The sequence below is a fragment of the Diorhabda carinulata genome, chromosome 10 (genome assembly GCF_026250575.1).
Source record: "Diorhabda carinulata isolate Delta chromosome 10, icDioCari1.1, whole genome shotgun sequence".
Lineage (NCBI taxonomy): Eukaryota > Metazoa > Arthropoda > Insecta > Coleoptera > Chrysomelidae > Diorhabda > Diorhabda carinulata.
In genome coordinates this window covers 12,309,656-12,453,834 of record NC_079469.1, presented here as the reverse complement: position 1 = coordinate 12,453,834, position 144,179 = coordinate 12,309,656, and positions in this window count along the sequence as shown.

Below are 144,179 nucleotides of genomic sequence, written 5' to 3'. Positions count from 1 at the left end.
TGCCGTCTGCCGCAATATTAACTTGACAACGCTAAAACTCAGTTGATATTTTGGTCTTTTTAAACGAATTTATAATATTTATTGGCCGCAATTATTGAAGAATTTGGATACTGATACAATTGAATACCGAAATCTAGCATTATATTTAAATGGCCCAGAGCATAAGAGTTGAACTCGTGTCTAAGTCCATTTTAGAAATGCCCCCCTTTATATTGAAACTGCCCCATGTGGGCCTGACGTTAGCTAACACGGGTTTCGTACGAGATTTTGTATTTGCTTCAGCTCACACACGTCCCCAGACGCCTGTTTAGGTCTGACCAACGTAAAAAATTAATCCTTGTTCAGAAACTAAAAGGATGTATTGATCATATATTTTCTGTAATTTATCATCAAGAGAAAATTTGAACTAATATTGTGAATGAATCAATTAAAGTTATATACAATTTGTAGTGCAATATTCCGTTCAAAATATCTGATAAAATAGTTTCATACTGTTACTGAATGCAATATTAACTACACCATTAAAAAAAAATTAGCAATCACAATTTCAGTTTTTAGATTTAATGACTATGACTCTTTGTCCACTCTAAAACAACTGTTGTATTTATAATGAGGTGAGTAAAGCTCATGTCTGCAAAAACGTTTGCTCCATAACAATAGTAGTCTTGATTTTGTGTCTCTCATTATACATTAGTGATGCACCGACAAGGGGTACGAGCGAGACCAGACTCCCCCCAGGAATTATGTGAAAGACTGCTCAAGCAATATAAGAGCGATTTAGTGCCTTATATATCGATCGGCCAGCTGAACTATGAAATCAAAGTGGCATCAGCGATTGGTGACAATAAAAAAAGTTCGTGAAGAAATCAATGAACAATCCAATTCTAAAGAGCGTTTGAAAAAATTTCCGCTGTTGAAGCAATGAAATAATACAACAAGCAAAAGTTTCTAGCTGTCTTAACATTGTAAATCACTTAATGCACTGCGAAGAGGTCATTTTCAACAATCTGATACTTGAAAGATAATTTCAGAAACAAGACTTAATGGTCTATCTCCATTGTACTTACTCAACGACATTAGCTTAAGATCTGCGGAAATCCTTCATGAACTTATATGTATAAGCATAAAAAATAAATATTGTTGAAACTAAAGTATAAAATATTATATAAATAAATATATATAATAAATAAATAAAACCTCTATCATCCTTGTCTTTTTTTATTAATATGTAATGAATGGTTTCTTTTTCTTTAATTACAATGTTACTCCGTTTCTGATCATTCAGTACAATAATTAGTACATTGTAACAATAATTTTGTTCTAACGTCTATGTAAGTGAATATTTTCTAGATGAATAACTCACTGATATCTATATATAAATAATCTTCAGCTTCAGAATTATGTAGTAAATTTATTTTTATAAAGCTACATACATTACTGTCTAAAGGACCAAAAAAGTGCCATTTAAAAACATTTTTTTTAATTTTCCCCCCTCAGAAATCATTGTCAAACAAGAACTGTATGGCGGATGATCCATCAATTCGATGTTTTGACTATTCAAAACGTGAGAGCTCGCATTGTTCTGGTGGAGAACGATTCGCATTTTGCGATTTGTTTCCCTGATTTTTTCGAACACTTTTGGCTAACAAATACTGGTGTTCCAATCAGAATTGACCGTTCTATCTTACACTAATGGAATGGTGGCGACCTGTTGCTTCGAAGTGCTTCGTGCGCGAATTTTTGCTGGATTTGAATGACCCATACATTCGATTGTTGTTTAGTTTTAGGTTCATATGCAATGTGATTTATGATTCGTCACCTGTCACGATCTCCTAAACGTCTTTTGAAGTATCGCAATCACTCTGACTGAGTGATCATATAACTCTGTACTCACAACCTAACCAGGAAATAATTTCTCAACATAAAGGTGATTTGAACTTCATCACTCGTCAATTGATATCAAAGTACGATAAATAGACTGGCAAAATTTTTGTTTGTTACCCACAGTTTCGTGTCAAGCAAATCCAAAAAATATAGAATATAAGAACGAAATGTTTATTGGCACTCTCCACGGAAAAATGCGTGAATCTAATTTCAACCATAGAGACACGAACATTTTTAAAGAAATGAGCCGAACGATGTCTCTAATTTCAGCCGTGAGAACGAAATATACTAAAAATTTATTGATAAATAGTTTGATTGCAATAATGAATTGATGATAATGATATGTACATCTCGTAATATATTCACAACGTTACAAAAGTGACTAATATCCGTGGCTATTGGAAACGGAGGATTAGATTAGATTAGTTTAGTTTTAAAATTTCCGTGTTTCTAAGGTTAAAGGTTTTTTTTCCGTGGAATGGGATAATTTTGGATCATATGGTAAGACTTAAAGACAAGTAAAAAAAGCTTCATTCTGATCCGTTTCTATAACAATTTACGGGTCAATAAAGTTACAATTATGGGATTTTTCCGTCTAGGGTGGCGATTTCCGTGTCTCCGTGTTTTTACAGATAGTACTGAGTTATATTTTTCAGTTATGCCACCATTTATCCGTCGACGAAACGTCCCTCGCCTTTTTAGTGTTAGTTTCAATAGAGATTATGGAAAAACAAACACAACAACTCAAAAAATGAGAACCGTAATCCAGTCATCGAGATCTGCACCTTATCAAACGATTTTAATACTTTTTTAATGACGAATTTTAACGCTAATTACAAATGCTCCCACCCGCCCATGAATATGTCCAATGTGTTTTATTGTGACAGGCCTTCTTCCAATTACGTGTGTATGCACTTTTAAATGATTATTTCTAAATTTATTATGTTTTCTATTTCAAAGTTCTCGGAATTTCTGTAAAATGGTGCATACCTGGGTGCAAAATTTAATTAATTGGTGAATACCAAAAGAGTTCAATTGGAAAGGAATGAAGAAATGTTGGTTTGAATTATTACGTACTATACAGAGAATGTCTTAAAAATATTCAAAAGTATACTTGGCTCTAAAATTGCAAAGATTCAAAAAATAAATTTTGAAACAGTTGAAATAAAGCATTCCGTTCCTCAGCTTTTCTTTCTCTATGTTTTAGATTTAATTAGTTTGATTTTCAATTTTTTCGCTCTACTGTAGATCTAGAACCAGATCTAGCCAGGATTACCTACAATACATTGGATGAGTATTGATGACAGTTATTACTTTTTTCACTGATTCAAATGATTCTGTATTCATTGAGGATCATAGTAAACAATTTGATATTTCACAAGAGGATCAAGACTATTAACAACTTTAAAACATCAATCAATATATTTTGGTATATTTTCTAGAATTGTAAATATATTCAATTTGTATATAATTCACTCTTCACATGTGTTTTTTTTCTCATATCCGAGCATTTCACAGTATTCTTTGTTCATCTATTTCATTGATTATTTTATAGTTGAAACGATATCAATAAAATTTCTTGATAAATATTTATAGCATTTGACAACAATTAAGAGGAATGTGGAAGTTCTGTCAGAAATATCTCTATCAAACCAAATATTGTTGATAGTAATTTCATGAAATTTCATTACTTTCAGTGGTACATATCTTATTACTTACCCTCCTCAAAATTTTAGGGTGAGTAATCTACCCCGCCCACAGGGGCCAGCCAGAAACGGCTTTTTTATTTCAATAGAAAATTACATTAATTCTCATATATTTATATTCTATCCATTATTATCGATGTATCGTTTTCATTCATTGATATTTCTTTGTTTATCTTTATGGATCACCATTTCAGCTCTAAATAATGTTCAAAATTTCTAGAATCATTATTAGTTACATGAGCTAAGCTTTACACTTTGTTGAGGAAACTGTTTAAAAAATGACGAAATTGTAGAGCAATTTTTTGATATCGACTACATGTAGTTTAGTACTAAAACACGTAATTTTTGCATTCGGCGGAAATCTTGATTGTAAGAGGCATTTGTAACAGTCGCAATTACGAAACTGTATCACCTATTGGTGCCTATAAATGCAGATATGCTCTTTTCTGTCTGCAATTTCTTCCTCGGTGTCGGCTATTCCTGAACCGCTTGTTGATACAAATGAAATCAATTTGGTTCCCCATGATCTTGTCTTCATTATGTCGTGGTGATGTCCAGGTATAGAGACGCCAAAGAAGTATCTCATACAAGTAGAAAATTTCAGTATCCAATAGTCCACGGGGCGCATTCATGAGTCGGTGGAACAGAATCATCTATGAGAGATGAAGCGACGTCACGGTTTCTCATGATTCCTAACGATTTTCTTACTATGGAGTACACTATTTTAGCTTTCAACTATCTGGCATCCCTGAGAACAGATAGGCAAAGAATCGTTGTGGTGGAGATTATCAACTTTCTCGGTCATTAGATACGTATTGATACATGAGGGTTAACAATAAATAAGTTTTAGGATTTGTTTCACAAAATTGAAGTAAACGGGTATAAACAATAAATGTGAATAAAGTATGTCGCATACAGAACGAAATTCTTTTAGTATTGCAGAATATTTGAACTAATATTTCAAACCATTCACGAATACCGCGTCTACTTTTATGTAATAAACAATAGAAATAATGCAGTCAGACATGAATATATACCGTATTTTCAAACGTAAGCAGCTTATTCTCATAACTCGTAAATATCCAGTTGAATTTGTAGAGAAATAGAGTATTTTCTTGTTTAGTTCGCTGATGGCAAATTTCAGGATACAACGAAAACTGACACTGATGTTTATATATTTCAAAAGTGAATGCCACTAAAAGCCATAGCATGCAATGAAGCATAAACCTTAAACGTTTTGTGGATGCTAATGTACTCAATGAAAGTAAAGGAATATGAAAGAATATCTTGAGCAATTAAAACAAAACAAATGGAAAAAAAGTAATAGAAATACGGAATACGTCATCTTATCTGGTTGAAGAAAACATAAAATACAAAATAGGTAGAGTGATCATAATCTTACTGTTTATCATGAGATTATCCCCAAATTTAGCACTGCTTCATCGATATTTCGAATTTTCCAATGTGTAACGTATCTGTGTATCTTGTTATTGTTCATTATTGAATAGGAAAATCCACGGTACCACGTTATCATTACTTCTATTCAGTCCCTGCTGCGTCTTATGTCGTCTACTCCTGTTTCACTGATTCCTCTTTCAGATTTTGTCAATGAGAAAGTGATTCTCACCTTCATTTTGATATATGAAATTGAGCGAGCTGCCCAACCACCCTAGTACTCTTGGACGTTGTACTACCACCTTCTTATGCCAATAGGTATTTTACTTTGGTATATTCGTAATATGCTCAATATTCTTAATAGACCAGTAATTGCTTTGTTAGCTTTGACACAAGCGTTCCTAAGGAGTTCCTGAAAGGGCAGCTTGACATCACTAGTCCCAGTTAGCACAGCGATCTTGTTAATGTCAGTGTTGTTGCGCCCATGCCAACGTTTCTACGACAACAACACTGTTTTATGTTCAGCTAGTTCCATTTGTTATTTTTGAAGCCTGGACATAACGACGTCATTTATCGAGCAAACTAGTTGGGCTTCCTACTACCTCCTTTACCATGGCAAAGCCCGCTAACTATACCTGTGTTATTCAGTAATTAATGACTGAACTGTATAGAATACCTAATGTCATTTGGTACTCCTTTTCACGATTAGTATTCTTATGTAGGGATCATGGCCAAGCTTTCCATTTCAATCAAAAACCAGACCTCCAGTACGTCCAAGATGTTGTTTTATTTTGCGCTGTTGAATTTGCATGATTATAAAAACTTTCACATTACGGCATAGTGTATTGTGTTCAAATTCAAAATACCTTAAGACACTATGGCAGTTTTGTACATAATAACCTGGCTCTCCCTTTCTTTCTTATTTTGCATCAATTAAAGACATAACCGCTTCATATTCATCCCTGCTAAAAGAAAATATTTCAGAAAAAAATTTGTGGAAAAATCAGTTCAATGCCAAAATATGATATAAAAATCTAATAGACCAATAAAGGGATAAAATACAATGAAGATGGAAAATCCTGATGTAATCATCGATGGACTGAGAAATGAAGATGAGATATTAACAAAGATACTTGGACATCTCGTTATGGAAAAACTCGGAACTATACAGGTTGGGTTTCAATAGAAGGTAGACAACAAGAATGCGTTAAAGATACAATAAATTACCGAAAAGCAGATATAAATAAATAAATAAATATCTTTCATTTCATATTATTAGAAAAATACATTCAGAAATACCAATAGCACCAAAGATGGGAAACGAAAGAATAGAGAATATGATAAAAACGATTTATACCGAGGAAATCACCGAAGAAGATTATCTAAAAGCTGCTTGTAATTAAAGCAAAATACGATTCTGTTGGGGACGTATACAATGTGTGAGAGAAGTAACAAAGCTAGATTAAAGATTCATCTGAGATTAAAAAAAAATTTAAAATTTGAAAAAATTAAAAACATATACCAAGAAATTAGTAAAATGAGGCCGGTATTGCAGAAACGAAAGAGGAGTACTAGAAAGGGATACAGGAATAAAGATACAAGTATGTGCAGCTATTCAATGGAATGTTTTAGAAATCAAGGAAATGTTTGGGAAATGTCATTAAGTTAACACGAGAACTATGAAAACCAGAGAGACTATTAAGTAAATGGCACTGTGCAGTTATCTGCCTGATACATCAAAAAGGTGACGAAGCTGAGAATAACGGACGTATCTGACTATTGGATGGTGTATACAGAATAATGTCGAGAAAAATCAGGGAAAAATAAAAAAATTTGAGGTGTGGATGTTATTGGAGAGTATCAAGCGAAATAGAAATTTCTCCCGAAGGAATGATTATCAAATACCCATAGAGTGAGAGAATGGATTGAAAGAAGAGGTGTACACAGATATAAGAAAGTTTGAAATAGAAATACGAGAAGATTAGGATGATGATATTCATTATAGAAGAAAATTTTAAATATTTGTAGTATAATAGTATAATATTTATTCTCAGATCCAATTCAGTTGACTTTTTTCATTTTGTCATATAATATTATCTTGTTTCTTCATATCTTATAGTTATTTATCCAATATTAAAGTAGTTATTATATCCTTATCATGAACATAATATCATTTTTGTCTCGATTCTATCAAAAATATGGAAAGAATTTATTTTTCTTTCTCGAAGTTGTCCCATATTATTTTAATGTTGAAAATATATATCAATAACCACATTTTTATCATCTCCACATTCTGTTATGTTGTTTGCCATAGTATTTACTCGAAAAACGAACGTTTCAAAAAATAATTTACTGCCGTTTGCCCTACACTCACAGTCGTAAACCGATGTTCATTCCCATAGTAATTAAATTTTAAAAATTCACATTGGAGAGCTAACCACATCGTAACTTCCTAGACTATAACTTAAACATTGGCGTACAATAAAAACTTATAATACAAAAGCAGTGAATGTTATTGGAAACGTGCTATAAATGATGATAAAAACAAAGACTAATAATATATGGAAGGCTACTACAAAAAATATCACCTAACTAAACTTTTAAATTAAATATTCCATATTTGTTATTAAAAACTTATTATCATTTCTAATTTATTTTCATACTAGCCTAAGAGCTGGTCGACACTTGTACTAAGGTACTTTCACAAGGCTGGATCTTTTTTTATATGTTCTTCAGGCAGGGTTAGCGCGGTTGCAACAATATCCACTGTTTTTTCTATATTGCAAATTTTTCATTTCAAAAAATGTATCTTCGTAAATCTGGCTTTTGAGCATATTTTTAATTAGACAATTTCGAGTATGAAAAAATTGCCAGATGATTCGCTCGGTTACAAGTATGTGTAAAATGGATGGAAAGTTTCTAAGACGGCTGGTACGATCTTCCAAATCTAATTCCTAAAGAAAATATCTTGTAAACTCTGTAAAGCTAGGCATTCATAATAAAATATCATGATACAGGTAATTTTATACATATTTTTCGAACACAAAAGCTTAATTGTATAATTACAATACTTGAGAAAATTTTTTTCCAATAATTAATCATTTGTCTCCCTCTTTATCAAAAATAATCTCGTCCCTCGAAATTACATCGCCTCATGGCTTTTTGATAAAATTTGAGGTTTATATTTAATCAATTTATTATTATTTTTTTCCTTACAAAGCACACAGATCATTATATACAGTTGAGTCGAAAACTGACTCTAAAAACACTCAAATATGGAAAGAAACTATGAAGTCAATTTGCTCCGAAACAAGCAGCGTTGCAACTGAGAAACCTAAAGGAAATTTGTCTTAATACGTTCTACTCCCCTATCTATGAAAGTATTACCTATATGTCAACCTTATATTCAGGTAAAAATTCTTTAACTGGAGGGTCGACAAGGTCGGTGGACTTTTGTGTTGAAAATACTGTACTACTCGTCTTTGCAACCGAGCAAATCAATTTTTTAAATTCAAAATTGTCTAACTAAAAATATAGTGAAAAGCCAGATTAGTGAAGATATATTTTTTTAAATAAAAAAACAGCGGATACTGTTGCAACCGCGCTAACCCTGCCAGAAGCTGATTTTTTTTACTTTAAATACATTAAATAACATATAGAAACAATTTTATCCTTGCGAAAGCACCCAAGTCGAAGTAGCGACCAGCTCTCCGTTTATACCTTTACGAATACTTATGGTTACATAAAAGAAACAATAATCTAATATACCAAACTGCTCCGCTTGAATTTGATTACAGTGACCCAAGCGAAAGGGATTGCCTTATTTATATTTGGAAACCAAAATCAATTTGTACTTAAATAAGTGTGATTGGTAACCTACCAATGGTCTAGATATTTTCCATCACTTCAAATTGGCTGGTTCTTTATAACAAAATCTTGTAAATGTTGTGTAGTACATCGACCAGAATGGAATCGTTCAATTCAAGATTTTTCCCTTCCAAATAAATTGAAGGCAATTTGATCATTTCTCATTTTCGAGACTCGTTAAACAACTACCCTCGACACAAAGACTAGCGCCCATACAACAATTATATGAAAACAGAAAATTTAATAAGGGGCGCCACTCCATTTGCTTAGGCAGGCAAAGAATGTTTCATAAAATTCTTAAATGTCATTTTTGAACTTCGGTTTTGTGTAGCTATTTTCATCATAGATATAAAACAGTAGAACCTCAATAGCACTTCTAAAACTAGCTTCAATTCTTTATTCCTATGATGAAATGTGTTATATATGACCCATGAATATACTTGAAGGATCGTTAAAAATCTTATCAAAGCCTGTGGTTCGTTTTCTTCGTTCATAAAAAATCTTCGAAAAAATCGAAATATCTGGACACGGGGACGTGGAGACGGAAGTAAGAAACCAAGCTACAAGAGCCTCAAGAGCAGCAGCATACTTAAATGACACAATCCGGCGAAATAAATACATTCGAACTGAAGCAAAAGCCCGCATTTACAAGACCGCAATCAGACCTATATTATCCTATGCAGCAGAGACCCGACCTGAGACCTCTAAAACGAAACGGATATTGGAGACTACAGAAATGAAAATAGTTCGAAGATTAGCGGGAAGAACACTACTGGATAGAGAAAGGAGTGAAAACATAAGACGAACATGCGGGATAGATAATATCAATGACTGGGTACTGGATAGAAAGATAAAATGGAATGAGCACATTGACCGCATGACGGAAAGGAAAGGAAAAGATGGAGTGACAATCTCCCAGGTGACTGAGCAGAGGCAATGATGTGAAGAAAAACAGGCAGTGATGCCTATACACAGCAGGAAGAAGAATGAAAAATCTTTTAGAGAAATCGTATGATCTCAAAACTCTTCCTGCTGTTGCTGGAGAAAGTCAACTCATTTAATAATGAAGCAGCAGAAATGATATCAAAATGTTAAAATGAACAGACATATCATGAGCAGTTAGAATGCATACAAGTATAATACAAACAATTGAAGCACAGAGAGCGAGATGGTTGGGACATATTGGAGGAATTACAGAAGATATATGGGTAGGAGTTAGAAAAGATTTGATAACAGTGGAAGTGAGGGAATGGAAAAACGAGGCAAGCGCACGCCGCTTTTTCAATTTTCACTCTTTAGACTATTCGTCTTTGAAATTAGTCTCCCCTCTCGGAATGACTAGCGAACACGTACGCTCAAAACACACTTTTCTCAATAGTGAAATAGGTTGAAAAAAGAATCTACATGCTCGTTGGCAGTGCAGAGCTCGTGGGCAAAAATCGAAGCCGCCTGTTTCGATTTTTTCACGTGAAAATTGAGTGTTTTAAATAAACCTGTAATATAACCTTAGTTACGTAACTGTAATTGATGTCAGTTGTGCTTTTGACGCCCCTTCAACGTTTTTTTCGGACAACGGTAAAAGCCGTTGTCCTGTTTTCAAGGGCCGCTTGGTTGCCTTGCTTGCATTTCGTCTTGTTATATGGAACAAATTGTCAAATAGTCCATTGGATACGACTTTTGTTTCACGTGATCAGTGAATGCAATTAAGTCTCTGGATAAGTCAGTTTTTGTTCGTGTAGCGTATGTTTATCCAAATACATATATTCCAAAGTTTAGGCTCTTACTTTTTATATTATATATCTAACAAGAAATATGTACTGTCAAAGTATAGGAATAATTTTATAAATATATAATCGGAACGCTACTGCCTATATTTCAATGCCTACAGGTAGACAAATTATGTCTAGATACAAGATATTCCTCTAGAGATTCTGGTGTGTCAGTCAATATCGGCAGTTTATACTTTTTCTACCTGCAAGGACCCTATATGACCTTGGTTATACCAAGTGTCTTCCGTAACAGACCCACATTACGGTATCAGCTGTTTAATACACATCAGCTGGAAATATTTCCTTCTAAAAACTCCAATTAGAGTATATACTGCAGATGAAATACGATTATCAGCTGTTTTCTAGCCATAATATGAGGGTATTTCTGAATACAGGATGTTTCAGAAAAATTTGTGTACAAGTATTATAAGTATATATATTTATTATATGTACAATATTTATGATGATTACTTACGTAAATACGAAGCACAAAATAATAAACAATATACTCGAGTAGTGCCTACTATGTGGAAGTGCCTATCGATATTGATCTTAAACTTATGTAGGCTGTTGAGTTAAGAAAATTTCAATATGATTATTGAAAAAACTGATATTGTTTAAGAAGTAGTCTCGTTCATTGGCATATTGGTGATTCAAACGCATCTAACTCTTTTACTACTACGAAAAATCGTTTCTTAGCTTTGGCAAGTTTGGCAGCAAAATCTTTTTTATCTAAAAAACATGCACAAGAAGGTAAACCCTATTACATTCGAGTACTTCGAGTGGTACCTGCCGTGTAGCAACGCCTATGGATATTAATCTCGAACTTCTGTAGACTGCAGTCTTTAGGACAAACGAGCCTAGGTTGCTGATTCCACAGGCTTCTCCACAGCGCTTCTCCAAAGAAAGAAGTCTCGATAAATTGACGTTCTGTGCGTCGGTGTTGAAATCGATGAAATAGAGTTACGAAGGTTGCTACTTAAGTAAAAACAAAGATTTATAATTGGATATGGCTTTATTGTTTGTGAAAATATTCTCCAATAAGATCAATATACTTTTGCATGCTTTTGAACAAATTTTCCCATTCCGATTGAGCTACCTCCAAAACATGTGATTTGAACACATAAACCTCTTTTTCAGATATAGAAAAATGTTGGTTTAATCCACGTCGAATGTCTTAGAAAATAATCGCACGAAAATATTCGCGATATAATTCCTTTTATTAATCAATATGAATGTTTCAAGTATCTGTAAAAAAACTCAAATAGCACTTGCATAACAACACTTCTGAGTACGTTCACCAATAAAAATGTCTTTTTGATGGCAAAATCAGATTTGAAATACTCACGTCAGTGTTGCCATATCACCAAACTTGAGTAGCAACTCTCGTAGAAAAAGTAAGAGTTTCAAATATTTACTCGTGGATATACAGATTATGTTTTAAGCAGAACTTTATAGAAAAGAAAGTGAAAAAAAATACTAAATCAATATTTCAATCATATATAGTAGTAACAAATTTAAAATAAAGCAGCAGAGTCAGAGGTGTCAATAAAATTGATCGAATTCGAAATAGACAATAAGATAAGACTTGAATATAGAACTTGTAATTCAAACAAATGATACAGCTCAGTTTGTTTGGGCACCTTGATAGAATGGAGAGCAAAAGACCAAAAAAAAACGGATTTAGCAAGATAGAGAAATATAAAAAGAAGACAAAGACGCCTATAGACATTTTGCTAAAATTTAAAGAATAATAAATAAAAATAATCAAATGCACTGAGACTATAAAAAAAAACAGAAAATAGATGAGAGTTGTGGGAACTTTTTCATAAATAAGAAGACACGCAACACTCATAGCGGGTACATACAAAAGCGCTTTAGTACGATTATAATGAAATTAATTTTGTGACGGAAAAACAAATGTCTTCACTATCATTGTAATATTTTTAATCAACTGGATGTCGAAATTTGTGAGAAAAAACTTGGTGTAGAAGAGGAAACAGAAAGTCAAGAAAGAAAACTCTCTCATACAGCACAAAAAAAACTATAAATTCTTGCAACAACTACCATACTTCCAAGATTAGACTTTTTTTCTAGCCTACAGTTAGAAAAATTTATGATCTAGGAATAGATAATAAAAGACGTGTTAGTGTATTTCGACAGTTTTCGAGATTTTCAGTTCTGAAATTGGAAAAATATTGGAACAAGTGCATTAAAGCTCAGACAAGTTTTTATAATATATTTTATTCTCCCGTAATAAACCAACAGTAAACTTAGCATAGCAGTATCTTATCCTCTCTGGAGGAGAATTTCCATTGTTCTGATATCTTTATAGAACCTTCCACTTTGCTAATCGCCGATAGCTTCTAACTTCTCAAAAAAACGAAGGAATTCCAAGTTGTTGTGCGGTAAGTTTTTATATAAAATGGATAACCCACAGCAACGTTCTAATTTGTGGCTCAATTGAAATACCTTCCTCTAACTTGGCGTCATTTTACTCGAGAAAGACTTCCACCCTCTTTACTCATAACCTCCACAAAGTTTGATATTCAGCAGAGTCAAAAAGCAATTTTCAAGTCAACATACTGAACATTTTGCCTCAATAGTGTTTCCAGACCGACCCACAAACCCTCTCTGAATTGTGGCGGTTGTGGCTTTATCTAAAAGGCAGCTCAGGCATATAACGATTTCCCTTATTATAAGATGTGATAAATGCCAAATTTCTTTGTCTGAAAGTTTTAATTTTCAATTCAGGTAGTGAGTTATGATCCTTAAAACGGGAATCAAGAATTTCTGACTGCACAAAAAAATGTGGCTCACAGATCTTATGGCTGATTATAAATTTAGATACTTTCCTTCTTTTTTTATGGAATAATGTACATACTCAAAAGTAATAGGCACTGGGACTTTATTAATATTTTTCTATTATTAGGAAAGTCTCAGCAATATGAAAATAATTTTTTAAAAATGTGTTACAAAAATTGTGCAGGCCAGTATAATAATTTGTTAAGCGTGCTTTTGTTGAAATGTGAAATTATATACATACATGACTGAAAGGTGTATAAAACAGATGTAAAAAACATATGCAGGTATTCTGACATTTAATACCGAATAATACTAACCTATTGCCATTCGTATCGTCCTTTGCATGTCACATTTCACAAGCACCCTTATATTGAGGATGAAATATTATGATTATGTATAATAATATGTGAAAATCTAATTTAGTGTTTATAAAAATTACTTTTTAAAAATAAGATTGTTTATTTCCTTCTAATTATGAAATAACGTAGAAAAGTGAAACACCTAGAATATAAAGAAGCCCAAAATTTGATGATTTAGAGAAATTTAGATGTACTCGTATCCTTGAAGAGTAATAGCGCCTAAAGTAGGGCCCAAAATATGGCAGAACAATAAGCTTAGTCTATAGTTTAGTGAATAGTGAATAGTTTAGAATACTTATTAGTTTATTTATAAATTAAGTGAGTCAATAAGACATGTGCGTATAAATCAACCCAGCGTGACAAACCAGTTCAAATAAATTAGAAAATATCCATTACTATACTGTATGTTTTTCTACTCGAAGAATAATTCTACCACTTTCGAAACAGTGTGTCCACTTTTTATAGTATAGAATATTGTGGTATCCAGTTTACCAGTAATATCTTTGCATTTATTATCATAACGTTGTAACCACGATGTTGTCCTTTATGGAACTAAATTTAGAGAATCTTGTTTGACAAATATATTCTAAATCCACATCTTCCTTCGAATGCTATCAAATTAGAATGGCTTAACAATGATTCTACATCCACATCTTTCAGTTCCGAATTATTTGGATTCCCTATTCACTTCTGCAACATTGTATCATAGCATTCATATTCTTAACTTCATTCAGTTCAAGTTCAAGACGGTATTACACTCTAAAATTGCCGCGTACTGATCATCATTACGGTGATATGCTTTTAAGGAGGTAAATGAAAGGGCAATATATTGGGCTGATTACGTAGGAATTCACTCATCTTTCTTAATTCAAATAGTTTTTTCCTTCTTAGATAATCTATTCTGAAAATTTGTTGCGAAGTGAAACAATATTTTCGTAGCTATTTTTACATACATGGTATAATTAATCGTTTTCGAACTTTGAATTGCCATGGATGTGTAACTATCAGCTTAGGAAGTTTCCAAATTTGATGTTATAATTTTGGTTACATTTACATTCAATTGATTCCAAAACTTGTCGATAATTTTAACAAATAAAAGAAAAAATAGTTGTATTTCCCCAATATCAATCCAAGACACGTTCACAAATATTATTTTCCTACCTAAACTTTAAATTGAATCAAATATTTGTCATTATTATAACTGTGACGGGATCTTTTCTAATAATAATTCGCTGTTATTCAATTACTTGTCAGAACTTTTGAAAAACCATCCTATCATCAATCATAGGGCATATTTGTTAATAGGGTCTGTTGTGTACGTTACCCCAGTTCATGGGTGTTTCCATCAACAAACATGAATACAATTAAGGAAGCAAAAAAAGCAACCTGCCATGCAGTTCCCATTTATTTTGTTTAGAGAAACCCTACACCCGAATATATTAGGGGACTTGCAGGTAAATACTTGAAAAATCTGGTGAGCATGTTTGTTTACAACGTTGCCATGCGTTTGTAAATTAACTGCTGATAGATATTTTAGATTTAGTATGAATATTGAAAAATTATAGTTGAGTCCCACGATTGTGAAAAGAAGCTCATATTGAAGAGCCAATTAAATTAGACGCCAGCCCAAAACCGAAAATTTGTTATTTATAGTTTTTGAATTTTTAAACACAGACACAAAGAGAAATAATCAGTATTAGTTAATAAAGAAGGAAGTTCAATTGTCCAACACTTTACAAAAGCCTTTTCCTTTTACTCATTCTCCAAAAACTACATGTTTCGTTACTTCCATAAAAATTCAATATTTCGATCAATTTTTAGGTACAAATAATATACATATTTGAATATCATTGACTTCCCGAAAAAACTTTCATTAATTTGATTTGGTTCATTTTTAAACTATTCAGATTTCTTCTGATTGATAAAGAGCTCGATTCAAAATGAAACTTCATGTAGGACTTTACGATAGGCCTAGCATAGGCCCAGACTTGAGCCAAGTGTCTATAACTCTGGCTCTAGCTTGGAAGCCATTATTAGCCCAGACTTGGCGGGACTCTGGGATGATAACAATGTCCCTCGCTTGGTTTGCAAACCTGGACCAGGCCTGGTTGCCTAGATAAACCCAAGACTGCTCTACAACCATGGACCAGGCTGGTTGCTTGTAAAAATAGATTAATAAACTCTAATTATTAATGTACATAAATAAATAAATAAAGAATATATAAAGAAATGATTCTATTTTTTATTATCTTTTATACATAAAAGAAATTTATTCATAGGAAATTATTACTTTTGATGTTAAGATATCTATTATGGATAAGTTATTAGCACAAAACTTTATTATTTAGAGTTCTGCCTAGCCTGGCTGACTATAGGATGACCGAGGTCGCGTTACATAGAGTTCAGCCAGGCTTGGGTGAATATGGGATGGCCGAGGTAAGGTCATAAAGAGTTCAACTAGGCTTGGCTAGCTATAGAACGGCCGGGGCTAACTTACCCAGACTCCAACCAGGCTTGGGCCATTATTGGTTTGCCAAGGCCTGGTTTCCGTGTATGACTCAAATTGAAGATACTGACATGGCTTCAGTTAATGTCTTTCTCCAATAGTAGATAATAATCGAGATCAACAAGAACATCATAAATGCAAACTATGTTATTGATCAGGTAATTTGTGTGAGTTTCATATACATGCAAGGTTCCGTGAGGTAGAGATCGGATTTATTTGTATTATTGAGATAAAAAACTTTCACGTTTGATTACGATTGTATATTTTTACGTGCAGTACTTATTGTCGAGACTCGTTAGCTTTGAAGTTTGTATTAGCACTGTTTCTATTTCTTCGTCGATCTTCGATATAATTAAAAGTGTAAATTGCAATTTGTTGACAAATAATAACTATGAATAGCAATACTGAACCAAATATCTAAACGTTACAATTTAACATCCGAAGATAAAACCATGATCAGCAATGTGTTTGAAGGAGACAGAGATCAAAATATGAATGTGTGTGAGGTAGTTAAATTAAGTAGTATTTTGACGAAATTATTATGTATAAATTAATTAGAGCAAGAGCTGAAGTAATCGATATTCATACTTTGGATGAGAGTAAGGTAAAAAAACAAATTAGATTGGATAATGCAGCATGAATTTTTTATTGAAAAGGAATTACCAACTGCAAAGAGAATCATTCGCGTGACATGAATTTCAGTTATTCAGAGAGAAAGAATACCCTTATAGGAAAAAAAAATCATTAAGTGGCGCATGAGATATCTAAAAAAATATAGGTCTTTCGAAGAGAGAATAGAAATGAATAGAATACAGATGAAACATGGTTTCTTGAAGGACATACCGCAACAAAAACTTGACAGGACTGGAATGTAACAAAGCAAACATCCATTTTTTTAGATGGTTTATATACTGGTGTGAAAGCCCCATCTGAAAAAGAAAAACGACTCAATATTACTCATATAGATGGTGACTCAAGCAACCACCAATGGACAAAAAACCTAGTTTGCAGATTGACTAGCTGAGAAAAATATTAAATTGGATTAACCAATTTTCAAACTACTAAACTTAGCAAAGTGTTGTAAAGATAAATATATGAAGAATTGTACTTCGATTGCTGCCATACCATTCGAGTTAAGCTCAATAGCACGTTTCTGGGCTCAAATAAAAAATAAAGTAATTCAGAACAATATTACTTTCGAGTTCGAATGCCGTGAAAGATCTGTTGAGTATTGCAATCAACAATATAACCTCAGAGTTGTGAATCAAATGTTTCGAACATGTAGTAAAGAAAGAGCAAAATAATTCATAATTTCATTGAAATTTCCATCAAACCTGTAGCTGTGGATCTAGGCGAAGATACTATTGCTAACTCTGAAGATGACATATATCAAAACACTAAACGTGTAATATCAATTTGGTAATGACAGTAAGTGAGATAACTCGTGCAAAATTGTCCAAATTAAATTTTCCTTTAGACATTACGAAAGGGATCCGAAAAAGGGTTATTGTAAGTGTTAAAATTGATGCCCATTCTGATCAATGCATTTACGACAACGTTTCTCAACGAAGAGGCAGGTCTGGTGATGCATGTCAAGCTGTCCATGAAGAGTTCCAAGTTCTTCTTCAATAGTAGTTCGGAGGTCGGAAAGTGTGCATGACCCTCTTGCAAAAACGCTGTCCTTGAGAATGCCCTACATGGAGAAAACATAGGGCGTCAGGTCACATGATTATGCGGGTTACTCAATGAATCCTTGTCTTTCATTTTCATGTTTCATTTCTATATATTATGAAGGAGAAAATTAAAAATATTAATGAGGTTATTACAAGATTTTTTAAATAAGAATAGAACTAGACGAATTGTAGATCGTTCCACGTTGTGAAATAGAGATGAAGGGTACAGATAATCAATTTTTGTTATTACTCCCACACACTCATTTTTTCACTATTTGATGATCTACTTCGTCCCCTTCTGTGTTTTGTTTATTTTACACCAAACAGATCGATCTTTATCTGGGAGTTCAAAGGCGAATAGGGATTTGGAGTATCTGTTAAAACGAAGTTTGTCAAATTGGTTCGTAGAATTTCATTGTCCCTTGTATCTTCCCATTTAAGGGTGACTTATCTCATGGAAAAACTCGTTAGCTTATTATATAAATTTTACAATAACTTACATTTTTAAAAAGGAGGGTTTTTTAATGAATACACGATCAATTCTAAGATTTTTAAAAGGCAAAAAACTTAATCATCTGTATATTTGCTCAATTTTGTAGGAAGATCATTCGAGTAAATCCGGCAGCACTGCCAATATACATTTGAACAGGTGACGACTTACACTACCAGATTTTATAACCATTCAAAGGCGTCGACTTGGTAGACGATTTCAATAAATTCTATTTAAGCATTCAAAGAAAACTTTTTGAAAATTATTAGCTGATTGCGAATCCATTTCCTTTTATCAGTGGTTTTATCATGTTATGAGGTTATATGTTTTTATTTGGTTGTTATAATCAGTTAGGAGCGATTAATTGAAAAATAGAGATTTTACACAAAATTTTTATATCTACAAATTATTTTTCTTATCAAAATACCAAAAGGAACACAAATCACAAGTCCTTGCAACCAACAAATTTATCATATATTGCTATAAAGGGACAATTAGTGACTTCGGAGGTTTAAAAAAAAACAAACCAGATGATCGCCTTTGCATTGGATTAATTTGGATTAATGAAGCAGGAAAAATCTTGCCATACGTTTCTTTCATTTTCAAATGCCAGTGAACGTGAACGTAGTGAAACTAAATTAATAAAAAATAACGTTTAATAATCCTTTGAGATATACATTTGTGATATCTTCTTATTACCCTTCACATGGCTTGATCGCTATTTGATTTTACAAAAATGAAGTTACAGCAAAACCTTTATTGACAGCCAGTGAAATCGTGAGAAAAGTAGGAATTGTAACTGAAGTGGCTCCTCCAATTGTTTATGTAGTGGTAAAAAAATATAAATGAACGCATTCTTTTTCGGCTTCAAAACTATTTCCCTCGTGAAAGAAAATGATTATGAATGGTAGACGCTTTTTATTTAAACGCTTTTAGAAGGAGAGTACATCAATTTTATTCTGGAACGAGACACCAACAATATATTCAGTTTTAAAACATATAAATCATCATTAACCAAATTTTGAAAAGTCATTCCAAAATCCCATAGGGAGAAATAGTTTGTTCCTTGCGAAAATAACATCAGTATATGATTAAAATACGGGTCTATAGAAGAGAGAATAGGAAAATTTATTACCTGGACGAAACGTGGGTAAATGCAGGCCACACTAAGTCCAAAATATGGGTTGATGGATCCATAAATTCTTCAAGGCAAGTCTTTTTACATGGCCTCTCAACTAGATTGAAGAACCTTTCCGGTAAAAAAGAAAACAATCTTTTTTGAGGAAAAGAAAAACGGTTCATACCATGCCACATAGGAAACGTCTCCGTTATGGGCGTATGACTCAAAGAAAACGGACAATGAAGAGGTGGACGGCAAATCGTTTGGGAATTGGTTTAATAATGTAGTTTCGAACCTAGAAGAGGATTGTTATTATTTTAATAATAATATTTAATTCCCGGCATGATGCATACTAGTTTAATTTTTGTTAAGGACTTAAATACTAATTATTACCTATTACCATTACCTATAATTTCGTTACTCATTGTGATTTTTTGATAATAAAACATTTCTCTATCTCACACATACACTCACAAACACACACACATTAGTTTTCCGTAGATTTTTAAGTCTGGCTTTACGAACTCAACTTTCATTATAAAAAAACTATGAATATAAGTAAATAGACCATATTAATAAAGGAAATGTTGGAGAAATAAAGAACTTAATCAATTCCTTTTTAAATTATCTTTTTGCTTTTAAAATTCCAACTTTAAAATGTCATCTTCCAATTTATTTCCTCATAAAACGTAGCTCAAATCTTACCAAATTTTCAGTTATTCATTTAATAGAAATACCTATAAAATAAATTTGGTATTAAATCTGGGTAATAATATATTTACTACCACACTCGGAGATTTACGGAAATTGAATGATGTGCTTGCATTTTTATTTTGATACTTAAATATATTATTGTCAAGCTATTTATATTGTTTCAACAGATATTTAAGTTATTATTTAAAATTTTATGTATTTATCTACTAACTACATTGCTATTTCCAGTGCCGTTTATCTCAATATTATTTTATAGTATGAAATGTTCGTTTTTCATAGGCTTGCTTCTCGTATAATAATTAATAGAATTTATTATTTCGGATCCCTTTTCAATCTCAACAAAAACGTTGGTAGACGTCAAGTTCATCATAGAAGGGAAGTATTATGAGCAACATTGACCTGTTGGTTGAATTACTCTAAATTGCATTGATGTTTTTAATTATAATCTATAGATTATCAAATTGAAAAATCCAAAATTTCAACTTCGACGTACATAATTATAAATTTTTCTCCAGCAAACACTTGAAGCAACAGGTAGAAATGTGAAAGCAAGATCCACCTGCTTCGCTCATAAAAGTTTCATGCCACTAAAAAAATTCACTATATTCTGATAATCGAAAAAAGGGCAGTAACTAGTTTAACGGATGTAAAAAGAAGAAGAGGTGCATCCCGTGAAGTTGAAAGATCTAAAAGGAATATATTTAGAGGAAGTTAATGCACAGTTAGAGAGAAGCAGCGAGCAAGAAACCTAAAGAAAACGAAACGAAACAAAAATTTATATTACAAAAATACTGCACAAATTGTTTTAAGACACTATAAGCAACAGAGAGAAGAGATATGAGTCCACGCGGAATGTGATGACGCAATTAACTAGAAAAATAAGCTACACAGGAAATGTGTACAAAGTAATAAGAGAAAAACGAGATAAGAAGCCATGAAAATGTAGAAGAAAAAACGGACATTCTTAAACGATCAGGTCATGGAGCAAAAAGTTGGAGGTAACTATGCAAAAGGTACATATCAATATGCAAAGAACCTACGGGAAAGATTTGATCGCCAGACTACCTCAATGGGAGACCGAAAGGGCGACATTATCTCAGACGTGAATAGTATGAAAACTACATGGAGAGAATATTTCCGAAGACTTCTAGAGAGCAAATAACCGGAAAATGGAAATGAAGGTAACGTGAGAAGGCAAAGAAAACTAGGAAATGTGAGAAACCGTGGCTAAAACCACCAACACTGGAAGAAGTTAGTCACGCAATGGAAGCACAGAGAAACAACAAATCATCTGGATTTGAGGAAACCCCATTTGAACTATATAAAACAGCCGATAGCAAACTCACCGAACACTTTGACAGACTAATAATGGAAATTTGGTAGAAAGAGGAAATGCCAAAGTTGGAAAAAGGAGCATCATCCAAGGAGTATAACTCTTTTATGCATCGCATATGAATTCTTTAGTACATATTATGTTAAAAGACATCTCACATAAGTAGATGGGCTCATTGGTAAGTAACAAAAAGGGGTTCTAACCAGGAAGATTAATTATAGCTATGGAATACATCGTAAGGAAAATGATAATGAATCCTTGAAACATCCTTACGAGCAGCTCTGGACTGGAACAACTAGTGAAGAAAACTTGGGGTGGTCATAAAATAGTTTCGGAAGAGTGAAATTATCATTTCATTATCATTATCAAATTTTGTTTGGTTCTATAGTAGGCTGAGAATTTTTCAATATATCCCCGTATATAGGGCAGCTGCAAGAGATCGACAGAAGACTTGCGATGCCATATTTTACCCCTATTTTTCAAAGCTATTTGGGAATATATCCTCGTCCGAAAGTTCGAGGCAAAGTTCACTAGCTTTTTACTTATCGTGATCATGAAAAATATTTATATACTATTTGATAAACGAAAATCATAAGATTAAAAATTGTCTAGAAGACTAATCGCACATCACGTACCCCAAAAGAGAATAACATATCGGAGATGCCACTCAATAAGGGGATAATATACGGTTAAGGAGGTGGATAAGTTCGGTTCTTTGGAAACTGATCTCTGCGCAAAACAAGAGGAGCTTAATATTTTAGATTTGTAACTTCCATTTCAAGGAGTTGTCCACAGCCAGCCCTAAAAATTTTACAGATTCAACGACGTCAATGGTGGCGGTTCCGTTTATAAACAGAAGAAACAAAATAGGGCCTAGTCTAGCCTTGGGGCACTCCACATTCACAAGCTGACTTCTGTTGGTAAGTTATGACTTAACCACGCGAGAGGTGTTCCCCTGAAACCGTAGTACTTCAATGTGTTAATCAAAATATTATGATTAACACAATGGAAAGCCGTTGCAGTGGAGCGATGGCTATTTAAGCTAGACTAGACTATTTAGGAGTGAGAATATAGCATTATTTGTGCATTTGTTACTTAAAAACCCAAATTGATAAGTATTTTACACTTAAACAGAAATGATAAAAGCCTTTTTTGACCAATCTTTCTATGATCTCAGATAACGCTAGTAGAGGCTATCTAGAAACCACACGTTGTGAAAACCCCAATCAGTCTCTTCTTTACACTCGTATTTTTTAAGTTTCATACGATCATTTTTGGGAGTAAGACTAGGGACGTCATCAGAGAGGTCGAGTGGATCAATTCTAATAGCACCACTTCCTCTATAATATTTAACGAAGTCCCCCGCGTTTGAATTATGAGGCTGACTGCTGACATGTGGTGAAACACCTTTTCTCTTACGTTCCCCCCAATCATCTACTTATAATTATCCAAATCAGTTTCAAGCTGGAATACAAAGTCATAAGATATATCGCTTTCTGGTCTTTATGTGTTTGAAACATTTTTTTCTTTTATTTTATTTATAAAGCCTTTTCAAAACAGTAGACCCAAATTTAGGGGATTATTCTATACTATTTATCAGCATATTTCTATATTATTGGAAAATACAAACTCACAATTCACATAATAATATGTACTTATTTATTTTATATCACATTATGATTGTGAGAAAATGCTTAAAGTTTAGAAAATCTATATTAATATTTACATAAAATACTTGATTCATTGGAAATTAACTTCACTCGAAATTCTCTCCACAACCAAACCGATTACATATACTCGAAAGAATTTCATTTTATTGTGCCTCTTCATTGCATTACACCACTGTTTCTGCATTTTCTTCCCTTTTGGAACACTATTAATTAATTTATTTGGTGTAGTTATTGTCGTATTTGGACACAGGTACGTTACAATATTTATATGGAATGTTTTGACATTTCGAAAAACACATATAACAGCGAAAGCGTTATAATAATACGTGAAACTAATTCTCTAGTCAGGCTATCGGCGCTGATGACGTAGCTTTTCTACTCAGCTGCTGCAAGGAACACTTACACTAGACTTAACTAACTTATATAATTTATTCAAATTCTTCGGATACTTTCTACTACGTCGAACCATTCCCTGTAACATTCAATTATATACTGATGATGAACGAGGAATAATCAAACAAATAAATAAAAACAATATCAATCTATTTCCGAGAACCGGCGTATTCGCCAAATTTTAGACTTGTATTATAACCGAACAGGACCGGAGCACGGTCCAAGTCGTGGATAAGTTAGTAGGAATAAATAATTGTTAAGTAACTATGAATGCCAGATAAACCAAATAAATTGCTTAATTTGAGTTATTAAGTGTCACTTTCTATGAAATAATAATTCAAATATCCAAGCTCATTGTAATTAGAAGTAGAAGAAATATAGTAGAAACAATAACTGACGCGATTATTGTATAATGATGCACTTTGCATGGAAAAATACTAAAATATATGCCTACATATGTTTCTAACAATGAGGTCCTTTTGAGTGAAACTAGACACGTTCTGAATTGGAATGAAAAACGGAATATCATGTTACGAAGCTTGTAGTGGCGGTCCAAGGTGAATTCATTTTATCACTAAATTCAAGCCCAGATAGGCACATATTTTTGTTTTCTTTTATAAAAGTCAGGAGTCACGTTCAACAAATCTTCTCCGTATCATTTACTGAACTACGTGACGTGAATCGTAGCAAGGTAACGTAGATAATAAAATATTATTAATTTGGAAGTAACTGGACTGAATAATTATTAGAATATTATCGCTTTTCTCGATTATCATTTTTATTAGGTGAGTTCCCACATGCCTTATTGGGGAATATGAGACGTATCTGATATAGCGGTGATGTTATGTGGGAATAAATAAACATCCGCATTTGTGAAAGTTGAAACTAAACCAAGGTTTTTGTACACTATGATTCTAATTCAATACGGCCGTGTATACTACTAGTTTACACGTTTTTTATACCTCAGCTGTCATTATTGTTAACAGGTAATAGTTAGTTAGAATGAACAATATTTGGTTTTAGGTATACTTGAAAACTTAACCTCAATGTTTTAGACCAACAACATATTTTCATACCAAAATACCTGATGACTTTCCTAATAAATTTTGATGAAATATTAATGAAATCACTCTCCTTAGTCATCACGTCACACGTACCTAACCTAACCATATTATCTTGATAATCTTTACTTTTCAATTTCCCAAAAACTATTCAACATCTTTGTAAATAGGGAGGTGGCGTCATAATCGAGAGGGTTATTTTATACATACTAAAAATCATAAATCAGTTTCATACGTCATCTGCTTCGATAGCATGTTTTTGATAAACCCTTTTTAATGTGTTGAGGGGGTAGAATAATGTTTTCTGGATCAAACAAAGACTTATATTTGATTTCCAGGAGCACTAACTATATTCGTTAAGATTAGACTATTCTTTTCCTATATAATCTTGCTCTCCAGCACTGCTATTCTCTGAACAGTATTTGCTAAATCCGCATTGTAAGTCCAATAAAAAATTGTCGGTTAAGGTCCCTCCACACTTTGCATAAATGTTCTTCATTCTTCATTGATATTCATTAATTTACGCATTTATTCATAGATCTCTATATAATTTACTACGTGTCCTATTGGTTTAAACAGTTTCTTGCTTCTGTTGTTCAATAGGACAATTTTCAGACCACGGAAATAGAAAAGATATGGAGCGCGCATAAGTGAGTTCATTGGAGCGTGCAACTGAAACCTGTAATGCGGTAAGGAGTATCCACACTTTCTAATTATCGAGATATTCGAACTCGTAAAAATATAAACTAGTGATGATAGAAATAAATTTATTGTGAATAAAAGAATATACATCATTTTATATATTTATTTTTAATACACTAATTACAATGACCCTTGAAAAAAGTTGATATTATCTTCTTTTCACAGTGAAAAAACAATTTTTTCAAAATAATTCACAAAATAAATATGAAATATACATTTTTGGAAGATATCTTGTTAACAGAGTCAATAATTGATTGATTGTTCATCATAAAACATACCTTTTATTGAAATAATAATTGATAGGGAAGTTTGAACAATTACTCTCAATATGAATTCCTGAAGATGTTTCATGCTGCTGTTGATCGGAAACGTTGATTCAACAATTTTGTCAGATATTAAATTTGTTTGGAAGTAGGTGGACAATCAATATTTTGTTAGAAATCTCAATTTTGTTATTAAAACTTCTATATATGCTTCTGCTACAGAGGCAGATTTCCAGCTACGTAACGTTTTATGGGTGTAATGTGTTACAGAGCTTCTCCTGAAACAGTGACCTGTGTACCTCTCATAATTGTTCTTTCCACACCTTTTTATACTCAAGCTGGGAATTCCTCCTATTTTATTTATCCCCACATGCTGGTTAATATTTCAAAAATGATCTGTTCCTTTTTATATGGAATGGCCCACATTGGGGCGAAACACCAAATTATTTTATAGCTAGACAATTGGCCCTATGAAAAAAGTTATACGTAAACGTAAATTTTTTAACGAGGAATCGATTTCTATATTCAAATTTTAAAATTGATCTTTGGGGTAGCCGATTTGATATAATTTGATTCCACACCCTATTCTCAGCAAATTTCACTTTTTTCTGATTGGAACAACCTTATCATAGGCGGGATTTTTAGGCAAAGAAAAACCTCAATTTTCCAGTCAATATGCTATAAAAAATTATGAAACTTTATGACTGAATATTTGATGAATTATGTTTGTACTAAATTTTTAACCACCTCTATTTTTATGAGCTTCTTCTTTGAACTATGCTCTAGATATTTCTGTAAAAAGAAGTTAGCTGAAACTGCAAAGAATAATTATCTAGACAGAAGTTGTCTATTAGTAGACACCTTAGAAAGTTACTACAGTGCTCTGAAATCATTGAAAGGGTATATAGGGCAGGAGCTCATAGTAGATTCAGTTCGATATTGTAGGTACGCGGCAAACGACATGAACAATAATAAATTTTGACAGATTATATGAGAAATATAACAGAAACATTAAGGGGGAGTCCTAGTGACCCCACGTTGCGATTAGTGTAGAAATACTTCCTTAGTTAACGGTTAAAACATGAATTTGTATAATGACTTACAACAAACAATATTTGGCAACAATACAAACTCTATAAATTACACAATCTGATCGGTTGAGCTGTTCATTTTTATCCCTTCTTGAAATTCCGAATACATTCGCTATGTGTTACAAACGTATCTTTTTTAGCTACGGAAACATTTTAATTTTTACGTCTAGTCCAATAACTATTATTCCCTTTTTTGCGTTTTAATGCCTAGATCCATTTTTAAAGAGATCTCTTGATGAACATTTGTATTCTATTCAGCTACTGTCTGTACTTAACTACAGCAGTAAACGAAATGATCGGGATATTCAATTTTAATCGAGGCGAGAATCAACGATAAATAAAATGGTAAGGCTACATCAGAACCCGTTTCAACATTCAATTTATAAGTTCGAAAAAAAAATGGTTAGATGTGCCATAGGCGTTTCATCTTATTGAAAAAATTGTTCAAATTGGAATAACTAATTCCTTTTATAGAAATTTTCAACCCCAACTGATATTATCATAGTTTTTTTCACGATGAAATTAGCTAGCGATATCGAAGTAGTAACAGGAAGCTGTAACGGAAGATATATTTTAAAATAAAAGCAAATTTTGTGGTAAGATTTCATCTCCACACTCAATTTTATTGAACTAGAAAAATATTTCGTAGATATAATGGGCAGAACAACGTTTGCCGGGTCAGCTAGTTTTTCAATAACATATGGATAACCGTTTCATAATTGGAGCAATATAACTCATACACATTTTGGTTAGAATCATCAACTATGTCCATATTATTTGATAATATTCCTGGGGAAACATCTATCCTGCTTTGCGTATCTATAGCCTTTTGAGAGAAGCGTTTTTACAATTTTTTTTTTAGTTAATATAATTTTTCTTAGTAAATTTTTTATATTTAGAGTAGTGGCGTTTTTATAGTCTTCTAAACAACTATTCATCAGCATAAATCTTGCGACATAGACCATGTCGTATTAAATTAAATGCATTTTGTGCATTGAAATTGATAATTTGAGTCCGAAGACTTTAGATACCTTTTCCATTTGCCGAATTATAGAGTGTTACCATTTGCAAAATTTTTCTAAATCTCTATTTTGATTCAGATATTTTCTGTTTTTTCCCCTTCCTCGACCATAGGATGTATTTGTTCCGATATTTCATTCCTTTCTACTCCATAGTCCTACTTAAGACTAGAAAAGTTTATACAAAAAAATAAATAACAAAATTAACCCAAGCAGTGAAAAATACTAATACTGTTGCTAGTTATTTATTATCCTCTAAATTGATTAAATTTTCCATTTGAACTCTCAGGATTAAGCTTTGCTAATAATTTTGGAAAATTGACGCATTATTGCGAAATGGTAAATTAATAATACAAGTCATATCCCTCACATTACCACTACTAGGTGGCATCAACGTAGAGTATGAATCCCAGATCAACCACCTCCTTGGGATCCCATATATTATGACAATAAGTTTTAGGAATCTTCAAAATGTTTATTATTCAAACAAGTTGTTTGAGATAAGTCGGTACAAAATGTTGTTCCCTTAATTGAATTTGAATCGTGATTCCATATTTAATCTTTCGATGGCAATTCATAATGTCGCCGTAATGTAAAGTAAATCATCTGATGTGTAGTCACGATAAAGTTATCTTCTAAATTTCGCAGAGTCGTTCGGATAAAATCTCACGTGTTGCTTCATATTTAATGTGATATTTTGCGACAGACACACTATTAATCTTACATCGGATTTGAATACAATCGGGAGCGCTTCTTTTTTTCTTACTCTTTCATGTTTCTTCTCTCAGAAAGTTCATACGTGTGTTTCGTTTCCCCAGGGTATGCCATATTGTGGCCTGACACGTTGTGAAATGGATTGACTGAATGAGATATCCTCTTACATACAACGTTGCCAAGCTTCACCGGTATTTATCCGATAGTATTTTATATAAAGGTAGAATGAACTAGGATATCTAGTTATATTCCGGAATTCAGTAACCCCGCTTTATTGAGAGATACATAAATAGAAGTTGTAAAGAATGGAAATCTTCGCTTTTCATCTATATTACAAAATTCATATTTATGGAATTTGAATTATCTCATACTCATCATACTCATGAAGACGTTGCAGTAGATTTATTTGAAAATTTGTCTAGAGAGCTTCTACCTAATCTTCATGAACGACACATGGTTGCCAAAACCATATAAGGTTAATAACTGTTTCCACGATTTATCGTTGTAAAGCCAAAACAAAACCTTAAGCTTGGAAAAAATAAGGCAAAAAGGTAAAATCAGAATAACGAAAATCTATTCAAACTGAGTAGATAGGTTGCAATAAATTTAAAAACAAAATTCATGGAATGTGATTACCAAGATATTTGGAAATATTGTATCAATACTTATTATTAAGAAGGAAGTATGATATTTTCTCTTAAATCCACTGTAATATGAACAAATTATAACTAGTTCAGCCGCGAATTATCTCACCACTCCTGATGGGAACCATTACGTTCTCTTAATCATATAGTGAACCCCATTAAGGTGTCGTCTATTTTATATTAATGTGACTGTAGACGATCTTAAATATCTACTACTGATTTTATAATTATTGATAGCTATTATTGTATACCATAAGATTTAGTACTTAAGGCTGTTTATACACTGACCACTCCTAGTGAGAACCAACCTCAAGGTTAAGGGATTTCTAAGTTTCCAGAATTTCTGTACACCAATCCACACGAGCTTTTCTTTTTAGCGATTTTCAAATTATGCTGATCTTGCAATATCAGTTTAAACAAAACGATGCTTTCTGGAACAACAGCCGATTTTGGAGGGCCTTCACAAAATTCGTCCTGTAGCGAAGTGCGACGACGATTTAATTCGGAAAATCAGTGAAACACGTTGGTTCTGTGAACAACTAAAATACTACTCAACGTTCTTAGTACGTTCACCATTAAAAATGTCAAACTTCATGATGGCAATTTCAGATTTGACATATTAATATTAGTGTCTCCATAATTCAAAACTTGATCAGCAACCTCCGAATTTATGGAAAAACCTAACTACAACCAAAAAAATTTTGCTTTTCTGGAAACTTTCCGACCTGATATCAGCACGTATCAATATTTGAAGGGAAATATATTTGCGTATGGTTAAGAGATCCAGAATGTCAGCTATTTTGATTCCTTATTTTCTGTTCGAGAATCGTATAAGTGAGTCGTGAAGATTTTTTCTTGAAATGAGAAGCTTAAAAATGTATATGGAGACTTTGCACGCATTCAAATGAACATTTCTCTTGCCCCATAGTCGCGGTTTAAGCAAACTGATCCTGATTTTTTACATGTATTCAAAACTATGGATGAAACCTGGATCTATATCTACACTTCTGGAACCTACAAGAACCTACTCCGAAAAAGAGGAAATGGTTTTATGGGTTGGAAAAGTTAAGTCGACCGTGTTTTGGATAGTAATGGGATTGTATTCATCGCCTATCTTTCCAAGAAGTGAAATAATTACAATAAACTATTAGATATATATTTCTTTATAATGTACCTAAAGGGAAAAATTGCTACTTTTCGATCAGGACAACGCACCTTCTCACACTTCGATGATCTATATTACTGAATTTCACGAACTGCGTTCAATTTTCAAATTGGTTAATTACACATTTTATTCACTAAATCTGATTTTCATTCCACATTTTCCTGTATTTCTAATATTTAAGGTTCACTTAAAGGAAAATTTTCATTAGATGACGACTTTATCGCATAAGTAAGCACCTGTTGTGATGAGAAAGAGGTAACAGTTATTTGGAAAATTCTCTTTAATTTTTTATTTCTTAGATGCTTCTAAATGTTCTTGATTTTAATTTTAAGACAGAAGAGATCTAAAATCGAGAATATTCAGAAGCATTTATATATACTTGAAAAACTAACATTGTAATAATTTAGTGACATTAGGTATATTAAATTTGGAATCTCTAGATAAGGGCGATCCTATAAATAGAAGTCAGAGTGAGACGCATTACATAGTCTTCGGATAAAAACTGGTTTTTTCCACCTTCACTCTCAGTGTGGGACAACTCAAGTAGAAGAGAATTTTTTATTCTACAAGTTTTTATCGACAATTATCCACTGTTTGTGAGTTTATTATGGACATGCGTTTGCACCGACTGTAATTATTGTTGTTTAATGAACAATATCGTACATTTGTTGTGTTCTTTCGCAGCTCAAAAACGTGAATAAAATATTATAAAAAGAGTAGTAATACTGAAACATACTTATTACAGTGACGGAGTGACGGCTTGTCAATAAGTGCCTTAAAATTACACATTATCCCAAAAATATTCTTAGTCAGTTTTAAACTGTGAAAATATCACTACATTCTCCTTATTAATAATTTAAAACATTTCTTCCACTTATATATACATACATAAGTACTCAGTATTCTGCTATGAGGAATGAAAATTAGTTGAGTTCGGGCCAACTCTGAATGGGCACGAAATACAGCAACTTTACGGACCACTGAGAGGAACGAGGGTGTTGTCTGAAGTATGTAGTTTCCATGTGTGCTGATCGGTGTGAGTTAAACGATGACCCAGCACACAGTTTACAACAAATTCACGATGTTCACTGAATACTTTGTGCCACTCTAATATTGAATTTCACAAAAAAGTAGACCCCTAAAAATTTTTTAACGATTCAGGAGCTGTAATTCCATTAAAAACTCAAAATTTAAAGAAAACTCTGCTCAATTTTTTACATAGTAAATATCGCCAGAAAAACTTTTTGAAAAAGTCCGGCTCAAATTTCATCAGACGATATAATATCGAGAGTGCAAAACTGTGGCAAACGAGTGACAAATATCCCAATAAAAATTTCAAAATGTGAAAACGAAATTGAAACACTAATCACAGTGAAGCAGGAGGAGACCACTTCGACTTAAATTAACATTGTTACGAATAAGCAATACTAAAGATTATCCATAGTAGCTTGATTGCTACGAATAAACTCCCGAAATGTGAATTATGCTGGAAAACACTCACTTCAAATCACTAGGGAAAAACTGAAAAACATAAAGGAAAAGCGGCTCCTAAATCAGCCGCAAATATTCAAACCGAAAAAAAGCCGTCTCAGCCAGATGAAGAAAAAGGAGCTGAGCAGGCTCGGTCGTGTAATTATGAAATCGGCAGGACGGCCACAGGGGGTATGTCGGTAACCTTAACCAAGGGCATAACTAACAAAGTGCAGAAATTGCAACGAGCCATAACCGATTTCTTTGAGGAAGAAGCTGTGGAATTTGGCACGAGGAACCAAGAGGAGTTTGAGATCAAATACCTGACAAAACCACTAGAACGAATCGAGAAACATCTTACCGCTAATTTTGCGGGTAGCTCTGCAAAGTATACAAGGAGGAACTCCAGAAGCTATCCGGGAAACGGAATCAGGATACTACTATTGCCCCACTAAGCGAAGAAAAGTTGAAGAGATAAGAGCAGAGAAACAGCATATTTCTTAACATGCCTGCACTTCAAGATGCTTCAGCACACCCAGGAAGCTGTATTAAAGGTAGGAGGATGCCTGAAAATGTGTTGGAGGCATCGTCGTTGAGGTGTTGAGAAAATCTTGCTAAGAAGAGAGCCAAAGAAGGAATGAACAAAAAAGGGAAGAAGCAATTTGTGGAAGAGTTGTAGAGCTAGATTCTCCGCTGCGATGTGATGCCAATCGTCAATTCTAAAGGAAAAAGAAATGCTAGTAATAAAGAAGGTTTTGTAATTAGTATAGGAATGTTTCGAGTTCTATATAGCAGGCAAAACACCAAGCCCTGAAGATACAGAACAGTATTCTTTTACTCAAATCTTTTTATTTCACAAACACTCTAATACATAAAAAAATAAATAGACAATCATTAAAAAATCACACCTTTTAATAATCACTTACATAGGCAGACTCATATAATATATTCTCGCAATTAGGCGAACGCGTAGACATACGCACAATCACAAGAGAGGAAGAGACTCTTGGATTATTTTTTGATAAGAATAGGGACGTTTTCCTAGCACGTGGTAGTAATTCTGAAGTGACATTAATTAAAACACAGAAATCGTCTTTAACCGTATAATTCAAAGTTACCTAAAGGCAAAATAGGCCGATATTATTTCTGAAGCTAGTAACTTATTAAAAGTTTTCAAACACTTTTGGGCAAAATGCTACAAGAAATCCAAACATTTATATGCAAAATATAATACATGGTTACAATGTAGAGTAAAACCCTTAAGTCTGGGTACTCCTACACCTAGAACCAATTATAAAGGAGGTTGTCCAAAATCTCCAATAACTTCAGCGAAAAATTAGGAACGTCGTTAAAACTCTTTCATTGAAGAAACTGTTCTCCGTCTTAACGTTAAAATTACCACATAATTGACTGGCAGAACTAAACGCTAAAAAATATTCTTATCCATCTGAAATAGAGACAGTGATCAGCGATTCAATGGGAAAATATAATATCTGTCCAAAATCTGTTTTCACCATTATGTTTGTCACTTAAAAATCTACATAAAAACATATATATATATATATATATATATATATATATATATATATATATATATATATATATATATATTTATATATATATATAAATATAAACATTATTACGTCCGTACAAAAGTCATACACTGTTGCGTCCTCAAGAAAACCAAGAGTTAACCATGATCTTATTGTGTATACTGGTTTACCAATGAAGTAGATGGATAGGACTATATGTAGATAATTGATATTCACAATTTTCAAATATACAGATTTTCATTCATTCTACAACAATGCTGCTTCCTTATAACAAGTAACTTTATCAGCTCCATATAATGACTACACCATACATTGCTGCATCCGTGCGGTGTTGTCAAACCGCCAGGACGCAATAATATACTATCATTAAATATCACATGAAATGTATATAATCTTAAAAGAGTTTCCTTGTAGAAATATATCTCTGATTTTAAGAATATGGAAAAGACAATGTAAAATACGCAATAACTCTAATAATTAGCTACTGGTATACACTTTTTCCGACTCAAAAAAATGGAAAGCATGTTGGGATAGCGGGATTGATCAGGTATGCCTCTATAATATACCTCCAGAGGAAAGTGATAACTATACTGGTGAAACATCGCAATCCAACAATAACCATAAATCGTGCAAAGTCAATTGTTACCCAACTTTTTAATCGTATTTTAAAGAGAATAGCCAGGAGGAAATGGATTGACCAAATCGAAAATATGGATATTGATAAAGAGAAAACAGAAATTGAGACAATAGCTAGGGACAGAAAGGGAACAGTACAAATAAATCATGAAGCTAAATTTATACCAGTTTTATTGATTTTTTAAAATATAATAAAAATCCTTTATCTGCACTATCACTATTTTCTGCTTTTAGTATAATAATTTTGAACAAATACTTTGATTTTTAGCCAATCTTTGTTGTTTAGAATTTTTTCATATTTTGTTTTCAGATCTTCACATTCGAATCTTTTAGGGGGCTTCTTAGTTTTAATATGATCTTTAAAATAGTTTAGTGTGACTTTTTTTTGGTCATCTGTCCAAGGAACCAGTTTACGAGTTTTTTTCTTTTTAGTCCCTGCAACAGGTTTCCCATCAACGTTGTTTGTTGGAACAAAATCTTGAGCAGATGGCTTTGACGTATCTAACAGTTCCCTTATTATTGGATTTTCATCCTCGTCACTATCATTATCAGAGTCTCGGTCACTTAGAAGATTTTTTTCCATATCAATGTTTATTTCATCAATAGATTTCCCTTTATATTGATCTGCTCCGCCTTTTTCCATTACCATCAACAGTTTAGATATCTTCGCCGTTTGATAAACATCATCGGGTAGTCGATAGGAATTTCTGTGAACACCACTTGTGTGTCCCATAAATGTCGCCAACTGTTCTATTTCCCCATCTGATAAGTTGAATAATTGCGATAAAGTTGCAAGATGTTTGCGCAGTCGGGTTGACGTAATTGATGATGGGTTTTGTGCTCCACATAATTTAGCATGTTTGGCTAACACTTTATAACCTATCAAATGTGAATTTGAATTCGCCATTGCGAAAAGATATGGGTTATTTATGGGCACAAAATGGTGTCTAACTTCTAACATTTTTTTGATATTGTCTTGTATGTCAGAATGGAATAAAACTAGAACCCCTTTGCCTCGTTTACCTCGGATAACTACTCTCTTCAATGATTTTAGGAGAATTTTTTCGGGTAGAGAGACTACATTGTCAAATTCCTCATATTTTTGAGTATGGTTTGATGTATTCAGATATGTATGTAAATACATTCGTTGTAGTTCTCCAGAACGTTTTTGATTTAATAAAATGACTCTACAATAGTTTCCATCAGATTATTAAATGCTTGAATTGTATCAGACTTTTTTTGATATTGCTGATGGTCGATATCATCTTCTATGATATATTTCATATCCTCAGCTCCTTTAATTAGGACTCTTAAAGATTCTCCAGCTAAGTCGATGAGATGATTCCTTAAAAACGCAAATCACTGGCAAGAGGTACAATGGTTACTTTGTTCCATTTGTTAAGATTAAGGTTGTAACTGGCATGTGAAGAAATCTCACAACTCCAATTAGTTTCAAAAAGACGAATCAACGTTTTCAAGTCCACCTCTATTTCCGCAGTAGATAAAGTGGTACCTTTATTTTTAGTGTAAATAAAAGTAATTGCAATATCGCAACACTGTTTCAAAGACGTAACAATATTCATGGCGAAAGTTGGAGACAGATAAACATCTCGTTCCGAATCATATTTAGCAATTCGTTTTGTGGCTTCCACGAAAATGTCGAAATACTTTGGCTTCAAAGCTGAAATGAATGTGGTTATGGATGGATCCAACTTTCTTATTTCCAAAAGGATTTTAGAAAGTTCTCTCATTTTGCGTGATGTTACGTAAATAAAATGTTTTTCACGGTGCGTTTTTAAGTACTTAGCTCCGAACTCTCAAATAAGTGGATCTTTTTGAGCTTCCAAAGACAACTTGTCCGCTCTCATATGCGGGAATACTTCCTCTTTCAGTCGTTGATCTACTTTAGCATTATGGAATAGTTTTAACTGTTTGCTATTTTGAGAGCTACCAGAATCTCTCTTTACACATTTTTTCTTATGTCTGTATAAAAGTTTCGAGGAAAAATACCCTAAACAGTTGTTACAAGGTACTTTATTTCTCTCTGGTACATAACCCTCCCTAACAGGCTTAAAACAAGTGCCACCGTCGGCCAAATAATTTCCCTTTCTTCTAAGGTCATTGAATAGCTCTTTTCTTTCTTTACTTTTAACGGGCTTTGCTAAAATTCTTGCTACATCTATTTCGTTTGAATGGTTCCGTATCACATGGCGGCCGAAATTTAGAACCTTAGTTTCGCAATAATAACAATGATCCGGTTTTCTCTTATATGGTGTTTTAATTGGTTTTGTACAACTTAAAGTACTCGGTTACCTTGAATTGTTACATAAATCTTGGTCTTTATCCATCGTTTTAGTAGTAATCAACTGTCTACTGCTTGAAGTATTCGGTACATTTAAATCGTATTCGTTATCTTTAGCTGTATCATACACTCCAATAGAGGGCGAATTAACATAATCAGTAGTAATCTTCATCTGGGTTGAGCTTTTGTTTATATTAGGTTTCTTAGTCTTCTTCGGTGCTGGATTCTCATCAACATCTGAGCAGCTATCCTGCGAAAAAAATGTAACGTGAATTATCTCGTGAACCAATTAGGTGATAAATGTATAAGAATTTCTAAAACTAGAAAGAATTTAGTGAATAGCTATTTAAGTTCTTAGTGCCATAATAAGTGTTTTATAGTACGCGTCTGGAAGTTTGCCGAACGAGCTGTATGCTAATTCTCTTACCAGACAAAAGTACTATAAAACAAGAATATGCCATGTATAATATACAAGGTTTTATCTTCGATCCCTCACCGCAATTTCGATCGACTATTTCTGCAATTTTTTATAATCACTAAGAACAAAAGTAATACTAGTTTTTCTAAAACCCCTTAACAAAGTAGAATTCGACGCTTTCAAATCCCAACACAAAGTAAACGTTTTCCGGGAAATCAGTATAGGCCTGGATATTTATCTACTCACAGGCAAGGTCCAAAACCTATATTCACAATTTAATGAAAATGGAAAAAAAATTTTACTTACTTCGTCACTACTAGGACAATATAGAGAATCTTCACTTGACGAAGCATTAAAAGGATCTTCCGGTGTACATGGAGATGACTCTGTATTCATTTGAATTTTATCATATTCAAATATTTTGTTTGAGGTAATATTCAGCTCTGACTAAAATATAAAAAGCAAAAAAACGTTTGGATAATGGAGAAATTATTAGTTTTGTTTGGGAATACAAAAAACAAAATGAAGGAGAAGGCGTTTTACCTATTTTGAATTTGAAAAATATTTGTAGAAAAATTAACACATGACAACATGTTTTTCAGTAGCTACAAAATTAAATTAAATTGCAAAATTTCAAAACTATCACTTTTACTCACTAAAAGACAATGAGTGACAATACCAATAATTATTAGTAATTGGAGGTAACTGAAAATTTTTATAAAGACAAAAGTCATAAGAAAATCACGAATGTAATAATTTCATATATATTATAAAAATACTTACCTTCTTCAGTATCAAAACTCAAGTTACTGAATATTTTATCAATGCGCCTTGTCATATTAGCACACTGGAAGCAACAATGTCTTAGAATAACACGATCTCACAAGCACAAGAAACGTTAAAACACAATATTTTGGGTCTAAAAATAGAGAGCAGTGTTGCCATATCTCGGACGCAACAACATATTACGTTTCTAAAATATATACTTAAGTGTGTATACAATATTTGGTACTCTGCCGGAAAATCAATGAACTAACAATATACATTTTCATCCATATTAGTAATATTATTGCGTCCAATTCCAAATAGAAAATCCAATAAAATCATAGAGAGATCACTAGATGACGTTGAGTTTTATAAAGAAATAGAAATGTAGGAACCTTTGTTGACTGTTCTTGTTAATATTTTTCACAAACGTTGGCAAAAATCCACAAAAACATGGATTGACATTGTTGCGTCCGATATTCGGACGCAATAATTCGAAGGAAGCAATAGTGTATGTGTTTGGGATGTTTATGGATGCAACAATGATAGAAGTTTATATATATATATATATATATATATATATATATATATATACATTGTTGAGACATAGTTATACTAACAACGGCTAGATCAGTAAGATTCGGACCACTGCGCCGCCAGACGCACTAACGCACATATACAATCACTAACAATCTCAATAAACACTAATACACATACACTCTAGTCTAAACAGTGTCAGAGACACACAGAAGCTTACAAACGCACGCCTACGATCAAACACATAACTGGAATTCACTACCTATCTTCTTGGTATGCTATATACTCTTTAGCTAATGTATTTCAAATTTTGTTTTCGTATTCCGTTTGCGTCAATTCAATACAAATAAATTTTAGAATAAATTCCCCTCTATGTTACGGAAAACAAAATATTTGGATTTAATTAGGTATGATTCCCATTTGATTCATTCACAATAACGTTGTATGAATTTTACGACCAGTTTGTTATTGTTTGTGATAATAAAACTGTTTCATTTATACATAAACGGATTATTTACAACTTCCTTATATGTAGAATGCAAATTGTTGATATTTATCGATATTATATTTCAGCACACCAGAAATACTTTTACATAAAGGTAATGAGTAACCTGAATCTGATTGAATCGAAAAATTTAGTTCATCTTCGTTTTACTGATATAAAAATAAGTTACGGTTTACGTTATTAGTAGTTATCTATTTACGTTTTAAAGAACTATAGTTACATTTAGAAAAATCCGATTACTTCAAAAATTAAAACGTAAAAGATCATATTTTATAAACATTTGTCAGTATTTATTTTAACATGAAAATAGGAATTGCTGTAAACATCTTTTAATAAGTTATTGATAATTTATTCATCCAATGAGTTTATATTAATTCAGCTTGTTTAAATTAATGTAATTCATTCTAAATTATAAAATTATTGTGTTATAGTGAATAAACGTATTTAAAAATAGTTTTCCGCGAGAAAAACATAACTATATAGTTTTTTCAAACTATGTGAAGCATAACGTCGATTAAATACGTCATTTTTTCCGACAATATAGGTCTTTATGTTAAATAAGTTATCATCTTAAAATACAAGGTACATTTTCGTAGTTAGGAAGCATCGGGAAGGTCTCTCTGAAGCGTACAACAGTAGTCTGCCATCACTGAGACGCTCCATCTTCCCTGGTATCATTGTTATATCTCCTTAATATTTTGATGAGATCATTCACCTTGCTCTCCACTCACTTCTCCAGAATTTTCAGGAATGTAGTCGAGGTGGGAATGAAGAAAATGAACTTTTAAACTCATTAGGCTTAAAATGCTTCTAACATTCTAACATTCTTTTGACGATTGGTTTGTAGTTAGAGTCTTTATTATTACCTAAAAATTTCTCTATGACCTCTTTGACGGGAATCCACCTTTCCCTTTGAGGATCCGTCATGGTTGTGATGAATTAGGGATCAGCCTTAAGTCGTCTCATATCTGTTCCAATGAAAAGACCTCCTTTGAACTTTGCCGCCGAGATGCCTGGACTATTTGAAGCAATTTCCATCCCCTTAAAGTGACTTTACAAATTGTTTTCGCCAACGTTGAGCTTCCTCGGAAGCCAACACTTTTAGTCCAGTGATTTGCTTGGTCTCTACTATCCCATAGAGACAGAAAGCAAGTGATTTTGGTAAACCTAGTTTATTGTCCGAGCAACAAGCCCAAGATTTCAAAATAACTGCACACTTGCGATACGTGATCTTTATATTTTGATTTGCAAAGAACCAATTCCGAGTTCTTGCAGGTTTTCTTGATCTGTACGAAATGACAGATCTGCTTTGAGGCTTCTTTGTGAAGAATAAATGAATATACACCACTGAACTGGGTCGTATGAGATCTTAAATATATTCATCATGCCTTCAATATTGGTACAATAAACCAACTCGTCTTCTTGGACAAAGTAGGAAGCTTCCAAATAAAGGGTAACTCAAGGGACCTGAGTAGTTTATTAGTTCAATTACTAAGAGTAACGAGACCTCGAATCGCGAGGATTGCATTGTGCATTTAAAACTAGAATTAAATCTTCTAATGAAGAATTAGAGGTAAGAAAATATACCGTGTGTTCAAACTTATCTTAGTCATCAGAATAAATTGTGAATAAATATATTCAATAATATCATTAATATGAGAAAAATGAACAAGTCATCGAGAATGAAGTTGAATGACATCCAAGGGCTAATCATGTATTTATTAAGATTTGAAAAGTGATTTCATCTCAGAGAACGCCAATGGTCAGTAGTAACTGAATAGTTATTCAAAAAAAAAAAGACTTCTGATTGTGTATATAATAAAAGAGGCGATTGTATTTAAATGTAAACAAACGCGTTAAGATGGGCGAGGGGCTTCAATGGCTAACGGTTTAACCTTGAAGTTATTTTCAACTCCATTTTTATCTAGAAACGTTTAGATGATAAAATTATCGTTCATTGGATTCATGATTGAGCGTTAATATAATAGTGAATATACAGTTTACACAAAAACAATATTTCTTTCATTGGTGAGAATGTGGATATTTACCAATATTTTGTAACTGTAATGTTAAATAGGATAGAATAAAAACCATGTGCTTCAAGCAAGCGGAAAGTGAAATACTAAATCATGTTTATAAATCGATTCTATCGATTTTTATATTTCCAAAATATCAAAGAATCACATATTTCATCTTCAGATTAAATTGTATCTTCGTTGCGAAACTACCGAGTTGATGATGATTTCAATGAAATTAGCAAGTCTTCACATATTTTTCTCCTCTTCTTTGATTACAAATCTAATATATTTCATTCAGCAATGTGAGCCCATATTGTTGATAGTACCATTAAAAATATTTTTTACCTCGTATAGCTGGAGAATTGAACTGTTCCTTATCTTTTTTTTTAATCAAGCTCATATTCTAATGGGCTAACTAACAAGGATAAAGTGGCAATCGTACTACAATTAGGTTTCGTTATCTCACAATTTCAAATTATATTTGATAAATTCATCTTTTTGTGTGTGGTCTCTTCCTCTTTAATTTGGAATTGAAGGTAAGCAAAAGTTTATCCCTTTTGTTTCAACAAGATGCCATTTGTGTTTTATATGAAAAATTCCGACAAAAATTAAAAGTAATTTGGGTCGGTTCGGTGTGGAGGTCAGAGAATACGATTATATATTGTTTTCACTAATTTACATTCTTTATAAATGCAAATATTATAACGGATGTAGAAAATAGTTATTTATGTGAGTACGGACTCGTGCGGTCAAAGCATCCCACTCGTGAAAAATGTATTACTTTACTCACTTGTTGCATAAATAACTATTCTGTTCATCTTTACACATCATTAATTTTAGTAATATCAGAAAGTAATATCACTCTCATTTCTTACATTTTCTCTATTAAGCTCAGTTCCGGGTGGTAAGGTGACGATTGAACCGTTTCCTGCTCAAATTATGCTAATACGGTATACTGATATACTGAAAAATTATTAGCCCACTTTAGACCTTTCAATATAAATGTTTCTTCTTGCTGTGCAAACGAGACCTCCACAGCTTTTATTACCTCCTCGTTGGAAGAAAATTTACGACCTTTTAAACTTTTTTTCAGTTGAGGAATGAGATGATAGTCGGACGGAGCCAAATCTGGAGAATAAGGGGGGTGTTCTAGTAATTCAAACCCTAAATCACGAATTTTTTGCATGGCAATATGAGATTTGTGTGAAAGGGTGTTGTCCTGCAAAAACAAAACACCTTTGGATAGCTTTCCGCGCCTTTCTTTTTAATTGTTTCCCGTAGAGTGGTCAGTAGTGTCGAATAGTAATTTCCAGTTATTGTTCTACCTTTATCCAAAAAATCAATCGTGATTACTCCATGGCAATTCCAAAAAACTGAAGTTAGAACTTTTCCAGCAGATTTTTGGACACGAAACTTCTTAGGCCTTGAAGAACCAGAGTGTCGCCAATCCATCGATTGTTGCTTTGTTTCTGGATCGTAGAAATGTAACCATCTCATGAATTGGTTCTAGTAATATATTATGGTACAAGTCATTATTTTTTACGAAAACGCATTTAGCAAAGTTCTATATGCTCATTTTCTCCCGTTGGTTTCCTTATTATCCTTATTTGATTGAGAGAAAATCATTAGTTACAAAACCTGATGCATTTTTAGCATGTAAGAAAATCAAGATTCTAGCTACTGCACTTTGAGACATGTACACTCGTATTTCTTCCATTGTTCCATATTTTAGGTGCCGAATGTAAAGCTGTGAATGTAGATTTTACATTATCTTCATTCGTGTTTATATTTGCTCAATTTTCTCAAGTATGAAGCTTTGTATGTATGTTTCTTCAGAGAAAATTTTCTCTTCGCTTCACTTTTATTCAGTTTGAATTCCATCTTTTTCACTAATTTTAGGAATGTATCCAAGTTGCCGGCAGAATTAATTCCCGTGACCTCTTTAACGACTGAAATATTTTTTTCATAGTTGGACATCCTTTATAATTTGCGATATACATTGTCGTACAAATTATTGTTTTTTAAATATATTATCTGACCCTTTGAAACTTGAGGGGTCAATCAAAGCCTTTCGTGGTGATTTGTAGATAAAAATGGATGTTTTTCATTAGCCTCGCTAATAATACTTTTCAGCGGATTGAGACTAACTCCAGAAGCCGTAGTTATCCTTGAAGGCGACTTAAGGGAATCTTGACTTTATCTCATTTTTCAGCTTTCAAAGATATTTACACATTATTAATAATAAATTACTCTTTTAAAACTACTTATGGTTGTCTGTAGAACTTGAATAAAACGATTATACAAATAGATAAAATGTAGTATTTTTGCAAAATAATAAACCTTCAATTTATGGCATGAGATAACAAAGGAAACATTTGGGTTTTGAAAATAGTTATTGAACTGTTTCATCACAAAAACTTCACTAAATTCACATATAACTGTTTGCAAAACTTAATCAGCACTTAATTTCAAACTTCTTTACTTTAAATATATGGAGTAACAATAATGAACTAACTATGTCTGGAACCGTTGATAACATTAATATCGAATTTACTGTTTTCTGCAACCACTACACGGACTGCTAAAGTTATTTGGATTTGATTTTCCTCTGGGTACCGTTAGTTTTGTTTTCCATTTCTATGAACTCTTCTGTAAATAGGTTTCCATTGATTCGCTAATGTAAGGTATCTATAATGAGTTTTTTCTCTCCTATTTTTTCCCAATGTATTGACTAATTTACATGATTCTCTACCTCTTGCTCATCCTATTTGTTATTCAATACCTTGGCATCATTTTAGCGTTGGTCATTTTTCTAGTTTATAGTCAATCTCCTCACTTATTTATTTGTTATTGTGTATTTTTGTTCATCTTCGTGTATCAGCCATTTCTCATTTAACTTCTTATTCTCCCTTAGCGTTGCGATTATTCTATCACTGAATTTGTTTTTTTATTTGTTTGTCGATGTTTGTCCTACCACCTGTCCTGCTACATCTTTTATGTGTCATTTGACCGTTTATTATGGGTTTTCGTAATCGACTAGACTACTCTAGTAAAGTATTCTCATCATCTCGGGGATTTCTTGTACATTGGATTCTTTCTACATGGTCTTGAGCTGTCATTAATTGGTCTGGATATCCCTGAGATAACCATTTCTCTGCCCAAATATGTTGATCTGCAGTTTGCATATTCTCTTGTTAATGAGTTCCCAGTTTTTTATGTTCTTTTCATATTTTCTCTTCAACAATATATTTTAGATTCACCTACAAGTTCTTCCATTCCAATCTTGAATGTTCTCTGTCGCTATGATGATGTTATATTTGTTTCGTTGTTTTCGTCTTTGTTTGTGAATTGGTTTTCCTCCTTTTCTATCTATGGTAGGCTGTTAATTCCTATCGCCGCAACCCCCATTTTTGAAGGAACTGTTTTTTTGTGGTAGAGTTGTTCTGTATTTCTATTACATGACGTACACCGATTGTACGCCACGCATTACCCAGTGGTCGTGCCATGTTAGCCTTCGTGGACGTCGGAAGTAAGGTTTGCTGGTAGAGCCTCATTAAATCGGTTAGCATTTCTCCAGGTATTGTTGTTAAGAGTATCTCGACCATTCCCTTGACCTCAGAGACCCTTAACCAGCCTTGACCAAGAAGATATTACACAAAAATATGAAGGTTAATAAACTTATCAATATTTGAATGTGAAATTCACAGAAGTGAATTTCTCTTTGGAATTGTGTTTTGCAAGAAGAAGTTCATTAGTGGAAATATTTAGATAATATTTAGGTAAGTCAAGTTTATATATATTACTTTACCTTCAGATTTCGTTGACGATAATTTGTTTATTGATACGCACGTAAACGGTAATTATGATTATTGGTGTAGTAGTGTTTTCAGTATACATCGAGATGTTTATAATGTTACAGGATTTAAAATAAATATGTAATCCTGATCGGTCACGGTGTAACTCATAGCACACAGTGAAAAGATTTAGAAACAGTTCTTGCCATTTTATTGATGATGATATATGATAATAAGATGACGATAATCAATAATTTTTCAGATCGTAACATCAAAATTTTGTATCAATCAGTATAAACTAATATGATATGAAATTAAAGGTCATTTTTTGGAAGATAACGAATTCGAAGCCGAGTTAAGTCTTTGTAAAATGATTGATAATAAAGAATAAATAATATCAGTCCACATTATCGAAAATTTATAGCGTTCCCAACTTGCAACAATTGCATTTCATTTCAAGGTTACCTTAAACGTATGATTCATTGTGGAAATGTATCGGTCAGAGAAACTTCTCGCTTTTGTTTTGTGCATTCTTGGGCTAATTTATTGTTTCATTTTTGTAAAAGAGTGGCAATGTTTCAAGGATCCTTGTCAGATAAATAAATGGTGAAGCGAATTTTTCATCATGATTTATCAAGTGTCTTACTTTATAATAATGGTTGGAAAAAGTAAATGTACAACTATGAATTATTAATACTTTATTACTAGAGACACATTGCAAAGATTGTTTGATAGTTTCGTTAACAAATTTTTGAGAATAGCTACTTACCTGATTAGCCAAATGTTCTACATAATCGCACGTGGCTACAAATGACCTAACGAAGGCTGAGGTCATTTGGCTTCCTATTATCAACTATAACTATTATGACCTAAAAAGAGAAGTGACCAGATCTCGGTTAATCAACAATCCACAATAGGATCCTGGGATCTAAATGACAACATTGGTGCAGGAAAAACTGTGATACTTTTAAATTTGTTACGTAGAACGTATTGCGTAAATTGTAGTTCCAAAAACCCTCTACATATAAAGTTTTGTCTAAAGACGGATCATTTTTCAAGCTTATCTGTTAAGTTTTCCACGCCTTGGCTAATTTTTTCAATAGTCAACTAGATTGAATCCAGGATAAGGTGGACAGAAAAGTGCTGAGATGAGCTCTTCCACCAAGAAATTGAATTGATACAAAAAACATGCCATCAAGCATCAGGGGCGCTGAAACATTTGTATGACAAGCTGTTGACAACTATATCGAGAAGCTCAAGAAGTAATCGTATAAGAAGCTATATAATCAGCTTCGAAAGAAAAAGAAAGAATATTGTCAGTTCACAATTAAAACCTATACACAGGGTTAGATTAGAGTATGAAAACATCTGAAAGAAGATTTTGTTGGAGTGGGTTTCTGATATAGGAACTGCTCCTCTGCAGGGCTAAATGTTTGCTAAATTATCTGGAGAAGGAAAAGCGAAGATTAGGATTTTTGGTTAGAAGAAATCTGAATGATGGCTTGTAAGTAAAAAAAGTTATTCTTGGTTTGTTTTTTATTTGATTTATTGAAAATATTTTTGTTTATTTTAAATTTGAGAGGGGGCAGGCGAGTACAGCTGCGGCTGCGTTATTTCCTATCGTCGGCCATTTAGCTGGAGAACCCGTTCACCAGGCTGCAGGAAAACAGCAGAGAACCTGCAGCACCGACGATCGACGAAGACTTTGTGGGGTGGGTGTGCGAGGTTGTGCTTTATTTGATGAATATTGGAGAGTTTGTAGTCCAATGCACCATAAGAGGTGCATACCAGGTGAAAATTTTATGTTTTGACCTATTTTAGTCATTATCAAAATATGACTTGACATTGACATTTGCGTGATTATATCAACGAATAGATCACTTACAACTTGAATATCAAAATAAAAATAGAATTCTATTTTGAAACCTAAAAACTATAGACGCATTAAACTACAAGGTACAGTTGATAAACTTAATGGAAGAGTAATGGAAGAAGGCTAAGAAAAGTTATTTAAAAAACGTTAGAAGACATTCAGTATAGCTTTAATAAAATTGCGAAATGATAAAGAGAGCCTAATAATGGGAAAGATCCCGTAATAAACTATAGAATAATCAGGGGAGATGCACCTCTGTTTCATAGAACTCGAGAAAGATTTCGATGATATAAACATAAACAACATATGGAGGTTCTTAAAAAATAGAGGAGTGGAGGGAGAAACGATAAGCAAAATCGGAAGACTATAGTGGAATACAACTATAAGAATACACCACGATATATCAAAAATATTTCAAACAACGCGAGAAAACAGACAGGAATGAATACTAAGCCCACTGTTCTCTTTGGTTGTTTTGATCAAAGTATAAAAGAAGCAACACACTGCTAGGTGGGACATTGGAATATGGAAGAAGTAAAAGTCTCAGCAGCCTATGCAGAAAATTCAATCGCATTACTTCAAAAGACATCTACAAAATCATGAATCTATGCATATGACCCGAAACTTAACAACAATGGACTGTATGTGTCTTCCATGATGAGCCAAATGCAACAAAAGTTGTTCACAGACGAAGCTCTTCGAAGTAAATAATCGCCTGTTTTTTCGGAATAACTGGGTATATCGCCACCATTTCGTATGGGCAACGTATATAAGGTTTGCCAGAGGTGTTCGAAAAAATCATAGTAACCGATCGCAAAAAACGAATCGTTCTCCATCACGAACATGCGAGCTCCCGCACATCAGCTCGAACAATAACGTTTTCGAATGATCAAAACATCATTGTCATTAATTGGCACTCAATGATTTCTTCTTAGTCTGCATATCAAAATTAATTGCAAGATCAACGTTTCTACATACCTGAAAAAGCTGTTGATGCGTTTAAATCACACACGTACATTAACCTAGCAGACCAATTTCTTCAAAAACCGTTTCCTTACGTAAGGCAATTATATTTAAGCACATGAATAATTGCCACTTAATTTGCCGTTCGAGAAATCATCGTTGATTTATCCGGAGCACATCGGGGTTGGGCGCAAAGTCAGAAAATAGAAATTTCCCATATAAACTTGCAATAACTTGCGATAATACTTTCCGACAAAATATTTTTTTGTTACTCAATTTTCAGATCGCTATTTTAATCAATTCGGCATAAATATTTTTACGAACCACATTATTGATGTCTTCAAATATAATTACCGTACGACTTTCTGGGGGTGGCTCGCTAACTTATGTGTAAAGATGGCGAACCATAGGTTTTTTAAAAATAACTAACGGCAAATTCTTGGAGTTTCACGGCAAAAAATCGGCAAAAAAAACGGCAATCAGAGGTCATTTTTGAAAAAATTGGTCCGCTAGGTTACCGTACGATCAAATCACATGTTTTGGAGATACCTCAATGGAAAAAATTTAGTTCAAAAGTGTATTGATCTTAATGGAGAATATTTTGAAGTCCTCGTACATAAACATTGATTGGATTTGGACTTAGCTCATAAAAATCAATGGTTATAAGGGTTATAAGTTTTCTGTTTCCTTGTGAATTTTACATTTATTTATTTATGGAACTTTTTTTTAATCTTTTTTTAAATATCAATATGGATCATTTCATTGTATGAAGATTCACCTCAATACAAACAACAATGCGAAAATAAATGTAGATATTAGACGTTGGTAATTAAGTTGCATGCTTCTTCTGTAATGGAATTATTGTGAGACGACAAGATTGGATTATAATAGCAGGCTAGATACACTTCAGTTATCTGGAAATTAAACGCTACCTTTCTATATAATTCGGTATGATGGTATTGGAATAGGAAAAGGAATTATAGTAGTTATATATAAATAATGACTTTTATACATAAAACAGTATTAGTATTAGGTTGAAATTAGAAGTGGCGTTGACCACATGAACGTCGGTCGTACCATTTCCAATTCCGCTTGAAGCATTACACTTATATTGATGCCATGCCACGTTAATAACAAAAAATAAGCTGAACGGTTGTTTTTAATCTACTCCATAGTTTGAGGAGCAGTTATTTTTAAATTAGAAGCTGTGAAAATTTGAGGAAAAAGTTATCAATACAAAATCTGCAAAAATGATGTATGCTCCAATAGTTTTGGCACAAAATACTATTGTGATAATTATATGAAACTTGTCGTCGTAATTAACGGCTTAGTTAATAACATAGTTGATAACTTGAACTAAATGAAGGTCCAGCGCTCTCCAATTAGACGTAATTTTCTGCGAACAACGTTTTTAAGTCCGAAAATCAAGTCATATTGGTGTACATGATATAATTTTTACGAAGATGTAAGAAACGCCTCATAAGTAAGGTGGAAGGAACAAGTGAGGAAAAGAAATAGAACTTATTTATTCCTCTCTTCTCCTATGTCTTCCATAGGTCTTCTCTATTTATTGTATCAAAGGTTTTTTCAAGATCGATGAAACGCAAATGTAAATTCCTCTTTTCTAGTATCGCTTTCTCCACTGTTTGTTTCAGTATGTATATCGCATCTTTTGTCCCATTATTGAGTCGGAATCCAAACTGAGTCTCTTCTAAGAATCAAATGGCTCTGTAGTCACTACATTATTGCCTGTATACCTTTTTAAACAATGGTGATCAAATTCCTATTTGCCAGTCTTCAGGTGATATTCATAAGATAATTTTGCTTTCCTTTTTGATTCTGTCTGTTAGGTCTTCCATCACCACTGCGTACCATCTTTTCCTTGGTTTCCTTTTTTTCTTGTTCCTCCTTGTTCTAGTAATTAAATATAATTATGAAATAAACATCTTCAGCGCAATCGTATTTTCTAACAACAAAATGATTGCAGATGGCGAAATATTTAAATTAAATCCGTACACAATGATAATTTCAGTTGGAAACAAAAAGTGTTGTCCAATCACATTTTATCTTGTATTGAATATCTTCCGTGACCGTCAACTTTTTTTTTCTTACATAGAATTATCTTAAATGGACAATTACACATGTCGTGACTCCACCTTAGGGCTAATATGGTTGCTAGTATTAGACGGTTGATTATATTATTGTTATAATACGTAGAACTAGGCCAATTTCGCAATATCAGATAATATATTTCGTTAATTATGCAAAAAAGATATTGGTAGAGTGAAATTAATAGATCATAACAGATTTTAAATATCTTTTTTGATCTGAAATGTACTAATCAACATTATAATGTCGTTAATATTTTTCTTCTATGACTTAATCGAAATAAGCAAAAGGAACTGCAACGAAAGTAAAGTAGGGGATCGAGAACGAACAGCTCGCTTCGCCGTCCCGAGACAAAATGTCCCACCTGTATTCGTGTGTGTTGGTTTTTCCTAAAACGTATACCAGGTATATCGGAGGGGATTAATTTAATTGCATGCTATCAGGACATTAAGAAGGTTACTAGAAAAACAAGACTTGAAATTCGTAACAGAACGTAACCTGAAATTTCCTGAGTCAGGGGTGGAAGAATTATTGTTTTATTGAGGAAGATGTACGGGAAAAGGTGTACCTGTATTGAGTAGTTTCAACTGCAAAGGTACATGGCGTGGTCGCCACACATTATTGTAAAATCTGAGGATGGGGGATGTAGTAGGCCGAAATTCTCCCAAACCATTTTTCACCAAACTAATTATTGAGCCAATCAGTAATTCTTGTGTAGGAATATCAAGGCAACCTTCAAGCTGGGAAAAATTAAATCTTTCAAATTCTTCCATTACTTGCTCAAAATATTATTACTTGAATTTCTTAATGAATAGTTTTCCAGATTTGTCTCTTTCGATAATTGTGCCACTAATTGTTCTTATTACTGGTATGTGGTCGAAGGATAGATCTGGATTTTATTGTTTTGCTAGGTATCCAGTGGAAATATCTTTCGTAATGAAAAAATCTAGTTGGTCTGGTAGCTTATTATGGTCACTGGGCCAGTAAGTAGATGACTAGGTAGAAAGGTAGTTTGGGATTTGTTTCTAGTTATTAGATTAGTAGTTGTCTCTTTAGATTTTTGATTTCAGCTGCCATTTCGTTCGTAGTTTGCTGTTGACTTGTGATTGTATTTTGTAGAAATTAAGCCCTGAATTTTGGTTATTACATTTTCCTCTCGAAAATTTCAAAAAAAATAGAAAATTTTATATGTTTCTTGTCGCAACATTCAAGAAAATGGTGTTCGGTATACTAACTTAGATTTTGCCAGTAACATATTAGATACATTCACTTCCTCAGATACATTTGCTGGCGTATCACCATCACTATCATAATCAATAACCATCTTCTTGAAAATAACTTGAAATTGAGGCAACGACAAACAACGTTTCATAGTAACGGTACAGAATGACCAATAGATGCTTTGTATTGATAAAATTAAGGATAACATAATATATGAAAACTAGAAGTATGATTTAGTTATTTTGGACTTATTTTTGCAATGCTACAGTTGTTTAAAAACGATAACTTATCAGGACAAAACACTACGTCAAGGTGTATTGGAAGTTTTTATTTCTAATATATTTCAGGCGGAGTGAATTCACATTTACTTACATTAAGTGCGTAAAATGTCGCACTTAATACAAAAATTACTATTTAGTATCTTAGTGCATCTTCAGGTTGAGCTCGGAAACTTTCATACAACCCTCGTAGATATGAGTAAATCAAAATTATAATTAAAGTTTATATCAAGCAACTATTACACGTACAAATCTGTTGTTATATTTCGTAACCTGTATTGAACTAAAAAAAAGTATTTCAATAATTATTAATACTGACATAATAATTAAGGATTCCAAAAATATGATTTGAATTTAACATATATCATGTAAAACAAAGAATAACAAAATGTTTTTATCAATCTACCCACACATTTTGGAAATAATTTGACATCTGCAATGCAAACGATATCATTAAAGTTTTTATTACTTTTAAATTCAGGGACGGTTTATTCTATTTTAGAGTGTTGAACAATTGATTGTAATGGTATTGAGATGGCAGTAATGCGACCTAAACAGACCGTAAAACTTTTAACTGATAAATACCGAAGGTCATCAATTTTCTTTATAGCTCATAATGTAATTGAATAGATAACTACAACGAAATCACTACGTTAGTATATGAATAATTAAATTTCACAACTTCAATTATTTATTCATTTTTTTTTGAGAGAAACGGTGCACTCAAACCTCCCAATTAATCAATTTTATATTTGACCAATGTTTTTGATGCCTTTAATGTTCTAGGTTTTCCAATTGCTCACTTGAGAAATCCCGTAGACTGTCTTGATTATCTAGAATTTTGAAAATTTCATTATTTATGTCGTGATGGAGTCGTTCTTCGTAACCTACAACCTCTTCTTCACGTTTTCTTTGATTGAATATGGAGTGTAAATACGTGCGTTAACTCTATTCCTCGATATTCGATTTGGAACTCTTTGAAAGACGATTATAATCACTTCACTAATACATTGGCATTATAATTAGTAAGCCAATACCGGTTTGAGTATTTGCTTGTATACTAGAACCTTATTAAGTAGCCAATATATGTTTTTATATTATTGTCTTATTTTTGTTACATTCCTGTTGTTACAGTTTAGTATCCAAATATAGCCCCAGATATTTGACCATGCTTAGATGGGATCATCTTATCGCTCAATATAACTCGGAGATTGTTTATCTTCTCATAAGTAAAATTTATTTCACGTTGATATCAATAGGCCATTTATTAGTCTAGATATCTACTTTGTTTATTGAATTTTATTTCAAAGATTATTGGCCGCATCTCTTATTGATACTCCAACAGCAAGTATTGCCGTATCTTCTTGTTTGAATCCGAGAATACGATCTTTCAAGTAGGACGGTACTAGCTGAACTTAGTGATCAGATAGACATTTGTTGATTTCTAGTAACAAATCTCTATGCCACACTATATCAAATACTTCCGCAATGTATTATCCACTTTTGTCAAGATCTCTTTGAATTTGTTATACGATACACTTGATCTATTGTGGAATATCTGTTGCCAAAGTCAAACTAATGGGATAAAATAACTTGTATTGTTTGTATTATTATTAATAGGATTTCATATAATTTCGAAATCATTGGTGCAATGATATTTGTCTGAAGGTTGCCACTATTTTTCCTTCTTTGGTTATCATTATTATTAATGCTATCCATTGAGCCTAAATATCGCATTTATGAGGTTTGTGAATATCATAATAACTTTTCTCGTTAACTAATGGAATATCTTCCATCTTACTAGGTCAATTCTGCAACCTTCTTATGAATAATTGTGATAATTTTGTTATAAACTGACACAATAGTCCGTAGTTTGATCATCTGATAGTTCACAAAGACAATGGTTTACTAATTCGTTTATGAATTTATTTCTTTTCATATTAGCTGAGTCAGGTTTATTAGTATATTCTTATTTTCTGTAGTTCTACTCTTTTACCAGATTTATCTAGCTTCACTTGTTCTTAGAACTAGTTCTATACTGTCTTTGGGGGTACTTTTGAGCTTTTTCTTATAACTTATTCCGTGTTTTTTCACGCTTTTTGCTGTATTAGCTTCTCAGCTTCTCCATCGAGTTGTTTATTAGTTGTGATCAATACTTCGGAGACTTCGAATGGGAAGAAGCATCCAAGATCATGTATTCACTATAAATTAGATGACAGAAAAAGCAATACAAGAAGAGACGAAATTGTACGTGGCCTTCTTAGATTTAGAAAAAGCTCGGTGTAAAAATTAGATAGATAGATACTACAGAATATTTATGAAAACAATGAGAATGTCGAAATAACAAAATATCAAAATCCTTGCCATAAACATTCTCGGCTCGATATGAACTCAGTAAATTAATGATTTTGTAATTGTATGCTACATCTTCTCTTCAATATTATCTTCAGTATTCTTATTATGAACACTGCCTGATCTCTGTTCTCTATTCTTATAGAGACCATCTCCTTTGCCTGTCTTTTCGATTCACTAGCTTAAAATAAGTTTCACGGTTCGTAGTTTTCCTACAATAACGTTTTGGAATGTTAGACAAACATTTAACAAAAAGAAAAAGTAAAAATGTTCGCTGAACCACCAAATACGATTGTAAAATAAATTTTCCATCAACACTTGTTATCAAATGGGTATGATAAGACTTAATAGTTCTAATAGTTTTTTTAATTGTTCTATTATCACCTACAGCTAATAAACTTAAAATTGTTTCTATGTTCCAGATCATCGTAAATAACAAATGAATATAGACAGTGAAAAAATAGTTAATTTTATGATGATATTTGAAATTTATGAAAATTTAACCATTAATTTTAATCACTCTTCCAATGAACTGGAAAAACAATATATATGTATATACATAATTACGATATTCACCAACAAACAAATGTTGTTTTTTGTTAGCTAGCTTTGAAAGTACTTAATAAATAAATAGTTTGATAGTTTTTAAAAGAAAGATAAATTATTACGTTCCGACTTTTCTTTATCCTTTATCAAAAAATCAAGAAAAATTTGGATGCATTAATATATCAAAAGGTCTAAAAAATAAGAAATTGAAGAAATTCTTATATACGAGTCAGTTTTAACTTCTCGAACAATTGGTGATATTCATACTGATCAGTTTTGGGTTATTGTCTTCAGAGAATGAAAATAACTGCTACTTTTAGTTTCTGAAGAATTAGACAGAGATAGAAATGGAAAAAAATTGGTAACAATCTGTTACTGAATACTTCTTTTTGAAAGATACGCCTATGCAAATGAAAAAGGAGCTGGACATTGCGCTAACATTTACGTCAATTAAATTTTGATTAGCTGAATTCAATCGTGTCTAAATCTGCTTGATTGACCACGAGCGTTCGATGCAAAAAATAGCGATTAAAAAGCTAGCTAAATGGTGACAGATAACCGCAATGTTCAGGTTAAAGAGATAGAAGAAGCTATCGGCATATAAAAAGAACGTATTTGCCATGTAATAACTAAATAATTATGCATCCGCACATTGGGTGATGCGTTTGCTCTCTTTAGACTGAAAGCGCATTCGGATGAAAAATTTTCAGTTCTGATTGACACGGTTTAAGTAAAATGAAGCGAATTTTCCGTCGGTTCTTGTATGAATTTACCAGTACACTGGTGAAACTAGAGGCGAGTCTGCACCAACTGTTTCATCCGCTGCAAAAGTGTTATAGATTATATATCATTACTTGACAAGGTAAAGGAAGAATTTACTAAAAAGCGACAGTATTACAAGAAAAAGAAAGTGCCTTTACATAAGTACAACGCACCTTATCACACTTCGGGGATTGATATGGCTAGAATTCACGAATTTCAACTTTCATTGTTGAGCGTCCTCTATATCTCAATAACAAATACGAAAGCTGCACATTTGTGGCAACTCTTTTTTTCTTATTTCTTCCTATTGAATCTAAATATATATCTGCAAAAAATGTTTCCATTGCTTGCGAATCGGCATTTTTTTATAGAAACTAAGTTCAATTGAAATAAATTTCCAAAAATATTCTTATATTTACGTTAGTAATCCATATATCAAGAGATACATATATCGCCAAATTCAATTTATTTTTTAATAATGTCACGTCCTACAAGATATATGTTCAACCTTGGGATGTAATTTAAAATTAAAAACATATAGGCCAGTCGTATTGAACATTGAGATCGAAAATTACAGACAATAGTTAAACCAATTACCCGTAATTATTCTCGAGTCTAGGCTAGGAGCTTAGTTTCAAACTCCACCGTACAGGAACTTGCGATATCAGCTGGGAAACTTAAGAATGGTAAAGCTCCTGACCCAGGTGACATACCACCAGAAGTTTTCAGAAAAATGGAAGAAAGCGTGGCTTGTTTTACTCAGCAAACCGAACAAGTTACCTTAAGACCCAACGTCCTATCGCCCAATCTGTCTATTAGAGGTAAGGTATACGAACACCTAGTCCTAATTTCATTTTATAATGAGTATTATCCCCGATCGTCTGGACATTACATTATTTTGCAAAAAACAATCAACTTCTATAGGGCAGTTTACCTGTAAATATTAAATACCACTATCTAGATGATCCTGGTTCTAAATTATAGAATTTTTGTTAACTTTGGAAATACAAAGATGTTCAAAAATTTCTTGTGTTTGATATGACTGGCCTAATACCCTTTTTTATAAAATCAATTTTATATGGAGAGACATGAATCGACACCAATTTTGTTTAACCTTGACGTGAACGAACGAAATCGTTATAATACGGATTACGATATGAATTTTTTAATCACCTATGATATTCTAGATCGGCAAATATTTTTGTGTTGTCTAGGTAAGTGTATTTATTACGGAACCACATGATTGAATGATCTTGAAATTAATAAAAAAGGACATTTGGCGGACATGTACGAGTTACGATGTTTTCAATTTGAAAAAAGTCTACAATAAATTATAATGATATAGAGAAATTATAGTCTATAAAAATCAGTTGGTATTGCAGCCAAACGTAATTATACTAATTAATGAATCAACCGCAGATTACATTATCCATTTACATACATAAATTAATTACATATTTAAATTTTTTGTTTGGTTTCGTATCGGACTATGCGATGAGGTCGTTAAATAGAAATACAGATAGAAACTCAATTTTAGGTACTATCTTTCGAATCTGTGCGAAATTTCAGATTCACGAAAATGATGGAATATTATATTAAAAGGTTTGTTTATGACCAATAGCGGCTCGTGACTTCAGGAGAAAATGCCAAAAATATGTGAATATTTAAAAAAATTCTATTTTTTGTCATATCTAGGAGATTCACCTATTTTTTTATGAAAGCAACGTGGTTCATAAGCATGGGCTTCCCGACAACAAACAACTCGAAATTTTTAATCTAATTCCACACTAATAAGTATAGTCACCAGAAAATCACATCAGAGGCAAAAACAAACAACGCAGATTGTCTTCCGACCCGTGAACATGCCATATATAATTGACCATGGGAAAAACATGGACGTCCTAGATTCAAACCACAAACTTTTAAGGATTGGCCTTGTGTTTTGTTTTGGTAAATTTGTGGTGATTTTATTTATTATATTCGCTGTTCTACAGCTGACAGATTAGGAGTCTCAATCACCAAGGATCCAACCACCAGACTACAAATTCAACTCACTCCAGCGGGAGTCCAGTTGAGGGCTGCATCCGGATTTCTATAGATAAATCCCAGCCTTATCTTTAATATATAAATAGATCTGCGTTGCTTTTTAATTTATAACTGCTTTAGTTCGTTGTGCTCTTTTTGATAGGCAGTTAATACGATACGCGGTATGATTGAATGATCTTCATACTTTGTGAAAAAATTAAACATTTTAGGAATAATTGCACTTTTGATGAAGCAGTATGACGATTAGCATAGTATTCTTGTAGTGTGCATATTTCTTGTAATGATTAAATCGAGAGGATCGAGCTCAAGAAGACAAAAAAGAAAACTATCTGACATAGAAAAGTTTATCATAAACGAAAATGACAACGTTACTTTTGAAACGAGGTGGTAGTTAGCTGCGTTTGGATAACCAATCAGTCAGTTTTTTGTGAAAAAGTGTGCTCTGTTAACTATTACTACGTATGCAGTTGATTCTAGTTTTCCTACTTTTTATAATTGATCTAACGAAAGTGTTTCTTTGTTGAGTTCCATGTGGCCCACTACAAATTTCAATGTTCATACATGTCCACGCAATAAAGCTGAAGATTATATTCCAAGCTCTGTCATCTGCTTATGAAAAAGGTGTGAGTTGTGCGAAATACATACCCAGAATACTATTCAAACGTATTGATGAATTCTGTTATAATCCTCAAAAATTGTGATAAGTTTTTTTTTCTAAAAGCACGCTACTTACAATCAAGACAATCAAAATCAGTGACTTGTTTTCGATTCAAAAAGTAAAACAAGTTCATTCCACTGAACATTTTCATTCGAATGTAATTTAGAAACCCCGCGTGTACATTTAAAAATATATACGTGCTGCATATGTTGGCGTGATTGAGAGGATTGTTTTGATTTTTTCGTCTTGTTTGAAAGGTTTATAAACCTGTTTTTTTAAGGAACTCGTATCGTTTTAAAACATTTAAATTGATGAATTGCTCCAAAATATCTACCTATCTCAATGTAAATGAAATCAAGTGATTATAAATTAAATTTTTATTTTGCTCCTTTTGATAAAATTACGCTTCATGTTGGTTATACATCCAGTTCAGTTTATTAAACAAATACGAATACGAGGGTTGCTACTTAAGTTTCGAGATAAGGCAAACCGGATGTGAAAATGTCAAATCTGAGATTGTACATGAAGTTTGACATTTTCAATGGTGAACGTACTCAGAACGTGTTGTCATACAAAAGTTATTTGAATTGCTTGAAATATTCATCTTGATGAAAAAATCGAGTTAAGTCGTGAACATCTCCTTGCGATGATTATCTACGACTTTCGACTATGATTAAGCCAATAGCAGTGTCCTGATGTATACTTCAACTTTTGATGATGAAGAACTATCTCGAGACACCATGCTTAGCTGAATTTCCGAATTCAATCGTGGTCGAAATTCGCTATAGGACAAATTTCGTGAAATTCATCGTCATGTAACAAACCGTGAGATTGAAGCATACCTGGGCATAGTTCTACTCGCACACATTCAATATGGCATGAAAATTTGGCTGACAAAAATTTTTGTTCGCGTTGGATACGCATAATTTGAAAATCGCTCATGTCAGTTGATGCAAAAAATGTTAAAAAGATTCGAACGCGGTGTTTCAAAAGACGTCTATGAGACAGGGACAGGCAAAAAATTACAGATCTATGCGTATGAACCCGAAAGTAAGCAACCATGAGACTGTATGGGTCTTTGAAGACGAGCTAAATCCAAATAAAGTTGTTCTCGCACGGACCACCTCGAAGCAAATGGTCGTCCGTTTTTTCGGAATAACTGGACATGTCGCCACGGTTAGAGAACGCAGAATGGTCAATTTTGGAAGGTACACCAGCATTTGTTTGCCAAAATTGTGCGTAAAAGTAAGAGAAACCAATCGCTGAACACAAATCATCCTCCACAACGACAACGCGAGTTCTAACACATCAGTTCAAACAAAAACATTGATGGGTCATCTGTCGTACAGTCCTTATTTTGCACCTAATGATTTTTTTTATTACCTTAGATCAAAAATGAACTGGTTCAAATACATGCGTTTTCATTTGTCTATCTGAAAACTAAGGTAGCAACCCTCACAATCTCAAACCGCAATTATCTGTCAGATTTATGGCTACTATTTATCCATTTATGTTTTAAATGCGGAAGTGTGTAGCTTTTTGGTAGAAGAAAATAAGAAATGCAAAGTTGGAAATAGATTCTTGGCACAAACCAAAAAAATTGTCTTCCAGAACGACATAAATGTGAAAATTGTAAAAGAGAGCAGAAAAGGGTGAAGAAAACGAAAAAGCTGTTGAAGGAAGTAATAAAAAAGGGAGAGTTATAACACTTTCAGGTGATAGCCGAAAAGAACTGAGATGAGAAAGTGATGTGCAAAATTGGGGAACACAAACACGGAACAGGCTTTTGATCAAAAAGACTGCGTGACAATAGTAAATTATAAAGTATCGCCATATATAAATAGACTAAAAGAAAAAAGGCCGGAAGTAATGGTACTTGCTGAATCAATATAAAATGGAAAAGTGGAATGTGCTTCAAGAAGCATCGAAAAGGGTTGGGCACACTATGTGGCTATTGATGATTAATGATTCAAGGATTATAATGGAATTTATAGGCAAAGGGCAGAAAACGAAATAATATATTACCAGTCGAAACTACCGTGGGGCCATGGGAACAGGCATGGATAGGAAGGCGGTTATCGTGAGGACCGGAAACAGGTCATTTACCGAGGTCCTATAAGAGATAAAAAACTGTTAAATAAAAAATGTCACAAAAACTAACGGCGGGGACATCCTTATAAAGGTACGAGAGGAAGGGAACGCCGAGACTCCACAAAAAGAGCTAAAGGGTAAGGGGATAACAGTAGCAGTACATAGAAGCGAGACTGTCTTCAGCGTACTGGTCCTAAACCCGGTTACAGACGAGGATATCACGGAGTCTGTTGAAGCGGTAACCGTAAAGGTGATGGTCAAAGGGATAACGAGCACTAGGTATGGAAGGCAGATCGGCACCATTACAGTTGCACCGAGGTAGATATACTAGCTATAGATGTCAAGAACGCCTTCAACACGGCACGATGGAACCAGATAATAGACAAGACACTTTGAGTGCTTTGAGTATCTAATTGAAATGGTGAAGGATTACTTCTGGGACAGGTGGGTGCCAGCCGGCTCCGTGAAATGAAGATGCTCAAGCTCAATGGGGTCCCACAAGGATCGATTAGAGGCTCGGATATGCGGAATTATTGCGAAAAGAAAGGAAGATAGAGTATAAAAAACAGGTAGGTATACAACTAACACCTGAAGCTATGGACAACGCCTTTTTTGGTTAAAACATATGTTAAGTTAGGCTATTAATATTTTCTATAAGTACTATGTAGTCAGTACTAATATACTCCCAATTTAACCTGAGTTTTAAATGGAGGCATGGAGAACTTTTTAATAGGTTTACAATTTATACTGGTAAGTACTGATTAACACTCGACAAAACATCATAACATTATAAATCGACACTCTAAAGTTTCACCTTATTTTATATTATTTACATATTTTCTGTGATTCATATGAATATTTTAATAGAATATAGCCTTCTGAAAATAATGAATAATAATAAATTATAGCCAATGTTAACAATATTAGCTCCTCATCTACTTAATTTAGTTTTGTAATTGCAAAACAATAGGAACGTGGAGAATTAGACATCAAATATGTTATTTGAATGCGACTAGAGAGAGCGACTAATTACGTATAATTTGCCAGAAACCTGTACAACCCTACACTCAATCGCATGTGAATTGCCAGATATTTCTACAATGCTGTGCGTTAGTAATTAACGTCGTATGCTATAAATCGTCAACTTTCATAGCTACTGAATTGAATGGAAATAGACGCTTTCTTATAGGGTCGTAGGGAAATAGGAAATTGTGTAACAAGTGGGGAAAGTTCAACTTTTATGAGGAGTGTGGAGTTTTGTGGCACACAGTAGCATTCCAGCAGAGAGTTCGACTGGTTTTTCAGTAGAGAGAATACAATTAAAGTTGCTAATAAAATCGTCATTATTAGCAACTTTAATTTTATTTTTGATAGATTCCCCAACGTGCTGAAAATTTGGAAAACCAATCGGTTGAAGAACAATATATTTTTTATATATTTTTTCTCTTGGTATAGCGAATCTTCTTACTTTGTTGGTATCCGAGTTATCTAATTTCATCAGTAAAGTAAAGTAAAACTAAATTATAGATTCTCAACTTTCAAAACTCTTTGCGACGACATACGCCTGCTACGCAAATAGCCTCTACAGTCTGCAAACGAAAATATCAGATTATAAAATTAAAATTTTACGTGCCGTCCAACCTGAGTTTCGATCACGGATCTCCTGAGTATAAAGCGGACACGCGATCAACTGCATCAGTGATCCTTAATTTAATTTTAATAGTTGAAAGTACGAATATCTATTCAACAGAATTTGGAATAGAATCTTGAATAAATTATCTAGTACTTTCAAGCAACTAGAAGCTCAATAATTAGAATATTATCTATTTCAATGAATCAAATCATGCTCTCAATAGGTTTAGACGTCATAAAACATAAAAAAACCTTATCATACTTGAAAAACTAGAGGCTATATTTATTGTCAAGAAAACTGAGAAATCTTGATGGCGAAGTTACACTTCCATATTCTTAAAATCATAAACTCAACCATAATCCAAATCCCAGTTTAATTTGGAAGAAAATTAAACAAATTTAAGGCAAAAAGACTAATATCAAAATTCTTTGTTTGTTACTTAACGATATCTTTATCACCGATAGCCAAGAAATTGCCAACTAACTAGCACATCATTTTGAAGAAAATTTTTATAACCATAACCCACCATCCGACTTCATAGCTGATATATTCAATCTTTCATTCTAAATGAACTGAAATCCGCGCTATCGTCTTGTAAAAGTTCTGCTTCCGGTCCTGATGATGTCCTTTATATATTTCTTAAAAAAACTATCATCCGTCCCTCTCTAATCTTCTTCACACCTGTAACCTGATTTGGAATACTCACCAATATCCTGATGCATGGCGTAACTCCATAATCCCAATTGAAAAGCAGTTAAATCTACATTATCCCTCAAGTCTTTCTGCCCAATCTCACTCACTTGTATCGCTTGCAAACTCTCTGAAAAATATTCAATGTAAGTCTCTAACGATTCCTTAGAAAGTACAAAATTATCCCTCACGCATAATCGGGTTTTCAACGTAATCGAACTACACACATCTTTTTCTTTTGCAAGCACATTTCTCTTTTGCAATGAATAATCTTCAGGGCCTCATTCCAACTGTTTTCGACATTAAAGGCGCTTTTGACTCTATATCCAGAATACTTACCCAATATATTCTTCATGGTAACATATTAGCATTCATCCATAATTTCCACAAATGGTAAGCTCTCCAATCCATAAAATGCTGGCATCCCTCGAGGATCAGTATTTAGCTCTACTCTCACAATAAATGAGTTATCCGTCAACTTCTCCGTTACCGTAAAATATGTCGAATACACTCGCCTAAATATTTACTGCCATGATCAATAGGTCCTCTTTACATGTCAACTGCTCCAAAATGCAGAAAAAGAGTATCTGTTTTCCGAAACAAATCCATGCTTATAAAATTCTCTAGAAGAACATCTAATTTGTCACCTCAAGTTTTCCTCAATTACAACAATTTACTAATTGTAAATTAGTGCAAAATTCTCGGTATGACTATTCATGACTCAGCCATCTTCAATGAGATTCCGACGAAAATATACTGCTAAGAGTTTTCAGAGCTCTGATCCGTTTCAAGCTTGTCTATGGTTGTTTTATCTATATGTTCGCTATAAATTCTAAGACAGAAGCATTGATGCTTTCTTGACGGTTTCCAGCTTGTAAGGGTTGATACAATGATGTCTTCTTATAAGCCAGTAGTATGTGGAGTGCCCCAATGCTTAGTACTAGACCCTATTTTGTTTCTTCTGTTTTATCTAGACATCAGTGTTTGGAATATGTCTATTAGCAGACAATACTAGTTCTCTTGGAGTAATACTTATCTCATGGCACTTCATAGGACCCTATCTAGGGATCTAATCATGGTGCGATTCAAATCTTTTCTGTCTCAACGTTTCTACAGCTACAGATTATCATATAAAAATATATTGCAACCTTTTTTATTAAATAACAACACCATTTACGCCGTTTTCAAACTACAAAAGCGAGCTATTAGATATTTACTCGAACTAAACGGCAGGAAAAAATTAAAAATTCCTTATTCATCTTTGAATCCGTTTGCTTGATTTGTAAGCACCCTTCTCCAGTTCCTCCAGGTCGTTGCACGGGTATCCACTGAGGAATGCGGAGCACGAACTTTACCTTCGTAGCCCACGTTCAGAATTAGTTAAGGGCTCAATATTAAACAATGTAAAAAAATGCACAATGACTTGTCAATTGAAATGAAATCGATATCAACTTTTTCCGCATTTAGCAATTATTTTTGGGCATAATTACTGAAATGTGCCTTCTACTGCACTACATAACATCAACTTCTAAGCTTTTCCTAAACTTTTAGAATAGTAGAGAAGCTGTGACAATAAGAAGACTCCGCATCAACCACACAAAACGTATGTGTTGCTATTTTTTTTATCATTGAGCGCTATTTTATTGGGATGATTTTTATTCTTATTTAGTTATGAAATTTCTATCTAGTAGTATCTATCTCAATAGTTCACATATATAATCACATAATAAGTGCATGTTCATTCAAAATATCATCTATAATTTTAATTGATTCACAGTCTATGATCCTGGTGAATATTACAATTAGCTTAATTATAATTTCACAACCTAAATTCTAAATTCAACGTATGTAACCCTTTTAATTTATATTTTTTCACATTAAACATCACTTCTTTTAAATAAACTCGTTTTAATTATTTTCTTTGAAATTAGAAATTAATGCCTTATTCTATAACAAATCTTTCAAATTTCTGATAGCTGCTGAAGATAGAAAAAGTCCAATTTCTGCTTTATGTTATGTTAATTGACATTTAACTTTATAAATAGTTCACATGTACAGGGTCCTTCACGACGAGCTGAATCGATATGTATATGGGAAGGTACTGGGACTAGTGTTCTGAAAATTTGCTTGCAGCTAAAAAAATTTCAGTATTCTGAAACTTCAGGTTATATCGGAAGAGAACCCAAACTTCGTTATTTTAAGCGGATTGCCTTCGTTTTCATTAAATTTTTGGAATCTACGAAATTTCAATATAACTTTATATAAGGCATAAAGTCCACCATTTTTTAATTACTTCACATTTTCCAAATTTTTGGACATATAATATTTTTGGAATTTGGAGAAATAACACATCTTTCAAAATCTGTGATAACCTTGACAAAAATTTGTATAGGGTGTTCAGAAAATGGTGCCGAATTTCGTTATCTAAAAACTTAAAACCCCCATTTTTCTCTTTACCATTGGAATATTATAATGAAGGGAGAAAATCCCAACATATGTAGCAGGTAGAGATATTAGTTTCCTTACTATCGCATACAAAATACCACCAACCTTAATAAATGACAGACTGAAAAGGTAGTGAAACCAGAAATAGGGGCATATCAAAAAGGTTTTTTAGACAAGGAAAATCAAAAATAGATGCGATACATACCATAAAACAAGTGGTTTGAAAAAATCTTTTAGTACAACATTAGTACGCTTTTTATCGACTTCAAACAAGCATTTGACAGTCTGGAAAGAAGGACAATTATAAAGGACATAGAAAAACTACAAGAGTAATAACAAAAAACGGACTCTCTGAGGAATTCGAAATAAATGCTGGGGTAAGACAAGGTAATGGACTCTCAGCGGTATTTTTTAACATTGAATTTGAAGACATTATAAGGGAATGTAATATCGATGGAAGAATCATTAATAAATCAATACAAGTAATAGCATATGCTGATGATTTAAGTCTATTAGTCTTGAGATTACATTAAAGAAAATTGGAAGAGAGGCAGGAAAAAGAGCATTGAAAATAAATCAGATAAAGACAAAATATATAGAAATTGGAAGAAAGAAGAAAGCTCACAAACAAGAACTCAGTAACTTAGGAACAATGATAATCAACCAAAATGACCCAAAAAAGGGACACGACGTATAGAAGAATATATAGGGCATATAATAAGTACAAAATTATAATGCAGAGCAAAAGAATTAGTAGAGCAACCAAATTAAAAGTCTATAAGACTACGATAAAACCAGTAGTTACATACAGCACTGAAACTATGAAACTAACAAATTTGGACGAAAAATAACTAACGATATGTGAGAAGAGAATAATTGAGAAAATCCATGGAATAGTGAAAATTGGAAGTTCGGAATGCATTTCGAACTCTTTCACTGCAAGAAAGTCGAAGCGCCACTCGGGTTCTTAAGAAGAACATTTTGAACATTTAATTTTTGATACGTTAACTTTTGTTATTCGTTGCTCCCCATCACAAAAACCGTTAATTTGAGATATATGAATTTACTACCGAAATACCCTTAATTTAAAACGTAGAATCCAATAGTAAAGAGAAAACTGGGGGCTGCCATTTGAAAAAATTTAGTTTGACTCTAAAAATCATTTTTATTTTTCACGAATCTTTAATTGAAAGAATCTAATAATGTAATACTATTTATAGCTACAAAATTTATCTAGATAATCTGTTATTTGAATAATTTTATTATGGATACAGGTAAATATTTTGTATAAAACTTTTATCAATGGTTTTTTTATATAATCAAAGTATTGATAGCTAATGTGAATACATCTTATTAGAAACAAATAGATTTCGGTATCTTTACACTGTATTAGTGCACATTCCTTTCTGCATCTTCGTAAAAAAATCTCTAGGATTGCTCAATTAGTTTGATTTTTTTGAGGATGTAAAATTTTTTAAATGAACGTAATTTTTCACACGGGAATAGTACGAACGTACGTAGTACGTAATAGTACTTTGTAACATTGAATATTGTCTCCAAAGTGTAGACGCTTCGAAGTTTCAGACAATTCTACAGTTTATCAAGATTTTGGAGAAAAAACTCAATTTTTCTCTTTTTTCTCCACTTCATACAAAGTTATGAAATAAATCTCACTTTTCATGTCAGTTGCGGTAAAAACTCCTATTATATAGAGTCGGTACATTATGTTATTATTGTGCATAAAATAATGAATTTTTTGCTTGTTAGTTTCAATTATAATGATATATAATGAAATTTGAAACATCACTCAATTTTTATAATTTCATTTTATTCAATTCTTGATTTGAATAATGTATTTATTATAATATAGTTGAATAATCTTTTATAATTATATTTGTGTTCTTCACCTCCACTTAATGTTTCCGATATTAGCTATTTATATTTCAACTAACAATTTTATTTTTAATTAATAATACAATCAAAAAATATCCTGTTGGAAATAAACGAATGTTTATCTCAATTAAATATTTATACCGTGGTATCGAGTGACTGTCAAATGGGTTCGATACCCCGACGAGGCAATTAATTCTCAACAATTTTTTAGCACCAGGTCGTCAGCCTGCGAAAATGATTCTCCCGTTAAAATGCAGTTAAAAGTTAAGCGCTAGATTACGTACAAGGCCACCGTTTCCGATTATTTTATTCACAATTACTGATTAGGAGAAAACGTTGCAATTATGCAGTGATATGATATGGTTTTTATATTGATTCTCACTGAAGAAGGCAATAGATAGGTTGAGTTTATTAGTACAATGAATTAAAAAAAAAGAACTTTCCGATAATTTCAGTTAATGTTGAGATTTAACATTGATATCAATTTGCTGTTATAGCAATGTTTCCTTCAAAAGTTTCGCGATTAAAGATTTTGAGGTCGCTTAAACTGAAAATATTGTATTATCATTTACAAAACTTTCAACCCTTCATAAACTCCATATAATCATTTAATCCAGTATTGTAAATAAATCCAATGCTAAATTTGTGATTCCCAATTTCTAGTATTCAAACTAAAACCTTTTTTGATGCTGGTCCAATTATTTATTTTTACCGATATCATCACATTGTCTCATTTTTTAGTGAAGTACTGTACATTGTCTCATTTTTTAGTGAAGTACTGTAATTATCTACTCGTCATTATTCCGTTTTCTTTTTCAGTTAAAATTGAGTGAACAATAGTTATTAACGTCCCTCTTCCATCGTATTATTCCGAATTTACAACAGAAGTCATATCTTTTCAAGAATAAAATAAGGTATTATCCAGCATTAAAAACACACTCAAATGACAGTATGAGCTCGTCGTGATGAGCATTGAGATTAAACTGACTCTTCAATAGCCGGATGTTGATGAAAACCGCTTCATTTGAATCGAGAACTGGCTACGTAAATCTTTGCATTGAACGGTGAGATTTATATCTGTTTGCTTTCAAATTAATGTGTTTCTCACTACACATAAGCTCTAAAATGTGCCGTTTGCTACATAACTCACATCTATAACATGATAATGGGATATAAAATGTTGTTTTACGGCCCATGGGAAATGGAAGCACTGGAAGCGAACAATAAACAGCATCTTTTATTGAAGTGGAGCTGACAATATTTTTTATTCCATATTTGTGCTTGTTTTGGTTCACATTCATCCCAAATAACATTTTTTATCTCAGCAAATTACTGTCTTATTAAAAATTTGAAATTCGAATGTGGTCTAACAGTATTGATCATGATAGTTCAAAATATACCTCAAACGATTCGAAGACGGGAAAGTGCGTCTAACAGCAGTTAAAATTTGGTATGAATCGGTATCAACTAAAGTGAAGATGAGTTTGTTATTATTAGAAGGGAAGATATAGCGAATGGTTCTGTCTCCCCGCGACGTTATGATACTGTTCAACATAATCATATTTCAAATAGATAAATATAGATCGCATTCTCCAGTAGAATAATGGACAAAATATGAGGACTCTTCTATAGAGCCCAACACACTTATAATTAATTTAACCGTGTTTCATTCTTCACTCATAAGGTCTAGCGTTCCTGGTGATGGTGATGATATTATAATATTAGGCTTGCTTCTTAATTGTGTACCGCTTTGAATCTTTTCATCACTTTTCATCGCGAAAGTCATAGAAAATCATTGTATGGAAATATTCGTGATTTGATTTCATTTTTTGACCAAGATGAATGTTTCTGTAAACAACTCAAATAGCACTCGTATGACAACACGGTTTGAGTACGTTCACCATTAAAAATGTCAAACTTTACGATGGTAATATCAGATTTGAAATACTCACATAAGTGTTGCTATATCACAAAACTTAAGTAGCAGCCCTAGTATCTATCATTAGGAAAACAACAATAGAAATATGGAAAATAGAAGTTACTATAACTGGCCTTATTTTAGACTAAAAGCATTGTTATGGTATCATGATCCAAATAACTTTTTTGGAATGCGTAGTATTGGCAATGGTTTGCACTCTGTCATTGTGTAGTGAACTTTGCAAAAATACATCGTAGTAGATATCAATAATTTTGTTTTCGTTTGTCTAACAAAATTCCGAAATTTGCGTCTAATTTTTTAATAGGCTACTTTTACAGTGATACATTATTTCGAAAATTATTGCTACTTCTGTAAAACTGTAAAATTACTTTTTGAATTATTTTTTTCTATTGTTTTCTATTTTTTATGTTGTATTGTCAAGTATTTGGATATAATTGGTAGTAAAACTTCATTTTTCCAAAATTTCAAGCGTCCAATCTCAAATTTGACTGAATAATTGATCTTGTTGGAGATATCGATATCAAATAAGCAAGAAATCCCAAGTTCCCCCCCCCCCTCCAAACTAAAACTACCACTGAAAAGTCCAAGGTCCAAGGGGTAGAGGGGGTTTTGGCACTATAGTTTGAAGCAGGCTGATCACAAACTCAATACTGAAAAGCCTCCCAATCCCCCCTTGAAGAGTCCGAGGGTACCATAAAAGGAGGGATTTCGGCCAGTTTTTCTGAAAATTGATAGTTCGAATCAATCTAATTTAAAGTCTTCATGGGTATGGGCATTTTTGATGAATCAGTTGAATATTGATAAGGGTGAATCGCCGCGAAGCCTGTAGTACTTGCGGTATATAAATAAGTCGAATCGATGCTGACGAAATATTGAGAAACGGGAAATTATCCTATTTAGAAGGAATCCTGATTATAGAGTTCCTCTTGTTGTGAACACTAATACCAGATTATGTAACAACTGTAGCATCTCCTTAGTGAATGAAATAAGAGCTTCTTAGGATGATCCTCATATCAATATTGAGTATTGAATGCCGAGCCCAATGAAACTTTTAATCAGCTTGCTTTGAACTATCATTGTGACAAGTTGGAGAACAACCGACCTACACCCACTTCAGGGGTAGTTTTGATGGAGTTGGGTGGGTTTTGGGGCTTCGTGTCTATTGAGGCTTGCTCCAAATTATCATTGTGCCGGGTGCTAGGAAAATTGGCTGGATTCCAATTTCCATAGGGATTGAGCGAGGTCCTTTTTAAAAGATTGAATAGTTACTCCATTTTATAGAAGCTGATACTGAATTTTCTCTTTTTGATAGTATTTGAAATTTCAACAATTATTGAAAACCGCATAATTTAATTGACCTAAAAATCGCTCTACAATATGAGTACTCTCATCAATACAGATTACAAAACCTTGAAGATATTTGTTTTCATTATATGACCACGTTGTACAATAATGAATTGAAGTTGTGAGTGTACAATTGGAAATTCACTTTTGCAGGTTTATGTAAATGTTACAGCTCCAAGAAATATGACGTATTATTCTGCTCTACTCCATTCAGCGACACTAGTTCCATGTAATTACGTTCTTCTATTCATATAATATACTTGCCGATAGGGAAAATTGAATAGTTCGTTGTCAACTTTATTACAAGTATGGAACTTTCATCGAACGATGAGGTTAGTGAGAGCGACCGTTAAAATTCCCATAAATTTCTCTCAATACTTTCAAAGATTGAATTTTAATAGCAGCTACCTTTCAAAGACACTTTATGTTTGTTAATGCGATTAGAATCCATTATCTCAATCGAAAGGACTCCATAAATTACAAGTGTGGAGCTAAAACAGAGATTCTTTGTTGTCATATTTTGATTAATAATCATTATCACATAATTCGCTGCTATTCGTATCACGTTAGTAGATAACTTATACAAAAGGTTTTTTATGTTCTGGTTTTCTGAAATATCTTTTACAAACTCACACTCCAAAGACTATAAGTTTAGGTTGTTTTAGAAAAATTCAGAAAATAGTGAACCTTAAATCAAAATTTAACCCCAGAAGAAATTATCAATTAACCACCAGAATAATTTTTCTGGAATGTGGATAGGAAAAGGAAACCCAACTGTATGGGTTAATCAACAGGATCATCAAGAAGGGTATGTATATATGTAACAACAGGAAATGAAATGAAATTTGGGTAAATATAAGAATTGGAATGAAGATTTTATGTGGACAGTTCGAGCATTTGGTTTAAAGATATTTTCATTGAACATTGTCAATATTGTTTATGTTTATTAAATAGAGGGCTGTTATTCAACTTTAGAGATGGACAAACAAAAACACATATTTATAATTAGATATAGCTTTGTTGATATAGCTGCGAGTGGAACTAATGCCCAATTATGCTTCAATATTACAGTATGTCACATGACGATCTTGCAATATCTGTTTGAGCACAGCATCGATATATTCTGGCACAATAGCCGAATTTGGACGATCCTCATGAAATTTATCCTGTAGCGAGAGCTGACCACGATTGAATTCATGAGACCAGCGTGACTCGAGATGGTGCTTCCTCATAACAAATCAAATCTAGTTGATCTCCACACTGTCGTAGTCATAGAAAATCATCGCATGAATAGGTTCGCGATTTAATTCCATTTTTTGTTTCAAGTACCTTTAAACAACTTAAATAGAACTCGTATGACAACATATTCTGAGTACGTCCACAAAGTTTATGTTGGCATTGTCATATTTGGCATTATCACATCGGTGTCATATCTCAAAACTTAAATAACAACCCTCGTAGTGTTTAGGGGTTTTTAAGTAACAAATGCACCAATGATGTTATATTCTCTCTCCTAAATAATGTCTACTTCAGCCTAAATAGCCATAATATTTTAATTAACAAATTGCAGACCAACGGTTTTAGGAGAATACCTCACACATGGTTTAATCCATAGCTTACCAACAGAAGTAATCTTGTAGGGGTTGATACAACTATGTCTTCTTGCAAGCCAATAGAATGTGGAGTGCCCAAAGGCTTAGTACTAGACCTTATTTGGTTTCTTCTGTTTATAAACGACATCGCCTATCTAGACAACAGTGATAAAATATGTCTATTTGCAGACGATACTAGTTTCTTTTGGAGCAACCCTGATCTCACGGCAATTCATAGGATCATATCTAGTGACCTAATCACCCTTGAATCATGCTGCGATCTTCTCTGTCTCAACGTAATAATACTACCATTGACGTCGTTGAATTTGTAAAATTCCTAGGACTTGTTGTGTACAATTCCTTGAAATGTGAGTTACATATTGCCGTCTTATCTAAAAACTTAAGTTCCTCCTGTTTTGCGCTGAGATCCGTTTCCAAAGAATTAAATTTATACACCTTAACAGTGTATTATGCCATTATTGACTCCGATATGCTTTTCCCTTCTGGGGTACGTGTTGTGCGACTCAATTTGAGCGAATCTTCAATTACAAAAGAGAACTGTCAGATATTTACTAAGACTAAACCTTTACCTACCTACTCCACGTACAGAATTAGTTCAGGGCTCAACATTTTACAATGCAAAAAAATGCACAATCACTTGCCAATTGAAATCAAATGGATATCATCTTTTACAGCATTCCCGCAATAATTTGAGGGCATATTTATTGGAAACTCTGTAAACGACTTTTATTCTAATAATTATATTCAATTCCGGACATGTTGCAGACTGGTTTCTTTTTGCTATGGACTTATATACTAAGTATTACCTATTACTATTACTCATAATTTTGTTATTCACTGTGGTTTTCTTCTGAATCTTGAAATTTTATTTTATTTGTATCTTCATTAAGTTATTTTTAAAATATGGAATCATCTATTTATTATTTATTCGAAAATATTGTAATTATTTCGAAGAAATTTCAATATAAAAATTGTCATAACTTTTCAAATAGCCCGTATTATTTGTAAAAGTGATATTGAGAAAACAAAGATCGAAAAATGAAGAAGTATATTTGCTTTGCAGATATCATATCGTAGCCAAATTTTTTTTTTTTCAATCCCTTACTTAATAATATGATTTTTGTGAAATTCCAGTATTCGAAAGCTTTTTGAATTTACTTGTATGGTTAAAAATTTTTAACAAGTATTCTTTCAATCTAAGTGAATTAAACTGTACTTATATATTTCGATTGTTGTGAGAGATTATTCAGAACGATTTTGTATTATGAAAATATACTTAAATGAGACGAACACTTATCTTAAATTTCTTCATGAGTTCTCTCATTCATTCCAATCTTAATCGAGAGAAAATCGTTCTCATGAAATAATCTCGGTCGGAAAAATTTTAAAGATGAACTTTAATATAAGTCACGGCAGCGTCGGGTTTATATTGCAAAGCAATTAGTCGACTACATCTACGAAGACTCAGGGAAGCAATCGTAATAGTCCCGATAAATTATAGAACTGTGAAGAGTAATTATTTAGATTTATCGTACGCCTTAATTGTCTACACAAACTCAACCCTTGCAACCGAGTCGTTGCAGGCACCCATGGAACATTTACGGCATAGTAGGGAGGGGTTTATATTCATAGCTGGTGATGACTATACATAAATGTATAATCACACTATTTTTGTAACCCAGTTGGAACAAGTTTTTTCATAATGCTAATTCTTTCCAAATAATAGAAAATTGATTCATAAAGCACTAAAACGTATGTCCTTTAGATCCTTTTTTATTCACAAGTAGTAAATTTTATAAGGGTTATTAAAATATAAATAAAAATAATTAGAAAGATTTCTGATTATTAGTTTATATTTGAATTTTAACGTTAATGGTTTTGTCTAGATTGGGAAAAAAATCGTTACATTTGTGGAGAATTTATAATGAAGTCACAAGTCAGACCATCTTTTGAAAATGTGCCAAAGCCTTTTCATGTAGTCTGATATTGTAATCAGAGATCAAGGCAAGCATTCGGGTTCTAATGTATGCTGTATCAGCAGTAGCGTTTCATTAGTAGCGTAGATGAATGGGAAGGATAGTAGGCTTTTGGCACTTTCAATAGTATGGCGGAAACCCATCAACCATTTCCAATCTGTCATTGGACTTGTTTATGACAATGCAGACTTACCAGTACCGACAGCGATTTATATTGATAAGTTATTGTTTTGAGATAAAATGAATAACAAGCATTTTCCTTATGAATGGCGTTTGCTCATATACATTATATACGTTATAACATAATGGAATTTAAGTACTATCTATTATCTATACCAGCTACCAATTTAGTGAGATGGTCGGAACTTCAATCAATTTCTCAAAATATTGAGTATGTGCTTCTTGCCTTTGCTTTATATTAAACTTATGTAAATGATGTAAATGATTTAAACACCTAGGACAAGTCTTTCCACATTCACTGACGACAAGCTAAAGGAAGGGCCACAATTTAGGAAGTCACCAGGCGTTATTAATTTTATAAAAAATATCATCACGCAAAAATTTCGAGTTTGGGTTTGGAACTCATCCGTTATTGACGAAATGGCATTTTTGGTCAAAAATATGGATACAAATAACGAACAGCTAGTTATTTAACTTATCTATGAATTGCTTGGTTGCAGCATGTCATGAAAATTTGTTCTTTGTCATTTATCATATTTTTGCTGAGAATTTGGAATCTGTCAGCTACGAGCGATATAAGAGTTTCCACTAAGACCTTAGAACAATGGAAATTCGCTACCAAGGGCGATAGGATCCAGCCATAATGGGCGATTCCTTCTTGTTTACTACTCAGGTCCTCCTTCTTTTTTTACTTCCTGCATCACACTGTAGCATTGGAAAAGTCACTGCGTTTTCGCTCACTCTCGCTCTCTACCTTATTATTATTACTTTTTATTCTTTCAATTACATATTCCTCTTCTTTATTTCATGATTCATTCGTCGCCTGATAGGTCCTAGCATTTTTATTTTTTCTTTTTCCATTAGTCCGAACTCCCCTCCTTTTCCTTGTTTGGTATATATTCATTCTGGTCTTGTATTATTTGATAAAAGAAGGAGAGATACTTTTAGTTTTCTCAAAGAGGTACATGCATGCAATTCTGTGCACCACAGTGGGTGATAAAAATATAAACATTTTCTGCCTTATCCATTCAGCAATATAAACTTTAAGAGAGAATTCTCCCCAACTTGACCCCTTTTTGTCCATAAATACGTCGTATTGTGCGTTTTAGTCACTTATTTTCTTTTCTTCCTTGAGGGATTTCAATTTATAATTCTTAGGTGTTCATTATTCAGATTTATTGATAATTGCTTGCTTGTATTTCGCATTGTGAATGTTATTTATTCGCACCACGATTCCGTGGAACTGTATCTTGAAAATTCACCTAAGCAATTTACGAAAGATATACCACGAGAATAGAAGAATAGTGAGAATATGAAGAATTTTTAATCAGTGAAACTTTGTAAAATAATTGATTAAATAGTAAACTATATATCTGGTATATATCTGCAGCCCCTGGTATTTTAATTTATATTTCATATTTAGTACGTCTTCGCAAACACTGAATACTGATAAAATATAGTCTTCTTTGTACCTAAGTACCACCACAAAGCAATAAGTACAGTTCACAAAGTTAATAATGAAAGATTAACGTTTTTAGTTCCGATAACTATGACTTTGAATTCAGATGAGGTAAAAAAGATCGAGTGGAGAGAACTAGCAAAGGACCGAAGGAAGTGGAGAAGAAGACCTGAGAAAGTGATGAAGAATAGTAAAGAAGATTGAAGCCAAAGGTCTAGAAGACCTGGAGACCAATTACTTGAATATCAAACTGGAATCTGTTTTATTTTTGTTTAATCTGTTTAATTTTTGGAATATTGGGATGTCTTTCATATTATGTAAGTGAACAGCATCACTTATAAAATTATTTCTTTGATTTTTCGATATTATAGATTTAATTTCAGGGAAATATTCTAATAATGTATTAAGATTTATTCAAATCATATTTAGATTTAGATAAATCTCGAAATGAATTCTTTGAAGGCAATCAATATTCATTTTAGCATTTGAATGGAGATATCGCTCCACTAGAAAACTAGTTTAAAACTACTTCTGCATTTTTCTCACAATAATACGATAAATAGTGGGACAAAATCAAATAGAATAGCTCATTTGGACATAATCTTTTCCTTAGTGGCACACTTAGTATTTCAATTGATATCTTTTTTATTTTTGAAGCATAATCAATATAAAAATCAAACAAAAACCTTCAAACATTTATAAATCCTTCTAAAAGCTATTCATTACTCATTTTTTTTATAAATACGTATTGTTTCACCTGTTGGGTAAAAATTTCTTCAGAATTCGCATGCTCGAATATAATGAATTCAAACTTTTCTATTGGTTGTAACAAATTAAGAGTAATGAGATCATACTAATTATTTTCAAATTTGATGTGAATAAAGCGTTACACGGAAAAGTGTTGTAATCGTTTTAATTTATAAGGTTGTCTTTACGCTTACTTGGTTTTTAAAATACAGAGCGATTTAATTATATCCAACACTCCGACGTTATCAACGAATTCGTAGAAAGGAAATAAATATTCGAATGGAAGAAATATTTAGTACCTATAAAATAATGTGCACTAAAATCGATTTACCGCTTAGATTTTTTTTAAAAATTCTTTTTATTCACAGATTTTATACGATTGGAAAATGTGAGATAAAGAGTTTTATTTATGTCTCAAATCAACACTAGCCGATGTGTCGTATGTAATTGTTTATATTTAGTAACGATACCACGAAAGCTTTAATATGTTGAGGAAGTGCCATTCTCTTAAGCACTCAAAGGAAAACTGAAGAAACAATTGATCAACCAAACAAGACATTCAAGAAAATACTATAATAAATTTTCATTAAAAGCAAAGTCTGTGAAAACTCACATAATGAGAAAGCAGCTTATTTTACCAGCCATTGTGAAGTTCCACAAAAATGTACTGCCGAATATATAGAAATATAGGGAAATGGCACAAATTGTTCATCTATTACACTGAATTTTCATTTTGATAGTTTTCCAGGAATAGGTACATGCTTGTTTTCACGTAATTTATGTGCTGGGCTGCTTAATCTAATTCCTCCATCGATTGTCCTCATCAAGTCATAGTCAAGGTCAGTTAAAATTCAAATTGAGAAAATTTACTTTCTATTAATGGTTACTATATTCGTATAAGGTCATTGAAAAAGATTCCAGAATCCACTTAATAATGTTTTCTCATTGTAGCATTAGACCCTACTTAAGCCAAAATTCCATTAATCTAGAGCTTCGGTCTTTCGATGACGACGATTGTGACTCCGCTTGCTCGCCCAGACCAACCGCCGATACTGGCATTCCTTTCAATAGCCTCTGCATCCTAACACATTTCCAAGTACCAGCCTTACATGCCTCAACCCAAGAATTTTGCCGTAAACAAATACATTAAAAAATTCTACTGCCCACTTCACCCTATTGGCAGGCATGCATTGTTTTTTAGGGTTGTGTTCTGGATCTGACAACCTTGACGTTTTTGAGTCAGAAGAGTAGATAACTGTTTAAAAAACAGATCCCTTATCTTCGGTGACAGTGGCTTGTGATTGTTTCTGCCTAAAATTGGTCGCAAGAAATCCAGAGATGCTGGTAACTAACTGGCATTCATCCAGTTACCAGTTAGTCCTGTTGGTCCAACTGAGAATCACTACCAGCACTCTGCAAATCAGGGTGAACTCTAACTTCCGTACGACCATGAGAGCGGAGGAAAAAACATTTATAGATATTTTGATGTAAAACTCTCCACTTTTTTTGAAAATTCAGGGTCAGAAATGAGATTCATCCAAAAATGACATATTTACTTTTCCATTTTTTGTGCCTGTATTATTTTATTAATAACAATCTGTTTCGTTTGAATTTTATTTATGATGGAGTTAGGCAAATCCCAAAATAAACGTTATTGATAATGTTCAGTTATTATCTAGTGACTTAGTAGTTTCTCTTTCAAGCAAAAATTTTTTTTGTGACAGTTTAACAACGTTTGATATTTCATCTCGATTGACAGGTGATAAAAATACTTACACCGGAAAACAATAAGTCCTTTTCAATCAGATATTTAATCGGAAGTAATAATAGACATTAATTGTAGAGCATATTCAAATAAAAAAGTTTCATTTCCTTTATATAAAAACTGCAATTATTAAATTTGTTTTGTATGGATGATATCTTCCTCTAACAATCCGGTACAATAGTCGAGTTTTCTGGTGTTGATTTCATAATTCTTTTCTGACATGGACACAACCGCTGATGATGCATCTGACCGCAAATTGGTGGTTATTTTAGTTGTTCTACTCATCCTAAACAATTTTTTAGGCTCATCCGATTCTTAATGAATGATCTCAAGAAATGATTCACCCGTATATGAGTTAACATTTTTGAGTTTGAGAAAGATACCTCAAAAAACCCTTTAAGCGAATGATACATTTTATATTCTATCATACTCTATACTTTACGTCCAAAATTTGGAATATTTAAATATGCAGCTTTTGTTGTATTGTCAGTTCCGACAAAAGGACCAACAACTCGGTCTCCGTCAAAGACTTATGTCACTGGCACTGATGGTACCGACTTCGCAATCGATTTCTCTGAATCAACCACATCTAAGAACTCACAAAGATATTCCTAAAAGAAGCAAAGCTAAATTCAGTTGTCAACTTATCGTTCCATTAGCAACAAATATGTTATTGTTATCTTGAAATTGGAATCATTGCGATAATAATTATTTGAAAAGAGCTACTTTGAACTAACAAAATTCACGTATATGTTAAAATTATAATTTCAATTTAAAATTATTCCTGGTTCATATTCCATAATAAGTATAAAGTGTAATTTGTAATTACATATGAATCATAATTAAATTATTAATATGTTATTTTTCTAAAATAGAATAATCTAATTTTTTGTATAATATATACTTGTTCATTAATTTGAAAACGATACTTGTATTTATATCATTCATATGAAGGTTTTTACTGAAGATCTGGGATATGGAAATATTGATGTGAATATGTCAAATCTGACATTGCTTCACTTCGCTTCGACTTTTGATTAAGTACCTTCTCGAGCCAGCGTGTTTCATTGGTTTACGAATCGTGGTTCATGAAGGTCATCCAAAATCGGCTGTTTTTCCTGAAAACATCGATGCTGTCCGTGAACTGATATTGCAAGACCGTCATGTGATATGATGTAAGATTGTGGCATACTTGGACATTACTTCCACTTGCATACATTCAATATTGCATGAATATTTGGCTATCGAAACAATTTGTTCTCGGTAATTTGACAATCACTCAAAAAAGGTCGTGACAATTGGTGCAGAAAAATTCAAACGCGGTGCTTCAAAAGACGTCTATAAGATCGTGACAGGCAACGAATTATGGATCTATGCATATGAACCAGAAACTAAGCAAAAATCGACTGTATGGATCTGTCAAGACCAGCTTTATCCAACTGAAGTTGTTCGCTCACACTTTGAAGTAGATAAATGGTCGCTGGTTTTTTCGGACTAACTGAATCTGTGGCCACCGTTCAATTAAAGATGCACAACCATCAACTCTGAATGGTTTATCAGCATTTGTTTGCCAGTAGTGTTTGAAAAAAGTCAGTGAAACTACTCATAGAAGACGAATCATTCTCCACCACAAAAATGTGAGTTCTCACAGATCAGTTGAAACAAAAACGTTTTTGAATAGTCAAAACATCGAAATGATAAATCATCCGCCGTATAGTTCTTGTAAAACACCCAATGGTTTCTTCCTATTCCCGCATATCAAAAATAAATTGCTAGCTCGACGTGTTTCTACACCTGAAGAAGCGGTTGATGCGTTCAAATCACATGTTTTGGAGGTACCTCAATCGGAACAGAAAAATTGCTTCGACTAATATTTATATACAAATATAACTATTTGCTTTTTTATCTAACTCAAAATTTAATTAGCAACCCTCGTATCACGTATAATTTTTCATAATATATGAAGTTTTCACCATAATCATGACTACAAACTTTTTTGCATGGAAATAAAGAAACATTTTAATGTTATCATGTATTTTTTGTAACTATTACAATTTATCTAATTGAGATTAGAAAAATGACAGAATAAACTGCTACTTTATCACCTATACGGAAGGTCATATTTTTATCAGTCGTTCGTTGGTATTCGACTTCCGACTTAGATGTGAATAATCCAGATACATAGATTTAGTCGCAATATTATTAAACGTCGCAATCCTTGTAAGAATTATCTTATCAGAAGGTTACGCTACTCATTAGTATCACAAGATTGCGGTCGCATTACATACAGGAAAACAACAATAAATAAAATTTCTAAGAATGTTTTTTATCAAGCGTTGGCAATAGGTTGTTGACTTGTCTCAGGCTTGTTAAAACTCGCAAAATATTGCAGAACCTTTGAATTTATTATGAGGGTACGATGTAAAATGACTCATTGGTTGATGAAACATTATGTTAATATTTATAGACGTTAAGTTCACAAATATCTACTAGCTACGTAAATATAAATAAATATGTTTATGAAGTACGGCACGGTACTTCATTTGCAGTAAAAATAATTGCATTGATCTAATAGTTTAGTCTACAAGTTCAAATCGACATACTTTCACTGAAATTATAAATATTTGCTCACTTTATCAGGATTAGTCCAAAAAAAAAAAGAACAATTAAAACATGTAAGAAATAATGTTTGGCTTTCCGATTATAGTTCGTAAAGTATGAATATATGAGATTGCTTGAAAAGATCCTTGAATGAAGATAATTCTCTAAATAAGTTTAGCACTAGCACTCATAATAGCGGTGATATAAATTTTTGAGGGTGTAATATCTTTTCTACGCCTATATTTCTTCTTGCAATGCACCAATCGCAACTTACTTCACTAGCGCCGATCGAGCTTCGCCCGACAAGCTACAGCAGCATCCACACAATGTTTTTTTTTTTGTTTTTACATCCTATCGCATCGTATTAGTTGTTTTTTATTAGGACGTCGAAAACTAGATCTTCAAAGGTTATTTATAAATATTGTATTGTACCAATTGTATTGTATCATCACTATTTCTGCACCAAAAAAAGTATTTTTAAGTATCCCCAAGGGAGAAAAATTACAAAATGTAGTAGTCTTAAGTTTTACATGTTATTTGATTGTTATTTTTTTGCATTGACATGGCGTCCAGACAGGATCTAGCCTGAATATTATTAAAGAAAAAAAAAGACACGACCGGTTTTTCAAAAGTGATAATTTTTATAAATACATGTTTAACATGAAGCAATTTTGACCCCTAGAGGATTCTTTTAGCGTAAAAAATAAAATCCAACAAAAACGAAGTTGAATTTGCTCCAAATTAAATCTAAGAATTAAGAGGTTGCTATTGCTTTTTCGAAACGTTAGGCTGTGGGTTAGATACCATAAAAGTTCAGGGTTCTGGCGGCAAAACAAGTGATCACATTTTGATGGGTAGCATCAGATGAACAATATCTACTGGCAAAAGTGGTTTCAATTTTTGGGATCTCTGCCGCATGTTGTAGAGATGATTTAATACGCTTGAGTTTATGTGCAAAATAACATGCGCGTTATTGTGGTGTTTGTGTGAGATGGGAAAAATCCTCAAGAAGTTTCACCATTTCTAATGAGTGATGAATATTCGAGCCCTGTGGACTTTCCTGTAAATATGCAGATCTACTGCCTAGAAATATGAACAGCGAAAGATTATTTGTTGCTTACCGAAATCTTAGGTGTTACGCCCAACAAGTTGGATGCCGAAACTTGTTGCAAAATACCTGAAACTGAAAAATCCCAAAGAATATACCGAACGTAGGCGAAGGCGTTTTTCGGCAACCATGTTGGTGGAAAGTGGAGCTGATTAACACACTCTGAAAAGACAAGGAGGATGGCGTACTTCCAACGTAGCAGAAGGATACAAAGAAGAATCCATACAAAGAGAAATGTAAGTATGAAAAAAATTGTTTAACCCTTCTCACTTGCAAAATACAATTACTTTGCAACATTCTATCTGGAAAATCAAAAACATCAGCGAACCGTTTGCTTCAACATCTTTAGTTTTAAAAATACATTACAAATTGTACAATAATTATTATTATTAATATCGACGATTCCTAAATATATTAATTATTATGTTATTTCCAAAAAAGTGGTTTAAATCAATTTTTTCCTTGTTCTCACTACACGGACGAGATGAGTCACACTGAGATTTATCCACGTGTTTTTTAATTATAGTCTGGGTGTTGTCACTTATCTAGTTTATTGATATCGATTATATCTATTTACATAGTCTATATGAGGATTAGGAAATATCTTTGTTTGACTTTTGATATTAGGGTGGATTAGTTAGCGACATTCTCACACAATTCTGTATCAATTGTTGAAAATATAATATTAATAAATTACCACCACCGCTGTAGTGTCACAAACACTCGATCTTTCCACATGATAGTGTGCGTCGCTATAGCAAAACTTAGCGGAGTTCAATAACCTCTCATTGAAATACAAAAATGGAGTTTAAACCTTTACATACAGGGATCTAAGGAAGGGAAGATCTTAGGTGTATAAATCTTAAGTTGAAATTATGTTATAAATGTGCTACAGAAAAAAGGAAGATATTTTTGATAAAGTGGTTTAGCGGAAGGAAACGGAAAGATTTCGAAGAGTATTGATCATGATGATCATTTGGTTCTCTAAAATGAATAACACCTGGATAACGCACTGGAGCATTTTCATACTTTCTTTCCATGAAGCTTAACAGAACTAATCTTGTACCTACCAGTTGTCGAATATTTGATAAAAAGATTCTTTACCTATATTTAACAATCAATTAACGTAAAGTCAGTTGCATTTTTTTCATTCAACTGTATTATTATAGCTGTTATTGACTTCAATTTCTCTCTATCTAATCCACATAGGTTATAAAAATCTAGTATTGTACACTAAGTATTTTTCAGACAAAGAAACCTTATTATTTATTGATGACTGTCTAGATTGAGTCGCGTGCACCGTATATTTTTAATGTGATGGAATAACCTCTTGTTACCTTTCCGGCATCGATTCTTTACTCCCTTAAATTCGGAGACAATTTTAATGACTATTGTGTACAGTTATATATTTACTCATAAGATCTGTAAATGACTCCATCAATCTTTAAGGAAGTACGATGTTGTTGTTTCACAAGACATAAACTTTCATAATCCTTATGAAACTGCTACACTAGAAGGGTGTAACGTAATGGGAAAGGAAGGGCAGAGTTTTAGCATTATAAGGCGATGTATTAATTTTTTAATCACATTTTGGGGTCTTTGTAGAATCGTAAATCGTATTTATAGAAATAGAAAAGATTCGAGATTTTACTTGAAAGTATAAAGAGACCGGGTCTATAAAAACTCATAAACAACCTTCTGGATGTCGGTGAAGATGTTCTTTGGAAATTCCAGTTTGGCGATACTATGGTGCAGGGTCTTAGGCACGACGCCGGTTGTAGGCATAATCACTGGGACTATTTCCACATTTTCGATGGGCCACATTTGTTCAATTTCAATTGAAAATTCCACGTATTTCGCCAGTTTCTCCTAGTGACTGTTGAGATGTTGTGAGTCTTTGGTATTGCTACGTGTACCAGAAGGACTGTATTGTCTCTTCTATCAACCATCCCAATTTCAGGTCTGTTATTAGTCACCTGTCATCGGTGATAATGAACCTATCGCAGTAAAATCTGGAATGGTCATTTTCGAGAGTCTTCTGTGGCTTGTACTTGTACAGTACGGTGTATAGGTTATTAGAACACGAACAAGTGAGATTCTATTGAGGCAAAGTTCAGTGAATGTACAAAAATTCACAATTTCCAGTTCCTGTCGAAAGTAAAGGTTAATCGATTAAGTCCCCGTCATCCCGGTAGATTTTCCTCCGTAAAGATGGAGTTTAGACCAATTTGCAGATGTAGGTTTGTTCACCATCCCTTCATCGTTGTTGAAGGGAAGCTTCCAATAGTCGTGTGGACTATGTAAATCTGCAAAACCTCCACAATCCAGGAATGAGGTACACAATCCAACGCTTTCTCGTGATCCACGAAAGCAATGTGTATATTTCGCTGATCTTTCTATGCTTGTTGAAGTATCACAGATTAACATTCCAAAACGAGTTGTTATCTGCACCCTTGGTGTTATCTTTACACCTTTTCTTTTCTTTCGCTAGAAGATGTTATTTTCCTCGCCGTGCCAACAATTTCTGTTAAGGATACAAGCTGAGAGTATCTTATATAAAGTGAGAAGGCACGCGATAGGTCTGTACTGAGTGGGAGCTCTTTGGAATCAAATGAGTGGCACTCAGTACTAAAAAACGTTGGAATATCTTCTAGGTTCTGTAGGAGGTGAGATAATTGCTTCGCTAGTACCTTGTATACGCTTGAAAAATTGCTTATATCAGAAGTTTTTGATATAATCAACTCCTGGTGCTTTCCAGTTGTTCTAATTTTGGATTACATTCTGTTGTGGTTTTTGGGAGTTGAGCAAATTGAGGAACAATACTCCTACTTCGATGGCATAGGTTGGATGGAATGGTTATAAGACGTACCTCCAAGTTTCCTGTACAATACTTTTTGGTTGCTATTGAAAAGGTGCTGTTGCTTCTTACGATCAATATCATAAGTATTTGTTCGCATTACAAGCATTTCTTCTACTTCTTCTTGTAGCGTTTTAGACAACACGAAACATTTGTTTGTTCTAACAGTAAAGTAGAGGTAATGGAAATCGATAAGAGCTTTCAGACACACTGACGCAGAACATATGAAATGAGATCCTACTACGTATCTTAACAATTTTAGACACTTTGATTTCAAATGCGCTCCGGTTCACTTGGATTCTTCCTCAGAATATTTTAATAGTGCGTTGACTTTCTTTTCGTTCTAATCAATTTTTTTTTAGTTTTTAGTTATAGTAGATATTTAATATTATTATTGTTACTATTTTTAATTTGATTTAGTGGACTTTTGTAGATAATAATTTGTGTAGGTAGGCAATTAATTTACTCTGATTTTTAATCGAGATGCATCTTCAACTTCCAAAGGATCTCTCCACGTATCAGAAGGCCTACCATGAAAATAATCTTGGAATCAGAAAATATGGAATGGAACTGGGACAAAGTATATATATATACAAATTTTTTTATACAAAAACTAACAACTCATAATTTTTCATCAAGTTCGGTGAGAGTTCAGCATTATATTGCAGATTCTTTCTGGAATTATTTTGTATAAAATTTCTTTCAGGGAAATGTAATCCGCACTTTTGTAATTTATAATCAAATTGTTAGCGGGTCATGTTTGCATAGATATGACGGCTTACAAATTCCAAGGTGTATTTCCAACGATGACATTTAAAAATATTAGTAACAACTTTACCTCTGGATATTTTTGTCCAATCTCTGGTAGAACATCATTCTATCAACACAGCACATCAGTGGCATTTTATGGCAGTAGCAAACTTAAAACATTGAGAGCATTATGTAAAAAGGAGTTGCTATCACTGCGGCAAGTAAGGACAATCAGTATATTTATGAATTTTTTCTCTATTTTTTTCTCTACTACTCGACGTGGCAGACAACTGGTTTATGAAAGGTGACTTCGAGCGATCGAAAAAGATAAGCATCCGATATTCGCTGTAAGAAAGGCATAACAAGGGCGGGAATGGAGAGTTAACCTTCTTCTCTTGTTAATATTAGGTGATGTAATCTTATATAAATTACCGATAAAACTATTTCCAAATTTTGATAAAGCCAAAATAGTTGTTCATTAAATAAACATTTGATCAAAGAAACACTTATAAAATAAGTCCAATGTGCCATCGTCTCAAAATAATTGGTGTAATGACTTCTATTCTGTTCATTGAACTAAAAGTTTTTCTGTTATTTTTGTGACAGTTTTGGTGGCTCCTTAAATTCGAACAATGAACCGAGTATTCGTATACATACGAAAATAGAGGGTAAAAAGAAAATGAAATTTGCATGATGTTGGTAATTTTGGTATCGTTTTGTAACAGACCTAAAATACACAAGCAGGAGCGTACTTAAAAAATAGTTGAAGGTTTCCTAATATGAAATGAGTTTCATTTCTATAATATGTAATGTTCAAAACTATTGGGAACCGAGAACGACTGGAATATTTAAAAGAAAAAGGAAATAAACAGTTAAGAGGATAATATAAAAAAAATGGGGAGAAAACAAAATAAAGCAGGAATACAAACTAAATCTCTAATAATTTGTAAATATAAAAAGTGTGAGAAAAATATTGAATTCGAAAAAATATGAGTTAGAGAAAAATTGGAATCCGAGATGGATGCAGAGGAAAAGCCACGATGTTTGTGATCTCTATTAAACACTGCATGGTCATTTAGATAAATTTTGGAACAACTATCTGTATTTATAAGAGCAAAGAGAACGTTTTCTGCATAAGATTATCAGCTTATCGTTAACTTTATCAATGCCAATACATTGCAAACATGATGGAAGACTTTAACTGGGGTTTATTGAGAAAAAGTACTTATGAGTATAAAAGACACTTAGACGTTTATAATATGTTCCATTTTTTTTGTAAGTTCTTTGAATTGCAATGCTCAATAAAAATAATATGAATTTGAACGATTTCGTCTTGAATTAAACACAAAAGAAAAAAATTCTCATAACATATTTTTTTTCTCATATTATTACGACCTAAAATATCGAAATTTTATAGTTTGTAGTCAAAGCCAAATTTTGTATTTAGTCACGATGTTGCCATAAACAGAATTATCAGAGCTTCTGACTTATGAAGGTACTGATGGTGTTTACATTTTTGTCATATTTTTCCTTTTTCTGGAAATATTATGTGCATTGCTGTTTTGAATGAATAACTTCGAATCCTTAAGAACTGTTAAACATCATTATTATCATGATTCAAGCAGCATGCAGTTTCCCTATAAGAGATCGGATATAATAGGCAATATTTCTCTAAAATTATCAAAACATAATATCAGGAAGAAAAAATTTATTGTTCTCATGAGCACATTTATAAGACATCAGTTAGAGGAAACAGAATAAGAACTAAAGCAAAGTCGAAAAAAATGGATAACCATGAAAAAACTAAAATATGGTAGGAGAAACCCACAAACAACGATATAGAGAATTTCAACAAAACAAAAGACTAGAGATTCTAGTCAAAGTACGAAAGTAGAAGAAATAGAGAAAGAAAACGCGAAAAGGAAAATGAAGAGTACTTTTGTATTATTTTTACAGATAAATTTATAGATCCCTCCAATGAAGACTGTGTCGTGTGCAAAAAATGGGTTCACAAAGATTGTACTGACGAGCAGTCAACATTGTTGGGTTAAATGTAATCTCTGTCGTTAATAATGTTGTAGAGTAATTTTCACATATTATCAACGACAAAGTATTTCAATTTATTGAAAACATACAAACAAGCAAACTTTTGAATTAAAAAAGAAAGGAACTCAAAATTCACTGTTTTATTCAAGTTTTCCCTTAGGTGTTCGTATTTCCCCATTCTCCCCTACAGTCTCATAAACACATTTATTAAATTCATACAAAAATTTGATCTTTTTGTTTCTTTCAGAACTGAATAAAATTCATTTTTCACCTTCAGAATTAAACAATTTTAATATGGGCACAGCTGAAGTTAGCCTAACATTTTTATAATAGTTTATATAATGTACGTACTTTCAGCACAAGAATCAGGCGCGTGAATAGACCTTTTATGTGGAAGGAGAAGGGGTACCTACTAGATTACTAACACAAACAAAATAAACCAAGAGATATTTTCGTTTCCAAGTAAGGGAAAGCGACATTGTGAGGAAATTAGTCAAATTTACGTTTTGATCCGTCCATTTGGGCTGAGTGCTTTTTGACGTATTAGCGCGGAGAATCCTTATGTCATCAAACTTCAGCTTCGTCAGAATATCCCTAAGAAGTGGCTCTTGGTCATGAGGTAGTCTTCATCTATATCTTTTCCGTTGATTTGAAAATCGATTTAAAAAGGAAGAAATACATCAACATCATCAGAGCGTATCAACATCATCAGAGCGTTCAGAGGAATCTATATCAGCAGATAATTTCGTATACCTTGACTCATAGAAAGAGCTTGCTGATATAATAAGGAAATAGGTGTCTGCCATCATCGTATTGCAAAAGTTTTTGTCTAGCTCAGCACACTTGAATCACTTGATATTACAACAAGAACTTCTTGAATTTTTTTGACGTGAACGTAACCTTAGTCACCGTATTACATAGAAACGACTTCATCAAACATCACATCAACAAGAAATGCAAATTAGTGCCAGATGTGGCTTTAGTCACACTGATGTGGTGAGTTATATAAAATTCAATCATATGTTTGCCGGACTGAAATAAGTACTATAGGCTAATATAATAGGCTAAGCGCTCCTGGAATTTAATCCTTTCTCAATTAATTACCCAGTAATTTTACTTCACTTGCAAATTTATTCAAACAATAGTTTCCAAAATGCCCTATATCTAAGCTTTTGACAGTCAAAGTCACTTTTCATAAAAATTAATATTGTTTATGACAAATCTATTGTGGTAACACCTCTATACGTACATTTTTTTCTTCCTTCCTCTAGTATTATTAAAATATAATTTTTTTTCTTTATAAAATATAATGAAATGTAGACACGTATATACCTATTCCGATGATAGCGAGAGTCAGTACAAAGTTTGTGCTCAAATTAAGGTTTTTGGGAGCGGGACCTTGCGATGTTTTTCCCACTGACGTTTTAACTGCTAAGTGTTATTAATGTCTTATGAATATTAATTACAATACTTGGAAATTAAATTCATTCTGCTCATCGTCTTACAAGCGCCTCGCACAAGATAAATAAATTCGTTACTTTTTCTCGGTATCAAGAAAGAGAAATGTAAATTTTTACATTCCCCTTTTATGTTGTTCTTATTAAAGCATAATAGGTTGAAATATGTTCAAAGGGGGAATCATAAATCAATAAAGATTAAGATATTGAGTGCACAAATTTGGAATTATTACAAATTTTTTTTTTAAGTCGAAAAGTAATGTTATCACAAAGTAAGTCAGTATATTATGCTTAGATTATGAAACAGGCTTCACAATTTCTCTATTGTAGTATGGTCGACATTATAGTATTTGTATTGTCAAATATTCCGTTTTCCGAAAAATATGGTTATTCGTTTACCTCGGCGTCCTGAGATGACTTGTAGAATGAACAAGTTCACTTAATTATTTATATACTAACCAAAATATGGTACCCGGTGAATCAATAAAAAAAATTACGAAACTGTTCAATGGGCAATTGACTAGCATGCAACAAACATTAGCACATATACAAGGTTTTTGAAAGATTTTCCAACCTAACAAAGAAATAAGTCATTTTTTATTTTCAACATAGTCGTATTTAAAATCTATATTAAATTTCCAAATAATAGTTGTCGTTTTACCCTCAAAAAAATCATTACCGTAACATGTCTCATCAGCATATGAAACTTTAAGACTCAGAAACAAAAAACTAACAGGAGATGTGGTTAATACGGTAAATGGTGAGCCACTTTGAAGTGCAATTCCTGAAATTCAGCATTTATGATCTCCGGAATGTGAGATGGTGTGTTGTCCTTATTATACCATTTTCTTTTTCAAATACGGTCTCTTGTTCGTAATTCCTCCCTAAAATTGTTACTATCAAATTTTCGGACAATGAAACCGTCATGTCCCTTTTCGGAGCAGGTACAACTTTCGCAATCAAGTGTCATCAATGTTTTTTCGTTTTAGAACTATAATGTTGCATCCATATTTGAATTACAGTTAGGAATCGACACAAAAAATCCAGTTCATATTCCTTAAAGTGCGTCACTAAGACCTGAGAAATTCATTCGAATTCGTTTTTGTCCAAAAGTGAGATAATGCGGCACCCTACGCGCGGATAGTTTACTCTCCATTTCCCATGTACATAACTCGCTCAACTAGTGGTAGGATTTAGAACTCTATGTCACTTTTTTACCAGTTCCATTCCGAAACAAAGAGTTTATGAATGTCATAGAACGCCTACCACTTTCTTATAACAGTGATATCAATTTTCTCATCAGTAATTATATTCTTATGCAACAAATTATTCCAAACTCTATAGCTTGATTATTACTAAAAGCATAATTAACTCAAAAAGCGTGTTTTTCAGTACTTTTAAACTGTATATTATATATCTACAGATGTGTTTATGGTTGCATATCGATTCTGTAGGTCTGGGCCTGCGCGCTTGCGTAGTTCACTCGCTTGTTCCATATTTTCCACTCCCTTGTAAATAGTACAGATAAAAATTTATGAATTCTAGCGAATATAATGAGTAAAGTAGAAATATGAAGGCCAAAAGGTCATTTACAAACGTACGGAAGAAGATAATAAATTAGTGGGAAAATGGAGGTGTAGTCTCAGCCATCGAGTCCTGCACAATTTGATAGGGTTCAGAACATATCCCCAAAACTAAAATTGATTCTTGACGAAGCAGTTGACATTATGGATTGTGACAAGTCACATCCACTACACTTCGAATTGTTCTCAATTTCAATGGTAATAATCAAAATACAACTGCTGTAAATAATTTCTACATGGTTTTGTCACTTTTTTGTATTTTTCTTTGCACGTTTTTGTATTCTCATTATGATACAAAACAACTTCTTTCGTGATAAGGATTCATGAATTTTTTAAATCTTTCTATGATTGCATTATCTGATTGTTGAATATTTCTCGTATTCAGACCAACAAATCTATTTTAACAACTCGTTGTGATGTATGTGATATTATTGATCAAATTTATATGTGACAATATTTTGTGCAAATTTTATTTACCGTGATCGAAGAAAAGCCATATATTCCTTTAATTCAGCAATTTGTAATTGGAGAACTTCAACAGTAATCCAAATGCCACCAGCTTAATATATCAAATCTGAAAATTGAAATCACGCTGGATACATGTTAAAAGAATAAACGTTGACTACGAAGTTGTCTGGAGATTTTCCAGCCTTAACGTGACCGTAAAATTTTGGGCAAAAGAATCCAAACATAACTTATCAGCTTGATTGGCGATAACATCGAGAAAGTATACCAAATGATACTGGACGACTGTCGAATTAAGACTAGAGAGATAGTAAACCCTACAGTATATCAAAAGAAAACAGTTTCCATGTACTGTTTAAAGAATTGTGCACGACTTGGGTGCCGCATTTAGTCACTGTGAACCTAGGCTTTACTCAAGCGGTTTAAGAAAAATGAGACTTTTTTGCATCGATTTATAACTGTAGATGAAGCCTCAATTGACTACCACACTCCCAAAATTAGTCAAGATTGCAAAGGATGAATCTGCTCCAGCATTGCGACGACGGTTTTATCGACCGAAGAAGTGTTAACGGCCGTTTTTTTGAGATTGTCATGGGTATTAAGCGTCATTACTTGATAAGCTAGAGGAAAGCAAATAGCGACTGCATTCGATAAAAAAGAAAGTGCTTTTTCATCCGGAAACTTCACCTTCTCAGACTTCGTTGATTACCATGAATTCTTCGAATGGGTCACCACCTACCCTATTCACAAGATCTGCTTTCAAACGTTGATGAAGTTTTATTGAAGGTGAGAGATATTTATCAGACACGGACCTTATCGCATACGTAAACGCCTATTTTAAGGAAAAAGACGGCAACTTTTATTTGAAAATGTTAAAAACAGAGCATCGCTATAGTCAGTGTATAAACTAGAAAGGAGATTATGTTGAAAAATAGGAATGTGCATGGAAAAAAAATGTATTGTTCCCTTGTTGTGAGAACATTATCAGACAACCCTTGTAAAATAACAAAAAAGGCATGGCAGTAAAATATTCATTAAGAAAATCTCGATAATTGCTTATTCTGTTTAGCAGCTGCATAGCAGCAAATGTAAAAAAAAAGTACCACAAAGGGACAAGCTTTTCGCGTGTTAGATAAGATTTTTTAAAATGATGCCCTAGAAAACCCGCAACCACTGAAGCAAACCTTCACATATTTATGTCGTGATAAATGAAGTTCCACATTTCAGGAGTGAGCAAATTAGAAACATACATTAAAAATAGTTACCGTAGAACGAACGCAATGAAATAAGCATGCAACAATTAAATTGACAATTCAATAAATTATATACTGGACTTAAAGTTAAATATATGGTTCATTTGGTGATGTTGCGATCTTAATGATATTGGGATATGATGATGAGAAACATAATATTTTGAATAATTTATATCTTAACCGAAATCTAATGTAATCTTTCAATATTACAAAACCTTTACAAACCCAAGTTTATAAGCAAGCCGTTTCTAAGATAATACCTTAATCACGTTAACAAATCGATGAACAATAAGATATTCTTTGTTTTATATTATGTAGATATTAATATATTTTACTGAGCTGCATAAAAAATTACAACCGTTCCAAACCGCTACATGGAAAAATTTTAACAGTTTAGTGTTGATATAAGGTCGCGATCTAAGTTGTATAGGTACTTTTGATTTGTTTAGTTGTTTATTCACTTGATATTCAGATTTCACGTCGTTTTTCTTTATTGGGAAAATGTTCAGGGTTGTTGGAGCAGGAAATCGTGGTAAAAATAAATCGAACAGATTAGAAATACTCTATTCCATAAATGGTGTAATTATAACGTTCATTGTGTGAAAGAAAAATTATTTGTTTGACCTTCACAATTTATTGCAGTGTTAACGCTATTACTAGAAATATCATATATCAATACTATAATGTTTATTCGCACTTTTTTTATCTTGATTTGCAGCTGTGGGTTGCGTAGTAAATTTATTTTTTGTTCAAAGCTAATGTTTAGAAATAAGTATGGCGAAAATGTTTCAGGCTAGAATTGAACCATTTTTAAAGTTTTTCTGTGTAAAAAAAGAAGTATGAGCGCCGTAATGACTAAAAATCGTCTTACCTCATGATTCAAGACCAGTAGATCTTAATAAAACCTTTTCGACTGCATAGTTAGAAGCTTAATAACGGTAGTTAGACGGTAGTTTATGAAAGTTATTTTTAACAGTTGCTTTTATAAATAAGTGACTTATTGACGCGATTCAAGCCGAACCAATCGGATTTTTGTCATCTATTCATTCATCGACAGAAGATTGTTATAATCGACTATCCTCAGACAGATAAAACAATAACCTAGGATTATTACCCATCACTGTTTGATAGAGTCAAAGAAAGAACATATTAGGGTAGTATTTTTTTTGTTAATAGTATTATTCACATACATACATCGGAATTAGCGGTTAAGATAAACACAGAAAGGATGAAGTGAAAATCAAACAAGCATCCTTCAAGTTCCACATGATGTCATATGGGTTCAATAGTTCGAGTATGAAAAATAGCATTAATGCTTTATTTCAATTGCAGTGCAGGAGCCATCCATAGAAATCACGCATGGAAATGGGGTATTTAGGAAACACTACCTTGTAACCTCATTCAACAAGTGAAGAAACACATTTGAAGATTTTCTATTGAACCAATCGCGCTATCCTCCAAAAGAGTATCTCTATCTGCCATCAGATTTTAATGTCAAGGTAATTTATAAGCCTCACAAAGAGAAAATTCTTACCAACAATAGTGATTTCGCTATAAATTTTCTACATATAACTTCGATTTTCATTTAGGGCGATCTAAGGCTGATGCCTGCTGTGAATGCAGAATACTTAATACCATGATTAATTTATCCGACCTCAATTTGATAGCTGTTATGACTGACAATTTTACTTATACTTTTTCTTTGTAAAAAACGTATGAAAGTCGCTTCTATCTATATCAAAAGGGGGTGCTGCCTCATTTTGTTTGGAACTATTCTCTTGAATGTGACATCTTTATAACGAAATTATTCATGTCGGCCCATATTAACATTCCTACGGAAAACTTAAATTCAGTATTACTGGAATTTACTTACGGTTTGAATTTTTCACAGTCAGATTCCTTGCAGCTCTATTTGAGATTCCACAAAAAAGGTCAACTCACTGGCGTAGGGTAAGATAAAAATATTTCCCTTGTTATCAATTATCCTTTGACAACATGATTTTGACAGTAGGCTCCCAAGTTTGAGTTAATATAAACAAGGGGCCTAGGGTACCTCCTTGTTGAACACCTTCAGTTGATTTAATATTTCCGGAGATAAGTTTTAAAATCCACATTTTTCATTCGGTCACATCTAATAGTTTTCTCTATAATAATCTATATTCTATTTAGTCAAATGCTTTTTTAAAATCGACAAACAGCGCATTAATAAAAGTGTGTCTAGCTGTTGGGTATTGATTCATATTTTTCAGCATAATTTGGTAATGTAATTCTAATGAGTTGATTAAAAGTTTTGCTATAGAATTTATTAGTGCAATATTACTCTAATTGTTAGGATTATTTATTAGACCTGGAAAATGGTTCTTCTACATAATGAAAACACGCGGTGTCACGAGTCGCTCTTGATTCATAACTTTTTGTCCGCTGAAATTTTCCTCCCAGTAATAGAAACGTTTTGGTAATATTTCTGACAGATCAGTAAATTCATTTTTATTTTGTCACTTTTCCACTTTGTAATGGAATTCCTTATTAAGACTCTAACTATAAAAATATTGAGATATAAAAAACCATAAAAAATTAATCTATATACCTATCGATTTCACTGATAGGTAGATTGTTAAAACTTTATAAAATGAAACTCAAAGAAATATGTATATAGTTCAGGTTTATACAATGTTAACGTGGAAATCAATACATGCAAATATTCCCATAGTATGATATAATAAAAAGGTAATAATACCTGTGGTGAATACTTCTGTAAATCCGCATGAGAGTATCACCGTACACCTTCTGAATATTTTATATTATCTTAGTGGTTATTACGGCGCACATACTAGTGCACTTTACACTATTCAAACTATTGCAGTAAAAAGCCACTTACCCATTACGAGTGACTGAGGCACAACATCTTCGACAGCATGTAAGACGGTAAAGAATATAAAAAATTGGTACTACTCTTCAAAATTTGAGATAAAACGAGTTTTCTATTGCGACATTTTAATTTCTTGATGGATAATCAAGGTACAGAGGCTACATCGATGATTAAGTGACTATACAACATTTCAAATAAAGTAATTTCGTATCCTTAGAAATTCTGAGGCATCATCTGAGGTCACAACTTATATGTACCTATACTCTACTTCAATACGTAGGTATAAAAACTGAAAACTGACCAAAAAAAAAACAAATCAGGAGTAGTATATACATACCATAATAATTTAGCAATCTAGTGATTAAAGAATACTTGTAAAGTACTTGCGACATAATTTTTGCAGCACATCATTTGTGAAGGTCCTCATCATTTCTTTAAACAATCACCTCTGTCTTAGTCTAGATCTTAAATTCGTATAGTAATATTGCTTCTAAAGTTTGCAGGGGGATTGAGTTTATTCGAAGAATTTTACATTTTTTAGTTGCTTTCAAGACTTGTTGCCACAATTTCTTGAATGTTCTTCATAATACCATCATCACCATCTTTACTCTGATTAGAATTCAAATCATCCTCCTGAATATCACTCTAGGCTAAACATTTTTCATCTTTTAAATATTTCTACGACCATTTTGTTGAATCGTTATCTATCAATCAATAACTTCTCATTTTTCTATATTTCCATAAACTGTGACTTCGGCTGTGGCATGGTTTTCCTTGCAGTTTTAAGATCCAGTCAAAGAGAAGCGAACTACTATTCACATTATCAATAGATTCTCTACAATTGCCAAATTCACGGTGCTCCTGATGTTAAAAATGTATGATTCAAGTTGTAGACCATTTCTGCTACTCTCTTAGATATTGAAGCAAATCTTGTAGAATTGTCTTATAAACCATAGTAAATTTAAATTGTTCTTTTGGTTGTGTCTGTGAAAAAGCAATTTTTTTCAATGTCTAGGCCGATATCCTTCCACGCCCGCCGAATCGAATCGCCACCTCATGGAACACGTTAGCCTATTGATACTTGATATTCCCTTCTCCCTTTGATAGGTTTTCTCATATACGATTTTTGCAGACCACAGCATTTCGGTCGTTTCTGTTGTAATAGATCCTTTTTTCAGCGTTTTATAATTGTTAAACCAGTTCAGAATAGTTATCTGAAAATAGCATATTGTAGTGAGGAACTAGTTCATCGCTCTGTTAAAAACTTTTCATGATATTACAAAACCAATCCGTATGTTATATTCTTTCAATAATATTTATAACAATAAAATATAACAACTAACACGTTCTAAATTCAAAACAGAATTGGCATGTATAAGCAACAATAGGGGCAAGTGAGGATACTGGGCAGGGCGAGAGAAATGCTGCTGAATAGACTATGCCAAATCAATAAATCCTGTAGTGTATTAATTTATATTAGGCATAGGAAAAACTAGTTTGTCCTGAAATCGGATGATAAAGAATCATCATTTATAACGTTATTTTCATTCCAAACGGTCATTACATTTTTCTGTATTTCAATACACCTTTCCTGAGTATGATTTTTTTTGACTTACTATATGAAACTTCTTTCAACATTATAGCTGCACCTCATTAAATAAAGTTAAGGGTTTGTACAAAATTCGCGTAGCACGATTTGCTACAATGTATCAGATATTTTATTTTTATAATATCATTATCATTTCTACCTACCATAGCTACTAAATCGTTTATTATCATATCAAAGACTAGTTGATATGTTTTGCTGAAAATTTGAATATGATACACAGGAATATTTTTGTTACATACTAGTTTGGTGGGTTGCGATGTCTAGTATAGTAGATTTCAGTATTCTAAAAGCAATTTTTCTTTATCTTTGACCCATGGTTACTTCTTATTGTTTAGTTTCATCAATCTTGGATGATATGTTTTCACCTTACACTTGTTCCATCGTATTTGCTCCTATACACTCATTCATTTTCTGGTAGATGGAGTTATTGATGATTGAATTATAATTCTTGTATCACACACACGACTAAATTTCTCAATCATATCCGATATTGTTTTCAGATCGTTTTATTATTCATAATTCGCTGCTTCTAGTAGCTAATCTTTAACTGACTTTATACGACTGAAAACGACCTTAGCCAATGGATCTATTCACTTTACTAGAAATATATTCATCTTTTCTAGGGAATATAATAGTGGTTCCTCTTTTGTTCTTCGTGATTTCATATTATCTCCACTACTCCACTTGTCCAGCTTTATTCGTGTATGCTTAGAGTGGATCTCTTCGAAAATTTCGATGGAATCGATGGAATGAATATAAACAATCCACCGTAAGTCACGCCACTGAAATTGCATCTAATAATAAGTCAAAACACTAGCGAGGATATTGGCCATGAGACTGTTTATAAGCGATGCGAGGAAAATATAATTGAGATTTCCTCTTTACTGGCAGTTCCAAGTAAAAATTAAATAGGCGGTGTCAAATAAGTCGAATAATTCATATTTTTGAAATCGTTGAGTTAGACTCACTTGATAAAGTGTCTCCGAGTAGAAAATAAAAACTGAACATAATTTTGCTCATTAATTTTAATTTTGTAATATAAATATATTGAATGAAGCATAATTGAATAACTTGTTTCATTAAGGAAATTAAATACCGACTACCGGCATACTAGGAAGATCAATTATACTTTTTTATACCTTATTTAGCATATATCAATCTAAATGTCTCTTGTATTACGATATTGAAAAGGGAAGTATAAAAACATTGACATACATCTCGATTTTTTTAGTCGTATAAATCAATTAAATATATACAGTCTCCCAAAAATATCTGTACAGAGCCGTAAACTACAAACGCGTAAAAAGAAAAATTTAACATTTAGGTTATGAAATGAGTTCCAAGGTTTCATATTTTGACCAGTTATTTCAGGAAACCAAATGGTTAAAATTTCTAGATCTCTGGTAAATCTCCATTCATTCTAAAAGTAAAGAATGAATTCCGAAATTAAATTTCGATGACTTAACACGTTGACTGTTGTATGTTAACAACATGGTGATACTAAATATTTTTGCTCACGAATCTGAGAGTCATTAATTTACAAGCTACAATACCCTCAGATTGGACGAAAACATGGAATTTATTTGTGATAATATCTTAGATAACACTAATTTCCTGCTTGCTTCCATACTTGAAAAACTATTAGGATCATTGAGGATACATACTCCGATATGTTCAATATTCTTTTTATGATCTTTTAGTATTGAAAAAAGGCAAAGGAAAATTATGAGAATATATGATACCATGATCAAAATTACGTTAATGTATGGATCAGAGACTTGGTGACTAAAAGAACAAATGGAAAGAAAAATAGAAGCTATTGAAAGAAGGACAAGAAAGTGATGAGATGGATACCACTAGAGAACCGAAAAGAGGTATACCAAGGAGAACATGAATGGAAGGAATGTAATTATGAATAAGCGAACGCGGATTCAGAGAAGAAGACTGCAACAATAGGAGACTATGGCAAATGGGCATCGTACAACTTCACGGGACGTTTTAACCGGAATTTTTATAAACAGATTCTTCGTAGTGGGATTCTGGCAAAATTAAACATCAAGATGTACTAACTCTAACATATTTCCTTATAATATAATGATATGTATATAATAATTTTCATTATTGTTATGCAATTTCGAATGGTGTTGCGGGTTGAGCATTAAATAGTGAACTTGATTCTCTATCGATTATATTACGAGCTCGTTATATGGGCATAGATGTGCTGTTCGGGCTAAGAATTGTGATGGAACAGTTACCATATCGAGACGGGCACTATTTAATTACATTAATTACATATTTTTTTATTGCATATCAACTCCTTTGATGTTATTTTTTTATGATGATTTATTACCAGAACAACGTACACCACTGATCACAGAGATCTTAGTCTGTGTCGCTGTAAAGGTGAGCACAAGGTTTATATGTTGGGATCGTTCGTATGCAGTCAGTGAACTGGCTCGACTTTTGCAATCGTGCTGGCATTGAAACATCAGCTATAAAATTATAAAAATAAATATAAGCAATTGCATCGCCATTGGTAGCAACCAATTTTTTATAGTGCCATTCTATCCGGCTGAAGTCTACGTACAGAAGAAAACATATATTATTGCATTTTAAACTGATATACAGGGTGAGCCATTTAATCGTTTTTGTCTTGTTACATATTTACTGTTGTTATGTAACTCTTATACAGATAATTATTTCAAATAATTTATTTGCTCGATACAGCAACATTATATTGCAAGAAAATATTTGCCAATCCATTGATTATCAAGAAAAATCCGCTTGGAGACCTATGGGGTTTGTAAGTTTGATTTATAGGCAGAATAAAAGGCACTATAATGTTTCTCCTGCGAGTGGTAGAGGTATATATATTTTGAAAAATTTGGAATAAAAGTAACCATATGAAAATAGAAACAACAAGAATTGTTATTTTCGTAGCCGCCCTTTTGTTTACAGAATATCATATATTGACTCCTAGACATCAGGCGAAAGGGGTTGAGTAGGTAAATTGTGATCCGATCCTGTTGTGAACTTAGATAAATGAATAATCAACCATCTTAACCTCATAGCCGAGATACAGATGCATTATTTAAATTTATTTATATGAAGAAAGCTTTCGATAGAGTACCGAGAGTAAAAATATGGTAAAGTTTATAAATAAGAAAAATAGATGTTGACTCACGAAATGCAATCATGAGCTTATATAAAAGAAATTTGAGCCACGCTATTAGTAAAAACCTAATTTCTGATGCTTTTCCAACCACATAAGTAATGAGACAAGATAGGGAATTGAGTCCATTACGTTACATTTTGGTCTGAGCTGTTGTTTTGTATGAGTTTAAGCATAAATATTTGGTCAACTGTGGTCAACTACTTTATATACTGTATCTAGTAATACGATTCTTTTAAATTAGGCATTTCCATAATGCTTGTTAATTTTTACTGAAATACTTTCACACCTTTCAGTGTAATGTTTAAATTATTGTTGTTAAACAATATACTATGTCTTTTTTCGAACACAATGTACTGAATGTATTTGAAATCGGAAAATATCAAATACGATATTAACACGAAATTATTTTGTAATTAGTATAAACTTGGGTAGAATGAACAAGTCACGTTCCTCTTTAAAAATCCAGTGTTTACTGTACCAAAAATACTACGTACTTTTTTTATTTCCAAACCGGTGGATTAAATAACCCGTCAAATTAAATGGCCCCTAGTGCCCACTAAATATACACCAGATAATATCGCACCTATGATCATTAAAATCACCAACACCAAGTATTTATCACGTTTTGACATAAGATCGTCGACGATCGTGAGTAACATGTTGTTATAGCGGGTACATTAATTTTATACGTAAATGAATATATCCAATCCAACAAGCATGACCAGGTAGACAGTGGGATCGTAAATTGCTTCCATCTTTCCTCATAACTTCTGACAGAACGAAACGGGGAAATGGAACGAGAACAGAGAATTAAGCTTTTTTTTTAATTTTTTTTTGTTGCAAGAACAGCGTAATATAAAAAGTTAAAGAGACTGGTATAAGTCTTTTTTATGTAATCACCAGCTGCTCGCATCATCTGACATTTAAACAGTTTACATTGATCCAATTCAACAGTTCTTCTCCAGAAACTTTTGAAATGATGTCGTCAGAAAGTAGAAATTCTTATTCTCAAAGAAGTTTTCGTCAATAATGATGCTGGAAACTGTTAAAAATAAGATGTAGTATAAGTCTACCTAATAGATTAGTTGTCAATTTCTTTCATAAATATTTTAAGAAAAGTAAGGTTGATTTATGTATGTTTTCGATTGATATGTCGTTAATAATAAAACTACCAGTTTAGATGGTTACAACACCTTTAGGAGTAAAATTCATTGACAGCAAATCAAAATCAAATAAATCGACCATAAGGTTGAAAACCAGAATGTACTCGAATGGAAAGATGCAGTTGGAATTGGAATTAATTGATCTATTCCAAATTACCTACTCTCTTTTTATATCTTAGCCAAAAATTGTTCCTTCGTTGATGATCTCCACAGTTATTTGAGCAATAAACAACTCCTGAAAAATAAAATTTGTTACCGTTAATTTCATACAATAGTGCTATTTTCGATTGCTAACTCAAGGTTTTCACAATTTTAAACAAAATGGCATTCACCTAAGTCTCTGGTTCATAATCTACCATTTGTTTAAACGAATTCACAATGTTTTTCCTGACCAGATCTGTTTTTATATTTTAAGAAAACAATAAGGACCAGTCCGCACTGCGATTTTTCATTGCGCGAATTATTTATCGCTATTTTGTAACACTTACTATTAGAGTAGCCGCACTAGCGGTAAATAATTGTGTTTTGTGTTGTTTTATGAGACTGGCCTCACATCGAAATAAAATTCGCGCGTTTTGCTTAGTAGTCGAGCTCTGACTAAGCTAAGAACTAGACAAATCAAATGACGTCTGTTGTATCGCTGCCGTAGTATCATGTCAACCAAAATTTGTCTGTCTCAGTGTCGCAGTGCGTATTAGAAGTCACTCCGATGACGGAATATAAATCGCGAGAATAAAATTCGTGCGGTGAAAAAGCGCAGTGCGGACTGGGCCTAACGTAAAGGCAAGAAAGGACAAAATTGAAAATTGACACTATTTGCTTACAATTCATACAGTTGTCAATCATAATAAATGTCAAAAGTTCTGTATAAAACCATCTGCGATTTGAAAAATCGAAAATAAAAATAATAATTGTTAAAAAAAAATAGTTTAAAAACAGGGTATAGTAGATTTCATATTAATGTTCTTGAATTATGAACATTTAGAATCATTAACATATTCAATCAAATAATTAAAAATGATTAAAAATAATTTAAAATTGTTATATTAAATTCGATAAAATATGAAATAAAGTTCATGTTGGAAATATTTTTTTAAAAGTGGAAAAGTAATGTCACAATGTGACAGGGAAGGGTAATATTATTATTAAATTTGTTCACCTACCTTAGATACTTGACTCAATTGATTAAATTTTAATATACAAGTTTTTATTTTTTGATTATCATTATCTGAAGAATTACTTTGTTTCACAAAGATGATTTCTTTGATTGTAAATTTTTGATAATTTTTATCTTTAGTTAATAATTTGGTATTTTTGAAATCAAATTCATGCTTTTCAATTTTTTCATGTTTATGTAATGCGCTTTATTATATTAAGTATATTTGGGACCATTTATCCTAGTTTCCAGATATTGCATAGTCATTCCAAAATAATTTCTTGGACATTTGAACATAGTATATAGTAAATAATATTCGATTTTTTAGTATTTTTAGTTTTGCTTCTCAATTTTGTATATAAAGGGGACAGTGTATATTCCGATTTATGACATACATTAATGTTATGTTTGTATAGGATACATCCACTAGCAAAATTGTATTGCCCATGCCATAAAAGAGGAAGATGGAATGTTCAAGTTAGATTGGATTGTGAACGATCTTATTGAACCGGTAATCATTTCTTTCTTTAGCGATGACTATTACTATTTGTTACAGATAATGTTTAATAAAAAATTACTGAAATTACTGTTCTCAGTATGAAGATTAACTATAATAGGTTGTCTATTGAAAAATGGGTCTTTAACATATCATTTAGAAGTTTTCTGTAACACAGTTTATATCATTGTTGAAAAATCTATTTCACCTATTGAGGTACCTCCAAAATATGTGATTGGAACGTATCTAACATTTCTTCACGTGTATAAAAACGTTGAACTCGCAATTTATTTTTGTTTGAACTGATGTGTGAGAGCCCGCATTGACGTGATGGAGATTGATTAGCACAGACCACAGACAGGTCTGTGTTGATTAGTCTTCTGCGATTGGTTATTCCGAAAAAAGGCGACCAATTGCCTCGAAGTGCTTAGTGTTGGATTTGGCTCGTCTTGAAAGACCCATACAGTCGATTATTGTTTAGTTTCGGGTTGATATGCATAGATCCATGATGAATCGCCCAAAACGATTTTATAAACGTCTTTTGAAGCACCACGATTGATTTTTTTCAGCATTTATTTGCACGAATAGTGTGTCCATGCAATATCGAATGTACGTGAGTGGAACTAATGCCCTAATATGCCCCAATCGATCTTGCAATATCAGTTCATGCACAGCATCGATGTTTTCTGGCACAACAGCCGATTTTGGACGCCCTCACGAGACTCATCTTCTAGCGAAGTGCGACTATGATTGAATTCGATAAACATAATTGCTCGAGATGGTGCTTTATAATCAAAAGTCGAAGAGAGTTCATCGGTACACTGCTATTGGTTCAATGCACGTCGAGTGTCATAGAAAATCATCGCACGAAACTGTTCGCAATCTAATCCCATTTTTTGATCAAGATGAATGTTTCAAGTTTCTGTAAACAACTCAAAGAGCTCTCACAGATGGAATTATCATACCAAAAATGCAACAAACACAGATGCTATTTAGATTTAATTATTTTAGAAAAATTCTAGACATCTATCAATTGAAAATCTTTTTGTTTTGGCGGAAGTATACGATCCCTATTTGAGGTATATTAAAAGAATGCACTTTAAAAACCATCAGTATTCTTAATGTCTACTATAGGAAAAATCCAAAGTTTAAGATAAAAGACAGATATATACTATTTTTGAATTTGTTTAGGGTGTTACAAAAATAAATATCGGCTGAATATTTATAATCCCAGTCTAAATACAAGATAAACATGTGAATATAGTATTAAAAGATCAATCAAAAATATTAGTCATAAATCTTTAAATGATGAAAATTATATCTCATCAAAAGGAATTATAGTGGTAAAAAATAAAAAAAAACAAGTGCGACATTCCTGTATTTGGAAAGGTGAGTTGTTTTGAAAGCAAGTCTGTTATGAGCATACGATTAAACTATTCATTTTAGAAAATAAAATCAAAGTTCAAAGTGTTCAATCGAGTCGATTTTCTCGTTTCTAAATTGATGCGACAATAGTTATGATAGAATGAATAAAAAATTGTGAAAATTAAATTAATTCTGAATTTTACATATACTTGCTGTATTCAATATCAAGTCGTCTTGAAAAAATTCATCTCAAACAAAGTACTTTCCAGGTATGTAAACATAACTATACAAATAACCTTATGTCTCCTGCGGAGGCAACAACATTGACAAAAGTATGACTAATGAACGTGTTAACTAGATATTTATTAAACGGTTGCTTAACCTCTGTGGCGCCAAAAGATCTCGTTTGATATTTGTATAATGTTTGAGGAAGTATATACAAATACAGCGTTCTCATTTCAGCCAGCAACAATTTTTCCAGTCTCAACAAGACGTTTTCAAAAACTAGAATTATACTCATAAGTTAAATAGGCTTGTTTCCATAATATTGAAAATTATCATAAATTATAATTATTTGAAAATTTCATAACTTTTATATTTCCCAATTACAGTATTTTGTTGTACCCTCGTCAATTTAAGGTCATGCATCCTTCCTCCAAAAAAATCCTGATTATTATATCCTTGCATAAACCACATCGAACAAAGGATGAGCAAAATTTCGTGGACTCACAATTGAAGTAGTAGAACCAACTTTGAAAATGTGTAGTCGAATGTGTATTTGATCGAAAATACTTAAACGCATTCTTCAGGTATTCCTATAGCTTTTCACAATACTTAGCTTAAAACTGGTATCATTTACCTGTATTGAATACAAAGTATTAAAAGAATTAGGCTCAGTTCCCATGATAAACCCCCCCACTCACTTTTCGGGTTAATGTTATTTGTATAGGGGATTACTTCGGGTGATGATTGTAGTTCTGCATCAGCATTGTTCTTGTTATCATCTGAATACCTCCTAGCTCTTGTTTTTGTCCATTTTAGGATGCCAAATACTACGTTAAACAGCAGTGCCAAAGGTGTTGTTGTCTGAACTAAGTTCCCTGCATTTAACGCGGACTTCACTCTTTTGGTGTATTGATCCTGGATTCCAGCTTTTGCCTGCTTGTGGTTCAATAAAATAACCTGCTTAAGTTACGTGTATTTTAGGATCTTGCACATCATCCAAAAATCATATGTGTATTAATTGAGAATCGATGTGTATTATCGAGAAATTGATTTGACGCTGAATTGATGCGAATTGCTTGATGTAATCTATGTAAAAGAGATGGTGGTGCAGTTGATGTTTCTGTTCACTTTGATGTTTAAACAGTTGCAAGGCAGAATAATAACGACTTGAAGAGTCACCCTGGTATATTACCAGCATATTTTAATCATTTAATATTTATTTGTTTTAGCTTTTCATTTCCAGGGAATATGCAGATTGAAGCCTTGGAATTAACCAAAAAATGGGTGACAGTGACATAACAATCCTGCCAACATAGGATCTAGATCAATATCCTAGTCAACTCATTGGCAACTTCCTATGGTGACATGATCTTAGTGGATTCGTGAAGTTCCTCATTGCTGGCCAGATAATCTAAAGGTGCCCGGATATTTGCCAGAAATTAGACAACAACATCTTTTTAAGTTGGTTCGTATCACTGCTTGGCCGTTGCGTTTCACGGACAATTGTCTCTTCCAGATCGACACCTTGCTTGCCAACTAAGTTTGTCTGAATTAGATAGTAGTCTTAACCATCTAATTAAGATAGCACACCTACAAGATTTTTGTGAAGAAATTAGAACATTAGAATCAGACAAACCCATACCTTGCAAAGGCAAACTGCTATCTGACTCCCTTCCTGGAAAAAGATGGTATCTCCTTCATGTTGTACCTCAGCAGCTTCTTTATGCTGTTCACGAAAAGTTCTGGGTTATATTAGGAAGAAATTTAGTTAAACAGATTCAATCCAAATTATTTTAACACCATGATGGGAAGAAAAAGGCACCCGTAACACAATTACAATGAAGCCAAATCAACCAAAACACAACCAGCGCCTCAAAAATAATGATTCCAGGCTTGATTGTGACATCTCCGGATCCAAATATTCGAGAAAACTTGGATCCGAGTATTAGGTTAAAAGATGTTGCACCACCCCATTATAGTCGTAATATTCGAAGGCTTTTGGGCAACCAGTTTTAAGGAAGGTTGATTGACTCGTATAACTCCGCAGATTATATTTTATTTGAAACCAAAAATAAATTAGATCTATCATCGTCTTAGCTAATGTCAGAGACATAGAGACCCGGTTCTATCAATGTCTGTAAGAAATAGTTTTGATTTAATAGATTGCTGGTCTAATTAGAAGATACTAGAATTAAGTTCATTCAATTTTCATTATCTCGTTTCTCTTATAATGCAGAAAACAAACTTTATCAAAAAATTAAAGGAAATATTTGCTGTTTATTTAAAATAATATTGATGACTTTTAACTTTTTGAACTCACATGAAAAACTAGCAACAAAATAATCTGTTTGACTTGTTTTTATATTGTTTTCAAAAAGGAACGTTTAAAGTTTCATGAATCTTCATGATTACCCTCTATAATAAAATTGAAATATGCGTTCACATTGTAAAGAAAAGGAAATTTCTGAGTCGTAAGTTGTGAGGCATAAACATATTATCTATCATATTATTCACAAACCAATAATTTGTATTTTTTAAAGATGTATATTTGTGAAAAATTATAATAATTTGCAAACAATATTTATTTGATCAATCCGTTTCCATTTATTCCATTTAGATGCTAAATAATAAAAGTATTGATTTAAGAATTAAAAAATATAATTGTAGTTTTTAATTATTTGAGGGACGTTGACGTCGTAGAAGGATCTTAGTTGGGATCTAAGACCATCTAGGGTTCTATGACGAATTTTTCAATTAAATTTTCAACCTTACTCTATAAAAAGAATACATACAAATATTAGAACAACAATGATCGAGAAACTGGCCTAAAATAAACTTTTCCAAGGTAAATCGTTTTTAGAATTGCCACATTTGTAAATGTACATAAAATATCACAATGACACGTGACCTTAGAACATGGATGTAAATTATTTTCATTTTAATGCGTTTTACGATATAAGCTGCATATAAGCTGCCGTGATATTGGTCGAGTTGACACATTACTTAGACTTTTTTTATAACTTACGCGGGGAATAGCCACTTTCAAGGTTAATTACATTAGGAAAATTAAGAGCAGATGTTGCACTATATTACTACAGAGTGGAAAGTGTAACTGAAATAAATTCGATAATTTAGGTTTGGAATACGATCTAGTCCTACGATCACACAGAACGACGTGATGTTAAAAACTATAGAGTTTTACGTTTTATTGTTGTTATATTAAGGGTGAAATCAAAAATGTGGAAGAAAGACATTATTTGTAGGAAATACGTGGTTGATGGTTGATTTGCAAATAAAAAAGTTTTGAAACTTCTATTATAGAAACTTTAAGGTTGCTGCAACCTCATAGATATATGAAAAAAAAAATTTGCCCTTATTTATTGAGTTACAATTCCCACTCCGACCCACTCCGCGACCTCGAGTGGAAAATCAAACTTCATTATTAACATAACTATGTTAACTTTTACCTGAGATGTCCAGTACTACATAATACAGTATTTTTCACAATTTAAGAGAGTGCTTTTACTATCTAAACCTCTATAAAATTCGATATGATCCAAAAATCGTAAATTTATGGATATTCATTTGAAGGGCATTGTACAGGATCGCACTAATATATTGGTATTTTCTTGACAATTAAAAAAGAAATTTGATTTTTATGAAATTTTTTGATTTCAATATAGGTTTAAATTAAATTAAATACATATATCACATTTTATTTCTTACTATATATCATCTGATTTATTCCGCTATCACTACCATCTTGCAAATCAAGTTTTTTTACGGGTTCTAGGCTATTTATATTTGTGTACCTACATCTATATAAGTTTTAAATTTTCCATTAAAGTTGAATACAGTTTCTCCTGTTTTCTGTGCCTAGATTTTTAATTTCCGTCTTTATCATTTGGTTCACATTACTGTTTAAAGTTCAATAATAAATCTACTCTTCTAAGAAACGCTTGCTTAGTAAGTTCCTTATCAGTGAATGAATTTCCCTTTCTTGTCAAAACTATATTCGGTTGCTTGATCTGCGCTTATCCTGTCTGTAAATGTTGTTAAATCCCTTTACCAAGAAGTATGAAAGGGTCAATCGTTTAATTTTCACTTTTTACTGCCATAACAGTAACGTTAATCGTGCACTTGTAGGTTATAAGTTAATTACTAATATGTAACACTCCATTCGGCTTGTTACGTTTTTCTCTAATTTGAATATTATGGATCACTTCTTCTCCCAGTGTCTGCTTCATTCTAATGAAGGTTGGCAATAATCCTTTGGAATTCCTCACAATCTTCAGTCATGCGTATTATACGTACATGGAACCAATCTCGAAGGTTTTTCAACCATGAAAATATTTTTCTACCCAGGCTGCGCGCTGCCTTCTTCCCTTCCATGATCAGCTGTAACAAGGCATATTGTTGATTTCTAAAAATATAGCCAAAGTAGGAAGCTTTCCTTCGATTTACAATGGTTAATAGTTATCGTTCTCTGTGTGGATCACAGAAGAAATTAATTTGTTATCTATACTTACTCTATTCGAACAATTCAATAAAACTCCCCTTTCGTTGCTAAATCGGCTAGTGAGTTTTTCTTCTTCATATTGCTTTTCATATATTGCTCACAAAATTCCAGTTATATCTAATAATTTCCTTTTCTTTTAATCAAATTTTGTAATAATAGTTTCCGAGTAGATTAATATTTTTTATTCATTTGAGGAACAGATCGAATAGAATAGAACAGATTCCTGTTTGGTTGATTTAAAAAAAATAAAAGTTCCGTTTTTTATGTTGAAACCTAAGGCTCCTTTCTATACAAATTTGTTCTACCTACTCGCTCCTTATTTAGTAATTTCTACCTGTGTTCCAGTTTCTTTCCTCATTTTATTATTTTTTTCGCAATTCTACAACTGCAAGGTTGGAGTTCAATCACACCAACGACCAAACCGGTATACCATCATCTGATTAAATTCAACTCCAATAACTGGGAACTCAGTTAAGGGCTGCAATCATTCTGGCTCTCCATATATAAGTCCCAGTCTTGTCTTCAATATACAGATACAGAAATTTGATTTGTTCTCAATTTATAAGTGCTTTTATTCGTTCTGCTCTTTTTTATTGTTATTATTATATGTTGAAGCTGGTGGCGTTTAATTTAATATTAATTGTTCACCCCTTTTAAATACCAGTTGTTTATATACTTTAACTGATGCCGAATAAAACGATTAGCTACCTTGGGTCCACCCAACTCTCAAAACTGAGTTATGCTTGAAATTAAATTTATTTTATTGCATCCTTCAAAATATTATAATCCAATGTTTACAAAGTTTGTGTCCTTTCCTTAACTGTCAGACTTGTCAATTTTGGCGTGCGTAGGATACTGACCCTAGGCTAAAATAAGTTAACTTGAATCGTTTTCAATTTTGCCTTTCTGCTTTCGGCTGACATCATCCCCCAAGGTAATTGAATAAATAAACACATTATTGAGTTACAGAATTTGTTTCAGTTCAACTTTCCACTCTGTAACTGCAGCTGAATATTTTAGAAAGTAGTATAATCTAATTGGAAATAGCCGGTAACCATATGCAAACATTAAAATAAACAGACAGTAATTATAACTATCGCATTATTCTCTTTCTCTCCGATTATACTTAATTTATAACTAACTGGACAATGTACATATTTGTAAGGGAAGTTGATTTTAGAGTAGATCGGTACTAGTATTAGATCCGGTTGTCAGTTAACTACGTTCATCAACTTTTTGGATATGGAGAAATATACTTAATGTTTAAAAATGAATAGCGATATTCATGGAATTGAATTTCAAGTTATCGATAAGGAGTTCCATTTTTCATACAAAATGGTACCTATAATTTATATTGATAATCACTTGTGTGATGATTCACTTCATACTTATCAAAAGATACTTCATCCTATATTGAAAACGGACAATGCATAATTGCCTATCCATCGTCTGTATCATTCCGAAACTTTCTATATGTAGGCGACTAATAGAAATTCAGCACTGGCACTTGTGTGGTGTGACTGCGACACATTAGTATTAAATAACTAAATTCAGACCTCTTTGACTTGTTGATGAGTGAATAAGACGCAAGATGTGTGTTCAGCTAATGAACTAATAGTTTTCGATAAAATGGAAAATCAAACTTTTTGTTTACCTTTCGGTTAAGGAAAAAAAATAGAAGAGAAATATCGACAAATTTTAGAGGTGAGCCTCAGTTAAAATAATGTAGTTTATATTCTTTTCTCTCCAAAAGCAAATCTGGCGATTTATAAGAAATCAGAGAAAAGAGGCCAACAAACTAATTGTACCTAAACATACTCGTATCACAAAGGAAACCTATTCAGTAAAAAAGAAGATGCTATCGAGTACAACACAACCACAAATGAGGATATACAAATAGAGAGCAGAGACATAGAATTGGCGATCCGACAATTAAAAAAGAAAAAAGTCCTGGACCCGATAACATTCACAACTTACCCAACAACTAACCAAACTGATTAGAAATATCTTTACATACCACAGAATACCTGATGAATGGCGAACAAGCACAACCATCTTATGTTTAAAAAGGGAGACAAAAAAATGCCAGAGAATTACAGAGGCATAAACCTAGTGAGTACAAAATTAAAATGGATGAACAACAAGGATTTAGAACGGGAAGATCATGCGTTGATGCAGTGTTTGTTATAAAGCAGATTGCAGAGAAGTCGATCGAATACAACAAACCAGCCTACATGTGTTTCATAGATCTGCAAAAAGCATTTGACCGGGTTCGGTTAGAGGATGTTGTACATTTAGTCTACGAACAAAATCCAGGCCAAGATCGACGGAGAGCTCACCCAACCAATCCCCGTGGAAAGAGAAATACGACAGGGTGACTTACTGAGTTCACTAACTACGGATCCAAAATGGGTGACCGCAATGTTACAATCCTGTGCTATGCTCACGATGCTGTGCTGGTTACAGGAAACGAAGACGACCTTCAAAGGTTGCTATATCACTTTAATTGCACAGTAGAATCTCTGAATATTATGGTTTGTGCCTCCAAAACAAAAAGCCTGACAACATCAAAAATACCTCTTAGATGCAAGCTGGTTGTAGACCAGTCTAACATCCATTGCAGCCTTTTACGAGTCTAAATTTTTCGTGCGTTTATTCCAAAATTCCAGTTCATATTTGAACCAACTAGGAAAGCTAAATAATTTTTTTTTGAATAATTCATCTAGACATCTTCTTATTAGCAAGGAAATATTAACTGGCATCACGACGATAGTATTTCTGTCAAGGCACCACCACCTTATTCTTGGTGGGATTATTCGTATTTTTAGAACCATAATACCTTACTATAATATATGAACGGAATATATATATACTGAAGTTCAATGTGGCTGAAATTTAATATATGAGCTATTGTTAGTACAAAAACAACAATAGAATTATAATACTTAGAATTTTAACCTATTTTCTGTCTCTCCCTCAACTTGTGAGCTGAAAATACTTGTCCCTCACTATAGTGAGCAATGAATGATGGTCAAGAGAAACAAAATAGAATAATAACCACCCAAACTAAATGGTATATTATATTTAATACGTAAAAATACCGCCTGAAACTATTGAATATAGTATTTTAAAAATGTTGCATTGATCTTCAATAAATTATCCAACCTGTATTGACATTTTCTCAATGATAAAACCTTCATGTAAAACACAAATTTGTTTTTTGTCTTATACATTTTGATGACATTTTTAGAAGGATTTTAATAATATGTAAACTTTTTTATTATTTGTATTATACTTATTCAATAATCATTATTGCCCCACGCCTATGATTTATCTACTTCTTTTCCTCGTGCACCCGTTGAAAATATGAGTCACTCCATTCATTTGTGGTGGGTATGGTAGTGAGAAACTAGATATTTTTAAAAGATTCTTTTGTATTGAAAATAAATGATACGAGTGTGAATTGAGTAAATCAGGTCCGAAAAGTAAAAAATAAATTCTCGCAAACACATTAACCGTATTGGTTAACTGACCGGATTATGTTAATGACTAAATATTTGGCACCGACAATTATCCTATTCTCGGCAATAACGGCCAATACCGCGAGAACATTAAAAATTAGCATCATTAAAACTACAAACACAGACAGAGACGCGTTGTGTTTATGGTAGGTCATGAAAATACGGTTATTTTAACGAAAATACGTCGAAGGACAATGCGTAAGTTATATTTGAAACACGTTTCCTTTATTCAGGTTAACAACTGAAAAGTGAAATATACTCGTTCAAATATTGAAATTGAAATTCCAGCAGAGAAAATATTTACCCAAGGGTTAGAAACAAAAAGAAGCCGTCAAACACATGATGTTATGATTGTTTGATCGAGTATTTAGTATAGATTTTTTCATACACGGGCCGAATTCACTCGACAAAAATATATTATACGCAACAGGCTAGTAGGAAAACCAATACAAGAGGACTAGATTGTGGAAAAAGGAATAATGAAGAAATAAAGTAGGAAAACAAAGGAGGTGAAGAGCAAACTGAAAGGAACGAAACAGAAATGCTAGAACGAATTTTTATATGAATTGATAATAACAGAAGATTTTGGTAGATCGTAAAACCATTGGCAGGAAAAAAAGGAGATAAAAGGAATTGAAGATATAGAAAACAAACTGAGAACAAAGCATAAAGAAATATTAAATACATGGAACCAATTATTCGACGAAAATCAAGGAAGAAGCAGATCAAACATACATCTTGGAAATTCAAATTTGGTGGTCAAATGTCATCAAATCGAATGGAGAATTTCTTTAAAAAAATTTTTTTTCGGTGCTTGTCCTGATGATAGTTTTTCTTTAGAAATATTCCAACAAAACCATCTATCCCATGAATATACGCTTTTCTTTTTTAATCTGTATTTATCACAAAAAAGTATTTTTAAAGTTTGATTTTATAAGTAAGTTATAATCACGTATTCAAGCTATCAGTATCAAAATAGTAACGATTATCAAATTTTTATCTATCGTTAGTTTGTAATATGAATGATGATTCATGACATTCAATAAAACTTTTCTCATAAAAACAATAATTATCACTGATTAATAGCTATTGCTCATCGCTTCATATGTTTTGATACCTGAGATAGTTTTAAATAAAATTAACACGTGCGGACTGTCATAAAGTATACCGAGTGGACGAAAGAGAATAATCCACAACAATATTCGTCTGTATTAATCTGCAAAAAATCTATAGAAACGGTAAGTATTCTGAACTCAAGTTTCAGGTTTGCCAACAAGAATATTTTCAAGTAGAAAATCATGACTTTTATTTTCTTTTAAATAATTTCTGTTAAAATACAGAAGAATGGAAGAAAAACTAATGAATGGAGTAATAGCTTCACAGACAAAAAATTATGTTGAAGTTAGGCACAAGGTATCAAATATGTTCGAAACAACAAAAGAAGTAAAGAGTAAACTCTTAGTCAATCACTTAGAAAATAATCTATCAAAGATCTTAAATCTTTCTAAAGTTACAAAATTAATGATATCAGATCTGATTGAGATACATCTGAAAATTATATTGAGAAACTGCTCGTTGACATATTCTCATAAAATACCGGAGGTGAGATAAGCTCTCTAATTTAAACTGAAGTGAATCCAGAGAATATTCGAAAGATATTTCTCAAGTATTTATATATTTATATATTTCACAGTAATTAAAGGATCCGGAAAATATTAAAAGATGATTTAAAATACCAGCATTGGAATTGATCCCACTGCTCCTCCGCAGGTGATTCAATCCATTTTTTCTTATGACTTTATGAATAGCCTCCAATGTTTTCTCAGAGAGCATTCCAATTGGAATAATCTGAAAGAAATTTATCGCATCGCAACTATAGAATAAAACTTATGCACAATAGACGACAGATGATACCAATCATATTTCTCCAATTTAAATCTTAATGCGCCTAGTTTTTGGCTTGTCTACAGTAAGTAAGCACGATTTGAAGCTCTCTTGAATGCTTTTTCTGTTTTTGTTGTGAGTTTTCCTCAAATCGTCACCCTTAACTTGCCAGTTTTTCAAAAGAAGTCTATATGAAATGTGGAGCAGACATTCAATAAACCGGCAATGGAGTATTGACAAGCCAAAATGGCACTGGTAACGCCAGGTATTATTTCGAACACTTTTTTTGTATCCATCTTCTTCGAAGTATCTTTGGATATGTAACACTTTGGAATAGAATCTGTTTCTGATAATATGTTGGTCACTTTAACATATGACATTGTAAAGTTAAATTTGAAAGTAATAATGGGGGTTAACCACAAGTGATATGTTAATATGTTATGTTGATCGACAAAAAGTTCTCAGAAACATTTATATCAACAGTTGGAATGCGATTGAAAATGACAATGCGCCAGCGCACTGTCGGTCAAGGGGTTTCGAGTAAAGTACAACATCCCAGTGTTAGACCAACCACCTTATTCGCCGGAACTTGTACCGCTTAATTTTTACCTGTTTCCCAAAGAACTAACAGAAAATCTTTCTGCACGGTTACAAATAATGCGTGGAACGATGTATGAGGGGTATCTATTGAAGGTGATAATAAATGAATAAACATAATAAAAATAAATCATTTTATATCACTAGTCTCGTTATTTGATACCCATACCTCGTATATGGGTATTATTGCATCTTATCTATTGTGATTTCATGACTCACTGTATTGGTAGTTAATTTTTTATCTGCCTCTTTATTTTACTAATTGTTCTTTGGGATATAGGCGGTAAATTTACTTTTATTTTATGCCATTCCGTTAATCCTAACTAATATTATAAATGTGGATGTAAGTTTGTTTGTTACGCTTTTACGCGAAAACTACTGAGCCGATCATCATGAAATTTATTCGGGGTATTAGTATAAGAAATTATTTGAGAAAATATCTCAAAATCTAGCTTCTTCAACGCCATCTAGGAGTCCGGTAATGAAATTCCAGCCCTGAGTACTGTAATACTGTTCCACTATATCACCGACGGTCACGTCAATATTTTTGAGGTTAGATGTCATTTTTATGGTTAGATGCTAATCTTTGTTCTAGATATTACTCTTTGGTTTTAATTCTTACTTTATTCTTCTTTAAAAATGCCTTGATTGCAGATATCTGATCTATCCAAAAGCAGCAAAAGTTGAGCGAAATCAAGAATCTTCGGTTAACGCAAAGCTGAGAGGACAACAGCAAGCAGATCAACAAATTGTTTTGAGCTGAAAGTCCTGCTCAGGTACGAGTTCGTTCGGAAGGACAAGCTACGCTGAAGGCAGCTAGAAGAGCGATAGAAACGCCAAAACAATCGCAGGCGAGAAGAATTCATAACGCAAAAATGCAGACAACGCGCCATCGAAATTTCATGCGTAACGATTCGTCGGTATTCAATAGTACTGGGCTTCGATATGATCCTTCAATTGAATATCATAATCATCCTTTGATTGTCATTGGCTCAATGAAAAAAAAATGTCACCATTGGGATGCTCTCAAATGGAAAGATAAAACTGTTGGAATGTGCTGTTTGAGTGGTGAAGTTTCACTTCACTTGTTAAGTGTTATAGATGAATCGAAGCAAATTTCAAGCAAAATAAAAAAGTATAACTCTCGTTTTCAAATGAAATCCTTGTGATTTGATGAAAACATAAGAATGCACCGATTTTCACAAACTTTTACTATACAAGGGCAGATATATCATGATCTACAGAAGTCAGGTCTAACTTCCCAGCCTCATGAGATAACAACACTTTCTATTGTTTATAGAACAACAAAATTTGTTGGTATTCTGAATTTGTTGTTAACCTCTTTTGAAGTTTGAGAGACAATTCACAGACGTCGCCACTTCGTAATTTTCGCGAATAAATCTATTTGGATTTTTGAGGTTAGGTGTCATTTTTTGGTAAGATACTATTCATTATGATTCCAATCATTCCCATTGAACTTCCATTCCCATTGAAAACAAAACAAAGCACAAGGGCAGATATTACAGGTGTCGGGAATGCATTTAGAAAAGCCCCGATTCTCTCATGGTCAACTATACGTAGCCTGTTCGCGTATGTCTAATGTCCGGAATTTACACATATTTGCGGAAAAACATAATCTACAAAAATGTCTTAGATTAATACTCTGCATTTATATTATTTGAAATTGTTAAAATTCAATATTATTTATTTTTGTTACAGAGAAATATGTTTTAACGTTTGTTGATTGATTTTAATAAAGTTTTAAGTTGTTGAAACTTCATGGTATGTTGTAACTTTTGAAAATTGATAATCCCAGCGAAGCAAGAGAATATAGTTATCATATTGATTGATTTATCTCTATTATAATAATCTCTGATACTTTCCTGGCTTCAATGCGAGCGAAGCCGCGGGTAAAATCTACTATAAAAATATTTTAGAATTAAACTAAGCTTGCCGCGAACTTTTCAAAGTATATCTAATAAATACCAACTTTAAATCCTAGTTTATTATAGCCAATTTCTGTAATTTTATGATATTATTCTATTCTATATTAATTATTGGAATAAACTGAGCTAAAATTAATTTATAATTTTAATTTGACGTGTTTTACTATTTTCCTTAATTGTGTATAGTACCGAAATAATGAATTCTATCCATTCGCATTTACACACTGTAGATTCAATAAATAGTATTTTCGTGTTAAATTAAATCATTTTCAACATAATAGTGTACCAATAAATTATAGTAATAAAAAGTGTTCGTATAAAAATAGTATTTTGGTATTGCGGACAAGTGAGGATTTGAATTATTACAATAATTCATCATGTTGCAACATACAACAATTATGTCTAAGCACATAACTGTAAAATCCAGCCCAGTTCTGTATAGTTTCGTAACTTTTTGTAAGTGTGTAAATGAATAATTATTTAATCTAACAGTTTCTCGAAGACTTAAAACTGACTGTTGATGAAATGTGATTATTTTTCTCGGTTCCATTTCAACTTATCTCTCGAGTTCAACAAAGCATGAAAGCTGTCAGAGTTGAAAGAATTACCATTTTTACTAATTAGTTACTGTTAGATATAACTGTTATTTGAATATGATCTTCCGATATGGCACAACTTATAGAATGATTATGATAATAACTTTTGTTTGTACAATGATAATAAATCTATGGATATTATTAATTTATTGCGTAACGCATAAATTAATTATTAGCTTAAAAAACGTCAGAATAAAAAATTAATACATTTCATTCGATTTATCATTTTTAGAGGATACAGTATTAAAAACGTTTCAGGGATAACATCAACAATTACTTTATTAAATTGGATACGTTTCTTTCTTCCTGCGATGATTTTATATCAAATTAAAAACCTAGGACAGCAGTTCTCTAATTATTTCAATTTTAAAAATATTCCCAACCCCGAATCCGTAAACGTGGTATTTCAAATTGAAATAGGAAACACTATATAGTCTAGTCTGATAGAAGAAAGAATACAAGTAATCAGGATCTCATTTGGAGAACAGTTCGCATTCACAAAGGAGCAAAGCACCAAAGACCAAGTTCAGGAAATAGTAGAATACTCCACCCAACGAATCAACAGAAACTGACATGTTCTTAGATATCAATGAAATCTTTGACAATTTTTGATATGAATACTCGATATTTAAGATTATTTTAGCCGGTTTTTTCAATACTAGAAGGCACACAACTATAGGAAAAAAGGAAGATACTGAATTAAAATCAAGCATCAGTTCTCCCCCAGTGCTCTACGACATCTACACGGAGGTCTCCTGAAAATATTTTTTTGTTTAATAAATTTAAATTAATATTGCTATTGTTTAACTTCTTTTCAATCATTTTGTCGCAATAATAAGAAATGTATAGTAATTTTGAGTGATTTGTAATGAGTAGTCTTTGTCCCTACATAACAAAGACTTATTCCTGATGGTAATCATCGAAATGAGATAGATCGATCTATTCACTACCAACAAGACGGAGCTCCACCGCATTTTGGATGTACAGTTAGACATTATTTAAACAAGGTTTAAAGACTTGTAACGATTGAATGGCCGGTTAGATCTCCCGATATGACTCCTCTCAATTATTTCAAAATCTAGCTTAGTATAGGTACTAATTCTATTATTTCCTTGGAAAAACCATTCGCAAAACAATGAAACAGCAATAATCAACTATCTAAAGGCTATTGCAATATCAGAGAGTCAAAATTTCTGCCATGTTGTGAATTTTGGAAAAGGAAAAATAGTAGCATTCTCTTCGAATCGAAATTGGAAACAAATCTCCCTCAATACTAAATTTACACTTCTGGAATATTCCATATAATATTGTTCAAAGTAACATAATACTTAACTAACTAACAACAAACAATTCGCATATCATTATAAATACATATACTATATTTTTTACAAGATAATATTGAAATATCATGGGAAGGTAATCTTATTACATGTGATTTTGCAACCCATGATAATCTCCTTATACAATTTAAATACATTCACCCATCTATTTCATATGTCAAATACATTTTGCTTAATCTGCTTAGAGAGAGACAGAACTCTTTTGTTGTAAACGATATTTTACACAATTGGCTATTAAGCACCTGAATATTAATTCTCGACTTGGTCTTTATTGGAAGAAATCCAGGATAGGATTCGAATGACTCCTAATTAGAATTAAATTATGTATAACAAATACTGTCAACAGTCCGTTGAAATTTGTTATTTACACCTCATTGCTTAAGGTATTACCAAAAACAGCAGTGATTAAACTCGGAGCAAAAGTCAATTAAGAATGCTACCTCAAGAAATATTCTTAGATTAGAAATTAGAAACTGACAAAAACCAAGCGCATAATTCAGAATCTAATAGGAATGATTGTAGAAGAGGAAACGGAAAAAAATAAACAGAAAACAATTTTGTACAGGAAACTGGTTATAAATAACAAGTAATAGAAACGGCAATGAAGACGACAATAATGGAATAGATAATGAAAAGATTAGAGAAAATAATTAACGAAAAAGATGATGATATGGATATTGAAGAGGCTATAATAAAATGTAAGAAGAACAAAAAAAAAGGGAATGGAAGATACAAATTGATACAGTAAAAGTAGGTAGAATGTAATATCGACTTTTGTGAAAGAAGCTATGTGGAATCTAGTGGAAACAATAAAGAAGCACAAACGAACAAGGAAAGTTACTGGTTGAATTCGCTTTGGAACAAGAGACCAAAATAGCTACCTCAAGCATTGATCTCACAGATAGTAGGATTAAGAAATGAATTAACCATATGTCGATGTATAGAAAGTAACAAATTTAGTGACAAATACCGTGAGAAGTTGCAGAGGTGCAGACGCAAATACAAATAACTTTTCAGTACTGGAACACACAACCATAATTTCTAGAAATCAGTCTTAAAGTAAGGGTACTATTTGTGACATGGGGGAATACTTAGTGTAGACAGGTGAGTCTACAAGAAATAAATTTCATTTCAACTACTACAAAAATTGAGCCCATTTCAAATCCATCAGTATATATGGAGAAGAAATTTGTAGATGCGGTCATGCACCTAATAATGACAGTGGATCACAAATATGAGCAAGGAGCAGAACAACAAAATAATATTGTGAGAAATTGCTTCGAAGGCAAATTGGACTACACAGAAAAACAAGCAGAGACACAACTGGTAAAGTACCAGATAATATCGGATGATTTATTATTCAAAGCAAATCTGCACTGAAAATGTTCTTACGTTTACATATTCTGTTGATTTGAAAAAGAAGCTTAAGAAACCAAAGAAATACGAAATCTACGAGATCTGGAAGAACATTGTTCAATTGGATGACTTACCTAAACTAAACCAGGCGAAAAAAATTAGATATTTTAAAACTAATTCTGAAATAAGTTTCTATGAAATCTTTACGTTTTTATGAAATAAAAATAACAGCAGTTCAAATAATTTCATCAATACCTTCATTCTCATAACTTCTTCTCTAGAGGTTACTTTTTGTAACCCCATTTACATTGAATCACCCTCATATACGTTAAGAAGAGTTTTTGTCGATGAAGTTTGAGGTGAGTATTATAAATAAAATGGGTCCGGTACTGTAAATTTTTTGTATTTAGTGGGTGCAGCTTATGCGAAATTTATCAGACCGTGACCTTGCGTAACATTTTCTCTCTGATCTTGTCCGTAAATCCTGATAGTAATAATATTCTTTGCAGCCTATGTATTTTGTTTCCATTGCTTTACCAACGATAATATAATAGCGATTCTAAAGACATAATATTGTTACCTTTAGTAATTTCTATTGATAAATGATTTTAATAATAAGTTAGCGAGATTTATTTTAGACTATATAGTATGCATCAGCCAAATGTAACTACAGGACGGGCCAGAAAGTTTTGCGAATTTAAAAAAATAATAATAAAAAACACATTGCGCGGGGAATAGATGTTATTTCTTCTCGAGTATTGGTCTTCAGCGTGGCTAGGTTATTGGAGAAGACTCTACTTTTCATGTATCCCCACATAAAAAATTCCGGTGGTGTACGGACATGCAATGTCAACTCAGCGAGATATCAGTTTCTCAACATCTGGTTTACGACCACCAAAGAGGCATTAGAAGTATGACATGTTGCGCCATCTGTTTGAAACCATGTCGTTCGATTACAAGCTTCAAATTGTTGCAGTTGAGGAAAGAAAAAATCCCTTAACATGGCTATGTATCGTTCAGAATTTACGGTGACAGATTACCCCTTTTGATTTTGATAGAAATAGGGTCCGATAATTCCGTGCGCTGATATTGCCACCCAAACGGTTACTTTCGGCGAATGCAGAGGCTTTGATGTTTTGCACGTGGGTTCCAAGATTATTCCAACAAAAGCTCGTCTTAAAATTGAATCATTTGGCTGTAATTTCTGCACAAGCTGAATTTTATACGGGTGTAATTTCAGATCTTTCGACAAAATGCGACCCAAAGATGTTCTGGATACCACAAGTTCGGCTGATCGCTTGCGAGTCGATAGACCAGGATTACATTTAACTGAAGCTCTAACTTGTTGAATTTTGTCTTCTGTTCTTGTTGATCTTGGGCGTCCCGTAGGCTTCTGATTGAGAGTCTAAACAGTAGTTTCGAACTTTGTGATCCACGATCCACCCGCGCACCTCCCCCTCATAACGTTCAAACGCAAGAGAGTTTGTAAAATCGAACGCCTTCCTGACCCACCCTGTATAATAAACATGATCGAAAAATCGCTCATATATTTCCAACTGATAAAATTTGATAGTATTGCTATATAAACCAAATTATAGTTTATTTCTCAATGTAAATAACTATAAAAGTTAAAATTGAATCACGGTCGCTTCCAGATGAATTTTGATGAACTTCAGTTCAGTAACAACTTCTTTCTGTTCGTAAAATAGTAATAAAAATTGTCGGTGGTTTTAATACTTGAATTCCTTTAAGCTTAACAGAAAACCGTTCTTAGGACATTATCAATTTTATCAAAAGAAAAAACGTGACAAGTTCATTTCCCAATAACGACTTACTCTTTTCCTTCAGCTGTAATAATACGAGGCATATTTTTTAAGTAAGTACCGTTTTAGAATTAAAAAAAAAGAAGTGCAAAGATATCGTATTAATTTTATTTTTACATGAAAGCCTGTACCTTAATCTAATTTTCTACATAATTTCCATGAATATTGAGGCACTCGTCATAACGTGACACCAGTTTTTGAATACCATCTTCATAAAATTCTACCGCCTGACTTGTTAACCACTGTATCACAACGGTTCTGACTTCGTTATCGTCTTGAAAACGCTGACAAACGTTTTAAGAATATTAACATATTTAGTCAAACAGAAGTTATTTGAAGTTAAATAATTTATAACAAAATACCACCAAGATATTTATGAAGATTGTGTAAAACATCAAGAAGAAAAATAAGTTTGCAGTTCCATCCATCTATTTAACCCATCATAAAATAAACAACAAATGATTATAGCTCAGACGAATTTGACTGTAGTGATTATTGCTTATAATACTTGATTTAGGCAATGAATTTATCTTCCTTCATGGATTCAGACAAAGTCTAGTACTGTATTGCAATTGTACGAGGGTTGTTACTTATGTTTTGAGACAAATAAAAACAAATATTTATAATTGGATATGGCTTCATCCGTTTTCAAAATATTCTCCATTAAATTTAATATTTTGGTAGCTCAAGATGGTTCTTAATGACCAAAAGTCGCAGTAAGTTGATCAGAACACTGCTGTTAGTTTAATCCTCGTCGAAAGTCAAAAGAAATTATCGCACGGAAATGTTCGCGGTTAATTCCATTTTTGACCAAGATGATGGCAATTTCATATTTAGTAGTCATTAATATGTCCATGTAATTTGTTTTCTGTTTAATATTCGAAGAAAACGATAAACCTCTAATAATAAATTACCTCAAAAGTATTGTGGATGAAATAAAGTCGAAAAAATTAGTATGAATAACATAAAATTAAATTCTATTCATATTTTTAACAATACCTAAATACCTTGAAACTGTACGCTTGCGGGCGATATAAATAATGCTACTAGATAAAAAATAATTGGATTGAAACTACTACCATACAGTTGCTGTCTAATTTTAAACATAATCCATTGTTAAACAATCGAGATATAAGGGTATATATTTATCTTAATGCCGACATACTGCAGAGGTACAATTAATATTTCATAGCAATCTGTCAAGTAAAATTAAATACGGTTAGGTAATTTAATTTATTTACTCGATACCTATACTTTTTCAGAACCGTGAAGTTAGTTTAGAGTACTTATAAGAACGTTTTAATCAAATAAATTATTACTTTGTTATATAACAACGAAAAAATAGACTTCAAACTATCTAGAAAACATCTGATATCATTGCTTTGCTGTGTACAGTGTATAATTTGATTTTATTCAATATAATAACGAGAAACAGGGATCATTGGGATAAAAAGTTTCGTCAGAAATGCTCGAGATTCGATGATATTGCTCGCACCAACTAGAATGACATGAATATATGATAATATATATCTCAGTCAAGATTCTGTCAATCTTAAATAAATAAGAGGACCTCTAATAGGTGGGCTCTTTCCATTCTTTCTTCTTGATTTCCTTATAATTGGTCTTGGTCTAACTGTTTACTCGGCCTTAGATTCTTGACGTAGTCTTCCCTAGTATAGACTATTAGCTATATTAGTTGGAAATTGGGGTAGGCTCTTCCAACCCTCTTCTAGCGGTGTAGCCTTTGCCTTTTTTTGTTTCCTTCTGGTTCAAATCTCGGTAGATCTGCCTGTCCTAATCTACCAAGGAGCATTCCCAGCTTACATCATTAGAATGATTTATGTACTTATCTAAGAGGATGAGGATCATTCTGTGGAGGAGTGTAATCGGATGCATACTGAAGACTACGTACCGCATATGTATTTTTGCTCTTTGAGGTGGCGTGTCATTAGGCTAAGACGCGTGTTCATTCTCAACGGAACTGTTGTGTTAAAATAAGTCCTGTTTAAAGGAGTTTGGGATATCAGGCCTTCCATTCCAGACACTATGATACGAATCATAAGCCAAAATTCGATTGCTGTACTGAAAAAATAAGAATCGACACATTGTCATCTTTGAAATCTAAACTTCAAAGTCAACAATCGACTAAAGCTAAGACAGGGAACGAACATGCTCTGAAATCAAGTTTTATTATTGCATTAGAAATGACGAAAAGATCAAAACTTTTCACTGATGGTGAATTTTATTAAATACTGTAAGTTGAAAGTTGCCGATGTTTCATTTCCATCTCAAAAGTCAATAATCCAAAATATTTCGCTCTCAAGAAACACCGTTGCTTCAAGATTAAATGTTTTATTTCAAAATTTGGTTCTTCAACTTAAGGAGGAAATTAAGGAATTTACAAACTTCTCACTGGCTGTTGACGAGAGCACTGATACTGTTGATGCATCTCAACAATCAACAATCATTGACATCCAAACATTCAAAAATGGATCATGTCATGCAACATGTTCCTGATATACCAAGGATGAGTGTAACCTAAAATAATAAAAAATACTCATACATCGAACGAAATAATAAATATTAAATTTGCTTACTCTTGTAAATAAATGTAATTCATCTGGAGCTGTTTCTATGAAATTATTTATTCCTTGCTACCACAGGACTTTAGCTTTTTTTGGTTTATAGCCATCACTTTTCTTTCTTAGGTGAAAATGAGTGAGCAATCTATCATTTTCATAAGTGGTCGTAGGAAAATATTTTTACAACTACTTGTCCCTGTTATAATATTTTGTTTAAGGTCAAGATAAATTCTTTGCTGTCTCGACTAGATACTATGGATTAATGTATTTTCAGTATTCGCAAAATGTGTTCTTGTCTGTAGTTCTCGTTAAATAAAATAACGACTGCAACAGCATATAATTTATTCATTTGTTGCACAAACAGTAATGCACTAGCAATGTCATTTAGGTAATTACCAAACCGGCATTTCTTAAATGTCGGCATCATCAAGTTGTTATTATGTCCTGTTGAGATATAGTGTATGTACTATAAAAAAATGCACTCACCATTTATAAATAATACTGGTTTGAATAAGACATTCATTAAAAGTAAAAGTTAGTACTTACACAGATCTTGAGTCGTAAAAAAATATGCATTTTCAACTTAAATTGGAATGAAGTAATTTTAAAATTTACATTCCATTCTGATATATTTTGAATAAAACATAGTTTACTACTAATTGTTTGTAGAATGAAAGGAACTTTTCTCTTTTGAGTAACGAATACAAACAATTGTAATTACACATGTGCAGTCATGAAGTCTGGATAATTCGATAATATTTGTTAGGAATTTAGAAAATTCTATAATCAAAAAATAGTCTCATTGTTAATGGAGTAGATATAATATTTTAATAAAAAATAATCTAAAGGTGACAGCTTATTTTAAAGAGATTCTAGTACAAGTTTTTTGTATTAAGGAATACTCACCAGAATCAATTAATAAAACCAATTAAAATGAAATTTAAAAAATATAATTTTCCTTCTATGCAACACCATTTCGCACAAAGCATTCATATATATTTAAGTTAGAATTTCTGGAGCCGTGGGTAAACATATTATTCACACAATATTCACGATACCCCGACACCAATACTCAATACTCAGTCACCAAGTTATCGTCTTCAGAGACTGTTTTTGTCCTCTTTAATTGCTAGCATAGCGATACCGTCAGCGTCCGCCATTAGTTTACTCTCTTTATTCCTTATTGTCTTTTTATTAGTAGTTTATTTCAAATAACCGAACGTTGCTGAGAGTACATCGACTTACCTCACCTCTTCATTTATTAGAAATTTTCACCATATAATGTACTTACTCTAACTGCCAAAGTCTTGAGTTTTCCATTGGTATGGTTTTATTATCCTTATAATCATCTATACAATCTCTTTTCATTTGCCGCTCTTTTTTCTTAGACCCATTTTCGACACTACTCGTCCTACCATTCAAATATTTTCTGCTTTTTTTCTTTGCCCTTTGTCCACCACTCTTCTATGTCTTACTCAACTTCTTTGACTGCCTCTCCATATCCTTTGTTTTCTACATCTTCTTTATTATTCATTATAATATAATTATTTTGGTTCGGAAATATCTTATTGACTATTGAACAGCAGAACTGTTTACAGCAATTTGGGAACTTCACGATTACTAGAAAATGCCTTACAGTATGAACGAAAAATTATATGACGATATTACGATTCTTAGTCACATCATATACCTTGAAATAACTACATACAGTAAAAAAAAAACATCTGGATAACGTTCATTTCATTGTCTTAACTATTTAATCAATAATTTTCGTCGCAGAAAACTGTTTCAGTCTTTTTAGGATATATGTATCGAGGGGTGACTTTGTATCTAAAAATAAGTCAATTAAAAATGATCGAAATAACACCGGAACGGGTTGAAAATGTAAAACAGAGTAAGCTACCAAAGTGAGTAGGGACGGGAACGAAGCGAGTTTTAGCGGCTGTGCCTGTATCCGGTTTACACCAGCACCGGAAGTGCAGTGGTTTGTGTTTACATGCCTATGCACTGTATGCAAATGCTCGACATTAAAAATGTTACGCCTTAGGGTAGGTTAGGGAACGCCACTCAACGTTCAATTCTCGGTTTGACTATATAACTACGAAACAACTGTTCATGCACGAAGGTTTAACTCAGGACCGGTTCAGAAATTCTATTTTTATTGATACTATTAGACTTTTCAGCAAATTAGTAACTGAAACCAATCAAATATACATATTACACTAAACTAAGCAAATAAATATACTAACAGAAGTCATACATTGATTGTTTCAGTTTATTATATCGTACAGTGAAAGATTGAACCGAAAAATATCAATAAGAATAAGGATAATCTAAAGCAAAATCAGGTTTTATGAATTTCATGAAAAGTCTTCTGGTTCTGAAGTAATCTAACCAAATTTCGTGAGCAATCGTCAATAATCTGAACACAAGAAAGTCGCCTAGAAGTTTCCGAACAAACAGAGAGAAAGTCCATAGACTTTTTCCAGCGATGCTTCAGCCTTTCTAACTTTTTCAAATAATAGTTACCTTCTTTCGCCTCGAAACACCCATTTACGTGTACGATAATGTCCTCGTCCACAGAAAATCTCTCTCCTACAAGTGAAGCATAGAGGTTACGAAACAAAAAAAAGACACTTTCTCGGTCGATGAATGCAAAAAATCTGCTCAAGTCGGTTGGATAAGGTATTGCGCTTTTGGTCCAAAGTGAAAAAACGCGGTATGGAACAATCGACTAGTTTATGCTTGTATAATTCCTGCATTTAAATATGAGCTAATTACTTTGGTCGACGTATAACGTAAATGATTTATGCACAAATTTGTACTTAACGATAGAAGATAATTTTCCAATATAGTCACCTTTTAAGTCTATACACGTTTTCTAGCGTTTTCTAACTTTTTAAAATAATAGTTACCGTCTTTCTCCTCAAAACAGACGTTTACGTATAAGATAATCTCCTCGTCTGCAAAAAATTTCTCTCCTGCAATTGAAGCACTGAGATTACGAAATAGAAAAAAGACTTTGGAGTCCAGAACTGATTAATATGGTTGGTGGTCAACTGATCACTGTAAGAAGGTGCATTGGTCTGATCTGATGTAAAATAATTTTCTTTTTCTTTAAATGCAGTCGCCATCACTTTCTCGGTCGAAGAATGCTTGTTTTTATTTATCGCATCAGGTTCGTCCTTATTTGTTTAGCTGTTTTCCCATCTCAGGAGTGTAGTGGTAGAACAAGGTTTCATCTTCAGCTCTGAAGAGATGCGACAAATCTGCTCAAGTCGGTTCAATAAGGAATTGCGCTTTTGGTCCAAAGTGAAAAAACGCGGAATGGAACAATCGACTAGTTTATGCTTGTATAATTCCTGCATTTAAATATGAGCTAATTACTTTGGTCGATGTAGAACGTAGTATATGTTTTATGTACAAATTTGTACTTAACGATAGAAGATAATTTTCAAAAGTCGAAAATTAAGAAGAACATGTAATTGTAGGCATTAACCAAAATGTATTCAATAAGATATAATAATAAACAACTATAAATAATGTATAGATAATTAAAAACGGCTTTTTCATTGATTTTGTTAGTTTCATTTACATTGCATGTTCTTCATACATTGTTGCATATTTTATTAGCATATAGGTCCAAGCTTTAGTAATAATAAATGAAACTGCCATCGTTCTGTATGAGAGTAGAATTTCAATAATGTCATCACATCAACTATTCCATTTGATCGACTTAATTTATACGGCATTTCCTCTTACAGAGGTGTTTTCATTAAAACATCGTATAGCATTTATTTTTAATGAAATATTATATTTCTTCTTGAGTCGCTAGATTCGAAAAATAGATATTTGATACTCACTAGTAGATAAAGTGAGAATTTCTTTGTATTTTCTGCCGCAGGACGTTCTGTAAACCGTAATAATAATCTGTAGTGTCATCGCTCCATGAAGTAAATACATACTGATTAAACGGGTTCAAAAGATTTAGTGACGCAATATTTACACTTGTTAACTATTTGTTAATTGATTGTTTTGAAATAATTAAGTCACACATACTGAGAATTATTCATTTCAAATAATCAGTTTCCTCGCTTTTTTGAAATCTACATATTTGCTGTTGACTTTACGTATATTTGTCGCTGCTTTTTTATCTATAAAATCCCATGTTACGAGATCAATGCACTTTTAAATATCATTTGACATCTCAAAATTAGTTGTTTTTTGGAAAAATTGTGTTGAAACGACTCAATTTTTAGCTGAATTTCTCCATTATTTAGAAAATGTGGTTGTCTGAATCTCGTTACGGTCTAGTTTGCGCCCATTTCCGGTTTAACCGGGTAGAATATTCCAACTAATGAACCCTAATAGATACGGTGGGGGTTGATGTTTGCAATTTTTGATTCATTACTTCACTGCTTCATCAGTGACAATCAGCCGATCAATGTATGCATTTTGAATTTCGGTAAAAGTATATTGGTTTCTGAGTAGCGCAAAATGCTTAAGGACAATTCGAGCTATCCCGAGCTTGCTTGCATCATTGGAAAAATAATCTGTGATGCCTGTAGTAGAATGGCAAGTTTTTAAAGATTGTTTCAAGTTTGACACATATCGGAACTACACAAGTCACAGTGCAAGAAGATGAATGATTCTAAAAAAATGCACTTTTTGGATATATAATTCTGAAAAAATCAAAATATTCAATTTGTAAAAGTTGTTTGGAGAAATCTTATTAAATAGCATGTGGAGAAAACTGACCATTCAACTATTTTAAGGTATGTTAAGATAATTCCTACCGAAAAAGTTTTATTCGTGGTATCAGATGCCGCCTCTTGGTCAAAGCTGGGCAACAACAAATAATTTATCCAATTTTAGCTCGTGTGAATTGTTTAGCTAATGAATGCAACAGAATAGCGGAACATATTAGAAGTGAATTTCCTGTGGTAGGGTTGAAGAAGTATTTGTTCATTCAAGAATTCAGTTCTATAGGGAATGATTGCCTCTACCGACAGAACCAGAGTTGACCAGAGCTAGATTATAAATGACAATCTTTAATGCTGAACACTTAGTAGTGATTGAGGAATTGCTTTTAGAGTTTAATGCGGGAGACAGTAGTTACTGTTATTCAAAGGCACAACATATTGTAGCAAAAGCTTCATTGGCAAATCAACTTACCTTTATCAAATGAATTACAGTTTTGTAGTGAAAACTATGAATAATTGAGAAAAACAAAAACATAACTATTAAAACTGTTAAATAATGATAATGGTAATTAATGAAAATATTTCGAAACTTTGAGGTGAAATCAGTTTTCGAAAAAAATAACAGCGACCTAAAACCCTCGAGAAAATGTACGCAATTTTAAATGGAAACTTTAAAATTGATGTAGTTATAGAATTTCCAGAATTAAGTCACTTTAAAGATGCTTGGTAGACGTTGAGAGGAGCGTATCGAAATATAAAAGTATATTTTTAGATAAAGGGCAAAATTTTAGAATGAATAATTTGGAAAACACTTTCTCATACATTATAATAAAAAGTTTTTTCGAGTTTTGTTAAAATAATATAAAAAGTCCTCAGTTGAAGGTATCTGCAGCTTTCTTAATATTTGTAAATAAGTAATTATATTCTTTTAAATGAAAAATAATCAGAATGTGCATTTTTTTTTAATATTTGTGCTTTTTTGGACACATTTTTGAAATATTTCACATAGAATTTACTCTTCACTGATTATATTGTTAACACTACTACTACACTTACGCTGCTTGATGCGCGTTTCTATATCCAAGTTATTTTGAACCACATAATATCTGAAGGCTCAAGATTTTTTTTACGCTGGAAAGTTATGTCGTCCCTAAGAAAGACATCCAAAATTATGCCCGAATCGAGTTGTATCCACGATATAAGAGGTGAACCTTGGATATTGTTGAGTTGACCTTTGTTGATGCTCTAGCCAGAATGAGGTTTATTTGATTGCAGATGTTGGCAGCATTTATATGTGTATTAAGACCTCGTATATTGCAGAAATCCACCTAAATCATTTTGTTTGTCAGATAGATCCTCCAGACCAGCCTCCACCAACCCTCGTAACTTCATTTTATAACTATAATCTCTTAATGTCTTCACAACATTTTAACCTTATTTATGTGCTCTTTAGATTTTTTAAAGTCTATTTGCTTCTTGAACTCTCTGACATTAATTATATATATATATTGATTGTAGTTTTTTATTGGTGAATGTTTACTTATACGAAGCGGTTAATAGAAATAATATTCAACAATTTACTGTACTCATGAAATATTGAATCACATCGACTTTTCTTCTAAGGAACAGACTCCTTGCTATGGTGTCAATAATTCTCTATTTTTCCTACAATACTTGTTAATTACTATCCTGTTAATAAGCGATTTGAACAATTTTGGAACAATAGCTAAATGAAACAATTTTTTTCTTTCGATATACTCAATGTCTAATATCAGATCATATCATGATTTACTTTTATTACCTCTTTGAAGTCCTAAAATACTTTCTTAGGTTCTTTAAAGGAGTTCAAAATATACGGAGGATGCGTGTCATGTATGCAAATTTCAAGTTATAGAAAAGAAGGCAATAGTACGAGTACGAGTACTTGTGATTGTTCTTTTTCATTAGCTAGATATCTACATAAGCCGTTCCAACGTAAGCCTATTGCACCACAACTTGTTTCTAAATTGTTTATATGTTTTATATGTGTTTCTAAATTGTTTATGTTCCATCCAGTTAATCATTCGATTCAAATGAATCACAAAACAGATGCTGTTCAACCCTTTTATGAAATATATTGATTTGGTACCATTTTTATTTCAACAGGTGAGCTGAAAAGTTCGTAGGCTAGCATAGATAAAAAACTTTTCTTAGAATCTGATTTTATTATCAATATTTTTGAGAACTGACAACAGAAGAAAGTCGCTAGGTGGCAGATCTAGAAAATAACGGTAGATGCGGAAGCAATTAGAAGCCTATTTCTTGCAATTTTGCCATCGTTTTCATTGATTGTGTTGAAACAACATTTTCCTGTTCTTTAAATGGGACCATTTTTTCGTGATTTCGTCCTACAAAAGATTTTTCCCTTTTTAAGAAAGTCGAGGACCATTTTACCATGTACATCCCGAAATACTGATGCCATAAACATGACAGCCAGAACTTTTCGTCTTCCCTCGCTTTCGATTAGGTACATGACGCGCAGTCCGTTAGGCTGACCGTCGATTGGACTGCGGTGTGAGATGATAGAGCTATATTTTAACCATTGTCGACGCAAAATTCAAGTTAATTAGAATTGATCAGCTCTAAACACTACTCAGGATCATTAGTTTTTATTTTTAGTCGATTATGAGCTGTCATGGACCCCATTTTGAACAGAGCTTTCCAATTATCTTCATTCACGATATATTTAACACGTGCTGTTGATATTTTTAGGGTCCAATCTACAGTTAACATAAACATAATTGATTGGTGCAATTTTCTATATGTATCTTTTTATTTTATGAAATTTTTTGCACGTTGTCTTGCGTTTATGAATCTCTATTTCTATAAATCAAAATACTGGAAATATCTACAAATAGCAATTTTCTTGTGAATATCGGTGCACCTTGTATGCAATGATAAAATTGCATGCAGATATATTTGAGCAAAACAAGAAAAGTGCCTCTATTTTTATCAGTGATTCAAATGCATTATCATCTTTGTTTTGAAATACTGGTCTGAACAAATAAAATTATACAGTTTTTATCAAATTATGAGTAGCGATTAGTAAAGAACTTGTTATCATCGTATATGGCATAAAATACCTAAACATGTGATATCAGACAGCTTGACTTATTCGTGATATGTATAAACAGAATATTGCAAAATTTATCGAAATTCATTTATTAACTTAGTAAATAATTTTACTGATTATTGCTATCTACGCAGTTAAATTTTATCAGTATTGTTTATGCGTAAAAATTATGTGAAAAATATCGGTTTTAAAAATAATTGTTTATTAAATACAATATTTAGTATGAGGTACAGTTAGATGTATCAAATTGCTCTTCTTCTTTATTCTTTTTCTTGCAGAAGTACACCACTTATAGCGAACAAACAAATTTGTGAAAGTACATCGTAAGCCGTGAACTCAAAACTGGTAGTTTTTTTGATCTCCATTAGTTATGTACATCTTGAAGTATGTCTTTTTGCACACTCCCGGCTTATCTCTACTTCATTGTAACTATCCTCTCGAATATATTATATTTTTCCAGATATTGTCATTTATAATGCATTCTTGATCACCCTGTAGGTGGTTTGTAGTCTAAAGATATATCTCTTCGTCTGGATCATAATCTCTAGGTCACTGTTGCTATTGACAGAGCTCAAACCTCGCATATTCTTTTGCACATTTAAGGGAGTTTTTTATTATTTGAAATGAATTCAAGTTTTCCAATATGGATTTTCAGTATGATAATCAGATTTTCTCTTCCTAATTTTAGAGTGTAGTCGAGGTATAAAATACCGGTCAAAAGTTTCTGCCCACAACAACTTCCACAAATAATCGTCGCCAAATCACTACTTTCAGTATATTTTTCCTTTTAAATCCTTTAAATACTCTTTTCACAGCTTCTAGGAGTGCTTGGGATCATTGTCATCACCTCCAACTCTTCATGCCACCAATTTTCATTTTATTCAGTCGACTGCAATCTCTTAATTTTATTTTCACGTCACTGTAGAAGTACTCAAAGGTAGATCACTAGATTCATTGATCTGAGTTGCTATCTCTGTATCCGTGAGTCGTCGAAGACGTTTAGTGATCAATACAATACGTCAATCTTTAGCACCACTATACCAACACTCACAATTTCACTGTCTTTCTGAAGGTAAACTCTCTCTGAAGACGATAGCTTGGTTATCGAAACTCGTGTTAGACAGTGTAATCGTGAGTGTTGGTGTAGTGGTGGTGTAAACAGAGTATTCGATATTTTATATGCTTAAGATCTGTATTGGAGGATAAAGACTAAAACAGAATTTCTCTCTTGACAGTTTGATAATATCCACTCCCATACGCTCGCATGAGAATGCATGTTCCGCTAAGCATCTACTCTTGGATAATATAATTCCACCGCCCTCTGTTTTTTTAACAGGTTCTCATCCTCTTTGGCATCCCGGTTTCGTAGACTCCTCCCTCTTCCCTAAGTTCTATACGGGATTCGGGCGGTCTTTTCTTTTTGTTAAGAGTTGCCTGTTGGCTGGGGACCTATGCCTTCGAGGGTTATCTGGTTAGGTGTTGTGTGTGCTTTTGCTATCTCGGGTAAACCATTTCAAGCTTTCTTCGGCAAGAAAAGATCCAGTCGGAGTGGTTTGTCTCCTTCTTTCCAGCTGTTCTCGATGTATAAGTCGGCGCTTGCTTATGAAGTGCGGAGTTACTGTGTCGAAGGGTGTCCTCTTGTGGGTTGACCTAGAATCTTGGAAAAAGGTTTTTTTTTGTTTTCTGTGTAATTATATCCAAAAATAAGTTAAAATGTTGTGTGTAAAAATTCAAACTTGACGCCAATAAGCCCCGACTAACGCGTTCACAAAGTCAGGGAAGTCTTTACTTTTATTGTATCCTAATAAATTGTGCATTTTTTCTGCGCTCTGTGTCTAATAAAACAAATACTTAAGAAAAAAGTTTTTCAACTATATATCATTCCATCACTTAAACAACTAATGTGGCACCCTAAGACGTTGAGTCGCACAATAATGCAAGACACGTTCTTGGATTGAAAAGAAAAACAAAACCAGTAATATTGATAAGATCGTGCTAATCATTATTAAAGGTATAGATTGTTAGTAATATTTGATTTGATATCATTAAAATTTTTAATGTAGAATGCATTAATTCTAATAGTAATAGTAATAATACACTAATTTCGGTTTATCTACTTATTATTTTTTTAAATTTTCAATTGTAATTTATCTTTTTCTACCTACACGATTAAACACAATATCATTTTAGTATCCCATGTAGAGTAATAATTAGTATTATTGAAATATTATCTTATCATGTGTTTGGATTTAAAAATTACAATTTATATTATTAGAATTTTAATATATTAACATTATAATAATAAAAATGACATTTTCACTTCTAATATACTAACACCTTGGTTAGTAAGAAAATGGTACAGGCTAACTTTTCCATGCTACGAGGTTCGTCTAAAAAGTTTCCGATCTTTAGCTTAAAATTTCAGCACTTATCAATATAAGTTGCAAAATGTATTTGTGCATGCGTTGAAAAAATAAAACTTCTGCTATTTTTGATGCTTTCTGTTTGACAATCGTATGAGTGTGTCATTGTGACGATATTTCGGAAAATTTATAAATTGAGCTGTCGTTAAATATTTGTTTTAATGAATTATTCGCATATGCAAATAGAAGAGAAGTTGACAGTGTCTACATAAACTATGCATATACATAATTTACGACCGTAAAATTTTGGGCAGCCGAGTTCAAAAGTATCAGTTCGACTAACTACGAATGTTCATGAGGACCAAAAATTGCGACAGCCAACGATATCACCAATTGGTATTGGATGATCGTTGAATTTAGGTAAGAGATATCATCCGACTCTTTTGGCCATTGGCATATCAAAAGAATGCAATATACTGGCTAGAATTGAGCAAGAGTAAGCAATTCTTGTATTGAGCTCCAGGTTTGCTCATCTTAGACCGAAAGCGCATTCAAATGGAAACTTGCTCCGAAATAAGTAGAAACGGTTTCATCAGATGGATCGATTTTTGAGATAGTCATAGCATTGTGTTCATCTACTATCTGTAAAAAGGTAATAGACATTACAAAAAATGGATAGCATTTGAAGAGAATACGTTCCTAAACTTGAAGTTTCACTTGCAGGAGAGATATCCCCATTAGACGAGTACGTACGTGTAGGAAATATTTTATTAGCACCAGCTCTGGGTACTTTATAAAGATAATATAGAAGATATAGACAGAGAGGTATGAGAGCTAGTTCAAGTAGGCCCAACCAGCTGATAGAGCGATAGAGAATAACGGTATACCATTCTCCATATGTCTCCACTCTATCCTGTAAAGGTCGCCATGACGTCAAAGTTTGGAATGGTACAAAATAGATGCAAGTCTTAACAAAGTTGATTTACGGCTTTTGTGCCCTAGTTCGTATAAATCTAAAAAGGTTAAATTGATAAAACCAAAATTGTATACACAAGACTAAGACTGAAGCCAAGAATCTAGCCTAGAAGAAGCCCAGAAGAAATATTTGAGTTACCCTAAGATGGTGAGCGAATAAACAATACCAAAACTAGAATTGTTTGACTAATGCCAAACAAATGAGAAGATCTTACTCTTGGTCTTGTTTTTTCTTTTGTAACCATTAACTTAACCAAGCGAGTTCTAATTAGCAAGCCTATTCATACATCATATTGGAGGTTGAGCTACAATTGCAAATATAAGTTGCTTAATCAGGATTCAATAAACTTAGCAAACATTTCATTGAACCTATATTGTACTCCAGATTCTAGTTATTAAAAATAATCAAGAGCTAAGAAAGGAAATCTTTTAAAAACTTCAAAGTTAATCCAAAGTATTAGGATGAAAAGGCTTTTGGATTATCAAAAGAATGTATTTGCTATTACCGTATGAGATATCTACGCGTTGGGTGCCATGATTACTCATTTTGGAGCAAAAGTACAATGATGAATTTACATTTTTCAGGCTTTATTGATGCAATTTGAATAAATTGAGTCAAATACATAGCACCGATTCATAACTGTTGATAAAACCTAGATCCCCCACTATACTCTTGATGACAAAATAGATAAGATAGTAGATTGCAGAGTGCGAGCTTCGAAAAAGGTAAAGAAAGTTTCATAGACATGAAAAGCTATGGCGACCGTTTTTTGGGATAGTCCATTATGTTCATCTGGTATCTTCAAATAGGTCAAATAATAACAAGGGAATATTACGTATTATTGCTTGATAAGGTGAAGTGAAAAATTTCAAAAAGCGACCGCAATTAAGACAAAAAGTGCTTTTCTATATTTGGTTATCGCCATTATTCAAATTCACAAACGGCACTTCGAATTGATTGATCACCGCATATACCAAATTTGGCTCCAATCGACTTTTTCACACCTCAAAGTTTCACTTGCAGAAAAGATCAAGTATTATTTAGAAGTGTTAAGAAAAAGATTAGAGCATCGCAAGTGTATAAACTTACAAAACGACTATTTTAAAAAATAAGAATGGAAAAAAATCACTTGTTCTATTGTAAGGTCGAAAATTTCTCAGACAACCGTCGTGTAATAGCTATTACCCACCCAAAAATTAAATCATTTCATCTTCGTTGATAATTCTCCTCATTACACGCTTGCTGAATAATATACTATATTATCACTATCACGAATATAAGGATGCATGAAATGCAAATTATTGATAAATAAACATGAACTAGTTACATAATACGCAATAACTTCGAGTAAAATAAAAAACGATTTTTGAATAAACATTAAAAGGAAGTAACTTACAAAGAGAGTTGATGCATGAAAAATTCTTATCACATTGAAAATGGCATTGAGCCCATGCGGAATTAAACTATAATAATAAACACTTCTATATATGATTCATACCATATCTTTCGGTTTAAGCATTTTTATTACTTATATGGGTTTTTGCATGAGAATGCAAGGTTAATTTTTTCATTTCCTGAAAAAAAAAATTGATGACTTAAAAGGTACACCAAACATACGTACACGTTAATTACAGTTGCTAAAATTCTACGAACATAAACTATACCAGGGACACTTTCTAAGGAAGGAAATTATTTTCATCACCATTTATCGGTTGTCCGAACTTGAAGAATTTATATTACCACAACACAGTTTTTAGTCTTTTGATTGTAATTTGTTTATTGTATCCACGGCTTTGCAAATAAGAACGCACTTGTTTATCGGAAATTACCATGACCTTTCTACCTACCCTATAAAAAGAAATCAAATGGTTTTTAATCACAAGATCTGAGGGGTCAATTCTGATCACCGAAATGAAAGAGTTGAGGTCCTGGGAATGCCTCTTGCAGTAATTGAAGCGTTTCATATGGCATTTGGCATCGTTTTACTGAAACCACATATTGGCCACATCAATATCATCTCATTTCGGCAAAAAGAACTGTGTTATCATGTCACGATATCAAGCACCAGTAACAGTCACTGCTTTTCCAGCCTAATTTTCAAAAAGTATGGTCTAATTACGCCTCTAATCCAAAATGCGCACCAAACAGTGACACCTAAAGGATACATTGGTTTTTCGAGAATCATATGTGGGTTCTCAGAAACCCAAAAGCGGCAATTTTGGCGATTAACAAACCCATGTTCTTTACCGCAAAAAAGATTCTGCTCAAAAAATCAGCAACCATTCAAGAAACACTCTTCGCTTGCATGGTCATTAGGCTTCAGATGATGTGTTAATAGAATTTTTTCAGCATGGAGATCTTTAGTGAGCATACGCTGTTGAAAGCTTCTTAAAATTTGCATTTCTTGTCAACGCCTTCGATATTAACTTTTGAACGGCTTGTGTGTTTTAATGGAATTGTCGACACGTTTTTCTATCGTATTAGGTTCCATTTTCATCAACACTAAACTATCAGCTTTGTTTTTATTAGGGCTGTCAACACTTTACTGCATAAATGGCGGTAAATTTAAATCTAACGTTAATTTTGCGACACCCTTTAGTACTTCAATGTACATTTTATTCAATTTTATACAATTTTTGAAATTATAATAATATTATAATAATCATAATAACGAAAACATTCATCTTTTTTTGGTTCGCACTTCATAGGGGTCTATCTAGAATGAGCAAGTTATATTAATATTCTAATACTAATTAGATCCAATGGTATTTTATATTCTAGAGTAATTTAGTAGATAGCTTTTTCCAGACTACAATTGACAACAATTGATTGTACGATAAATAATGATTGGTTATGATGTCAACGTGCTTAATTCTCAATAATTTGGATCCCGAAAGAAATTTTATCGTCCCAAGTTATCAAAACTCAAAACTTATACTAAATATATGGCATAATTGATAATAGTATATTATTCACGAGTGCATAATGAAGGTTATTACTCACAAGGAGAAGTTCACTGTCACGAGTGGCATAAATCACCGAGGGAATAATAATAATTCATTATACACGAGTAACTACTAAATATTTTTGTAGCAGTTTTTTTGATGGAAAACTTTGTTATATATATTATTGTTAATTAAACATATTATATAGTTATCGAAAACTATTATATTCATATAAATATTCCATATTATACACTTTCCTTAACTTTTCCGTAATAAATTCAATAAAGCAACATCGGCTTGAGAAATCTAAACAATAATATTGACATGTTTGAATCAAAATATTGTTTCAAAAATTATAGTTACGAAACACATTTATGTCTGTGATAGCTCAGTGTTAATACTGCAGGTCACGGGTTCGAGTTTTGTCTAGGAAAATTTACTTTTCAAATTTTTTATGGGCATAGAACTACATTAATCAGTGCCTTCATTAATAGGTATTATTAAGGTCGAGCAAGCAGACGTATAATGGGTACATTATACAACTGTCATGAATAAATAGTATTATCATACGATTACGTCAACAAGGACCCACATTTTGTAATTATTAAGTGTTTTTTGAAGAAACAACATTCTTTAAAATCATGGTCATAACTGATAAAGTTATGGTTATTTCCGGTAAACCAAAAGTACAGTAATACTACGACATTAAATGGGCGGTATTATATTGTCCTTTTAATTTCAAAGAGATTTATGTAGTTCCACATTTCATCGCATCCGTCTACATTCAAGTCAAAACGAAATATATACTTTTTTGAAATTCAATAATTCAGATTTCTTAAAATACCTCAACACTTTTTTCTTCAATTTATGCATTATTCACACAATGGCATATTTTCAATTATTCATATATTGTTCTATAGTAATTATGATAACTGTGACACAAATGATATATTTTGAATAAAACCTTGACATTGAAATTGATATACAGTAACTCATAAGTCATTGTTCATTGTATCCTCTAATTAATTCCGTTTCACAATCAAAAGAATCAAACTGTATCGGATGTCCTAAGAAATAAATATTTTCCATTTGTCAAAAACCATTTCTAGTTCAGCTACGGAAAAAATAACTTAGAGAAAAACCTATAAGCTGTTTTCCACTTTTCAAATTTATCACGAGAAAGGACAATCCAATAAGAAAAATTGAATATCCAAATTCGAGAGACATTAATTTGATTGAGGGATACAAGGAAAACATTAATCCAATTAATTCTGTGAACCGTTTCACCTTATGTCTTCGAATAAAATGACTTTGTTATCAGAACGAGCGTCATACAGTGTAATTTTGAGTTTTGGTGTAGTGGTAGCTCAGTATGAATATCACCAACTTAGTTCTAATTTTTTTCAGTTTATTATTTTTAATAACCGTTTCAGTAGCGAATTAGCGAACCGAATTAGTAGTCATGGATCTGACAAATCATGGATCTATTCAAGAAATAAATCACAAATCAACTGTGTGGGTCTTTAAGGATAAACAAATCCAATAAATGTTTTGCGTTTAAGGAAAACATCAAGCCAAATCTATATATTATTATTAACCAACCACAAAGTCGAGTAGATGGACTATCTGCTCTGTTTTAGCACCTAATGCAATTTTTGCAGTTAGGAACATTAATGTGATTAACAATTTTTATCGCAAAACCCATAAGAAAATATTTAAAAGCGATTTCAATCGAGGTAGGAAGGTTGCTTTAAAACTTGGCTGAAAAGTATGAAATAGTAGTCAACCATAAATATCTTCTATTGCTAGATTAGAAATATGAAGAAATATTCAATTTATTATCGATTTCGAGGTCTGAGAACAGCTTTGAGCGACATCATCTCTATTTTGATGTGAAATTCAATCTTTAATACATCAAACATAGTTTCAGATATTTGTTAGAGCCATAAGGTTTCAAGTGCAGTTAAGCTTTAACCCCTGCGCTGTTACAACTGAAAAAAAAACTGGTACAATGAGGTATGATATACTGTTTTAAAATTACTTTTTCCAATAATTTTAAAACAGAACAATATATCAAAATGTCTAAGAAATGAGAAATTAAACAAATTTATATATATAAAAAATTCTAGCGAAGTCTTTGCCAGCTATATTATTATGAGCGGCTTCTTATTGGGAACGTGGCAATTAAACACCATAGTAGACTAATTTTAATATATTTTCCGACGTTTAAAAATTTTCACAAGAATTAATACAATTCAAAACCACCGAAAATTTTAATTAATTATTTCCCAGACGATGAATATATAAGTATTCGAAAGCTCGGAAAATATATTAAAATTGTCATTCGGATATAAAAAATCTTACTTCCCAATTTAAAAACTGCAGTTTCCAATAAAATTCTCATTTTCAATGACTACAATCATAGCCAATTCTACAATCATAGACAGCAACACTTTTCTAGTTCCTCTTTTTTATTGAATTCATTATCGCTGGTTGGGATATATTTTCAACATTTTAACTAAATGAGAAAAGGGTTGATACTTTTGAAAGTATTCATAGTTTGTATTATATTCAACGTTAGCTATATAATTAAATTTTTAATATTGGATATAAATATTTATAAGAACAAAACTTTCGCAGTATCTTTTTATGTTATGAGGTAGGCAAACAATTTCTGTTTGACTTTCAAGTCGATAATAAATTTTACCACCGTTCCAGTTTTTTTGTTTTAATAACATCCTGTACAATAAAAACGTTTAAACAATATGCAGGCTCTCTGTAAATATTACAAACTTGCTGCAACCACCCAGATAAAAATATATCCTTAACCTACATTTCTTATGTATATAATTGTTTTTTTATTTAACACAGTCGGATCGAGAAAATAATTTGAAGGTGACCTTATGAATGTTTTCACGCTCCACTCCAATGGCTTTGGGAAAATGCTGTGTCTAGGAGAAGTTAGTCCTCACAATCACTTAACTTTGATTAATTCACAAACATAATTTACGTCTGTATTGTAGTTTACAACTGCACAAGTTCAGTTAGGATGTGTTTGAAATTATTTTAATTAAACTTTCCAGTCAAATAGTCGAGGAATTAATTATTATATCATGAAAAATACTAGAGATAATCGTACATATAAATTCTCGATTACCACAACAATGTAATAATCCTCTAAATTTTTTCGTTCTTATATGAATGAATATACACCCGTGGGCAAAAGTTTCTTCGCTCGATCTTGTTAAATTCGATCTCATTCTTCAGTGAGCGCCGCTTTGAGGTCCGATTTCGTGTCCAGTGCAGACTTTCTAGCCCGAACTTTTCTCATCCAATGAATTGTTGATAGGATTTATGTCAGGGCTACACGCTGGCCATAGCAATTGTTATTGCTTCTATAGAAATGTCTGCCCAAACCACGCAGTAACCTCTTCCAAAAGCCACGATTTTATGCATCGCTGCGCAAATCTTTCTCTAGAGAACGCAGCCCTATTGTTCGTCAGTACAATTGACGTGTTCTCGGTAAGCTGGGGTTAATTTGGGGACTTTTTTGACTCAAAGTTAGCTGGCTTAATTCTTCTTTCTGTCCAGCCACACCAGTAAGATGTGTTGCCAATAAATCGGTCATCTTACAAGCATGGGCACGTTTTCCCTTTGGAACTGAGTCTTCGCTACCAATCTCTTGGTAACGATGGTACGCTCTGGGTGATCAATTTTATCACTTGTGCCCAATAGCAGCTAGTATTCCAATTATTTATTAGCGGAGATGTGTATCGGTTAACGTTCAATGTCTAACTGATAGTTGAAGGTCAGGTATATAACCTTTTATAATGGTCATAATTGCAAACAATCATGAGAGGAATGGTTACTGATCATAACATTTTCTTGGACTGTGAGAGCAAGACATATGATATTTTATATCATTTTGAAATTATTATTTATGATTCTAATAAGAAAAATACAATATTGAGCTCTGAATTTTTTCCAGAACTTCAAGGAAATTGTAGAGGTGTCGTCTAAGTTTATTTTTATGCTCACGAGTGAGGTTACAGAGAGTTACAGATCTTAAACAATTAAAACTGGAAGAAGCAGTGGTGTATGACCTGTATATGACCTGGGCACTCACAAATAACGTAATGTGGAGATGAGGTCTTAAATGACCGTCCTCGGTCTAATCACTAATCGTATATCGCGCCTATTTATGTGAAACAGAAACTATCCGTACCCACATGGCCTGCCATGCAAGCAGACTGTTGAGAGACGTAAATTGAAAAATAATTTCACAACCCCAATAGAAGGCGTGCAAATATATCGGTCATAAATATCGATGTTTCAACATCGATATCGAAAACTAAAACATCAATGTAATATAGTTCTACATGAGAGATGTTTGATGAACAATGTCAGCTACATATCAAACAGATATCTGTTTCAGTCACAAGCCTAGATTTTTCTATCAAGTGCCTCGTTCAATACAAACACGAGTAAAAGAAAACAGATGCTTCTCTCACCCCCACTGATAATCGGATAATAATGAAAATGGCAAAGGAGCTACCGTAAGATTGACGAACAATAATATGAAAGATGAAACTGACGCAGAAACACAATTCCATATGTTCTTGTCATCTACAATTACTCCTATGAAGGGAAGGGTGTTGGAGATGTGGGATAGCATGAAAGGGTTATTCATAATTCAGCTATCATATATTTTTCTATCGTGGTAGCTTCGGTACTCAGTAAGCGACTATTCCCTCAAAGTGAATATATTATTTCCTAGGAGAGAAACCGCTTACTGGGCAGCAGGTTATCGAAACCATTATATCTAATTTCTACGTTGAAACAATAAACACATTCTGGTTTTGTCATTTTCCAATAATGATTATTCTCTAGAATAAAATGTTCAAATAAATGGGGTAATATCTCATTTGTACTAAAAAACATCGATATTTCGATAATAAACTTAAAATCGATGCTTCAGTTTCCAAAATATCGATGCCGTATCCCAAATGGATCGGCAATCCATCCTATATTTGAGAATACAATTTCCAAGCCTGTCATAAATTAAAAGATACATTACCAACCTCTACAACAAGGAATATCATTATGCAGGAATGGTTGAGGTCTGTTTGATGAATAAACGAAAATTATACCCTATCATGAAAGTACCTACAACGTCCTATAAGGAATGCTTCTTCACCATCCCGATTCAAATCCATTTGAATTGGCATAGGCAGAAATGAAAGAATATGTTACTCAGAAAAATCTTACGTTCTCTTTCCAAAATGTCTCCACAAAAATGTTGAACAAGATTCATGGAAAGCGAACTAAAGATTAACAAATATTGTTGAATTGTTGATTGTTAATTCAAATAGTTATTTTGATACATATTCCGTCACCGATAGCAGCGAAAATGATGAATATGATTTTTAAATAATTCATTAATAAATTATTATTTTCATGAAGATATAATGATATAATAATATAATTTCAATAGGTTCCAAGCGAAAAGAAGTAAATACATTCCTTCATACTCAAAACATTTTCAATCTCTTCCTATAAGTAATAAAATGAAAGTTATTGTTTGTATTACAAATATATGACAAAACCGAAGGACGACTTTATTTCGAGATAAAAAAATTATGCAAATACATTGCAACCACACATATTTAAAAACGTAAACAATTGATAATGTATATATTTACATATTATAATGTACACAATGCAATTAATAGTCATTTGTGATGAGTTTCTATAAAAAAGAAACCTTGTTATGTTGAAAAGGTCAATAATTTATAACGATCACATCTGAATGTGTTTCGGCTAAGTTATTATTTTTATTTCAAAAAGTATTCATTAAGGATATTTAATAGACTGGTAATAAGAAAGCTATTTTCAATTTATTATTTAAATGATGCTTGTTTTTTCAGAGACTGTTAGAGAGGGTGTAACTGAGTTCTATCATTGTCGATTGGCCCTGATCGTGGTTCCAAGAACGCCCTCAAGGTGAAAGGAAATGCACATTCCTTACGAGAGGAAAGTGCCTCGAAAAATACTGGGGAACGTGAAAATGGACAACGATTCATGGAGAAAAAAATATTCCAAAAACAATTATAAAAAGTGGCTGATATCACACGAGTACTCAGAGTCCACAAAGCTAGGTTGTTAAGACACGTGTATCGAATCAAGGCAAAGAAAATTGCCAAGAGAGCACAAATTTAAGAAAGAGAAAGTCGATTGAAGTTGCTATTGAAGTGAACGCGCGAAATTTTATTCATTATTATTTCATTTATTTCTATTTCTCTGGATATTGTAAAAATTCAATCAAGACAAACTTATGGAGAATATGATTTTTTACTCACACGTCTTCTTATATCATTTACCTGAAAGGTAAATAGCATCAACGTAAGCCCATAAAAAAATCTGTTAGTTAAAGGATGCATTAAATTTTTTTTATTAACAACGATCAAGAGAGAGATAGTGTCAGCACCTACCCGCAATTTCGTTTCAAAAATGTAATTACGAATTCATAGTTGTGTGGTGAACGAAGCAGGAGTTTCTAATTACCTCCTTCACACATGCATAATATCAAAAGTGATTTACATCAAGATGGCTTGGAGTGCATTGCTCCACTTAATGCCCCTTTTTTCTGCGAAAGTGACATTACGAAACGTGGCGTACCAGGAGCGCCAGCATTTATTAATTCATGGGCAATAAATCGGACTAATTTCAACTCCGAGAGTATAAAAAGTTATTATCAGCAATAAAAACAAATTTTTTTAAATTTTTCGACTAAAAACCACATTCGAATATCACA